Below are 144179 nucleotides of genomic sequence, written 5' to 3'. Positions count from 1 at the left end.
TACTCCCAAGAACCTCAGTGTTTTTTACTGAGCCGAATAGGAGCGACAGAGAGGTGAACAATGGAGAATTACATATAACATTATAAAATAATGGACAATAAAGTTCACACCTAACATAACGGACAACTAGAGAGTTGTCACGACAATAGATAACAATCACCTTAACATCAGAATTAGTTGGTGATAACGTGTTACCATAAGGTTTCCTGAACTTGCCACAAGCTAGTGAAAAACTGCTCTGTGTGGGCATCCAGTGCCCCCTATGGATTCAAAGAAAAAGATTTACCTGGTAAGTACCAAAATCCTATTTTCTTTTTCATCCACCAGGGGTCACTGGAGTACTCTTGGATGTACCAAAGTTTCCCCCTTGAGCGGGAGAGCGGTTTGGCATCTGTAACACTAGACGGCCAAAGCTAGAAGCGGATGCCGCCAATGTATCAAACTTGTAAAAGCGCACACACGTGTGCACTGATGACCATGTAGCCGTACGGCATCATAGAAGCTCCACGACCTGCTACCGATGAAGTTCCCACAGAACCTGTGGAATGAACGGAAACTGATGTAGGCTGTTGTAGCCTAGCATAAAGATAAGCCTGACATATGGAACTGTTGTTCTGCTACATAAACGCGTAGTGCGCGTACCACATCCAAAGTAGTTGGAGTTCCTGTACGTTCTGATAATACCTGAACTACGACTGGCTGACTGATGTGAATAGAAGATACTAACTTTGGTCGGAAAAATTAAATTTGTCCGAAATTCCGCTCTAGGCTCATGAAATCTTAAATACGGTGTCTTGCAAAACAAGGCACCCAATTGTGAAACACGCCTTGTCGAAGCTACAGCTAGGAGAAACACTGTTTCCTAAGGTAGAATTTTAACCTCCCAGTGTTATAAGGGTTCAAAATTAGAAACTGTACGAAATCTAAAACCAGATTGAAGTTTCATGGCGCTGTAGGCGGTATAAATGGAGGGAAGATACTTTACAGAAAAGCGTAAACTGTTGGCAAAAGGTCCAAACACCTTTTGAAATTAAATTGACAAGGCAGAGGCCTGCACCCTTAGTGTAGGTAAACGTAGTCCTCCATCTAACCTAGTCTGTAACAACAGCAAAAGACGAGAAAACCTGAAGGAAGTAAGCAACTTCTGAACTTCACACCAGCCTATATAAGCTCCGCAAATACTGATAATGATCTGCTGTAACTGACTTTCTAGGGCATAACATGGTTGGTATCACCGATTTTGGAATGCCCTCTAGTCTTGAGAGCGGTGTCAACCGACACCCTGTCAAACTCCGCCACGCTAAATCTGGCTAAAGGAACATACCCTGTTGTATTAGGTCTGGCCGTAGCGGCCATGGCCATGGATGGACTGTGAGTAAACCGCGGCAATCCAAAACCACGCTTTGTAAGGCCCATGAGGTACCACTAGCATGACTGGCCTCCCTATGGTCTGTCGTTTGATTCCATTCCTCCACCAAAGAATCGGCGTAATAGGTGGAACAGATACCGGAGGGTATATGGCAACGCTATTGTGAGATCATCCACTGCCTTTGGATTTCTTGATGTGAACACATATCGGGTGTTTGATGATGTTGGCGAGAAGCCATTAGATCCAGTTGTGGGTAACTGCACCGCTGGACTAACATCTATAACACCTCTGAATTTTACGCCCTTTCCTGTGGATGAAAATCCTGAAGGATGAACTAAACTGTATTTGAGTAGTCGACTTCTGGAATGAAAACTGCCGACAATATCACTTGATGAAGGTCTGACCACTGTGCGAGAAGATTCAGTTGAAGAGATCGTGAATGCCAGTTCCGAAGTAGAGTGCTTCTAAAGACGCGCCTATGTTTTCTAACAGGCGCATGCACAAGTGCACCAAGACTTCCTGTGGATCGAGCACAAACTGTACTAGAGAACTAATTCTTTGTGCTTTTTGTTTCTTAGGGATTTAATTCCTTGACATGAAACCCGGCTTGATTTGTAGAAGCTGTCAATGTAATCGTGCTGAACTAGCACATTGAACATTAGTAAGGTATTTTGAAGGAGTATTTGTTGAGCCGGAGCTTTGATGAGAAGGTCATCTAAGCACAGAACCATCATCACTACCCGGTATCTGAGAATAACTATTATCACAGACATCACCCTTGTGACTACCCAAGGTGCTGATGAGAGACCAAACAGTAGTGCCTGAAAGTAATAATGGTTTTGTTGTACTGCAAATGTTTAAGTATGCCTGATCTGGTGGTCAAAATTTGAATGCGTAAGTACGCATCCTTGAGCTTCAGTGAGAATACGATTTCTGTGGTTGTAAACCTGCAATCACTGACCGCATGAATTCCATCTTAAATATGTAGTAAGTCACGTACTGATTGGACCTCTTTAGGTTCACTATGGATTATGACCGAGCCGTCCGGCTGTGGTACTACAAAAAGATTGTAATAACCTTGAATCTACGAGAGACTGAGTTGTGGTCTACAGAACTGCCTTTGTGTCTTCTGACACAGCCAGGCTTGTTTTGGATGTTGACTTGACAAACCACCGCAAAAGGTGGTAGACAATGGAACTCTATGTAATGTTTTGAGCACTAAATTGTGTATCCACAGCTCTGTGGAGTTCCGTAATAACGTCAAATGAAACATCAGAAGATTTGTTTGCACAAAAGAAGAAACAAGACAATTAAAAGCTTGCCATGCCATTGGCTTGTCAGCAGCCTTTGTGACCGAACGACTGTTAGTGGTTTATTGAAAACCACGTCCTCGACCACATGTAGTTGTGTAGTGTGTTGTAGGACAGCCTTGAAAGGACTGAGGTTTAAAAGATTTGAACCCTGGTGTAGCAATGGCCGTAAAACAGACTTTCACGCTGTAGTGTTAGAAATTAATTTTCCTAATTTAGGAGAAAATAACCTATTGCCGTGTAAGGTAACGTTTCTATTGAATCTGCCCCTGTGTAGGAAAAGTGTCTGTCAACCACAAAGATTGACGATGAACTCAGAGAACTAACCTGGCTGATATCTATAGCAGTCATGCGTAAATCCTCAGCCAATCTACCAATGTGAGTAAGAAGTAGAAATTGTTTTAAGGCCAAATCTGGCTACCAACTACGTTGCCTATGCCACTATAACGTCGTTAACCCAAACCCCAACTACAGCATATACATTGCCTTTAGCATAGCTTGAATGTACACACTTTGACGGGTCATTAAGTGTAGTTGCAGGTGGGACCTGGAAAGTTTTGACACAAAGAAATGCTGTCATATACTCTGGTATAGAGAATGGCTCAATACGAGAATTAGAACAAAGAAAAAACACACACCCCCACAGGTGCTCACTGCGTTCTATCCAATAAAAACACCAGCATGTCATTAAAATTTCAGAACCTAGCGCTGGCCTGATGAGGTTATCGTGGCCTTGCCCAATAAGCTGGGGCATGCAAAGATTGAGATAAAACTCAGTTTTGCTCCTCTCCACGGAAATATTTAGTAAAAGGCGAAAGATTTGTTCGTTCTGAAGAGAAACCAGAGCATGTGATAGATATAAGGTCTGGCATTGAATCGTCTGACTGCAACACAGCTGAAACGGTTAGCATGCGACCACTGATGGCTACTGTTAGTGCAAGACTTGGACTTTGTTAATATACAGTTAGATGTAGCCGCCTTACTACTTGCCCAAATAGGATCAAGGTAGATGTCCGTATACAGACTGGTAATCCCACTTTGCACGTGGGTTCCCTTAGATAACACTTGCACCGACCTTAACTAAACTGTGCATAAACTAGAAGAGTATTGCAGCTGACACCCACTAACTCTGTTACAGAATTCCTAACACCCCTGCTCCTCTAGTGGACGAGTGTTGTAGGACCGTAGCAAACTTCCAGGACAAAGAAGCAGGAAGTGGAGTTAAAATGGTGTCCAGCCATGTGCTTTCACCATATCTTAAGCATAATAAAAACCCCATTGTCAAATTACAGTAATGTTAGTCACAACAGATCCTGTATAACTAATAATGATACACAGAGATACACAGAGATAATAAGAATTTACTTACCGATAATTCTATTTCTCATAGTCCGTAGTGGATGCTGGGGACTCCGTAAGGACCATGGGGAATAGCGGCTCCGCAGGAGACTGGGCACATCTAAAGAAAGCTTTAGGACTATCTGGTGTGCACTGGCTCCTCCCCCTATGACCCTCCTCCAAGCCTCAGTTAGGATACTGTGCCCGGACGAGCGTACACAATAAGGAAGGATTTTGAATCCCGGGTAAGACTCATACCAGCCACACCAATCACACCGTATAACCTGTGATCTGAACCCAGTTAACAGCATGATAACAGAGGAGCCTCTGAAAGATGGCTCACAACAATAATAACCCGATTTTTGTAACAATAACTATGTACAAGTATTGCAGACAATCCGCACTTGGGATGGGCGCCCAGCATCCACTACGGACTATGAGAAATAGAATTATCGGTAAGTAAATTCTTATTTTCTCTAACGTCCTAAGTGGATGCTGGGGACTCCGTAAGGACCATGGGGATTATACCAAAGCTCCCAAACGGGCGGGAGAGTGCGGATGACTCTGCAGCACCAAATGAGAGAACTCCAGGTCCTCCTCAGCCAGGATATCAATTTTGTAGAATTTTACAAACGTATTTGCTCCTGACCAAGTAGCTGCTCGGCAAAGTTGTAAAGCCGAGACCCCTCGGGCAGCCGCCCAAGATGAGCCCACCTTCCTTGTGGAGTGGGCATTTACAGATTTTTGGCTGTGGCAGGCCTGCCACAGAATGTGCAAGCTGAATTGTACTACAAATCCAACGAGCAATAGTCTGCTTAGAAGCAGGAGCACCCAGCTTGTTGGGTGCACACAGGATAAACAGCGAGTCAGATTTCCTGACTCCAGCCGTCCTGGAAACATATATTTTCAGGGCACTGACAACGTCTAGCAACTTGGAGGCCTCCAAGTCCCTAGTAGCCGCAGGCACCACCAATAGGTTGGTTCAGGTGAGACGCTGAAACCACCTTGGGGAGAAACTGAGGACGAGTCCTCAATTCCGCCCTGTCCGAATGGAAAATCAGATAAGGGCTTTTTCAGGATAAAGCCGCCAATTCTGACACGCGCCTGGCCCAGGCCAGGGCCAACAGCATGACCACTTTCCATGTGAGATATTTTAACTCCACAGATTTAAGTGGTTCAAACCAATGTGACTTTTGGAACCCAAAACTACATTGAGATCCCAAAGTGCCACTGGAGGCACAAAAGGAGGCTGTATATGCAGTACCCCTTTTACAAACGTCTGAACTTCAGGGACTGAAGCTAGTTCTTTTTGGAAGAAAATTGACAGGGCCGAAATTTGAACCTTAATGGACCCCAATTTCAGGCCCATAGACACTCCTGTTTGCAGGAAATGTAGGAATCGACCCAGTTGAATTTCCTCCGTCGGGCCTTACTGGCCTCGCACCACGCAACATATTTTCGCCAATTGCGGTGATAATGTTTTTGCGGTTACATCCTTCCTGGCTTTGATCAGGATAAGGATGACTTCATCCGGAATGCCTTTTTTCCTTCAGGATCCGGCGTTCAACCGCCATACCGTCAAACGCAGCCGCGGTAAGTCTTGGAACAGACAGGGTCCTTGCTGGAGCAGGTCCCTTCTTAGAGGTAGAGGCCACGGATCCTCCGTGAGCATCTCTTGAAGTTCCGGTTACCAAGTCCTTCTTGGCCAATCCAGAACCACGAATATAGTGCTTACTCCTCTCCATCTTATCAATCTCAGTACCTTGGGTATGAGAGGCAGAGGAGGGAACACATACCCTGACTGGTACACCCACGGTGTTACCAAAGCGTCTACAGCTTATTGCCTGAGGGTCCCTGGACCTGGCGCAATACCTGTCGAGTTTTTAATCATGTGGAAGACTTCTGGGTGAAGTCCCCACTCTCCCGGGTGGAGGTCGTGCTGAGGAAGTCTGCTTCCCAGTTGTCCACTCCCGGAAAGAATACTGCTGACAGTGCTATCACATGATTTTCCGCCCAGCGAAGAATCCTGCTTCTTGTGCCACCCTGTCTGTTTACGTGGGTGACTGCCGTGATGTTGTCCTACTGGATCAACACCGGCTGACCTTGAAGCAGAGGTCTTGCTAAGCTTAGCAATTGTAAATGTCCCTTAGCTTCAGGATATTTATGTGAAGTGATGTCTCCAGGCTTGACCATAAGCCCTGGATATTCCTTCCCTGTGTGACTGCTCCCCAGCCTCGCAGGCTGGCATCAGTGGTCACCAGGACCCAGTCCTGAATGCCTAATCTGCGGCCCTCTAGAAGATGAGCACTCTGCAACCACCACAGGAGGGACACCCTTGTCCTTGGTGACAGGGTTATCCGCTGATGCATCTGAAGATGCGATCCGGACCATTTGTCCAGCAGGTCCCACTGGAAAGTTCTTGCGTGGAATCTGCCGAATGGGATTGCTTCGTAGGAAGCCACCATTTTACCCAGAACCCTTGTGCATTGATGCACTGAGACTTGACTCGGTTTTAGGTTCCTGACTAGCTCGGATAACTCCCTGGCTTTCTCCTCCGGGAGAAACACCTTTTTCTGGACTGTATCCAGGATCATCCCTAGGAACAGAAGACACGTCGTCGGAACCAGGTGCAATTTTGGAATATTGAGAATCCAATCGTGCTGCCGCAACACTACCTGAGATAGTGCTACACCGACCTCCAACTGTTCCCTGGATCTTACCCTTATCAGGGAATTGTCCAAGGAAGGGATAACTAAAATTCACTTCCTTCGAAGGAATATCATCATTTCGGCCATTACCTTGGTAAAGACCTGGGGTGCCGTGTACCATCCATACGGCAGCGTCTGAACGGATAGTGACAGTTCTGTACCATAAACCTGAGGTACCCTTGGTGAGAAGGGAAACTTTTGACATGAAGGTAAGCATCCTTGATGTCCCGAGACATCATGTAGTCCCCTTCTTCCAGGTTCGCAATCACTGCTCTGAGTGACTCAATCTTGAATTTGAACCTCTGTACGTAAGTGTTCAAAGATTTTAGATTTAGAATCGGTCTCACCGAGCCGTCCGGCTTCGGTACCACAACAGTGTGGAATAATACCCCGTTCCCTGTTGCAGGAGGGGTATCTTGATTATCACCTGCTGGGAATACAGCTTGTGAATGGCTTCCAAAACTGTCTCCCTGTCAGAAGGAGACATCGGTAAAGCCGACTTTAGGAAACGGCGAGGGGGAGACGTCTCGAATTCTAATTTGTACCCCTGAGATATCACCTGAAGGATCCAGGGGTCTACTTGCGAGTGAGCCCACTGCGCGCTGAAATTCATTGAGACGGGCCCCCCACCGTGCCCGATTCTGCTTGTAAAGCCCCAGCGTATACTGAGGGCTTGGCAGAGGCGGGAGAGGGTTTCTGTTCCTGGGAACTGGCTGATTTCTGCAGCCTTTTTCCTCTCCCTCTGTCACGGGGCAGAAATGAGGAACCTTTTGCCCGCTTGTCCACGAAAAGACTGCGCCTGATAATACGGCGTCTTCTCATGTTGAGAGGCGACCTGGGGTACAAACGTGGAATTCCCAGCTGTTGCCGTGGCCACGAGGTCTGAAAGACCGACCCCAAATAACTCCTCCCTTAATAAAGCAATACTTCCAAATGCCGTTTGGAATACGCATCACCTGACCACTGACGTGTCCATAACCCTCTACTGGTAGAAATGGACAACGCGCTTAGACTTGATGCCAGTCGGCAAATATTCCGCTGTGCATCACGCATATATAAAAATGCATCTTTTAAATGCTCTATAGGCAAAAATATACTGTCCCTATCTAAGGTATCAATATTTTCAGTCAGGGAATCCGACCACGCCAACCCAGCACTGCACATCCAGGCTGAGGCGATTGCTGGTCGCAGTATAACACCAGTATGTGTGTAATTACCTTTTAGGATACCCTCCTGCTTTCTATCAGCAGGATCCTTAAGGGCGGCCATCTCAGGAGAGGGTAGAGCCCTTATTCTTACCAGCGTGTGAGCGCTTTATCCACCCTAGGGGGTGTTTCCCAACGCACCCTAACCTCTGGCGGGAAAGGATATAATGCCAATAACATTTTAGAAATTATCCGTTGTTATCGGGGGAAACCCACGCATCATCACACACCTCATTTAATTTCTCAGATTCAGGAAAACTACAGGTAGTTTTTCCTCACCGAACATAATACCCCTTTTTTGGTGGTACTCGTATTATCAGAAATGTGTAAAACATTTTTCATTGCCTCAATCATGTAACGTGTGGCCCTACTGGAAGTCACATTCGTCTCTTCACCGTCGACACTGGAGTCAGTATCCGTGTCGGCGTCTATATCTGCCATCTGAGGTAACGGGCGCTTTAGAGCCCCTGACGGCCTATGAGACGTCTGGACAGGCACAAGCTGAGTAGCCGGCTGTCTCATGTCAACCACTGTCTTTTATACAGAGCTGACACTGTCACGTAATTCCTTCCAACAGTTCATCCACTCAGGTGTCGACCCCCTAGGGGGTGACATCACTATTACAGGCAATCTGCTCCGTCTCCACATCATTTTTCTCCTCATACATGTCGACACAAAAGTACAGACATACAGCACACACACAGGGAATGCTCTGATAGAGGACAGGACCCCACTAGCCCTTTGGGGAGACAGAGGGAGAGTTTGCCAGCACACACCAGAGCGCTATATATACAGGGATAACCTTATATAAGTGTTTTTCCCCTTATAGCTGCTGTATAGTTAATACTGCGCCTAATTAGTGCCCCCCTCTCTTTTTTTAACCCTTTCTGTAGTGTAGTGACTGCAGGGGAGAGACAGGGAGCTTCCCTCCAACGGAGCTGTGAGGGGAAAATGGCCCCAGTGTGCTGAGGAGATAGGCTCCGCCCCTTTTTCGCGGACTTTTCTCCTGCTTTTTTATGGATTCTGGCAGGGGTTAAATGCATCCATATAGCCCAGGAGCTATATGTGATGCATTTTTTTTGCCATCCAAGGTGTTTTTATTGCGTCTCAGGGCGCCCCCCCCAGCGCCCTGCACCCTCAGTGACCGGAGTGTGAAGTGTGCTGAGAGCAATGGCGCACAGCTGCAGTGCTGTGCGCTACCTTGTTGAAGACAGGACGTCTTCTGCCGCCGATTTTCCGGACCTCTTCTGTCTTCTGGCTCTGTAAGGGGGCCGGCGGCGCGGCTCTGGGACCCATCCAAGCTGGGCCTGTGATCGTCCCTCTGGAGCTAATGTCCAGTAGCCTAAGAACCCCAATCCACTCTGCACGCAGGTGAGTTCGCTTCTTCTCCCCTTAGTCCCTCGATGCAGTGAGCCTGTTGCCAGCAGGTCTCACTGAAAATAAAAAACCTAATCTAAAACTTTCACTAAGAAGCTCAGGAGAGCCCCTAGTGTGCACCCTTCTCGTTCGGGCACAGAGATCTAACTGAGGCTTGGAGGAGGGTCATAGGGGGAGGGGCCAGTGCACACCAGATAGTCCTAAAGCTTTCTTTAGATGTGCCCAGTCTCCTGCGGAGCCGCTATTCCCCATGGTCCTTACGGAGTCCCCAGCATCCACTTAGGACGTTAGAGATACACAGAGATATAGATAGATATACATATTATATATATATATATATATATATATATATATATATACATATATATATATATATATACATATATACATATATATATATATATATATATACATATATATATATACATATATATATATACATATATATATATACATATATATATATATATATATATATATATATATATATATACACATACATATATATACACACACACACACACGTCTATGTATATATAATAGCGAGATACAAGGTCATTCCCGTTGTGCTGCAGGTATAATCCTCGCCTCCTGTCTCCCGTGATCTCCCTCTCTGCAGTGGTAGTGCTCCCTCCTCTCCTGCCGATCACAGCTAGCTGCATTGAGCCAGAGATCGGCGGGGAACGTAAGCAGTAACCCAGCGGCGGCAGCCTGTCTGTCTGCGGCTGGGCTGAGTAGCGTGAGCACACTTTGATCAGTGCGCGCCCGCTGTCTTTATAACTGCGTCCGGCCTGCGGTTAGAACAGCGGCTATCAGTGTGGGCGGCCAGCGGGGAGAGTATTGAGCGGGCGGCCAGCAGGGCAGAATGACCCATAGACCACGCTCCCTGCACCTGCTGTGTGCTGGGAGCGTGCGGTACTGGGTGTCGGTGCACTGACCTTGCGGTAGCTGTGTAAACTAACCGTATGCAGCTTCTAATCCTCGCTGCTCCATTCTCCCGGCGGCAGCAGCGCTGTAAGCGCTTGCTAGAAAAAAACCCTCCTCTGAAATGTCCTCCACACCAGCGGCCATAGCACGCCGGACTCTTCTGTACGTGGAGGAGATGGCCGCTCAATCCCGGACCCTCACTTCTCTGCAAGTGGGGAAGGGATCGTATGCTGCCTGGCTGACACGGCCGTGCTTCTCCTGCAAGGGCCCACGTGTCAGCAGCGGCTGGAGGTAGTACAATCCCGGACCCACACTTCTTAGTAAGTGGGGAAGGGATTGCCGGTAAAATAAACTATATAATAATGAAAAGTAAAATGTAAAAAAATAAGATTGAGCATTCAGCTCTTGATGTGCATCCCTGAGGCACATAAAAAAACACTGAGGTTCTTGGGAGTATGTAGGAGGGAAGAGGTAAGTTACACATTTAAATATTTAAATGTGCCAATCCCTGCTAATGCACCATCCATATCCCAAGAGTGCTCCAGTGACCCCGAGTGGATGAAAAAGAAATTACAAAATATTGAGTTAAACTTTTTGATTGTCCAAATATTTATTTTCCGCAAGAATATACAAATAAATTGTTTAAAAAAAATCATACAATGTGATTTCCTAGGTTTTTTTTTCAGATTCTGTCTCTCACAGTTGAAGTGTACCTATAATGGAAATTACAGACCTCTCATCTTTTTAACCACTTATCTGACGATTTTTCCCTTCAAAAGCGTTAACATTGTTAAATAAAATAAATTTACAAAAAACAAAAGTTGAAAAAGTATTTTTTACAATTTTTAAACATATTATGCACATCTGCAGAACGGATCTCCTAGTCAAAAACGGGGGGACAGGGTGGGACGACGCAGTTGCATGAAATCTGACCATGCCGGTTAAGTGGGTCAACTTGCACAATCGGTGGCTGTCCAAATACTTTTTTGCCCCACTTGTATCTATATATACACATAATATATACTGCTCAAAAAACTTAAGGGAACACTAAAATAACACATCCTAGAAATACTTATTAAATACTTTGTTCTTTACATAGTTGAATGTGCTGACAACAAAATCACACAAAAATTATCAATGGAAATTAAATTTATTAACCCATGGAGGTCTGGATTTGGAGTCATACTCAAAATTAAAGTGGAAAAACACACTACAGGCTGATCCAACTTTGATGTAATGTCCTTAAAACAAGTCAAAATGAGGCTCAGTAGTGTGTGTGGCCTCCACGTGCCTGTATGACCTCCCTACAACACCTGGGCATGCTCCTGATGAGGTGGCGGATGGTCTCCTGAGGGATCTCCTCCCAGACCTGGACTAAAGCATCCGCCAACTCCTGGACAGTCTGTGGTGCAACGTGGCGTTGGTGCATGGAGCGAGACATGATGTCCCAGATGTGCTCAATTGGATTCAGGTCTGGGGAACGGGCGGGCCAGTCCATAGCATCAATGCCTTAGTCTTGCAGGAACTGCTGACACACTCCAGCCACGAGGTCTAGCATTGTCTTGCATTAGGAGGAACCCAGGGCCAACCGCACCAGCATATGGTCTCACAAAGGGTCTGAGGATCTCATCTCAGTACCTAATGGCAGTCAGGCTACCTCTGGCGAGCACATGGAGGGCTGTGCGGCCCCCCAAAGAAATGCCACCCCACACCTTTACTGACCCACTGCCAAACCGGTCATGCTGGAGGATGTTGCAGGCAGCAGAACGTTCTCCTTGGCGTCTCCAGACTCTGTCATGTCTGTCACATGTGCTCAGTGAGAACATGGTTTCATCTGTGAAGAGCACAGGACGCCAGTGGCGAATTTGCCAATCTTTGTGTTCACTGGCAAATGCCAAACGTCCTGCACGGTGTTGGGCTGTAAGCACAAACCCCACCTGTGGACGTCGGGCCCTCATACCACCCTCATGGAGTCTGTTTCTGATCGAGAGGGACTGAATACACAGTAACAACAGCCCCAACTAAAAAATAATAAGATTTTACTTACCGATAAATCTATTTCTCGTAGTCCGTAGTGGATGCTGGGGACTCCGTCAGGACCATGGGGATAGCGGGCTCCGCAGGAGACAGGGCACATCTAAAAAGCCTTTTAGGTCACATGGTGTGTACTGGCTCCTCCCCCTATGACCCTCCTCCAAGCCTCAGTTAGGTACTGTGCCCGGACGAGCGTACACAATAAGGAAGGATCTTGAATCCCGGGTAAGACTCATACCAGCCACACCAATCACACCGTACAACTTGTGATCTGAACCCAGTTAACAGTATGATAACAAAACGAAGTAGCCTCTAAAAAGATGGCTCACAACAATAGTAATAACCCGATTTTTGTAACAATAACTATGTACAAACATTGCAGACAATCCGCACTTGGGATGGGCGCCCAGCATCCACTACGGACTACGAGAAATAGATTTATCGGTAAGTAAAATCTTATTTTCTCTAACGTCCTAGTGGATGCTGGGGACTCCGTCAGGACCATGGGGATTATACCAAAGCTCCCAAACGGGCGGGAGAGTGCGGATGACTCTGCAGCACCGAATGAGAGAACTCCAGGTCCTCCTTAGCCAGAGTATCAAATTTGTAAAATTTTACAAACGTGTTCTCCCCTGACCACGTAGCTGCTCGGCAAAGTTGTAATGCCGAGACCCCTCGGCCAGCCGCCCAGGATGAGCCCACTTTCCTTGTGGAGTGGGCCTTTACAGATTTAGGCTGTGGCAGGCCTGCCACAGAATGTGCAAGTTGGATTGTGCTACATATCCAACGTGCAATCGTCTGTTTAGACGCAGGAGCACCCATCTTGTTGGGTGCATACAATATAAACAACGAGTCAGATTTTCTGACTCCAGCTGTCCTTGAAATATATATTTTCAATGCTCTGACAACGTCCAGTAACTTGGAGTCCTCCAAGTCGCTAGTCGCCGCAGGCACCACAATAGGCTGGTTCAAGTGAAAAGCCGAAACCACCTTAGGGAGAAATTGAGGACGTGTCCGCAATTCTGCCCTGTCCGAATGGAAAATCAGATATGGGTTTTTGTACGACAAAGCCGCCAATTCTGAAACTCTCCTGGCTGAAGCCAGGGCCAATAGCATGGTTACCTTCCATGTAAGGTATTTTAAATCTACCGATTTTAAAGGCTCAAACCAATGAGATTTGAGAAAATTTAGAACCACGTTCAAATCCCACGGTGCCACTGGAGGCACTATTGGGGGTTGTATATGTAGTACACCTTTTACAAAAGTCTGTACTTCAGGCACTGACGCCAATTCTTTCTGGAAGAAAATTGATAAGGCCGAAATTTGAACTTTAATGGACCCCAATTTTAGGCCCATAGACAATCCTGCTTGCAGGAAATGTAAGAATCGACCCAATTGAAATTCTTCCGTTGGAGCCTTCTTGGCCTCACACCACGCAACATATTTTCTCCAAATACGGTGATAATGTTGTGCGGTCACATCTTTCCTGGCTTTAATTAAAGTCGGAATAACTTCCTCAGAAATGCCCTTTTCTTTTAGAATCCGGCGTTCAACCGCCATGCCGTCAAACGCAGTCGCGGTAAGTCTTGGAACATACAAGGTCCCTGTTGAAGCAGGTCCCTTCTTAGAGGTAGAGGCCACGGATCCTCCGTGAGCATCTCTTGAAGTTCTGGATACCAAGTTCTTCTTGGCCAGTCCGGAGCTACCAGTATTGTTCTTACTCCTCTTTTCCGTATAATTCTCAGTACCTTTGGTATGAGAGGCAGAGGAGGGAACACATATACCGACTGGTACACCCATGGTGTTACCAGAGCGTCCACAGCTATTGCCTGTGGGTCTCTTGACCTGGCGCAATACCTGTCCAACTTTTTGTTGAGGCGAGACGCCATCATGTCCACCTTTGGTTTTTCCCAACGGTTCACCATCATGTTGAAAACTTCTGGATGAAGTCCCCACTCTCCCGGGTGAAGGTCGTGTCTGCTGAGGAAGTCTGCTTCCCAGTTGTCCACTCCCGGGATGAACACTGCTGACAGTGCTACGACATGATTCTCCGCCCAGCGCAGAATCCGTGCAGTTTCCGTCATTGCACTTCTGCTTCTCGTGCCGCCTTGTCGGTTGACGTGGGCGACTGCCGTGATGTTGTCGGACTGGATCAGCACCGGCTGATCCTGAAGCAGAGGTCTTGCTTGGCTTAGGGCATTGTATATCGCTCTTAGCTCCAGTATATTTATGTGAAGAGACTTTTCCAGGTTTGACCACACACCCTGGAAGTTTCTTCCCTTTGTGACTGCTCCCCAACCTCGTAGGCTGGCATCCGTAGTCACCAGGACCCAGTCCTGTATGCCGAATCTGCGGCCCACTAACAGATGGGCCGTCTGTAACCACCACAGGAGAGACAATCTTGTTCTTGGTGACAATGTTATCCTCTGATGCATGTGCAGATGCGATCCGGACCATTTGTCCAGTAGATCCCACTGGAATGTCCGTGCATGGAATCTGCCGAAAGGAATCGCTTCGTACGAAGCCACCATTTTTCCCAGGACTCTCGTGCATTGATGTACTGACACAGTTCCTGGTTTTAGGAGGTTCCTGACAAGTTCGGATAGCTCCTTTGCCTTCTCCTCTGGGAGAAATACCTTTTTCTGAACCGTGTCCAGAATCATGCCCAAAAACAACAGATGTGTTGTCGGAGTCAATTGAGATTTTGGAAGATTTAGAATCCACCCATGTTGCCGAAGCACTACTTGTGATAGTGCCACACTGGCTTCCAGCTGTTCTCTGCCCTTATTAGGAGATCGTCCAAGTACGGGATAATTAATACGCCTTTTCTTCGTAGAAGAACCATCATTTCGGTCATTACCTTGGTAAAGACCCGAGGAGCCGTGGACAAACCAAACGGCAGCGTTTGAAACTGATAATGACAGTCTTGTATCACGAACCTGAGATACCCTTGGTGTGAAGGGTAAATTGGGACATGTAGATAAGCATCTTTTATGTCCAAGGACACCATGAAGTCCCCCTCTTCCAGGTTTGCTATCACTGCTCTGAGTGACTCCATCTTGAACTTGAATTTCTGTATATACAGGTTCAAGGATTTCAGATTTAGAATAGGTCTTACCGAACCGTCCGGTTTCGGTACCACAAATAGTGTGGAATAATACCCCTTTCCCTGTTGTAGGAGGGGTACCTTGACTATCACCTGCTGAGAATACAGCTTGTGAATGGCTTCCAAAACCAACGTCCTTTCTGAGGGAGACGTTGGTAAAGCAGACTTTAGGAACCGGCGAGGAGGAGACCTTTCGAACTCCAGCATGTACCCCTGAGATATTATCTGCAGGACCCACGGGTCTACTTGTGAGTGATCCCATTGATTGCTGAAATTTTTGAGCCGACCCCCCACCGTTCCTAAGTCCACTTGTACAGCCCCAGCGTCATGCTGATGGCTTTGTAGAAACCGGGGCGGGCTTCTGTTCCTGGGTAGGGGCTGCTTGCTGCCCTTTCTTACCCTTTCCTCTGCCTCGCGGCAGATAAGACTGTCCTTTTGGTCGCTTTTTATAGGAGCGAAAGGACTGCGGCTGAAAAGACGGTGTCTTTTTCTGTTGGGAGGGGGTCTGAGGTAAAAAAGTGGATTTGCCGGCAGTTGCCGTGGCCACCAAGTCCGAAAGACCGACCCCAAACAATTCCTCTCCCTTGTATGGCAATACTTCCATATGCCTCTTGGAATCCGCATCACCTGACCACTGTCGCGTCCATAAACTTCTTCTGGCAGATATGGACATTGCGCTTACTCTTGATGCTAGAGTACAAACATCTCTCTGAGCATCTCGCATATAAAGAAAAGCATCCTTTAATTGCTCTAGAGTCAATAAAATACTGTCCCTATCCAGGGTATCAATATTTTCAGTCAGAGAATCCAACCACACTACCCCAGCACTGCACATCCAGGCTGAGGCTATTGCCGGTCGCAGTATAACACCAGTATGCGTGTATATACTCTTCAGTGTAGTTTCCAGCCTCCTATCTGCTGGATCCTTGAGGGCGGCCGTGTCAGGAGACGGCAACGCCACTTGCTTTGATAAACGTGTGAGCGCCTTATCCACCCTAGGGGGTGTTTCCCAGCGCGCCCTAACCTCTGGTGGGAAAGGGTATAATGCCAATAACTTCTTTGAAATTGGCAATTTTCTATCGGGGGTAACCCACGCTTCATCACACACATCATTCAATTCCTCTGATTCTGGGAAAAATACAGGCAGTTTTTTAACCCCCCACATAATAGCCCTTTTTGAGGTACCAGTAGTATCAGAGAGCTGCAAAGCCTCCTTCATTGCCGTGATCATATAACGTGTGGCCCTATTGGAAAATAAGAATTTACTTACCGATAATTCTATTTCTCGGAGTCCGTAGTGGATGCTGGGGTTCCTGAAAGGACCATGGGTAATAGCGGCTCCGCAGGAGACAGGGCACAAAAAAGTAAAGCTTTACTAGGTCAGGTGGTGTGCACTGGCTCCTCCCCCTATGACCCTCCTCCAGACTCCAGTTAGGTACTGTGCCCGGACGAGCATACACAATAAGGGAGGCATTTTGAATCCCGGGTAAGACTCATACCAGCCACACCAATCACACCGTACAACTTGTGATCTAAACCCAGTTAACAGTATGACAACAGAAAGGGCCTCTTAAAGATGGCTCCTTAACAATAACCCGAATTAGTTAACAATAACTATGTACAAGTATTGCAGATAATCCGCACTTGGGATGGGCGCCCAGCATCCACTACGGACTCCGAGAAATAGAATTATCGGTAAGTAAATTCTTATTTTCTCTATCGTCCTAAGTGGATGCTGGGGTTCCTGAAAGGACCATGGGGATTATACCAAAGCTCCCAAACGGGCGGGAGAGTGCGGATGACTCTGCAGCACCGAATGAGAGAACTCCAGGTCCTCCTTTGCCAGGGTATCAAATTTGTAAAATTTTACAAACGTGTTCTCCCCCGACCACGTAGCTGCTCGGCAGAGTTGTAATGCCGAGACCCCTCGGGCAGCCGCCCAAGATGAGCCCACCTTCCTTGTGGAGTGGGCTTTTACAGTTTTAGGCTGTGGCAGGCCTGCCACAGAATGTGCAAGTTGAATTGTGTTACAAATCCAACGAGCAATCGACTGCTTAGAAGCAGGTGCGCCCAACTTGTTGGGTGCATACAATATAAACAGCGAGTCAGATTTTCTGACTCCAGCCGTCCTTGCAATGTATATTTTTAAGGCTCTGACAACGTCCAACAACTTGGAGTCCTCCAAGTCGCTAGTGGCCGCAGGCACCACAATAGGTTGGTTCAGATGAAATGCTGATACCACTTTAGGGAGAAAATGCGGACGAGTCCGCAGTTCTGCCCTATCCGAATGGAAGATTAGATAAGGACTTTTATAAGATAAAGCCGCCAATTCAGATACTCTCCTGGCAGAGGCCAGGGCTAGTAACATAGTCACTTTCAATGTGAGATATTTCAAATCCACCTTTTTCAATGGTTCAAACCAATGGGATTTGAGGAAATCTAAAACTACATTTAGATCCCACGGTGCCACCGGAGGCACCACAGGAGGCTGTATATGCAGTACTCCCTTGACAAAAGTCTGGACCTCAGGGACAGAGGCCAATTCTTTTTGGAAGAATATTGACAGGGCCGAAATTTGAACCTTAATGGATCCCAATTTGAGACCCATAGATAATCCTGATTGCAGGAAATGTAGGAAACGACCCAGTTGGAATTCCTCCGTCGGAACCCTCCGATCCTCGCACCACGCTACATATTTTCGCCAAATGCGGTGATAATGTTTCACGGTGACTTCCTTCCGTGCCTTAATCAAGGTAGGAATGACTTCTTCTGGAATGCCTTTCCCTTTTAGGATCTGGCGTTCAACCGCCATGCCGTCAAACGCAGCCGCGGTAAGTCTTGAAAAAGACAGGGACCCTGCTGTAGCAGGTCCCTTCTCAGAGGTAGAGGCCACGGTTCGTCCGTGAGCATCTCTTGAAGTTCCGGATACCAAGTCCTTCTCGGCCAATCCGGAACCACTAGTATTGTTCTTACTCTTCTTTGCCGTATGATCTTCAATACCTTTGGTATGAGCGGCAGAGGAGGAAACACATACACTGACTGGTACACCCAAGGAGTTACCAGTGCGTCCACAGCTATTGCCTGTGGATCTCTTGACCTGGCGCAATATTTGTCCAGTTTCTTGTTGAGGCGAGACGCCATCATGTCTACAATTGGTCTTTCCCAACGGTCTATTAACATGTTGAAGACTTCTGGATGTAGACCCCACTCTCCCGGATGAAGATCGTGTCTGCTGAGGAAGTCTGCTTCCCAGTTGTCCACGCCCGGGATGAACACTGCTGACAGTGCTATCACGTGATTCTCCGCCCAGCGAAGAATCTTGGCAGCTTCTGCCATTGCACTCCTGCTTCTTGTGCCGCCCTGCCTGTTTACATAGGCGACCGCCGTGATGTTGTCCGACTGAATCAACACCGGCTTTCCTTGCAGGAGAAGTTCCGCCTGGCTTAGAGCATTGTAGATTGCTCTTAGTTCCAGAATGTTTATGTGAAGAGACTTTTCCAGACTCGTCCATACTCCCTGGAAGTTTCTTCCTTGTGTGACTGCTCCCCAGCCTCTCAGGCTGGCGTCCGTGGTCACCAGGATCCAATCCTGAATGCCGAATCTGCGGCCTTCTAATAGGTGAGCCTTCTGCAACCACCACAGAAGTGACACCCTTGTCTTTGGTGACAGGGTTATTCGCAGGTGCATCTGCAGATGCGACCCTGACCATTTGTCCAACAGATCCCTTTGGAATATTCTTGCATGGAATCTGCCGAATGGAATTGCTTCGTAAGAAGCCACCATTTTTCCCAGGACTCTTGTGCATTGATGTACTGACACTTTTCCTGGTTTTAGGAGGTTCCTGACCAGATCGGATAACTCCTTGGCTTTTTCCTCTGGAAGGAAAACCTTTTTCTGAACCGTGTCCAGAATCATTCCTAGGAACAGCAGACGAGTTGTCGGGATTAAATGGGATTTTGGAATATTCAGAATCCACCCGTGTTGTCTTAGCACCTCTTGAGATAGTGCTAAAGCTGTCTCCAGCTGTTCTCTGGACCTTGCCCTTATTAGGAGATCGTCCAAGTATGGGATAACTAATACGCCTTTTCTTCGAAGAAGAATCATCATCTCGGCCATTACCTTGGTAAAGACCCGAGGCGCCGTGGACAATCCGAACGGCAGCGTCTGAAACTGATAGTGACAGTTTTGAACAATGAACCTGAGGTACCCCTGGTGTGCGGGGTAAATCGGAACGTGTAGATACGCATCCTTGATGTCCAAGGATACCATAAAGTCCCCTTCTTCCAGGTTCGCTATCACTGCTCTGAGTGACTCCATCTTGAACTTGAACTTTTTTATGTAGAGGTTCAAGGACTTCAGATTTAGAATAGGCCTTACCGAGCCATCCGGCTTCGGTACCACAAATAGAGTGGAATAATACCCCTTTCCTTGTTGTAATAGGGGTACTTTGACTATCACCTGCTGAGCGTACAGCTTGTGAATGGCTTCCAACACCCTCTCCCTTTCGGAAGAGACGGTTGGTAAGGCAGACTTCAGGAAACGATGAGGAGGATCCGTCTCTAATTCCAACCTGTACCCCTGAGATATTATCTGCAGGATCCAGGGGTCTACCTGCGAGTGAGCCCACTGCGCGCTGTAATTTTTGAGACGGCCCCCCACTGTCCCCGAGTCCGCTTGAGAGGCCCCAGCGTCATGCTGAGGTTTTTGCAGGAGCCGGGGAGGGCTTCTGTTCCTGGGAAGGAGCTGTCTGTTGGTGTCTCTTCCCTCTTCCTCTGCCTCGTGGCAGGTACGACAAGCCCTTTGCTCTCTTATTTTTGTAGGAGCGAAAAGGCTGCGGTTGAAAGGTCGGTGCCTTTCTCTGTTGGGGAGTGACTTGAGGTAAAAAAGTGGATTTCCCGGCAGTAGCCGTGGCCACCAAGTCTGATAGACCAACTCCAAATAACTCCTCCCCTTTATACGGCAAAACCTCCATGTGACGTTTTGAATCCGCATCGCCTGTCCACTGTCGTGTCCATAAGGCTCTTCTGGCTGAAATGGACATAGCACTCATCCGAGATGCCAGTGTGCAAATATCCCTCTGTGCATCACGCATATAGATAAATGCATCCTTTATTTGTTCTAACGACAGTAAAACATTGTCCCTATCTAGGGTATCAATATTTTCAATCAGGGATTCTGACCAAACTACTCCAGCACTGCACATCCAGGCAGTTGCTATAGCTGGTCGTAGTATAACACCTGCATGTGTGTATATATTCTTTTGAATAACTTCCATCTTTCTATCTGATGGATCCTTAAGTGCGGCCGTCTCAGGAGAGGGTAACGCCACTTGTTTGGATAAGCGTGTGAGCGCCTTGTCCACCTTAGGGGGTGTTTCCCAGCGCGCCCTAACCTCTGGCGGGAAAGGGTATAATGCCAATAACTTTTTTGAAATTATCAACTTTTTATCAGGAGCAACCCACGCTTCATCACACACGTCATTTAATTCTTCTGATTCAGGAAAAACTGTTTGTAGTTTTTTCACACCATACATAATACCCTGTTTTACGGTATCTGTAGTATCAGCTAAATGTAACGTCTCCTTCATTGCCAAAATCATATAACGTGTGGCCCTACTGGAAAATACGTTTGAATTTCTACCGTCGTCACTGGAATCAGTGCCCGTGTCTGGGTCTGTGTCGACCGACTGAGGCAAAGGGCGTTTTACAGCCCCTGACGGTGTTTGAGGCGCCTGGACAGGCATTAATTGATTGTCCGGCCGCCTCATGTCCTCAACTGACTGTTTAAGGGAAGATAAACCATCACGTAATTCCACAAATAAAGGCATCCATTCTGGTGTCGACCCCCTGGGGGGTGACATCTGCATATTTGGCAATTGCTCCGCCTCCACACCAATATCGTCCTCATACATGTCGACACCACGTACCGACACACACCGCAAACTCACAGGGAATGCTCTAATGAAGACAGGACCCACTAGCCCTTTTGGGGAGACAGAGGGAGAGTCTGCCAGCACACACCACAAAGCGCTATATATACAAGGGATATCCTTATATTAAGTGCTCCCTTATAGCTGCTTTAATATATATATATATATAGCCATTAATGTGCCCCCCCTCTCTGTTTTACCCTGTTTCTGTAGTGCAGTGCAGGGGAGAGACCTGGGAGCCGTTCTGACCAGCGGAGCTGTGACAGAAAATGGCGCCGTGTGCTGAGGAGATAGGCCCCGCCCCTTTTTCGGCGGGTTCTTCTCCCGCTATTTTTCCAGTCAGGCAGGGGTTAAATATCTCCATATAGCCCCTATGGGCTATATGTGAGGTATTTTTAGCCTTGTATAAGGTTTATATTTGCCTCTCAGAGCGCCCCCCCCCAGCGCTCTGCACCCTCAGTGACTGCCCAGTGAAGTGTGCTGAGAGGAAAATGGCGCACAGCTGCAGTGCTGTGCGCTACCTTATGAAGACTGAGGAGTCTTCAGCCGCCGGTTTCCGGACCTCTTCACGCTTCAGCATCTGCAAGGGGGTCGGCGGCGCGGCTCCGGGACCGGACTCCACGGCTGGGCCTGTGTTCGATCCCTCTGGAGCTAATGGTGTCCAGTAGCCAAGCAGCAAATCCACTCTGCATGCAGGTGAGTTTACTACTTTCCCCCTAAGTCCCACGTTGCAGTGATCCTGTTGCCAGCAGGACTCACTGTAAAGAAAAAAACCTAAACTAAACTTTCTCTAAGCAGCTCTTTAGGAGAGCCACCTAGATTGCACCCTTCTCGTTCGGGCACAAAATCTAACTGGAGTCTGGAGGAGGGTCATAGGGGGAGGAGCCAGTGCACACCACCTGACCTAGTAAAGCTTTACTTTTTTGTGCCCTGTCTCCTGCGGAGCCGCTATTCCCCATGGTCCTTTCAGGAACCCCAGCATCCACTTAGGACGATAGAGAAAATACGTTTACTTCCTCACCGTCGACACTAGATTCATCTGTGTCGGTACCCGTGTCGACTGACTGAGGTAAGGGACGTTTTACAGCCCCTGACGGTGTCTGAGATGCCTGAACCGGTACTAACTGGTTTGCCGGGCGTCTCATTTCGTCAACTGACTTTTGTAATGTGCTGACATTATCACGTAATTCCATAACCAAAGCCATCCATTCCGGTGTCGACTCCCTAGGGGGTGACATTACCATCATCGGCAATTGCTCTGCCTCCACACCAACTTCGTCCTCATACATGTCGACACACACGTACCGACACACACAGCAGCCACACAGTGAATGCTCTATTGAAGACAGGACCCTCCTAGCCCTTTGGGGAGACAGAGGGAGAGTTTGCCAGCACACACCAAAAGCGCTATACTGTATATAACAACCCTAGAAGGTGTTGTTTCTATATATGCGCTCTCAATATATAATTATATCGCCAATTTATGCCCCCCCTCTCTTTGTTACCCTGTTTCTGTAGTGCAGTGCAGGGGAGAGTCGTGGGAGCCTTCCTCACCAGCGGAGCCGTGCAGGAAAATGGCGCCGAGTGCTGAGGAGAATAAGCTCCGCCCCTTTTTCGGCGGGCTTTTCTCCCGGTTTTTCTAATAAACTGGCCTGGGTTAAATACATACATATAGCCTTAATGGCTATATGTGATGTATTTATTTGCCTCTAAGGTACTCTATATTGCTGCCCAGGGCGCCCCCAGCAGCGCCCTGCACCCTCCGTGACCGAGATCCGTGAGCCGTGTAGCAACAATGGCGCACAGCTGCAGTGCTGTGCGCTACCTCTATGAAGACTGAAGTCTTCTGCCGCCTGTTTCCGGACCTCCGTTCTGCAGCGTCTGTAAGGGGGATCGGCGGCGCGGCTCCGGGACGAACCCCAGGCTGACCTGTGTTCCGACTCCCTCTGGAGCTCAGTGTCCAGTAGCCTAAGACTTCAATCCTCCTGCAGGCAGGTGAGTTGCAAGTCTCTCCCCTAAGTCCCTCGTTGCAGTGCTCCTGTCGCCAGCAGGAGACACTGACTAGAAACCTAAAAAAAAACTTTTCTAACTAGCTCTTTAAGAGAGCCACCTAGATTGCACCCTCTCGGACGGGCACAAAAACCTAACTGAGGCTTGGAGGAGGGTCATAGGGGGAGGAGCCAGTACACACCATGTGACCTAAAAGGCTTTTTAGATGTGCCCTGTCTCCTGCGGAGCCCGCTATCCCCATGGTCCTGACGGAGTCCCCAGCATCCACTAGGACGTTAGAGAAAAATAAATAATAATAATTACCTTCTCAAAGACACTAAAGAAAATAAGAATTTACTTACCGATAATTCTATTTCTCATAGTCCGTAGTGGATGCTGGGGACTCCGTAAGGACCATGGGGATAGCGGCTCCGCAGGAGACTGGGCACATCTAAAGAAAGCTTTAGGACTATCTGGTGTGCACTGGCTCCTCCCCCTATGACCCTCCTCCAAGCCTCAGTTAGGATACTGTGCCCGGACGAGCGTACACAATAAGGAAGGATTTTGAATCCCGGGTAAGACTCATACCAGCCACACCAATCACACCGTATAACCTGTGATCTGAACCCAGTTAACAGCATGATAACAGAGGAGCCTCTGAAAGATGGCTCACAACAATAATAACCCGATTTTTGTAACAATAATTATGTACAAGTATTGCAGACAATCCGCACTTGGGATGGGCGCCCAGCATCCACTACGGACTATGAGAAATAGAATTATCGGTAAGTAAATTCTTATTTTCTCTAACGTCCTAAGTGGATGCTGGGGACTCCGTAAGGACCATGGGGATTATACCAAAGCTCCCAAACGGGCGGGAGAGTGCGGATGACTCTGCAGCACCAAATGAGAGAACTCCAGGTCCTCCTCAGCCAGGATATCAATTTTGTAGAATTTTACAAACGTATTTGCTCCTGACCAAGTAGCTGCTCGGCAAAGTTGTAAAGCCGAGACCCCTCGGGCAGCCGCCCAAGATGAGCCCACCTTCCTTGTGGAGTGGGCATTTACAGATTTTTGGCTGTGGCAGGCCTGCCACAGAATGTGCAAGCTGAATTGTACTACAAATCCAACGAGCAATAGTCTGCTTAGAAGCAGGAGCACCCAGCTTGTTGGGTGCATACAGGATAAACAGCGAGTCAGATTTCCTGACTCCAGCCCTCCTGGAAACATATAGTTTCAGGGCCCTGACAACGTCTAGCAACTTGGAGTCCTCCAAGTCCCTAGTAGCCGCAGGCACCACAAATAGGTTGGTTCAGGTGAAACGCTGAAACCACCTTAGGGAGAAACTGAGGACGAGTCCTCAATTCCGCCCTGTCCGAATGGAACATCAGATAAGGGCTATTTCAGGATAAAGCCGCCAATTCTGACACGCGCCTGGCCCAGGCCAGGGCCAACAGCATGACCACTTTCCATGTGAGATATTTTAACTCCACAGATTTAAGTGGTTCAAACCAATGTGACTTTTGGAACCCAAAACTACATTGAGATCCCAAAAGTGCCACTGGAGGCACAAAAGGAGGCTGTATATGCAGTACCCCTTTTACAAACGTCTGAACTTCAGGGACTGAAGCTAGTTCTTTTTGGAAGAAAATTGACAGGGCCGAAATTTGAACCTTAATGGACCCCAATTTCAGGCCCATAGACACTCCTGTTTGCAGGAAATGTAGGAATCGACCCAGTTGAATTTCCACCGTCGGGCCTTACTGGCCTCGCACCACGCAACATATTTTCGCCAATTGCGGTGATAATGTTTTTTCGGTTACATCCTTCCTGGCTTTGATCAGGATAGGGATGACTTCATCCGGAATGCCTTTTTTCCTTCAGGATCCGGCGTTCAACCGCCATGCCGTCAAACGCAGCCGCGGTAAGTCTTGGAACAGACAGGGTCCTTGCTGGAGCAGGTCCCTTCTTAGAGGTAGAGGCCACGGATCCTCCGTGAGCATCTCTTGAAGTTCCGGTTACCAAGTCCTTCTTGGCCAATCCGGAGCCACGAATATAGCGCTTACTCCTCTCCATCTTATCAATCTCGGTATGAGAGGCAGAGGAGGGAACACATACCCCGACTGGTACACCCACGGTGTTACCAGAGCGTCTACAGCTATTGCCTGAGGGTCCCTGGACCTGGCGCAATACCTGTCGAGTTTTTCCCAACGGTTTATAATCATGTGGAAGACTTCTGGGTGAAGTCCCCACTCTCCCGGGTGGAGGTCGTGCTGAGGAAGTCTGCTTCCCAGTTGTCCACTCCCGGAATGAATACTGCTGACAGTGCTATCACATGATTTTCCGCCCAGCGAAGAATCCTTGCAGCTTCTGCCATTGCCCTCCTGCTTCTTGTGCCACCCTGTCTGTTTACGTGGGTGACTGCCGTGATGTTGTCCGACTGGATCAACACCGGCTGACCTTGAAGCAGAGGTCTTGCTAAGCTTAGAGCATTGTAAATGTCCCTTAGCTTCAGGATATTTATGTGAAGTGATGTCTCCAGGCTTGACCATAAGTCCTGGATATTCCTTCCCTGTGTGACTGCTCCCCAGCCTCGCAGGCTGGCATCCGTGGTTACCAGGACCCAGTCCTGAATGCCGAATCTGCGGCCCTCTAGAAGATGAGCACTCTGCAACCACCACAGGAGGGACCCCTTGTCCTTGGTGACAGGGTTATCCGCTGATGCATCTGAAGATGCGACCCGGACCATTTGTCCAGCAGGTCCCACTGGAAAGTTCTTGCGTGGAATCTGCCGAATGGGATTGCTTCTTTTAGGAGGTTCCTGACTAGCTCGGATAACTCCCTGGCTTTCTCCTCCGGGAGAAACACCTTTTTCTGGACTGTGTCCAGGATCATCCCTAGGAACAGAAGACAAGTCGTCGGAACCAGCTGCGATTTTGGAACATTAAGAATCCAACCGTGCTGCAGCAACACTACCTGAGATAGTGCTACACCGACCTCCAACTGTTCCCTGGATCTTACCCTTATCAGGGAATTGTCCAAGTAAGGGATAACTAAAATTCCCTTCCTTTGAAGGAATATCATTTCGGCCATTACCTTGGTAAAGACCCGGGGTGCCGTGGACCATCCATACGGCAGCGTCTGAACGGATAGTGACAGTTCTGTACCATAAACCTGAGGTACCCTTGGTGAGAAGGGTAAATTTTGACATGAAGGTAAGCATCCTTGATGTCCCAAGACATCATGTAGTCCCCTTCTTCCAGGTTCGCAATCACTGCTCTGAGTGACTCAATCTTGAATTTGAACCTCTGTATGTAAGTGTTCAAAGATTTTAGATTTACAATCGGTCTTACCGAGCCGTCCGGCTTCGGTACCACAACAGTGTGGAATAATACCCCGTTCCCTGTTGCAGGAGGGGTATCTTGATTATCACCTGCTGGGAATACAGCTTGTGAATGGCTTCCAAAACGGTCTCCCTGTCAGAAGGAGACATCGGTAAAGCCGACTTTAGGAAACGGCGAGGGGGAGACGTCTCGAATTCTAATTTGTACCCCTGAGATGTCACCTGAAGGATCCAGGGGTCTACTTGCGAGTGAGCCCACTGCGCGCTGAAATTCATTGAGACGGGCCCCCCACCGTGCCTGATTCTGCTTGTAAAGCCCCAGCGTATACTGAGGGCTTGGCAGAGGCGGGAGAGGGTTTCTGTTCCTGGGAACTGGCTGATTTCTGCAACCTTTTTCCTCTCCCTCTGTCACGGGGCAGAAATGAGGAACCTTTTGCCCGCTTATCCACGAAAAGACTGCGCCTGATAATACGGCGTCTTCTGATGTTGAGAGGCGACCTGGGGTACAAACGTGGATTTCCCAGCTGTTGCCGTGTTGTCGTCTGAAAGACCGACCCCAAATAACTCCTTAATAAGGCAATACTTCCAAATGCCGTTTGGAATACGCATCACCTGACCACTGACGTGTCCATAACCCTCTACTGGTAGAAATGGACAACGCACTTAGACTTGATGCCAGTCGGCAAATATTCCGCTGTGCATCACGCATATATAGAAATGCATCTTTCAAATGCTCTATAGGCAAAAATATACTGTCCGTATCTAGGGTATCAATATTTTCAGTCAGGGAATCCGACCACGCCAACCCAGCACTGCACATCCAGGCTGAGGCGATTGCTGGTCGCAGTATAACACCAGTATGTGTGTAAATACATTTTAGGATACCCTCCTGCTTTCTATCAGCAGGATCCTTAAGGGCGGCCATCTCAGGAGAGGATAGAGCCCTTACAAGCGTGTGAGTGCTTTATCCACCCTAGGGGGTGTTTCCCAACGCACCCTAACCTCTGGCGGGAAAGGATATAATGCCAATAACATTTTAGAAATTATCAGTTGTTATCGGGGGAAACCCACGCATCATCACACACCTGATTTAATTTCTCAGATTCAGGAAAACTACAGGTAGTTTTTCCTCACCGAACATAATACCCCTTTTTGGTGGTACTCGTATTATCAGAAATGTGTAAAACATTTTTCATTGCCTCAATCATGTAACGTGTGGCCCTACTGGAAGTCACATTTGTCTCTTCACCGTCGACACTGGAGTCAGTATCCGTGTCGGCGTCTATATCTGCCATCTGAGGTAACGGGCGCTTTAGAGCCCCTGACGGCCTATGAGACGTCTGGACAGGCACAAGCTGAGTAGCCGGCTGTCTCATGTCAACCACTGTCTTTTATACAGAGCTGACACTGTCACGTAATTTCTTCCAACAGTTCATCCACTCAGGTGTCGACCCCCTAGGGGGTGACATCACTATTACAGGCAATCTGCTCCGTCTCCACATCATTTTTCTCCTCATACATGTCGACACAAAAGTACCGACATACAGCACACACACAGGGAATGCTCTGATAGAGGACAGGACCCCCACTAGCCCTTTGGGGAGACAGAGGGAGAGTTTGCCAGCACACACCAGAGCGCTATATATATACAGGGATAACCTTATACAAGTGTTTTTCCCCTTATAGCTGCTGTATAGTTAATACTGCGCCTAATTTGTGCCCCCCTCTCTTTTTTAACCCTTTCTGTAGTGTAGTGACTGCAGGGGAGAGCCAGGGAGCTTCCCTCCAACGGAGCTGTGAGGGAAAATGGCGCCAGTGTGCTGAGGAGATAGGCTCCGCCCCTTTATCGGCAGCCTTATCTCCCGTTTTTTTTATGTATTTTGGCAGGGGTTAAATGCATCCATATAGCCCAGGAGCTATATGTGATGCATTTTTTTGCCATCCAAGGTGTTTATTATTGCGTCTCAGGGCGCCCCCCCCAGCGCCCTGCACCCTCAGTGACCGGAGTGTGAAGTGTGCTGAGAGCAATGGCGCACAGCTGCAGTGCTGTGCGCTACCTTGTTGAAGACAGGACGTCTTCTGCCGCCGATTTTCCGGACCTCTTCTGCCTTATGGCTCTGTAAGGGGGCCGGCGGCGCGGCTCTGGGACCCATCCAAGCTGGGCCTGTGATCGTCTCTCTGGAGCTAATGTCCAGTAGCCCAAGAAGCCCAATCCACTCTGCACGCAGGTGAGTTCGCTTCTTCTCCCCTTAGTCCCTCGATGCAGTGAGCCTGTTGCCAGCAGGTCTCACTGAAAATAAAAAACCTAAACTAAAACTTTCATTAAGAAGCTCAGGAGAGCCCCTAGTGTGCACCCTTTTCGTTCGGGCACAGAGATCTAACTGGGGCTTGGAGGAGGGTCATAGGGGGAGGAGCCAGTGCACACCAGATAGTCCTAAAGCTTTCTTTAGATGTGCCCAGTCTCCTGCGGAGCCGCTATCCCCATGGTCCTTACGGAGTCCCCAGCATCCACTTAGGACGTTAGAGAAATAAACAATCTGTAATATAGCAGGTATGAAGGGGTAGTTTCTAGTTTTAAAAAAATATGTCTTGTTGGGCTACCATATTATTCCTACACATTGTTAAGCATTTAAATCAGGATGGCAAGGCTTGAAAATTATAATACAGATTTATTTTTTGTGTGGCTGTTTTGGAAAAGAGAATTAATGCCAAAGCAAGAATCGCAAAGTATTTATTTGTGGTGCTAATAAATAATAATACATAATATTATTATATATGTATTTTATTTTAATTCAATGTAAGGTCAAAACACACCGTTTTTTGGCCATTTTTGGGTAAATTATATTGTATGCGTTAGAAGCTAAACAAAGGATGTTGTATTCTTTATATTCTCCTTAAAAACAAGGTATAATTAGTGTGGGTGCTGCATAAAAGAAACAAACTACTGATATTGGAATATAACTAGCACAGGGTTGAGAAAACCCTCAGCAACAAAAGGGTCAAACACAGAAAGAGAGCAAAACTGCAGGAGATCGCATGTAAATTTAGAACGACTAGTCCAAGCAGGATTGTATCAGAATCCCAATGGTCAGAATGCAGACATCGTTCACAATCCCGACGGCTACTGGCGAGTATTTTTACCCTCCCCACAGCCGAACCCTCCCCCTAACCGCAGTACTTACTGGCAGGATCCCAATCATCAGGATATTAACCACACCCCATACAAGCATCATTAAATATGCAACAGAACGGTGTATATATTGGCCAATGTGTACGCACATTTGTAAAACATACGTTTTATGTTGGTTTGGCCATAATCTCTCAGATGCTTTATACCCATGGTTCTCAAACTCTGCCACCAAGGACACCCAATAGTTCATGTTTTCCAGGCCACCTAGCAGGTGCACAGGTGTATTCATTACTCACTGACATTTTAAAAAGATCCACAGGTGGAGCCAGTTATTTCACTTGTGGTTCTGTGAGGAGACCTGGAAAATGGTAACTGTTAAGGGTCCTTGAGAACAGCGTTTGGGAACCACTGCTTTACACATTGGTATCAGAAGGCCTAAAATGAAATATCGATCTGCCCAACATACCTCATTAAGGGTAATATTCACTGTTCTACAAATATTCATTTATTTACAGATTTAAAAATATGGTCAGGAAAAGATTATATTCTGTGTGACTACAGATGAAAAGGAGCTCAAGTGCAATACAACAGCAGAAAACATTGCAAAAAAAAGCCGACAATGCTACTTTCCATTTATTTGCCAAATGGAATAAAATATGTACAGGAATATAAATATGTTGTATGTTTCTATTTGTATCTCTAGCAAAATCACATATAAAACATGAGCAGAAATCACTATACATAACCGATAAACTTCAACAGAGAAAGAAAAAAAAAAAAAAAAAAAAAAAAAGAAGGAGGAGGAGGAGGTGGTCAGATCATTATCATTATCTAAACAGTCTTGGTTGGCGAATATATCAGACTTATTTGTTTCTGGAAAAGCGGAAATAAAGAGCAGTTTTATGCAACAAATATATATGAAATTACATGGAAATCGGGACCTTGCAGATGGCAGGATCACCATCAGGAACATATTATGCTTATATCCCACTGTCATTTGGAGAGGACACACTACTACAAAAAAGGGACATTTACAGTTTTACATATGCTAAATCAGTTGGTACCAGATCCTGGTCAAGGAGTTTCCAGCACAACATCATACGTCTGCATGGTTGCAGAGCATTGCATCAATTGGAAAAAAACATGTCCAGTAAAATTGTCTCTCATCTTCTACAACTGGCGCTTGTTCTTCTCCTGTTGCCTACTTCACTGAGCAGGCATTTACCTGAAACATAAATAGTTCACTTTAAAATTAATAAATTGCAAAACTTCAGTAACAGTTATTTCCTATTTCTGTAGAACCCATGGCCTGGGCCTTTTTGTAGAATCAGGCATCTAGCACAAAGCCAATCCACAGCAAAATTGCAATATCCAGTTGGGATGTGGACATTGAACATGTCAGCATGCGCAGAATGAAGACACGTGAAATGTGGACATACTACACATACCAGCAGTGAAGGGTTAGGGCTAGGCTGCAGTAGGGGGAAGATTAGGGCTAGGCTGCAGTAAGGGGAAGATGAGGGCGAGGCTGTAGTAAGGGGAAGATGAGGGCGAGGCTGCAGTAAGGGGAAGATGAGGGCGAGGCTGCAGTAGGGTAAAATTAAGGTTAGGCACTGGGGGGGGGGGGGGAGGAGGTCATGGTTAGGCTGCAGTAGGGGAGGTTAGGATTAAGCACTAGACTAGGGAGAGGATTAGGCTGCAATTGGGAAGGTTAGGGTAAGTCACTAGGATTAGGGTTAGCAATCCTCAGCACCAGAAGCGCAGCTGGATCCACCAGAAGTCTTTATCACCTAAACATCAAACACAGAAGACACTGGAGTCGCCAGATTTACCGTACCAGATATGCCACCACTATCCAATAGCAAGGTTGACAGAGGATGATACACTTAATAATTATTCAAGTTCTTTAGAGTATTACAAATACAATTCACATTGCATTATACTGTACCTTCCTCATCCACCTCCTGCCATTGGCGGTGGGCTGGGTCCACAGCCATGATTGATTCGCCCCATTCTCCGAGGTGGATTTCCTGGTGGACTGTAACGTAAAAACCAAATCATAAGTCATGACATTTGTAGAGACAAGACGACAAGTACAGTATTGCAAGATTATGGCACAGTATGATTTACTGACAGGCTTCAGAGCTGTAATGAAGGTGTTGAAACTATTTATTATTTAACTTACTTATTAAAAGTTTCTTATAAAGCTATATTCTTAAACTATTGTTTTTACATTAATCACCTGTAATACCATCAACATTTATAGTAAAGATGAATAAAACCATACCCTCTCCTGTCAGAAAATCGCGAGCTGGATAAAGAGTTTGCGTTTCCCCTTCTTGATACATCAGGCTGAATCATACTCTGAAAGCTGCAAACAAAACAAACAAGAATGATGACAACAGCTGCAGATTCACCATAATGATTCCCTAATAAAATACGACTTTTCATTATGGAAATGCATTATGCCATTTATCTTTGTTTTCCGTTTTGTTTTGTTTTTTAACTTCTGCTAAAATTTGAGAGGGTCTCTTACATTAATCATCTTGATGATGGATTAATCAAATATGCATAAAACTGTACATTCTCAGTGCTCATCAGGCATCTACTCCTCTTTTTCTGATTTTCAACTCCTTATATTAGGACATTTCCATGAGTGGCACTGCTGGCCTCTCAGAACAAGTGATAGGTGTGTAAAACCAGGGGGCACAGCTAATCGGGAGGTAGTCGAATATACTGTAGAGCTCCCTTCAGCAATCTGGCAGCATCAGTCCGAGAGAAACGCCCACAGTCCTCCTCTTAATTCTGCTGCCCGGTGTACAAGTACAAGCACAATAATATTTAGGGGCCGATTGCGAGTCACACGCAGATTGAGCAGTGTCATTTGCCACAGTCGCGTCTGAAGCTGGGCATACAATTATCTGGCAGATCATCTGTCATATCTGGCTGGTTGCAATGAAAATTTGGTAATGGATGACAGCAAAGGTCATTGAACCATTTGCTCCCAAACACTGGAAAATGGACAAATACTGTCATTCATACAAACTGTTTAAATCACGGATTTAACCAAACAAGGCATGAAACACTTAGTGAAATTCAAATAGTATCAGAAATGCAGGGGTAACAGACACAGGGGCAGATGTATTAACCTGGAGAAGGCATAAGGAAGTGATAAACCAGTGATAAATGCAAGGTGATAAACACACCAGCCAATCAGCTCCCATATGTAAATTAACAGTTAGGAACTGATTGGCTGGTGCATTATCACCTTGCACTTAACACTGCTTTATCACTTCCTTATGCCTTCTCCAGGTTAATACATCTGGCCCTCAGGGTGGTATCCTATTAGCAGCGGTACTTTACTGATGCTAATAGGATCACTAGAGGCTTTCCTGTTAGTCCCAATGCTGGCTCTGTTATCATGTGATGGCGGCACTTATTGGGGGATTATGCTGTGGATGCCTCAGCCACTGGGGATGCGATAACACATGGGATTGGGGACCAATTTCGGCCTCTAATTTGATAACGCGATAATGACCATTGGTCATTAATCGCGATATCCGCACGTTTTTAACTTCCGAAATCGCATCGGGGCTAATAGCATGCTGCCGTAAGGGTCTGATTCAGAGTTGTAAACTCATGCATTCACAGCTGTAATCCCGTACACAGCAGACATGCAAAAATATGCTAATGCTGTAGCACCCTGGAAATCTATTGAGGCACCCACTGATGGCTTTGCAGTGATCGCAACATGTCTGCGGTTTTTGCAGCACTCCCCGCTACCTCCCCCAAACTGCCAATCACTTTGCAACTAAATCCTTGCTACCATGGCACACGTGGTCAGCAGAGAATCACCTCCGTATATGTTGCCATAAGGACTTTATGCTTACTCCAGTGTCGATAGTCAAGGTAGTTGTAGGGTAGCAGAACCATCTCCAGTGATCGCAAAAAAGCGCTATAGCACGTATTTTACCCCAGAATTGATGGTGGGGACACAAAAATAAAAACCGCTGGGTCCCTCAGGACGCGCTGTGACCCGCAGCGCTGTCCTGTGCCGTCAGTCAGAACTCAACCAGAGCCGTAACTAGTGGTGTGCCAGCAATGCATTGCCCACCTGGCAGCACCCGCACGGCTGCTTTCCACCACACTGCCGCCCCCCATTAGCTGCAGCGCTGCCCGTTGTCCCTCATGTAGTGGTGCACTCGGCTCCTTCTCTGCCGAGTGCACCATTACATATAAAGTAGCGCTGCAGCTTCTCCCCGAATGCTCCTCCCCTTGCGCCCTTGCCCTATGTTCAGAGTCCAGGGAGAGACGTGATGACGTCTCTCCCAGCCAGCGCACCTCCACAGTGGCCATCGCAGTGAAGAGCCTCGGCATTTGGGCGGGGGTAGTGGCATAACTCCTCCAGCCATAACCATTTGCAGCCGGACACCAGCTTTTATGGGAGCACCACATTGCAGGCGCTGCCACTGGGACAAATCTGCCAGGTCTTCCATAAGGTGAATTTCTATACTGTTTTCTTTCACCTTTATCTGTATTTTTATTCAATTTTTAGGTTTAGGTATAAGTATAGATATAGATATTTATATAGATATATAGATATAGATATTTATATAGATATATATATAGATATATAGATATAGATATTTATATATAGATATATAGATATAGATATTTATATATATATATATATATATATATATATATATATATATATATATATATATATATATATATATATAATTTTATTTTTTTATTTTGTGTGTTTAAATTTACACTGTTAACAGTATAGCAGTGCATTATATCTCTTGGGCTTGATATTAAGGTCTTAGAATATATATATTCTGTTTCTTATTATTGCAATTTAATATGCCTTAAATCAAAACTGGTTTGGATTATCGTGCCCTTTTTTTTTTTTTCCAATCCACCAGAAGCCTATTAAATTTGTAACCCCTCATTTGACTTCAGATGTGGCCCCCGCCATGACTCTGCCTGCCGTAATGTATAAGAGGGGGCTCTACCTGCCGTAATGTGTGATAGGGACTCTACCTGGAATAATGTGCGACAGGGGCTTTACCTGGCGTAATGTATGTAAGTGAGGCATAATTTGAAGAATGGAGATTAATGTGCAGCGTAATATGAATTGGTATTATTTTGTGGTCACACCCCTTCCCCATTAAGCCATGCCCCTATATTTTTGTAGTGCGCCCTTGCCCTATTTTCAGTATGGGTAGGTGGGGCTGCGCCAATGCCGTTTCTTGCACACAGCGCTAAAATGTCTAGTTACGGTCTCCACAACAACAGAGGGAGGAACTTGGAAGAGGCGGAGACCATGAAGAGTGTGATCTCCAGCCCTCCTCTGTCCCTTCTCCCTGGTGCCTCTCTCTGTCCCTACTCCCCGCTGCCTCTCTCTGTCCCTACTCCCCGCTGCCTCTCTCTGTCCCTACTCCCCGCTGCCATATAAAATGTGTATAGGGTGCTCTACCCGGCGCAATGTGTATAGGGTGCTCTACCCGGCGCAATGTGTATAGGGTGCTCTACCCGGCGCAATGTGTATAGGGTGCTCTACCCGGCGCAATGTGTATAGGGTGCTCTACCCGGCGCAATGTGTATAGGGTGCTCTACCTGGTAAGTGTGTGTAATGTGCTCTGCCTGGTGCTATGTGCTCTCCCTGGCACAATGTGTATAACGTGCTCTACCTGGTGCAATGTGTATAGGGTGTTCTAACTGACGCAATCTGTATAACGTGCTCTACCTGGTGCTATGTGTATAACGTGCTCTGCCTGTGTGGTGTAATGTGAATTGGTACTATTATGTGGCCATGCTCTTTCCAGATGAAGCCACGCCCCTAAATTATTGATGCGCACCTTCGGCGTGCACTGTCCTTGATTTAAAATATGGGAGGGGGAGCACCAATTTACTTTCTGCCAAAGGGCACCGAAATGTCTAGTTACAGCTCTGGTGCAGAGAGTCCTGTATGCTACACAGCCCAGCAGCATTGTTACCCCCTCCCTCCCCCTTGCAGCACTTTTGTAGTGTCCAAGTCAATTCTGTTTTTATATTTGAATAATTAATAAGATTAATATGAACGTTCATTCCAATGGGAATCCCAGAAAAGGACAGATAGGACCACAATTTTTAAAAGTGAGGGGTCCGTGGGACCCACTTTTTTGGGGGCTCAGCGCGATTACTGCATCTCTACGGGTGGAACTTCCAGAAACCAAAGAGGAAACTGTATATAGTGAGTTGTGGTCTTTAACATGCAATAAATAAAAATGAGGACATTGATACTTACAACATGACTACAAAGTCTGTAATGCCCCAGAACACGTCTGTGATAATGGAGAGTCTCCATGGAGATCTCCTCTGGCCATCCAACACTTGTCCTAAATAGATGTAAAGGAGAACAAGGTGGTAAGTACTCTCACAAGTGCGGGACAATAGCAAGGTTACGCCTCATCTGGAATATGTGGCACTGTGCAGTGACCACTGTGACTGCAGAACTGAAGTGATTTCAAAGGCAGGCAACCTCATTAATTAAAGGGACTGAAAGAAGTATTAAGAATAAACTATACTTGCTAAGTTTGGAAAAATAAATAAACTATACCTAATTATATGTAGAAATATATATCCAAGGTCAATAAATAAATAAAAAGGTCTAATGTGTGTATTAGATGTAAGTGGCAGAATAATCTTTCATACAATGGTAGTTAAATTGTGGAAGTTCCTGACATACAAGGTGGTTAAGAAATAAACAAAGCACATTAAAGGAGGATTAACTGATCCAGGCATACAACCTCCCCTGCCACTGCTAGATATGCACTGTAATATACAGATGTGTCTCCATTACCATAGCATTTTTGCCCACACGGATGCAACTTAAAACATTTCATCACGAGTAGCGATTCTTACTTTTTCTAAATTTGGGAACTTATTCACATCGCTGCTGCATACAAAGTCACTCACAGTGTAACAGGAACACTAGTGGCAGATTAAATATGGTGAGGTATTTTTACTTTTTTTTTTTTTTAGATTTGCCATTTGTCACACACAGAAGTACATTTAATGCCAGCCCCCAGTAAACGGTGTACTCTTGTACTGTACTTTTGTTGCATTAGCGATGCACATAAGATGCTGACATCTTTGCGCAGTCACACCAAGTCACGTGAGAATATTCTAGCATTGGGCAGCTTTTTGGATAAAAATGTGCCTTATCTGCAACATAATGCGACTAGGACACATGAGAACCTGTGCCAAGTTTCTGAATCTGTACACAAAGTGCTACACTGAGGCAGCCGCAGCTTGTTTTCAAATAAACGTTATGTTAAGAACTTATCGTTGATAACGGTAAGTCCACAGGATAACAATGTGATATGATGGAGCGACAGCGGATTTGCAACAATCAGTCAAAGCTTTCCGGCCTCGTCCATATATCCCTGGCCCAGGCAAATCAGTTGTATTCCAAAGCTCATGGCAGGAGCATCATGTAGAACCCTAATTAGGCGAGAAAAACCCACATGCGCACCCTTCCGTACAAGAAGGAAGAGGTTAGTGAGTAAAAAGGATCCTCAAATCAGGTGCGTCAGGGTGGGATACCTGTGGAACCTGTGGACTTAGGAGAAATACAGTTATCAATGGTAAGTTCTTACCATAACGTATATTTCTCCGGCACGGTCAACAGGTTATCCACAGGATAACAATGGGATTTCCCAAAGCAGTTTAGTGGTGTGGACGCTCCTGATGCATAGGAGAATCCTTCACCCGAGTTCAGCATTGTGAGAGGCAAAGATATTGAAGGCACAATGTCTATTGAATGTGTAAACGGCAGACCATATGGCTGCCTTACAACCCTGTTCTGTTTAGGCACACCACATTGTGCTGCCCCAAAAAGGACCTACCTTACGGGTAGAATGAACAGAGACATTAGCCAGAATAGGGAGATCAGCTTAGAGAATATGCTTCTGAAACCGTCCTCTGAAGCTATCTTGCCAGCATCTGCTTACCAGCCTGCCATCCGCTCTTGTAAAATCCATGAAGAGGGAATCTCTTTCCTGATGGCACTGGTACATTACACGTAGATCCCTTATGCACGGATCACGTCTAGTGATGCATCTCCCGCAGCGAGGCCCGGAACCTGAAAAACCGGGATAATATTTTCCTAGTTAAGGTGAAACTTCATCATCACCTTAGAAATATACCCAAACCTAGTTCTGAGAACTGGTTTATGTGGATAAAAGATCAGAAATGGGGAACAACATGCCCCTAAGTCTGATATTCCTCTAGCTGACACCTTAGTCAGTAGAAAACACATTTATGATCCATTTTAACCAATGGTTCAAATTGGGCAACTTGAAGGGCTTTAAAAGGACTAACACCCGTCCCAAGGCACTGTAGGAACAACCAGAGGCTGAATGCGCCGTATAACCTGAAAAAAAGTACGCACATCCTGTAAGTTCTTTAGTTTTGGAACCCTACAGTCAATGCCGACCCTTGCTTTTCCAAGCTGAATAGACAACTGATAGATATACAGCCGAAGCCAGAACACATAATACAACACTATAATGCTGAATTATACAGTGGTAATTAAAATAAGAATTTACTTACCGATAATTCTATTTCTCATAGTCCGTAGTGGATGCTGGGGACTCCGAAAGGACCATGGGGAATAGCGGCTCCGCAGGAGACTGGGCACAAAGTAAAAGCTTTAGGACTAGCTGGTGTGCACTGGCTCCTCCCCCTATGACCCTCCTCCAAGCCTCAGTTAGGATACTGTGCCCGGACGAGCATACACAATAAGGAAGGATTTTGAATCCCGGGTAAGACTCATACCAGCCACACCAATCACACCGTACAACTTGTGATCTGAACCCAGTTAACAGCATGATAACAGAAGGAGCCTCTGAAAAGATGGCTCACAACAACAATAACCCGATTTTTGTAACAATAACTATGTACAAGTAATGCAGACAATCCGCACTTGGGATGGGCGCCCAGCATCCACTACGGACTATGAGAAATAGAATTATCGGTAAGTAAATTCTTATTTTCTCTAACGTCCTAGTGGATGCTGGGGACTCCGAAAGGACCATGGGGATTATACCAAAGCTCCCAAACGGGCGGGAGAGTGCGGATGACTCTGCAGCACCGAATGAGAGAACTCCAGGTCCTCCTCAGCCATGGTATCAAATTTGTAGAATTTAGCAAACGTGTTTGCCCCTGACCAAGTAGCTGCTCGGCAAAGTTGTAAAGCCGAGACCCCTCGGGCAGCCGCCCAAGATGAGCCCACTTTCCGTGTGGAATGGGCTTTTACAGATTTTGGCTGTGGCAGGCCTGCCACAGAATGTGCAAGCTGAATTGTACTACAAATCCAACGAGCAATCGTCTGCTTAGAAGCAGGAGCACCCAGCTTGTTGGGTGCATACAGGATAAACAGCGAGTCAGATTTTCTGACTCCAGCCGTCCTGGAAACATATATTTTCAGGGCCCTGACTACGTCCAGCAACTTGGAATCCTCCAAGTCCCTAGTAGCCGCAGGCACCACAATAGGTTGGTTGAAGTGAAATGCTGAAACCACCTTAGGGAGAAATTGAGGACGAGTCCTCAATTCTGCCCTGTCCGTATAAAAAATTAGGTAAGGGCTTTTATAGGATAAAGCCGCCAATTCTGATACACGCCTGGCTGAAGCCAGGGCTAACAGCATTACCACTTTCCATGTGAGATATTTCAAGTCCACAGTGGTGAGTGGTTCAAACCAATGTGATTTTAGGAATCCCAACACTACATTGAGATCCCAAGGTGCCACTGGAGGCACAAAAGGAGGCTGTATATGCAGTACTCCCTTGACAAACGTCTGAACTTCAGGAACAGAAGCTAGTTCTTTTTGGAAGAATATCGACAGGGCCGAAATTTGAACCTTAATGGACCCTAATTTGAGGCCCATAGACAGTCCTGTTTGCAGGAAATGCAGGAATCGACCCAGTTGAAATTCCTCCGTAGGGGCCTTCCTGGCCTCGCACCACGCAACATATTTACGCCAAATACGGTGATAATGTTGTACGGTTACATCCTTCCTGGCTTTGATCAGGGTAGGGATGACTTCATCCGGAATGCCTTTTTCCTTCAGGATCCGGCGTTCAACCGCCATGCCGTCAAACGCAGCCGCGGTAAGTCTTGGAACAGACATGGTCCCTGCTGGAGCAGGTCCTGTCTTACAGGTAGAGGCCACGGGTCTTCCGTGAGCATCTCTTGAATTTCCGGGTACCAAGTCCTTCTTGGCCAATCCGGAGCCACGAGTATAGTCTTTACTCCTCTCCTTCTTATGATTCTCAGTACTTTTGGTATGAGAGGAAGAGGAGGGAACACATACACTGACCGGTATACCCACGGTGTTACCAGAGCGTCCACAGCTATTGCCTGAGGGTCCCTTGACCTGGAGCAATATCTGTCCAGTTTTTTGTTGAGGCGAGACGCCATCATGTCCACCTTTGGTTTTTCCCAACGGTTTACAATCATGTGGAAGACTTCTGGGTGAAGTCCCCACTCCCCCGGGTGAAGATCGTGTCTGCTGAGGAAGTCTGCTTCCCAGTTGTCCACTCCCGGAATGAACACTGCTGACAGTGCTATCACATGATTTTCCGCCCAGCGAAGAATCCTTGCTACTTCCGTCATTGCCCTCCTGCTTCTTGTGCCGCCCTGTCTGTTTACGTGGGCGACTGTCGTGATGTTGTCCGACTGGATCAATACTGGCTGACCCTGAAGCAGAGGCCTTGCCTGACTTAGGGCATTGTAAATGGCCCTTAGTTCCAGGATATTTATGTGAAGTGACGTTTCCATGCTTGACCACAAGCCCTGGAAATTTTTTCCCTGTGTGACTGCTCCCCAGCCTCTCAGGCTGGCATCCGTGGTCACCAGGACCCAATCCTGAATGCCGAATCTGCGGCCCTCTAGGAGATGAGCACTCTGTAACCACCACAGGAGAGACACCCTTGTCCTTGGAGACAGGGTTATCCGCTGATGCATTTGAAGATGCGATCCGGACCATTTGTCTAGCAGATCCAACTGAAAAGTTCTTGCGTGGAATCTGCCGAATGGAATCGCTTCGTAAGAAGCCACCATCTTTCCCAGGACCCTTGTGCACTGATGCACTGACACCTGGCCTGGTCTTAGGAGTTTCCTGACTAGGTCGGATAACTCCCTGGCTTTCTCTTCCGGGAGAAACACCTTTTTCTGTACTGTGTCCAGAATCATCCCTAGGAACAGCAGACGTGTCGTCAGAATCAGCTGCGATTTTGGAATATTTAGAATCCATCCGTGCTGTCGTAGTACTATTTGAGATAGTGCTACTCCGACCTCTAACTGTTCTCTGGACCGTGCCCTTATCAGGAGATCGTCCAAGTAAGGGATAATTAAGACGCCTTTTCTTCGAAGAAGAATCATCATTTCGGCCATTACCGTGGTAAAGATTCGGGGTGCCGTGGACAATCCAAACGGCAGCGTCTGAAACTGATAGTGACAGTTCTGTACCACAAACCTGAGGTACCCTTGGTAAGATGGGCAAATTGGGACATGGAGGTAAGCATCCTTGATGTCCAGAGACACCATGTAGTCCCCTTCTTCCAGGTTCGCTATCACTGCTCTGAGTGACTCCATCTTGAACTTGAACCTTTTTATGTAAGTGTTCAAGGCTTTCAGATTTAAAATGGGTCTCACCGAGCCGTCCGGTTTCGGTACCACAAACAGCGTGGAGTAATACCCCTTTCCTTGTTGTAGGAGGGGTACCTTGATTATCACTTGCTGGGAATACAGCTTGTGAATGGCTTCCAATACCGCCTCCCTGTCGGGGGTAGACGTTGGTAAAGCAGACTTCAGGAACCGGCGAGGGGGAGACGTCTCGAATTCCAATTTGTACCCCTGAGATACTACCTGCAGGATCCAGGGGTCCACTTGCGAGTGAGCCCACTGCGCGCTGAAATTCTTGAGACGGGCCCCCACCGTGCCTGAGTCCGCTTGTAAGGCCCCAGCGTCATGCTGAGGACTTGGCAGAAGCGGGGGAGGGCTTCTGTTCGTGGGAAGAAGCTGTCTGTTGCAGTCTTTTTCCCCTTCCTCTGCCCCGGGGCAGATAGGAGTGGCCTTTTGCCCGCTTGCCCTTATGGGGACGAAAGGACTGAGCCTGAAAAGACGGTATCTTTTTCTGCTGCGAGGTGACTTGGGGTAAAAAGGTGGATTTCCCAGCCGTTGCCACCAGGTCCGATAGACCGCCCCCAAATAACTCCTCCCCTTTATACGGCAATACTTCCATATGCCGTTTGGAATCCGCATCCCCTGACCACTGTCGCGTCCATAATCCTCTTCTGGCAGAAATGGACATCGCACTTACTCTTGATGCCAGAGTGCAAATGTCTCTCTGTGCATCTCGCATATATAGGAATGCATCCTTTAAATGCTCTATAGTCAATAATATATTGTCCCTGTCCAGGGTATCAATATTTTCAGTCAGGGAATCCGACCAAGCCACCCCAGCACTGCACATCCAGGCTGAGGCGATTGCTGGTCGCAGTATAACACCAGTATGAGTGTATATACTTTTAAGGATATTTTCCAGCCTCCTATCTGCTGGCTCCTTAAGGGCGGCCGTTTCTGGAGACGGTAACGCCACTTGTTTTGATAAGCGTGTGAGCGCCTTATCCACCCTAGGGGGTGTTTCCCAACGAGCCCTAACCTCTGGTGGGAAGGGATATAGTGCCAATAATTTTTTAGAAATTAGCAGTTTTTTGTCGGGGGTAACCCACGCTTCATCACACACTTCATTCAATTCATCTAATTCAGGAAAAACTACGGGTAATTTTTTCACACCCCACATAATACCCCTTTTTGTGGTACTTGCAGTATCAGAGATGTGCAAAACCTCCTTCATTGCCGTGATCATGTAACGTGTGGCCCTACTGGAAAATACGTTTGTTTCTTCACTGTCGACACTGGAGTCAGTGTCTGTGTCTGGGTCCGTGTCGACCCACTGAGGTAACGGGCGTTTAATAGCCCCTGACGGTGTTTGAGACGCCTGGACAGGCACTAACTGAGCTGCCGGCTGTCTCATGTCGTCAACAGTTTTCTGTAACGTGCCGACACTGTCACGTAATTCCTTAATTACGGCCATCCATTCAGGTGTCGACTCCCTAGGGGGTGACATCACCATTATAGGCAATTGCTCCGCCTCCACATCATTTTCCTCCTCATACATGTCGACACACACGTACCGACACCCAGCACACACACAGGGAACGCTCTGATAGAGGACAGGACCCACTTAGCCCCTTGGGGAGACAGAGGGAGAGTTTGCCAGCACACACCAGAGCGCTATATATGTATAGGGACAACCTTACAATAAGTGTCTATCCCTTATAGCTGCTTATATATCTGTTATTTTGCCAAATAAGTGCCCCCCTCTCTTTTTTACCCTGTTTCTGTAGTTGCAGGATGCAGGGGAGATTCTGGGAGCCTTCCTACCAGCGGAGCTGTGTGGGAAAAATGGCGCTGTGTGCTGAGGAGATAGGCCCCGCCCCCTTCACGGCGGGCTCTTCTCTCCGCTTTTTTCTGGAAAACTGGCAGGGGTTAAATACATCCATATAGCCCAGGAGCTATATGTGAAGTATTTTTTGCCAAATAAGGTAAATTCATTGCTTCCCAGGGCCCCCCCCCCCCCCCAGCGCCCTGCACCCTCAGTGACCGAAGTGTGAAGTGTGCAGAGAGCAATGGCGCACAGCTGCAGTGCTGTGCGCTACCTTATGAAGCCAGGAAAGTCTTCTGCCGCCGATTTATGGACCTCTTCTTGCTTCAGCATCTGTAAGGGGGCCGGCGGCGCGGCTCCGGGACCCATCCATGGCTGGGCCTGTGATCGTCCCTCTGGAGCTAATGTCCAGTAGCCTAAGAAGCCCAATCCACTCTGCACGCAGGTGAGTTCGCTTCTTCTCCCCTTAGTCCCTCGATGCAGTGAGCCTGTTGCCAGCAGGTCTCACTGAAAATAAAAAACCTATTTAAACTTTTACTCTAAGCAGCTCAGGAGAGCCACCTAGATTGCACCCTTCTCGTTCGGGCACAAAATCTTAACTGAGGCTTGGAGGAGGGTCATAGGGGGAGGAGCCAGTGCACACCAGCTAGTCCTAAAGCTTTTACTTTGTGCCCAGTCTCCTGCGGAGCCGCTATTCCCCATGGTCCTTTCGGAGTCCCCAGCATCCACTAGGACGTTAGAGAAATTCACTTTAAATGACCAGAATGCATGGGGGTGGCTTTACATTTCTTCTAGGGTTGCTAGATCCTTGAATTCCTGACATCTCCCAATGAAATTGATTATAGACATCTGTCCTGATATAGGGAAGTGTGCATTCTAGCAGAACACATTCCTGGTTTACACAGTTAAGCATTATATTATAAATGGGGTTGCTATACCCCTAAGGGTAATAATATTCTCTATATACCTTTAGTCTGCTATAATAGGACCAGGAAATATCTGCAACATACGTGGGTTGATAGATAAAATAGGGATTGCTGTATCCCTTAAAGTCCCACGCTAGTATGGGGACTGATTTGTCCCCCTAGCAATTCTCCCCTACATGCATGGTCGGATTACCTAGTGTGATTTATGTAAGAATGTAGGTGATATCTGTGCTATGTAGAAATGCATTCCTATTCTGGGTTACATACATCAGAGATCTATAGTGGTAACAATAGGTGACATAGTAATCAAAGTAACTCTTATACCTTATACTCAAATTTATATACCTTTATTTACTTGTACTCACAGTCCATATAAGTGGAGTGATTTCCCGGGAGATAATAAGATTTTAAACCTACCGGTAAATCTTTTTCTCCTAGTCCGTAGAGGATGCTGGGGACTCCGTAAGGACCATGGGGTATAGACGGGCTCCGCAGGAGACATGGGCACTATAAATAACTTTTAGTACGGGTGTGCACTGGCTCCTCCCTCTATGCCCCTCCTCCAGACCTCAGTTAGAGAAACTGTGCCCAGAGGAGATGGACAACATGAGGAAAGGGTTTTGTTAATCTAAGGGCAAGATTCATACCAGCCCACACCAATCATACCATATAACCTGGAAAATACGCAACCAGTTAACAGTATGAACAAAAAACAGTATCAGTCAAAGACCGATTCCAACTGTAACATAACCCTTATGGAAGCAACAACTATATACAAGTCTTGCAGATTTAGTCCGCACTGGGACGGGCGCCCAGCATCCTCTACGGACTAGGAGAAAAAGATTTACCGGTAGGTTTAAAATCTTATTTTCTCTTACGTCCTAGAGGATGCTGGGGACTCCGTAAGGACCATGGGGTTTATACCAAAGCTCCAAACCGGGCGGGAGAGTGCGGACGACTCTGCAGCACCGACTGAGCAAACGCAAGGTCCTCATCAGCCAGGGTATCAAACTTGTAGAAATTTGCAAAAGTGTTTGATCCCGACCAAGTAGCTGCTCGGCAAAGCTGTAATGCCGAGACGCCTCAGGCAGCCGCCCAAGAAGAGCCCACCTTCCTAGTGGAATGGGCCTTTACCGAATTTGGTAACGGCAATCCAGCCGTAGAATGAGCCTGCTGAATCGTGTTACAGATCCAGCGAGCAATAGTCTGCTTGGAAGCAGGAGCGCAAACTTTGTTGGCTGCATACAGGACAAACAGAGCCTTGTTTTCCTAACCCTAGCCGTCCTGGCTACATACATTTTTAAGGCCCTGACTACATCGAGGGACTTGTAGTCCTCCAAGTTCCCCGTAGCCACAGGCACCACAATAGGTTGGTTCATATGAAATGAAGAAACCACCTTAGGCAAAAATTGAGGACGAGTCCTCAACTCCGCTCTATCCACATGGAAAATCAAATAGGGGCTCTTGTGGGACAAGGCCGCCAATTCGGACACCCGCCTTGCAGATGCCAAGGCCAGTAACATGACCACCTTCCACGTGAGAAATTTGAATACAACCGTTTGAAGAGGTTCAAACCAGTGAGATTTTAGGAAGCTTAACACCACGTTAAGGTCCCACGTTGCCACTGGGGGCACAAAGGGGGGCTGGATGTGCAGCACTCCCTTTACAAACATCTGGACTTCTGGGAGAGAAGCCAATTCCTTCTGGAAGAATATAGATAGGCTCCATTAAGGTACAGATTTCGTCCCTAACTTCAGGCCCATAGCCACTCCTATCTGTAGAAAGTGGAGAAAACGGCCCAGATGGAAATCTTCCGTAGGAGCATTCTTGGCTTTACACCAAGATATATACTTCCTCCAGATACGGTGATAATGTTTTGCCGTCACCTCCTTCCTAGCCTTTATCAGAGTAGGGATGACTTCCTCCGGAATACCTTTCCCAGCTAGGAGTCGGTGTTCAACCGCCATGCCGTCAAACGTAACCACGGTAAGTCTTGGAACACGCAGGGCCACTGCTGTAACAGGTCCTCCCTGAGAGGAAGAGGCCACGGATCTTCTGTGAGCATTTCCTGAAGATCTGAGTACCAGGCCCTTCGAGGCCAATCTGGAACAATGAGTATTGTCTGCACTCTTTTTCATCTTACGATTCTCAATATTTTTTAAATGAGAGGAAGAGGAGGGAACACATAGACCGACTGAAACACCCATGGTGTCACCAGGGCGTCCACCGCAACTGCCTGAGGGTCCCGTAACCTGGCACAATACCTCCGAAGCTTCTTGTTGAGGCGTGACGCCATCATGTCTATTTGAGGAATTCCCCAAAGACTTGTTATCTCTGCAAAAACTTCTTGATGAAGTCACCACTCTCCTGGATGGAGATTGTGTCTGCTGAGGAAGTCTGCTTCCTAGTTGTCCACTCCCGGAATGAAGACAGCTGCCAGAGCACTTGCGTGATTTTCCGCCCAGCGAAGAATCCTGGTGGCTTCTGCCATCACCACTCTGCTCCTTGTCCCGCCTTGGCGGTTTACATGAGCCACGGCTGTGACGTTGTCCGATTGAATCAGAACCGGTAGGTCGCAAAGAAGATTCTCCGCTTGTCGTAGGCCGTTGTATATGGCCCTCAATTCCAGTATGTTGATGTGTAGACAAGCCTCCTGGCTTGACCATAGTCCCTGAAAATTTCTTCCTTGTGTGACTGCTCCCCATCCTCGGAGGCTCGCGTCCGTGATCACCAGAACCCAGTCTTGAATGCCGAACCTGCGACCCTCTAGGAGGTGAGCACTCTGCAGCCACCACAGGAGAGACACCCTGGCCCTGGGGGACAGGGTTATTTTCTGATGTATTTGTAGATGGGACCCGGACCTCTTGTCCAGAAGATCCCACTGAAATGTCCTCGCATGGAACCTGCCGAAGGGAATGGCCTCGTAGGCTGCCACCATTTTTCCCAGAACTCGAGTGCATTGATGAACATACACTCTTTTTGGTTTTAGCAGGTCTCGGACCATGTTCTGGAGATCCTGGGCCTTTTCCAATGGGAGAAAAACCCTCTTTTGTTCCGTGTCCAGAATCATGCCTAGGAATGATAGCAGAGTCGTTGGAACCAATTGTGACTTTGGCAGATTGAGAATCCAACCGTGCTGTTGCAGCACTCTCAGGGAAAGCGACACGCTCTTCAGCAATTGATCTCTCGATCTCGCCTTTATCAGGAGATCGTCCAAGTATAGGATAATTGTGACTCCCTGCCTGCGCAGGAGCACCATCATCTCCGCCATCACCTTGGTGAAAATCCTCGGGGCCGTGGAAAGCCCAAACGGCAACGTCTGAAACTGGTAATGACAGTCCTGTATAGCGAATCTCATGTTTTCCTGATGAGGGGGATATATGGGGACATGAAGGTATGCATACTTTATGTCCAGTGACACCATAAAATCCCTCCCTTCCAGGCTGGATATTACAGCTCGAAGCGATTCCATCTTGAATTTGAACTTTTTCAAGTACAGGTTTAGGGATTTTAGATTTAAAATGGGTCTGACCGAACCATCCGGCTTCGGGACCACGAACAGGGTTGAATAGTACCCTCTTCCCTGTTGGACCAGGGGAACCTTGACAATCACTTGCTGTTGACACAGGTTTTGAATTGCAGCTAACACTACTTCCCTCTCCGGGGGTGAAGCTGGCAAGACCGACTTGAAAAATCGGCGAGGGGGTACCTCTTCGAATTCCAGCTTGTAGCCTTGGGAAACAATTTCTATCGCCCAAGGATCCACGTCTGAAAGAACCCAGATCTGGCTGAAAAGTCGAAGACGTGCCCCCACTGGTGCGGACTCCCTCAATGGAGCCCCAGCGTCATGCGGTGGATTTTGTAGAAGCCGGGGAGTACTTCTGCTCCTGGGAACTAGCCGAAGCAGGCGTTCTCTTTCCTCTACCCTTACCTCTGGCAAGGAAGGAGGAGCCCCGACCTCTTCTGGACTTATGCGACCGAAAGGACTGCATCTGATACTGTGGAGTTTTCTTTTGCTGTTGGGGAACAAAAGGTAAAAAAGGTAGATTTACCCGCGGTAGCTGTGGAAACCAGGTCCGCGAGCCCATCCCCAAACAACACTTCACCCTTGTAAGGTAAAACCTCCATATGCTTCTTTGAGTCTGCATCACCCGTCCATTGGCGGGTCCATAGAGCTCGCCTCGCAGAAATAGCCATGGCATTGGCTCTGGAACCCAGCAGCCCCACGTCTCTTTGAGCGTCCCTCATATATAAGACTGCGTCTTTAATGTGGGCTAAGGTCAATAAAATGGTATCCCTGTCCAGGGTATCAAGGTCAGCTGACAAGGTATCTGTTCACGCTGCAACTGCACTACACACCCATGCCGATGCTATTGCCGGTCTGAGCAAAGCACCTGTATGCGCATAAATAGACTTTAAAGTAGTCTCCTGTCTGCGATCAGCAGGATCCTTTAGAGCTGCCGTGTCCGGAGACGGTAGCGCCACCTTCTTGGACAGGCGTGTTAAAGCCTTGTCCACCCTTGGAGAGGATTCCCAACGTACCCTGTCCTGTGCAGGGAAAGGATACGCCATAAGAACCCTTTTGGGAATCTGCAGTTTTTTATCTGGAGTTTCCCAAGCCTTTTCAAAGAACTCGTTAAGCTCATGGGATGGGGGAAAGGTTACCTCAGGTTTCTTTTCCTTATACAAGCGCACCCTCATGTCAGGGACAGATGGGTCATCAGTGATATGCAGAACATCTTTTATTGCAATAATCATACACTGAATACTTTTTGCCACCCTTGGGTGTAATTTTGCATCATCGTAATCGACACTGGAGTCAGAATCCGTGTCGGTATCAGTGTCTGCTATTTGGGATAGGGGACGTTTCTGAGACCCAGAAGGGCCCTGTGACCCAATCCAATCCGTGGATTGACTCCCTGCTTTTTCCCTGGACTCTGCTTTGTCCATTCTCTTATGTAATGCGGTCACACTTGCATTTAACATATGCCACATGTCCATCCAATCATGAGTCGGTGTTGCCGACGGAGACACACCACTCATCTGCTCCACCTCCTCCTTGGACGAGCCTTCCACTTCAGACATGCCGACTCGCACTTACCGACACCCCCACACACACAGGGATATATCTATAAGGGGACAATTCCCCAACAAGGCCCTTTGGAGAGACAGAGAGAGAGAGAGTATGCAAGCACACACCCAGCGCCAACTGACACTGGAATGAAAACCCAGATATAGCGCTTTTTATATGTATAATAAATGTGTATACACTCACTGCGCCTTACAAATGTCTCCCCCCCCCCCCCCCCCCCCCTCTTTTCAGCCCTCTGTCACCGAGTTCAGCAGGGGAGAGAGTCCGGGGAGCCAGTTTCTCTGCAGCTTTCTGTGGAGAAAATGGTGCTGTTAGTGCTGAGGGATCAAGCTCCGCCCCCTCCAGCGGCGGGCTTCGGTCCCGCTCCAATATACAAAAAATGGCGGGGATTTTTTCATTTACTGCCTCCGCAGCCTAATGTACCCTGTTGCCAGTCCAGAGGTTTATATTGCTGCCCAGGGCGCCCCCCCTGCGCCCTGCACCCATCCGTGCCTTCAGTGTGTGTGTGTAGTGTGTGGGAGCAATGGCGCGCAGCGTTACCGCTGCGCGCTTACCTCAATGAAGATCTGAAGTCTTCTGCCGCCTTGAAGTCTTCCTTTCTTTTTATACTCACCCGACTTCTATCTTCCGGCTCTGCGAGGAGGACGGCGGCGCGGCTCTGGGACGAACGGCGGGGTGAGACCTGCGTTCCGACTCCCTCTGGAGCAAATGGTGTCCAGTAGCCTAAGAAGCAGAGCCTATCATTTAAGTAGGTCTGCCTCTCTCTCTCCTCAGTCCGATACAGGCAGCCTGTTGCCAGCAGTGCTCCCTGAAAATAAAAAACCTAACAAAATTCTTTTTCAGAGAAACTCAGGAGAGCTCCCCTGTAATGCACCCTATCTCCTCTGGGCCAGTGCACACCCATACTAAAAGTTCTTTATAGTGCCCATGTCTCCTGCGGAGCCCGTCTATACCCCATGGTCCTTACGGAGTCCCCAGCATCCTCTAGGACGTAAGAGAAATTTCTGTTGAGTGGTAGGTATATAAACAATAGGATCGATCATCTAAAGCTGTCGATTTGGACAGAGTGAACTACCAATATCAATTGCGACAGTCGATACATAATTGATTTAAATTATTGCAAGTGATCGATCTGTGGTAGCACTGGAATAGGTGTAATAATCTTATAATTGATAGACACAGGTAATACACGGACACTTTTAATTCTCTATTTACAACTCTCAATCTATTAGGATTCGCATATATGTTAGTTTGTCTGATTTTAACGCTTATGTTTCACTGTAGTCTGGGTCGTATAAACATTATATTTTAAATATATCTAATAAGGGTTATATTTTATGATTGATTGACTCTCAGTGCGTCAACCATACAGTTTCTTTCTCACTTTTCCTCCCAACTTTGTTTTCCAAGGGAGCCACCTTCAAAGTTTTATCCATTCGTGCCCGAAAGTATGCCAAGACCCCAGAACTCTGAAAGATCTAAGAACCAACTTCACTGCAAGCCTGATCATAGGCTTGCCATATTTGGTGATAAAGGTGAGCTAAGGAAGGGTTCCTTGTTCTGACCTTTTGTTTAAATCACCTGCTGTAAAACATCCTGTTATCTTCAGGATAAATGTATCAAGGTCATGCCATCAAGGACTGTAGATCCAGACGTCTGTGATAACCAGGAGCCTGCGTCAGTAGTTCTGGACCTTGGGAGAGCAGAAATGGAGTATCCATTACCATTCTCTGCTGGTTTTCCTGTTTAGCTTTCTCACCACCCTGGTAATAGGGTGATTGGAGAAACATTAAAACCAGAAGAACGTCTCATCTCACTGAGAAGACATCCACAAAGATCACTCTGGGATCCATTGATTTTGACCCCTATGTGAGCATTTTTTTGTTTCGACAAAAACTCCATGAGATATATCTCTGACAAACACCGAGATCCGGAACCCTCCGGGTGTAGGGGCCTGAATGGTCTGTCAACTTGAGAAAGTCCGCTTCCCCATTTAGGATTCCCGGAATGAAAATAGCGGACCCGGTTGAACGATGAAGTTCTGCCCATCTTTGTATGTGCTTTACCTTTTTCATCGATTTTCGGCTGCGAGTTCCTTCCTGATGTTGAGGTACATGCATAGTCCGCACGGCACTGGACTGGTTTTCCTTGAAGACTCTCCTGTGCCTACACCAGTGTCCTATATGTGGCCCAAGGTTCCACCTTTAATTGTTATACAACCTACTTCTTTGGAAACACAACCTTCCTGATACTGTTCCTCAGTGTCAGAATTTTTCCAATCTGATATTCAAAAGGATTACACTTTGTCCAGCTGTGAAGCCTGTTTCCACCAGGCTGACGACCTTCTTACTTTTATCGTAAGTACCATTCCGTTTTCATTATGTGAAGCCTTCCATAATTACCTACAGCACCTTGTATTCCCAGGTGGTTCCTCCAAGTACCAACCCGGACAACACTGCCCATCTTCCACGAACCAATGAGATTGGGCACATTTAGTGTGGTGTGACTGTAGATTGTATTTGGTAAAATTCAGACGCTGCAGAGCCGTCAAGAGGAATTGTGCATACTTCACTCTGTTGATGCAGATACCATCAAACCCATCACCCGCTTTGTTGTGTGAATGGATCCGTTTGACTGTGTGACAAAAACTTGAATCCTAGACTACACCCTGGATATTTTGTTGCAAGGTAAAATTTACATCTTGCAGACCTGATCCAGTACAGCCCCCCAAGTGAATCATCCGATGTGACGGAATTGGAGACATTTAATGGTTCATTATTGATTCACTTGTGCCTCTGCATACAGGTTATTGTCTGTTGCAGAGGACGTGAAAGAAATCCCTGCGTGCCAGGATTAAAGATCATCTAAGTCTGAGAAAATTCTTAACCACTGCTAGCGGAGATAAGATGTGCTCACCTTCATAGGTTTGTTAAATAGGCTAACTGAAAAAGTATGTCCTAAACTAAAAAATGCTGTTGCAAGAAAGCAAACCCTTAAATAAACACTGATGGACAGTGATATAGCACCTGAAGGCAAGCATCCTGTAGATCCAGGGGTAGCCTTAATCCCTTGGCTCTATGCCAAGCATAAGGAACATAACGATTGCAAGTGCAACAGAGGTTCCAGATTTGTTCAGCATTTTGAGATTGAGCATAGGCCGAAATGACCACTTTGTCTTCTGAATTTACCAGGTTGGGGTAAAAACTTGTCCTCGTTTGCAAGTAGAATTGGAACGACTATTCCTGCTTAAGCAATTTTTGAACTTGCAAGCCTTGTCCTTCATCTCTACCCGAGATGGCTGTGAAGGCGAAAACATACCTAGTACTGTGTCAGAACTGTATGCCTGAAGAAACCGCCGCCCCCCCCCCCCACTCTCCCAGCCTGGGGTCCCCAGGCAGAGGCCCATACCATGCTACTGATGGCCTATCTTTCTACAGCGCCTGACCAGATGGTCTCGCATCCAGGCTCAACACTACTTATCTAATCTAAACTCAGATGAGATTGGGCCTATCCAGTGTGATATAGCTGTAGATCCAACCGGACTTATGGCAGCCCATGCCTTATTAGTTCTCCTAGGAATCAAACCCAGGGGCCGAAACAGAACTTTAAGTTTAAAACTGTATGTGGAAGAAAGTTGACCTTTTTGGAGTCTACTCCTGATTTCAGAATATCTGTTAATTCTTTACCAAAGAAAAACTTTCCAGAAAGGACAATGATTCCGAACCTTTCCTAAATTCTGAATCTGCTTCCAGCCAAAACTGCTCTGTGTGCAGATATGATTGAGGCTAATGCTCCAGAAGAAACAATGCCAATATATTAGTGTTTCTCCAGAATCATTGCAATATATGAGAACTTTGCTGTTAATGAAAAGATTCTCCTTCAATTGCATTAGCCCAGACAACCACTGTCCTTGCCATTTAAGTCAAAACCAAGGTTTGGCTCTATGACTGCCCTAGACAGGGAAAGCAAAGATAAAAGTAGATCACTTGCATAACTACTTTAGGAGCCACCTCTTTTTAAACATCCCCAATTGGAAGAAGGTAATTAGAATTAAATTTCTTAGGATTCTAACTTTTATTTGGGCATAGCCCCAACCTCTTCCCTGATTTCTGTGAGCTGATATGACTCCGGAAACTCAGGTTTTTAGGATGTTCAAATACAGGTGCCTAGGTTTTTAACCAGGCTCCCTCAATGCTTTATTTAGCTCAGCTATATTCCAGCTGAGACCTACCTCTTCTTTGTAAAATGAAGTAGAATAAATTGGACTTTCATCTTCCGATAAATTCAACAATGTGTAGCCTGTGAATGTGAAGATTTTACTTACCATTGCTCTGAGAAGCTGCTGCTGGCAGTGATGCACCATAGGTGGATCTGCATGCAAAGGCTCTCTACCTGGTACAGGATTCTAAAGAGATTTATCCATTCAGCTTATTGGATAAAATGTGTGCAAAGATAGCCCAAGGAAGAGACATTTGTACCTGAATCTGCCTTGTATTTCTGCTGAAGCTAAACACTATGCACATGAACCATCCTGAACCAGATCATGAGAGGGTAATACAGCTTTTGTAAAACAAACTTAATAGGAGTGTCCTCACCTTTGCCGCTCTTATACATGATAAATAATCAGCACTTCCACAGTATACTACACAATTTTGTGACTGTAATCTTTAAACGATATTCATCTGACCCTCTATGCATCAGCACTGAGGATTTCTAAGACAGATTAAACAGACCTATAGTAAAGTCAGCCTAAATACTAGCAGACCGTCACATTAGTATAATAAGCAATATGAGTACATTATCAACTACAAATAACATTTATGTAGGAGCACACACTTACTGAATCATGTTTAAAACAGATCTAACATTCAGATGCAATGCGAAAGAAACAACAGTAATGGTACAGACTCAGTCAATAGACACTTTAACTATTCGTACTCAAAGGTAGATAGAGACTTAGTGCTGTATTACCCATATTCAGTAGAGTGGGATACAGGGAGACTCACCCCGCTTCCAGGATCGATCAATACGTTAACGAACGCCGAGTGGATCCAGATGATAGTAGTGTACACTGCCGCTTCCTGACACAGTGATCACAGACGCTGCGGTCACACAGCCGCCTATGCTGCGACCGGATCCCCTCGTGATAGCGCTTAGTGAATACAGACGCTCTTGTCAGCGCTTAGTAAATACAGACGCTCTGGTCACACAGCTGCCTATGCTGCGACCGGGACTCCTCGGGGCAGCGCGCAGTGAACACCGACGCACTAGTCACGCAGCCGCCTATTCTGCGACCCGGACCTCTTGTGGTAGTGCTCAGCGAACACAGACGCACCGGTCACACAGCCGCCTATGCTGCAACCGGGTCTCCTACTGTAGCTAGTAGCGCCTGAGACAGAAGCGAGGAAACAGTTCATGGCGGAAGACTTGGCGGAAACTGGTCATGAACCGGGGGGAGGGGCGACCAGGAGAGCGTTTGACTCCCCACTGCCGACATGAACCATAGGGATCGCGGCCTCATGCTATTCCTGGTGCTTTAGATCCCTAAGGCCTAGCGCTGGAGCACCCGTGGTGGCGGCGCGTCAGCTACTGTTTGGTAGTCTCCTCCCAATACAGTGCGGCTGTATCCATATTCCCCTACTAAGCGGAACCGATGCCTTACCTTCTCTCCGTGCTCCGGCCATAGCCTGGTAACGCCTGCTGGACCTGCTAGTATATCCTACACAAACGCCCGCCGAAACAGCATTGTACTCGTGGGTAAGCGTTGTTGCGACCCCGTGGAGAGTTGTTGGAGCGATTCTTTCCAATATGCGTATAAGACGCTGTTAAGAAAGATCACTCAAAAGATGGTAAGACTATAAAAATAAAATAAGAAAGCTTAGGGCTGCTAAAGAAACAGCAGCCCTCTGACCACGGTCCGGTTCCTGCTGCACCAAACAAAAAACTGGTTTGCCTGGCCAGGGGCCGGGGATATATGGACGGGCCCGTTGCATGCTGGGACGCCGGAAAGCTCTACTGTTTGGTGCAAATCCGCTGTCGCTCCATCATATCCCATTGTTATCCTGTGGATAACCTGTGGACCCTGCCGGAGAAATACTAGTTTTGTTCTGCTTAATATACAGACTAAGGGCCCATTTCAGCATGGAATGCTGCTGTGTCAGCGTTCGCATGCTAAAGCCGAACTGCGCACAGACACCGTGATTGACAGGCAAAGGCGTTCGTGGGGCATCGCAGCGGCATTAAAGGGGTGTCAACACGGCGTGGGGGAGGGCGGGCGTGGTCCAGACAACGCAGGCTTGTGCGGACCGTTTGCGGGGCAGGCTGCAGTGTCTTCATGACGTCACATGCAGCTTCTGCGACCCGCAACATGGCAGGTAGCTGTGCTAGGCTGTGTAGGCAGAGGGCTACCCTAAACATTGGAAAGAATCGCCCCCATGCATTTGCAGGGTGGGGCTGGATCCGGCATGTGGGATATATAGATAAAGACACAATCCCCTATACCCTTAGAAAAGTATTTCCCAAACTGTGTGCTGTGGCATCCTGGGGTGCCTTGGGACGCTTGCAGGGGTGTCTTGGATTGGTGGTCCAGGTCTAATTCTAATTATTAACGGTAAGTGTAATATGCAAAGTCAGTGCTGCTGGCTGTCGATCATAAAATATGTGGACAAACAGAAGCGACTCTTGTCCCTCACCACATAATTAAACCTCAAGGATGACTTATAAAACGAGATTTATGATAAGAATTTACCGTTGTTAAATCTCTTTCTGCGAGGTACACTGGGCTCCACAGGGAATGACATTGGAGTGTAGAGCAGGCTCTTGATCCGAGGTACCAACAGGCTCCGAAGGGAGTGTTGCTCCAACACCGCACCCCAACCTCTCAAACTGGCATCCGTCGTCAGAAGGACCCAGTTGGAGATCCAGAAGGGACGACCCCTGCTCAATGGTTGGTCCTGAAGCCACCAGCTCAGTGACAGACGGACCTCCGGAGACAAGGAGATCATGCGAGACCTGATCCGGTGAGGTAGGCCGTCTTACTTGGCAAGAATCAGCTTCTGCAGAGGGCGGGAATGGAAATGAGCGTACTCCACCATGTCGAAAGCAGACACCATGAGACCAAGCACTTGCATTGCCGAATGTATCGACACTTGCAGACGAGATAGGAAGCATCGAATCCTGTCCTGAAGCTTCAGGACTTTCTCCTGAGACAAGAACAACCGCTGGTTGTGAATGTCCAACAACGCCCCCAGGTGCACCATGCTCTGAGCAGGGACCAGGGAAGATTTCTTCCAGTTGATGAGCCACCCGTGGGCTTGTAGAAACCGGATAGTCAGATCCAGATGGCGTAGGAGAATATCTGGGGAATTTGCCAGGATCAACAAGTCGTCCAGATACGGTAGGATCCTGACCCTTTGACGGCGGAGTCCAGTCGTCATTACCGCCATGACCTAGGCGAAGACTCGCTGAGCCGTGGTCAAACCAAAAGGTAACGCCCGAAATTGGTAATGGAGGTTGCCAACCGCAAACCTCAGGTACTGCGGATGTGACACTGCAATCGGAATATGCAGGTAAGCATCCTGTAAGTCCAGGGAGACCATTAGTCCCCAGGTTCCAAGGCCAGAAAATAGAGCGAAGAGTTTCCATACGAAACTTGGAGACCTTCACAAATTTGTTCAAGGACTTGAGGTTGAGAATGGGCCGGGAAGACCCATTCGGTTTCGGGACTAGGAACAGCGGTGAATAGTACCCCTTGCCTCTCTGAGTCAGAGGCACCTGTACTACCACTCCTGTGTCCAGGAGGGACTGTACCACCAAATGAAGAGTTTTTGCCTTCACCTGATCCAAAGGGACGTCTGTCAGGCAAAATCGATGAGGGGGACGATTTCTGAAGGATATGGCGTAACCTCAAGTGACGACTTCCCGTACCCAGGCATCGGAAGTGGTCTTCAACCATTCCTGGGTAAACCCTAGAAGTCGGCCCCCCCAGAGGGAGGCCCGCCCTGTCATGCAGCAGGCTTGTCAGTTTTGGAAGCAGGCTGATGGGCAGCCCAGACGCGTTTGGGTTTGTGCTTATTGGGTTTTGAAGTGCGAACCTGTTTCGGGTACGCCTGACCTCTTGCTTTCCCTGAAGGACGAAAGGAGCGAAAGGAAGTACTCTTAGCCTTCGGAGCAGTACTAGGTAGACATGCCGTCTTAGCAGAAGCTAAGTCAGCCACTATCTTGTTGAGGTCTTCTACAAAAAGAATGTCTCCCATAAAAGGGTGCACCTCCAGGGTTTTCTTAAGAGTCCAGATCCACCGACCAGAAACGCAAACAGAGAATCCGGCGAGCCAATATGGACGTAGTAGAAGCCTTGGCCGCCAGAATACCGGCATCAGAAGCCGCCTTCTTAATGTAATGAGAAGCTGTGACAATATACAACAGACATTGTCTGGCATTATCAGAAGCATTGGAAGGCAGCTTCACCTCCAGCTCCTGAGCCCACGCTTCAACAGCCTCTGCAGCCCATACCGCTGCAATAGTGGGGCCTATGCGCTGCACCAGTTAGGGTGTAAATCGCCTTCAAATAACCCTCCACACGCTTATCCGTCGGTTCTTTCAGCGAAGGGACGGTGGTTACAGGCAGAGCGGAGGTTACAACCAGCCACGCCACCTGCGAATCCACTGGTGGGGGTGTCTCCCAATTTTTACTTCGTTCCGCCGCAAGGGGGTAGCGAGCCAGCATCTTCTTGAGAGGCATGAATTTCTTTCCTGGATATTCCCAGGATTCCGGACGTATGTCAACTAGATGGTCAGAGTGAGGTAAAACTTGTTTAAACTACTTTCTGACGTTTAAACCTGTCCGGTTTCTTAGGGGCAGCATCAGGCTCCGGTTCATCAGTATTTTGGAGAATTAACCCGATAGCCTCCAGCAAGTCAGGGACATCCATCTGTGAAACAGACTCCCCATCAGAAGCATCAGGGTCAGAATCTGTGGGGTTAGTATATACGCCATCCTCATCAGACGAAGTATCTGGGATGTTGGTGGATTGTGAGGAAGTAATGGCCCACTTAGAGGACCCCTTGGTCTTAGGCGGGCGAGGGTTAGACTTCTGTGTAGTCAGTGATTGGTTCAATTGCTGTAACTGAGCGGACAGCTGATCTGCCCATGGCGGGTTAACCGCAGGGACCATAAGCGGTTGTACCGACACAGGAGGTCCCATAGGGGGCGCAAGTCTAGATACTAGCGTATTCAATAACGTGGAGAAAGTAGCCCCAGGTGGGTCATTATGAACCCCCGTTGATACGGTCCCAGTGGGGGGTAAGGAACCCCCGAACCTGAACCCTTAGCTGCAATGTTTTCCTCAAATGTGTCTGCAGCGTCACCACCATGCAATGTGGGATCAGCCCCAGCACCGTCGCCCCTTGTAGCCGACATATCTGAAAGCTCAATACAGGGCAACCCAGTACAATATCAGCACAATACCCGACAAGAACCCCCTGTGCAGTGTATTAGCACAAACAGGGGACTCAAGAGGTATATGGTGACTAAAAATCACAGAGAAAAATTCACACTGAGTATATCTTGTGAAACACCTATATTAACTGACAAACCTGACACACTTAGCCCCCTCAGGTTATAGAATATAGGGATAGCAATCTGAGTGAGATACACGAAATGGAGGTCATACAGCAGCTATATACACACAGTCACATTGTACAATGAAGAAATTATGACATTCAATAAAACTGAACTGGACTAGCAATACATAGTACAACTAAGTATAGCTATACAATCAAACGATATAACAATGTACAGTAAATACTGGATGTATATCACAGGGTACTTTTACTATATAACCCTGACTAAATGCACTCTCTCTTAACTAACACTGTCAGCAGACATGTAAAATACTTAAGTGTCCTATAAAATGCACAGCGCTGACATGCAGGCGGCTTTGCAGAGGAAGATTTGCGCAAACAGTCCCAGGATCAGCTCAGCTTGTCCTAATAGCGCACAAACGCTGACAGGGAGTGAGGGAGAGAGAGAGAGAGAGAGAGAGAGATATGCAGCTCCAGGGCGGGAACATTTACTCTAAATGGCGCCCTGGGGCTGGGGGAGGGTCTACAGGTCAAAGCCTTATCCCCCTGCTGGACTTCACCACCGTGTATTGTGGGCTTATATAAACGGTTTATGAGAGAAAACCGACCTGTGCCCTTGCCCTGGTGGGCTAGTGTGGTCCCTGTAATGCCACAGTGTCCACGCCAGTGCGCGCAGCCCGCCTCCCACGCAGGATCACGATTTTCAGCGGGTCCCGCCGGGAGGACCCACTTACCTCCTCCCTGAGTGCGGCCAGGAGAACAGCGGCAGTGTGTGTGACTAACTGGAAAAAACCAGAGCCTCTGCTGTAAGTACCCGGCAACCTGGGCGCGGGAGTATACAGCGCCACTGGGGGAGGTGATGGAGCTGCAGCAGGAGATGTCTGACTGACATCTAACACAGACAGTTTCTGCTGCAGCCCTTGAAGTCTTCATTTTTCATTAAAAGCTTCTTTCAGGGCTGCTGGAGCAGCCCCCCTGTTGTATGCCTGCTTACTGCATGGTACCAACTACAAAACTGAGCTCCTGTGCACAGAGGCGGGGTTATAGAGGAGGCGGCGCTATGCATTCTTGGAACAGTCAAAGCATTGAGCCTGTTGGTGCCTCGGACAAAATCCTACTCTACACCCCAATGTCATTCCCTGTGGAGCCCATTGTACCCTGCAGCAGAAACACAATTTACTTAATTTATTTTATTTTTTTCCAAAACAAGAAACATTCAGCCTAAGGGTGCTGTGAAAGGTTTTTTTGATACTCCAGGGTGCTGTAAACAAAAAAAGTTTGGGAACCACTGCCCTAGACCGACACTGGGATAGAGTCAGATATACAGTCCCCCACACACGGATACAGACAGGCATACAGCCGTCCCCCCCTGCCAGCCACACACTGATACGGACAGGCATACAGCCGTCCCCCCTGCCAGCCACACACTGATACGGACAGGCATACAGCCGTCCCCCCTGCCAGCCACACACTGATACGGACAGGCATACAGCCGTCCCCCCTGCCAGCCACACACTGATACGGACAGGCATACAGCCGTCCCCCCTGCCAGCCACACACTGATACGGACAGGCATACAGCCGTCCCCCCTGCCAGCCACACACTGATACGGACAGGCATACAGCCGTCCCCCCTGCCAGCCACACACTGATACGGACAGGCATACAGCCGTCCCCCCTGCCAGCCACACACTGATACGGACAGGCATACAGCCGTCCCCCCTGCCAGCCACACCGATACGGACAGGCATACAGCCGTCCCCCCTGCCAGCCACACACCGATACGGACAGGCATACAGCCGTCCCCCCTGCCAGCCACACACCGATACGGACAGGCATACAGCCGTCCCCCCTGCCAGCCACACACCGATACGGACAGGCATACAGCCGTCCCCCCTGCCAGCCACACACCGATACGGACAGGCATACAGCCGTCCCCCCTGCCAGCCACACACCGATACGGACAGGCATACAGCCGTCCCCCCTGCCAGCCACACACCGATACGGACAGGCATAGAGCCGTCCCCCCTGCCAGCCACACACCGATACGGACAGGCATAGAGCCGTCCCCCCTGCCAGCCACACACCGATACGGACAGGTATACAGCAACCCCCCTGCCAGCCACACACTGATACAGACAGGTATACAGCAAACCCCTGCCAGCCACACACTGATAGACAGGTATACAGCAACCCCCCTGCCAGCCACACACTGATACAGACAGGAATACAGCAACCCCCCTGCCAGCCACACACTGATACAGACAGGAATACAGCAACCCCCCTGCCAGCCACACACTGATACAGACAGGAATACAGCAACCCCCCTGCCAGCCACACACTGATACAGACAAGTATACAGGCCCCCCGCCAGCCACAGACTGATACAGACAGGTATACAGCCGCCGCCCCACCCTGTGAGCCACACACTGAAACATAGACAGGTACTGTATACGGGCCGATAGCCCCTCGGTAAATAGATGCACCTGCCCTCACCGTTAGAGATATACACCATGTTTAGCCTCCGCCAGCTGGTGATTCTCCCTCTGCGCTGCAGCTGCTCTCGCTAACATCCGGGCCACGTGATACAGGAGGTGGAAACTACCGATTGGCTGAGACGTGTCTGCGCAGTCACTTTGTCAGGTCTCCCAGGACTAGCTGCTGGTTGTCCCGCATTAGCCCCGCCCCACTGACTGTATCCCTGCCTCCCGAGGACAGCTGCTGGTTGTCCGGCAGCTGCTGTCTGCGTTGCACATGCGCGGTCTGTCCCCGGCGGCAATTACCATGACACAGGCGGAGAAGGGAGAACCGGAGAACGGTAGAGAGAAAGAGAAGGAGCAGCGCGGCGTGAAGAGACCAATCGTGCCAGCAGCCATCCCCGAGCCCCTGCAGGAGGTGACTAAAATAACACAGGGAAGGTGGTGGGCTGGGATTACATAGTGCATTCACTGGGGACTGTGGTGGTCACAGCTTTTGCAGATGTCTGGCGACTGTGGTGGGGTCAGGGCTGGCGGCTGTCACGGGACTGTGGTGGGGTGAGGGCTGGCAGCTGTCACTGGGGACTGTGGTGGGGTCAGGGTGGGCGGCTGTCACTGGGGACTGTGGTGGGGTCAGGGTGGGCAGGCTGTCACTGGGGACTGTGTTGGGGTCAGGGCTGGAGGCTGTCACCGGACTGTGGTGGGGTCAGGGTTGGAGGCGGTCACTAGGGACTGTGGTGGGGTCAGGGTGGGCGGCTGTCACTGGGGACTATGGTGGGTTCAGGGTGGGCAGGCTGTCACTGGGGACTGTGGTGGGGTCAGGGCTGGTGGCTGTCACTGAGGACTGGTGGGGTCAGGGCTGGCGGCTGTCACGGGACTGTGGTGGGGTGAGGGCTGGCGGTTGTCACTGGGGACTGTGGTGGGGTCAGGGCTGGCGGCTGTCACTGAGGATTGGTGAGGTCAGGGCTGGCAGCTGTCACTGGGGACTGTGGTGGGGTCAAGGTGGGCGGCTGTCACTGGGGACTGTGGTGGGGTCAGGGTGGGTAGGCTGTCACTGGGGACTGTGTTGGGGTCAGGGCTGGAGGCTGTCACGGGACTGTGGTGGGGTCAGGGCTGGAGGCTGTCACTGGGGACTGTGGTGGGGTCAGGGTGGGCGGCTGTCACTGGGGACTATGCTGGGTTCAGGGTGGGCAGGCTGTCACTGGGGACTGTGGTGGGGTCAGGGCTGGTGGCTGTCACTGAGGACTGGTGGGGTCGGGGCTGTCGGCTGTCACTGGGGACTGTGGTGGGGTCAGGGTGGGCGGCTGTCACTGGGGACTGTGGTGGGGTCAGGGTGAGCAGGCTGTCACTGGGGACTATAGTGGGGTGAGGGTGAGCAGGCTGTCACTGGGGACTATGGTGAGGTCAGGGTGGGTGGCTGTCACTGGGGACTGTGGTGGGGTCAGGGTGGGCAGGCTATCACTGGGAACTGTGGTGGGGTCAGGGTGGGCAGGCTGTCACTGGGAACTGTGGTGGGGTCAGGGCTGGCGGCTGTCACTGGGGACTGTGGTGCTGTCAGGGCTGGCTGCTGTCGCTGGGTCTGTGGTGGGGTCTGCACTGGCAGCAGTTACTGGAGACTGGTGGGGTGAAGGCTGGCGGCTGTCACAGGGGACTGGTGGGGTCAGGGCTGGCGGCTGTCACAGGGGACTGGTGGGGTCAGGGCTGGCGGCTGTCACTGGGGACTGGTGGAGTCAGGGCTGGCGGCTGTCACTGAGGACTGTGGTGGGGTCAGGGTGGGCAGGCTGTCACTGGGGACTGTGGTGGAGTCAGGGCTGGTGGCTGGGAACTGTGGTGGGGTCAGGGCTGGCGACTTTAGTGGGGTCTGAGCTGGCGGCTGTCACTGAGGACTGTGGTGGGGTCAGGGTGGACAGGCTGCCACTGAGGACTGTGGTGGGGTCAGGGCTGGCGGCTGTCACTTGGGACTGTGGTGCTGTCAGGGCTGGCTGCTGTAGCTGGGACTGTGGTGGGGTCAGGACTGGCAGCAATCAATGGAGACTGGTGGGGGTGAAGGCGGGCGGCTGTCACTGGGGACTGTGGTTGGGTTAGGGCTGGCAACAATCACTGGGGGTCAGGGCTGGCAGCTGTCATTGGGTACTGTGGTGGGCAGGTGGCTGTCACTGGGGTCTGTGGTTGGATCAAGGCTGGCGGCTGTCACTGGGTACTGTGGTAGAGTCAGGGCAGGTGGCTGTGACTGGGGACTGTAGTGGGGTCAGAGCTGGTGGCTGTCATTGGGGACTGTGGTGGGGTCAGGGCTTGTGGCGGTTACTGTCGACTGTGTTGGGGTCAATGCTGTCACTGGGGACTGTGGTGTGCTCCGCACTGATGGCTGTCAGAGATGGGCAACTTTGCTTATCTTCAATTAATTGTTCTGTGTCTTCTTGTGCAGCATATACAGAGTGACTACATCTTAGTGGTGCATCCGGGATCCAACACCCTGCGCATTGGCCGAGCCACAGACACTCACCCAGCAGGGATACCTCATGTCATTGCCAGGAGGCACAAACAGCCAGGACAGCCCACCTACTGTGACAAGTGGCTCCTCAGGGAGGGCTTAAATGTAAGTCATTCAATTACACAAGGCATCAGTTTAACCTCTCTGTTTATCATACAGTTCTCTTATGTAAAATTGCAAAAAAAAAATCACCAAGTAATTTGCTTGGCGCTGATCGTGAGCTGTTTTACTATAAGCAGCCAATAAATAACGGGATAGTTAGTCCCCACAAGCCAATATAGAAGAAACAAAATTGGCGCTAGAGAGCTGAATGTATTAAAAAGTTCATACAATTTTATTCACAGGGTACATAAAATTCTGATGTTGCAACATTTCATAAAATATAATTCAGTTAAATGAGAAGGGCTTATCATAGCACTGTATTCAATTTAAATATTATAGATGATATATGAAAAAGGTTAAAATATGAGCTGGAACTCCAGCAACAAGTTCATCCATTTAGTATAGCCACAGTCCAGGAACAATATTTGAAGTGAGATGGAAATAATGACCAACTGAAATTGGAGATGAGGACCTTTAGACCGCTTGATTAAGGAATCCAATTGGTCCGATTGAAAGCTCAGGTCCGTTTTGTAGATATCAAAATGGCAAAGGATGGTTCCTATATCAGACTTCCAGGCTTTTTCTTTAGATGAATAAGGATGTAATGTCCAGATGGAGGAGCTGAATGCAGTGCTATGAAAGGCCCTTCTCATTTAATTGAGTTATATTTTATGAACATCAGAATTTTATGTACCCTGTGAATAAAATTGTATGAAATTTTTAATACATTCAGCTCTCTAGCGCCAATTTTGTTTCTTCTATAATAGTTCTCTTATGTAATCTATCCTCTCTTTATGCCACATTTGTAATAATGTTTTTTTTCTCTTGCGTCCTAGAGGATGCAGGGGTCCACATTAGTACCATGGGGTATAGACGGGTCCACCAGGAGCCATTGGCACTTTTAAGAGTTTGAGAGTGTGGGCTAGCTCCTCCCTCTATGCCCCTCCTACCAGACTCAGTTTAGAAAATGTGCCCGGTGGAGCCGGTCACAGCTAGGGGAGCTCTCCAGAGCTTTTCTAGAAAATGTTATTTTAGAGGTTTTTTTATTTTACAGGGAGGCTGCTGGCAACAGCCTCCCTGCAGCGTGGGACTAACGGGGGGGAGTAGTGTCCGACCTGCGGGGTCTGAGCCACTTTCTTCGCTGATAGGACATTGAGCTCCTAAGGGGATAGATCGGTCCCCGCCACAGGGGATCGCTCACCCAAGCAGCATGCCGCCAACCCCTTACAGAGCTGAAGATTGTGGCGAGTAAATCACCGACCCCCCTAGCAAGCGGGGGGCCGGTGTGAAGATGGCGGCAGCAGGGTAGGAGCGCAGTATTAACTGTGCTCCGGGATGGCTCAGCGGTACATGGTGCGGCGCTGTGAGCCAGCGCTACACCCTACACTGGTCCCAAAGCCTGTCAGGGTCTCCGGTTCTCAGCCAGCACTCAATCCTCAAGCAAGTATAATCAGTGGAAGAGCGGGAAGAGAGCGCCATTTTGGGGGCGGAGCTTCTCCTCAAAGCGGACCCAGCAGCGTTCAGCGCCATTTTCCTGCCTGCACAGCGCTGATCAGGACAAAGAAGGTCCCTCCACAGCAACTCCAGCTATCTCTCACGGTACCAGGGGGTTGTAGAAGGGGGGGAAGGCTGCAATAAGACTGTGTATCATATTAAGGTGCACAGTCAGCACTGACAAGGGGTCTCCCTTTGGTTAAAAGCGCTGTGTGTGGGTTGGCTCCAATCTCTGTGTCTCTCTTGCCATTCTTGGGGGTGAAACTCAGTCTGCCCTCCCGTGTGTGTGTGTGTGTGTGTGTGTGTGTTGTTCCATGTAATCAGGATAGCACTGGTTTAGCACAGTTTCCAGCAAGGGAACCTGAGTGGTTTTCCTCTATCAAATCTTGGATTTCTCAGATTTCAGATAGGGTTGCAAGTAATGAATCTGCAACCCAGGTATTACAGAACACTATGGCAGTATGGCCCGATTCTGATACCTCAGGACGCTCCGCTATATCCACCCACAAAAGTGCGCTTGTTCATTTTCATGCAAGATGACACGGATACCGATTCTGATACCACAGACGGTACTGGGGATGTGTTGCGGAGGTCTGCCTCTCTTGTAAAGGGGGTGCAATTGATGATGGAGGCTATCAGGGATGTGTTGAATATTAATGATACCATACCTGAGCAGGTTGAGGAGGCTTTTTTCACTGAAAATAAGAAAGCCTCGCTAACCTTTCCTGCGTCAAAGGATTTAAATGCTATATTTGAGAAAGCATGGGAAAACCCTGAGAAAAAAGGCACCTTACTTGAGGATTTGGATACAATGGATAAGGGTGATGTTGAATTTTTTTGCGTAATATTCACGATTCAGCAGGTTCTATGGTAGAATCCATGAAAGACCTGGGTTCCATGGCTGCGGGGATCTCTTCCATGTCTGTTTCAGCTCATCAGGGACTGTGGCTGCGCCAGCGGTCGACCGACGCAGAATCCAGAAAAAGTGTGGAGTCCCTACCCTACACAGGGCAGGCTCTCTTTGGGGAAGCTTTGGATGCGTGGATATCCACGGCTACGGCGGGTAAGTCTCCGTTCCTACCCTCAGCAGCACATGCTCCGAAGAAATCCTTCTCTTCATCAGCATCGCAGTCCTTTCGGCCTAACAATCCTACAAAGGCCAAGCCGTACAGTACCTTTTTTAGGGGAGGTCGAGCTAAATCCAAGAAACCTGCTGCGGCAGGTTCCCATGAAACTAAGCCTGCATCCAGTACGCCGAAGTCCTCCGCATGACGGTGGACCGAGCAGCCTGGAGGTGGGGCCAGTGGGAGCGAGGCTCAGACAGTTCAGTCACGTCTGGGTATCGTCCGGCCTGGATCCCTGGGTGATAGATATTGTGTCCCAGGGATACAAATTGGAATTTCAAAATCTCCCTCCTCACCGATTTTTCAAATCAGGCTTGCCAGCTCTGCTGGCGGACAGGACTGTCCTACAAGCAGCGGTTCAGAAGTTGGTGGAGGCTCAGGTCATTGTGCCAGTACCTCCTCATTCGCAAGCCACGGGTTACTATTTGAACCTTTTCGTGGTACCGAAACCGGATGGTTCGGTCAGGCCCATTCTGAACCTAAAATCACTGAACCCTTTTCTGAAGGAGTTCAAGTTCAAAATGGAGACCGTATCTAGACGATCTGCTGATAAAAGCATCATCCAAGGAGGAGCTGTTGCAGTCCATTGTACTCACGACCCGCCTACTCAGAGTCCACGGTTGGATTCTGAACCTTCCAAAGTCTCATTTGGAACCAACCCGGAGGTTGTCTTTTCTGGGTATGATCCTCGACACGGAAGTGCAGAGGGTGTTTCTTCTGCAGGAAAAGGCGTTGGTGATACAACAATGGTCCGGGATGTCCTGAAGCCAGCCTGGGTGTCGGTTCATCATTGCATTCGCCTTTTGGGAAAGATGGTGGCCTCTTACGAGGCTCTCCAGTACGGGAGGTTCCATGCTCGGGCCTTCCAACTGGATCTCCTGGACAAATGGTCAAGATCTCATCTACACATGCACCAGAGAATTCATCTGTCACCAAAGGCCAGGATTTCTCTCCTCTGGTGGCTCCAATTGCCTCACCTTCTGGAGGGCCGCAGGTTCGGGATTCAGGACTGGGTCCTTCTAACCACGGATGCGAGCCTACGGGGCTGGGGCACAGTCACTCAAGGGGAAACCTTCCAAGGAATGTGGTCAAGTCTGGAAGCCGGCCTGCCGATCCACATCCTGGAACTAAGAGCCGTCTACAACGGTCTTCTTAAGGCGGCCCATCTTCTAAGAAATCGGGCCATTCAAGTACAGTCGGACAATGTAACGACGGTGGCTTACATAAACCGACAGGGCGGAACAAAGAGCAGAGCTGCGATGTCAGAGGTGACCAGAATCATCCTCTGGGTAGAAAAACACGCATTGGCGCTCTCTGCAATCTTCATTCCGGGGGTGGACAACTGGGAAGCAGACTTCCTCAGCAGACACGATCTTCATCCGGGGGAGTGGGGTCTCCATCCGGAGGTGTTCAATGAAATAACAGACCTTTGGGGGTTACCCCAAATAGACATGATGGCCTCTCGTCTCAACAAGAAGCTTCGACGCTATTGTTCCAGGTCGAGGGACCCACAAGCAGTGGCAGTGGACGGCCTGGTGTCTCCGTGGGTGTTCCAGTCGGTGTACGCGTTTCCACCACTCCCGCTCATCACAAGAGTTCTAAAGCTCGTAAGGAGAACAAAAGTTCAAGCGATCCTCATTGCTCCAGACTGGCCAAGGCGGGCTTGGTACGCGGACCTTCTGAATCTCTTGCAGGAAGAGCCGAGGCCTCTTCTTCTTTAGGAGGACCTGCTGCAGCAGGGGCCGTTCACCTATCAAGACTTACCGCGGCTACGTTTGACGGCATGGAGGTTGAATGCCTGATACTAGCTCGGAAGGGCATTCCGAAGAAGGTCATTCCCACCCTGATACAGGCTAGTAAAGGGGTAACGTCTAAACATTACCACCGTATTTGGAAGAAATATGTCTCTTGGTGTGAGTCCAAGAAGTTTCCTGCAGTGGAGTTTCAACTGGGACGTTTTCTCCTCTTCCTGCATGCAGGTGTGGATATGGGCCTGAGGTTGGGATATGTGAAGGTCCAGATTTCGGCTCTGTCCATTTTCTTCCAGAAACAATTGGCTGCCCTCCCTGAGGTTCAGACCTTTTTGAAGGGAGTTCTGCACATTCAACCTCCCTTTGTACCGCCTACGGCGCCTTGGGACCTTAACGTGGTGTTGCAGTTCCTCCAGCCGGACTGGTTTGAGCCTCTACAGGAGGTTGAGGTAAAAATTTTTACATGGAAGGCTGTCACGTTGTTGGCCTTAGCTTCTGCTAGACGTGTGTCAGAATTGGGGGCTTTGTCTTGTAAAAGCCCTTACTTGATCTTCCACGAAGATAGAGCTGAGCTCCGGACACGTCAGCAGTTTCTTCCAAAGGTTGTGTCGGCATTTCATATCAACCAACCTATTGTGGTGCCAGTGGCTACTGACTCCTCAATTTCGTCAAAGTACTTGGATGTTGTGAGGGCTTTGAAAATCTATGTGAAGAGGACTGCTCGTCACAGGAAATCGGGCTCTTTGTTTGTCCTGTATTATCCCAAGAAAATTGGGTGTCCTGCTTCAAAGCAGACTATATCTCGCTGGATTAGGTTCACTATCCAGCATGCTTATTCTATGGCAGGATTGCCGTGTCCAAAGTCTGTCAAGACCCACTCTACTCGTAAGGTGGGGTCTTCCTGGGCGGCTGCCCGGGGTGTCTCGCCATTACAACTTTGTCGAGTGGCAACTTGGTCTGGGTCGAACACGTTTGTTAAATTCTACAAGTTCGATACTTTGACTGAACTTCAGATCATCAGAGGCCAATCAGTTCTGCAGGAGCCTCCGCGCTCTCCCTCCCGTTCTGGGAGCTTTGGTACATCCCCATGGTACTAATGTGGACCCCAGCATCCTCTAGGACGTAAGAGAAAATAGGATTTTGGTTACCTACCGGTAAATCCTTTTCTCGTAGTCCGTAGAGGATGCTGGGCGCCCACCCAGCACTTTGTTTTCCTGCAACCGTTATCTGTTTCAGTACAACTTTGTTTAGTTATGTACTGCATTGTTACTTGGTAAGTAATGTTTCAGCAGTTGCTGAGTTTTTCAAGCTAGTTAGCTTGATGTGCCTATTGTGTGTGAGCTGGTATGAATCTCGCCACTATCTGTGTTAAATCCTTCTCTCGAAGATGTCCGTCTCCTCGGGCACAGTTTCTAGACTGAGTCTGGTAGGAGGGGCATAGAGGGAGGAGCCAGCCCACACTCTCAAACTCTTAAAGTGCTAATGGCTCCTTGTGGACCCGTCTATACACCATGGTACTAATGAGGGCCCCAGCATCCTCTACGGACTACGAGAAAAGGATTTACTGGTAGGTAACCAAAATCCTATTTTTATAATTATTGTCCTTGTCTGATATGTAACTTCGCTTTGCAGAAACATGAAAGTAATGAGCAGAGACAAAATGGCCTCAAAATGGTGGATCAGGCAATCTGGTCCAAAAAGATGTCTAATGGGACAAGGCGTATCCCAGCAGTGCCAGAACAGGTGAGTGTGGAAAGCTGGTGGACTTCCGGCATTATATTAACTATTGGGATATGTTAGTTATCAGTATGTCTGCGTTGTTTACAGAACTAACAAGGCTTAGTGGAAGCAGGCCGAGGTATACCACATTCTTACATGTCTGCATTTTTTATTATGCTTGTGAAATAACAATTCAAACTGTAGATTTATGGAATCTTATATTATTTTATATTATCTTTATATTAATGTCTGGGGTGCCAATTATTGAAAAGTGGACTCTTCAATAATAATATATGTATATTTCCCTTACGTCCTAGAGGATGCTGGGGACTCCGTAAGGACCATGGGGTATAGACGGGCTCCGCAGGAGACATGGGCACTACAAAGAACTTTTAGTATGGGTGTGCACTGGCTCCTCCCTCTATGCCCCTCCTCCAGACCTCAGTTAGATTTTGTGCCCAGAGGAGATAGGGTGCATTACAGAGGAGCTCTACAGAGTTTCTCTAAATAAAGAATTTTGTTAGTTTTTTTATTTTCAGGGAGCACTGCTGGCAACAGTCTCCCTGCATCGTGGGACTGAGGAGAGAGAAGTAGACCTACTTAAATGATAGGCGCTGCTTCTTAGGCTACTGGACACCATTAGCTCCAGAGGGAGTCGGAACGCTGGTCTCACTCCATCCCGGAGCCGCGCCGCCGTCCTCCTCGCAGAGCCAGAAGATAGAAGCCAGGTGAGTATAAGAAGAAAAGAAGACTTCAAGGCGGCAGAAGACTTCAGATCATCATTTAGGTAAGCCATTGCTCCCACACACTACACACACAGTACAGGCACTGATGGGTGCAGGGCGCGGGGGGGGGCGCCCTGGGCAGCAATAAACCTCCGGAATGGCATTTCAGGGCACATTAAGCTGCTGGGCAGTAAATGTAGAGATCCCCCGCCATATTTTGGAAATTACAGCGGGACCGAAGCCCGCCGCACTAACAGCGCCATTTTCTCCACAGAACGCTGCAGAGAAGCTGGCTCCCCGGACTCTCCCCTGCTGAACTCTGTGAAAGAGGGCTGGAAAAGAGGGGGGTGGGGGGGGGTTGGGCATTTTCAAGGCGTAGTGAGTGTATTACACATTGATTGGTGATAAAAGCTCTATCTGGGTTATTTTCCAGTATCTGTAGGCGCTGGGTGTGTGCGCTGGCATACTCTCTCTCTGTCTCTCCAAAGGGCCTTGTTGGGGAATTGTCCCCTTATAGATATATCCCTGTGTGTGTGGGGGTGTTGGTACGTGTGTGTCGGCATGTCTGAGGCGGAAGGCTCGTCCAAGGAGGAGGTGGAGCAAATGAGTGGTGTGTCTCCGTCGGCAACGCCGACTCATGAATGGATGGACATGTGGCATATGTTAAATGCAAGTGCGGCCTCATTACATAAGAGACTGGACCTGGCAGAGTCCAGGGAAAAAGCTGGCGGTCAATCTACGGATTGGGCTGGGTCACAGGGCCCGTCGGGGTCTCAAAAACGTCCCCTATCCCAAATAGCTGATACCGACACGGATTCTGATTCCAGTGTCGATTATGATGATGCAAGATTGCACCCAAGGGTGGCAAAGGGTATTCAGTGTATGATTATTGCAGTGAAAGAGGTTTTGCATATCACGGATGACCCCTCTGTCCCTGACACGAGGGTGCGCATGTATAAGGAGAAGAAACCTGAGGTAACCTTTCCCCCTTCTCATGAGCTGAACGAGTTGTTTGAAAAAGCTTGGGAAACTCCAGATAAAAAAACTGCAGATTCCCAAAAGGATTCTTATGGCATATCTTTTCCCTGCTCAGGACAGGGTGCGTTGGGAATCCTTTCCCAGGGTGGACAAGGCTTTGACGTGCCTGTCCAAGAAGGTGGCACCTCCGTACACGGCAGCCCTCAAGGATCCTGCTGATCGCAGACAGGAGACTACTTTAAAGTCTATTTATGCGCATACAGGTGTTTTGCTTAGACCGGCAATAGCATCGGCATGGGTATGTAGCGCAGTTGCAGCATGGACAGATACCTTGTCAGAGGGCCTTGATACCCTAGACAGGGATACCGTTTTATTAACATTAGCCCACATTAAAGACGCATTCTTATTTATGAGGGACGCTCAAAGAGACGTTGGGCTGCTGGGTTCCAGAGCCAATGCGATGGCTATTTCTGTGAGGCGAGCTCTATGGACCCGCCAATGGACGGGTGACGCAGACTCCAAGAAACATATGGAGGTTTTACCTTACAAAGGTGAAGTGTTGTTTGGGGAGGGGCTCGCGGACCTGGTTGCCACAGCTACCGCGGGTAAATCTAAATTTTTACCTTTTGTTCCCCAACAGCAAAAGAAAACTCCACAGTATCAGATGCATTCCTTTCGGTCGCATAAGGCCAGAAGAGGTCGGGGCTCCTCTTTCCTTGCCAGAGGTAAGGGTAAAGGGAAAAGAACACCTGCGTTGGCTAGCTCCCAGGAGCAAAAGTCCTCCCCGGCTTCTACAAAATTCACCGCATGACGCTGGGGCTCCCCTAAGGGAGTCCGCACCAGTGGGGGCACGTCTTCGACTTTTCAGCCAAATCTGGATTCTTTCAGAAGTGGATCCTTGGGCAATCTAAATTGTTTCCCAGGGCTACAAGCTGGAATTCGAAGAGGTGCCCCCCCACCGATTTTTCAAGTCGGCCTTGCCAGCTTCACCACCAGAAAGGGAGGTAGTGTTAGCTGCAATTCAAAAGCTGTGTCAACAGCAAGTGGTGGTCAAGGTTCCCCTGGTTCAACAGGGAAAAGGGTATTATTCAACCCTGTTTGTGGTCCCGAAGCCGGATGGTTCAGTCAGACCCATTTTAAATCTGAAATCCCTAAACCTGTACTTAAAAAAAAAAAAGTTCAAATTCAAGATGGAATTGCTCCGAGCGGTCATATCCAGCCTGGACGGGGGGGATTTTATGGTGTCACTACACATAAAGGATGCATACCTTCATGTCCCCATATACCCTCCTCATCAGGAATACCTGAGATTCGCTGTACAGGACTGTCATTACCAGTTTCAGACGTTGCCGTTTGGGCTTTCCACGGCCCCGAGGATTTTCACCAAGGTAATGGCAGAGATGATGGTGATCCTGCGCAGGCAGGGAGTCACAATTATCCCATACTTGGACGATCTCCTGATAAAGGCGAGATCGAGAGACAAACTGCTGGAGAGCGTGTCGCTCTCCTTGAAAGTGCTCCAACAGCACGGTTGGTTTCTCAATCTGCCAAAGTCACAATTGGTTCCGACGACTCGGCTATCGTTCCTAGGCATGATTCTGGATACGGAACAAAAGAGGGTTTTTCTCCCGATGGAAAAAGCCCGGGAACTCCAGAACATGGTCAGAGACCTGTTAAAACCGAAAAGAGGGTCAGTCCATCAATACACTCGAGTACTGGGAAAAATGGTGGCAACCTACGAGGCCATCCCCTTCGGCAGGTTTCATGCAAGGACATTTCAGTGGGATATTCTGGACAAGTGGTCCGGGTCCCATCTTCAAATTCATCAGAAAATAAGCCTGTCCCCCAGGGCCAGGGTGTCTCTTCTGTGGTGGCTACAACGTGCTCACCTCCTAGAGGGTCGCAGGTTCGGCATTCAAGACTGGGTTCTGGTGATCACGCAAACCTCCGAGGGTGGGGAGCAGTCGCACAAGGAAGAAATTTTCAAGGACTATGGTCAAGCCAGGAGGCTTGTCTACACATCAACATACTAGAGTTGAGGGCCATATACAACGGCCTACGACAAGCGGAGAATCTTCTTCGGGGCCTCCCGGTTCTGATTCAATCAGACAACATCACAGCCGTGGCTCATGTAAACCGCCAAGGCGGGACAAGGAGCAGAGTGGCGATGGCGGAAGCCACCAGGATTCTTTGCTGGGCGGAAAATCACGTAAGCGCTCTGTCAGCTGTCTTCATTCCGGGAGTGGACAACTGGGAAGCAGATTTCCTCAGCAGACACGATCTCCATCCAGGAGAGTGGGACTTCATCAAGAAGTTTTTGCAGAGATAACAAGTCTTTGGGGAATTCCTCAAATAGACATGATGGCGTCACGCCTCAACACGAAGCTTCGACGGTATTGCGCCAGGTCACGGGACCCTCGGGCAGTAGCAGTAGGTGCCCTAGTGACACCATGGGTGTTTCGGTCGGTCTCTGTGTTTCCTCCTCTTATCTCAAAAATGTTGAGACTCATAAGGCAAAGGAGAGTGCAGGCAATACTCATTGTTCCAGATTGGCCTCGAAGGGCCTGGTACTCAGATCTTCAGGAAATGCTCACAGAAGATCCGTGGCCTCTTCATCTCAGAGAGGACCTTTTACAGCAGGGGCCATGTGTGTTCCAAGACTTAACGCAGTTATGTTTGACGGCATGGCGGTTGAGCACCGAATCCTAGCTGGGAAAGGTATTCCGGAGGAAGTCATCCCTACTCTACTAAAGGCTAGAAAAGAGGTGACGGCAAAGCATTATCACCGTATTTGGAGGAAATATGTTTCTTGGTGTGAAGCCAAGAATGCTCCTACGGATGATTTCCATCTGGGCCGATTTCTCCACTTTTTACAGACAGGAGTGGATATGGGCCTGAAGTTAGGCTCCATTAAGGTACAGATTTCGGCCTTATCTATCTTATTTCAGAGGGAATTAGCTTCTCTCCCAGAAGTCCAAACGTTTGTGAAGGGAGTGCTGCACATCCAGCCCCCCTTTGTGCCCCCAGTGGCACCGTGGGACCTTAACGTGGTCTTAAACTTTCTGAAGTCTCATTGGTTTGAACCTCTTCAAACAGTTGAATTAAAATTTCTCACGTGGAAGGTGGTCATGTTATTGGCCTTGGCATCTGCTAGGCGGGTGTCCGAATTGGCGGCCTTGTCCCACAAGAGCCCCTATTTGATTTTCCATGTGGATAGAGCTGAGTTGAGGACACGTCCTCAATTTTTGCCTAAGGTGGTTTCTTCTTTTCACATGATCCAACCTATTGTGGTGCCTGTGGCTACGGGGGACTGGGAGGACTCCCAAGTCCCTGGATGTGGTCAGAGCCTTAAAGATTTATGTAGCCAGGACGGCTAGGATTAGGAAAACAGAGGCTCTGTTTGTCCTGTATGCAGCCAACAAGGTTGGCGCTCCTGCTTCTAAGCAGACTATTGCTCGCTGGATCTGTAACACGATTCAACAGGCTCATTCTACGGCTGGATTGCCGTTACCAAATTCTGTAAAGGTCCATTCCACTAGGAAGGTGTGCTCTTCTTGGGCGGCTGCCCGAGGCGTCTCTGCAGTACAGCTTTGCCGAGCAGCAACTTGGTCGGGTTCAAACACTTTTGCTAAATTCTACACGTTTGATACCCTGGCTGAGGAGGACCTTGCGTTTGCTCAGTCGGTGCTGCAGAGTCATCCGCACTCTCCCGCCCGGTTTGGAGCTTTGGTATAAATCCCATGGTCCTTATGGAGTCACCAGCATCCTCTAGGACGTAAGAGAAAATAAGATTTTAAACCTACCGGTAAATCTATTTCTCCTAGTCCGTAGAGGATGCTGGGCGCCCGTCCCAGTGCAGACTAAATCTGCAAGGCTTGTATATAGTTGTTGCTTACATAAGGGTTATGTTACAGTTGAGATCAGTCTTTAGCTGATACTGGTTTTTGTTCATGCTGTTAACTGGTTGCGTATATTCCAGGTTATACGGTGTGGATGGTGTGGGCTGGTATGAATCTTGCCCTTAGATTAACAAAATCCTTTCCTCATATTGTCCATCTCCTCTGGGCACAGTTCTCTAACTGAGGTCTGGAGGAGGGGCATAGAGGGAGGAGCCAGTGCACACCCATACTAAAAGTTCTTTATAGTGCCCATGTCTCCTGCGGAGCCCGTCTATACCCCATGGTCCTTACGGAGTCCCCAGTATCATCTACGGCAGGGATGGGGAACCTTTGGCCCTCCAGCTGTTGTTGAACTACACATACCAGCATGTATTGCTACAGTTTTGCTATTTGGCCATGCTAAAACTGTTGCAGGGCATGCTGGGATGTGTAGTTCAACAACAGCTGGAGGACCGAAGGTTCCCCATCCCTGCTCTACGGACTAGGAGAAAAAGATTTACCGGTAGGTTTAAAATCTTATTTTCTGCTGCGGGGTACACTGGGCTCCACAAGAAATGGACAATGTGGTGTAGAGTAGGGTCTTGATCCGAGGCACCAACAGGCTCAAAGTTTTGACTGTTCCCAGAATGCATAGCGCCGCCTCCTATATCACCCCGCCTCCCTGCACAGGATCTCAGTTTTGTAGTTGGTGCTGCAGTAAGCAGGCACTTAACAGAGAGGGGCTGCTTCAGGCAGCCCTAAGAAGAGCTTTTTTTTCTGAGGAAAAAAGTGAAGACTTCAAGGGCAGCAGCAGTGTTACATGTCGGTGGACATTCACGGCTGCAGCTCCGGCTCTCCCCAGCGGCGCTGTACACTCCCGAGCCCTGGTTGCCGTGTAACTACAGCAGGAGGCTCCGGTTTTCTTCTTGTCAGGCATACACGACGGGCGCTCTCCGGGATCGCGTGGCCGCGCTTCGGGAGGTGGTAAGTGGGTCCCGCTTGCGGGACCCGGTCTTTATCGCGATCCGGCGCGGTCAGTGGGAGGTGGGCCGCGCGCGCTGGCGGTGGACACTGTGGCAGTACAGGCGATCCCACTAGATCACCAGGGCATGGGACAGGTCAGGTTTTCTCTATAAACAGTTTTATTAGAGCCCGCAGTACCCGGTGGTTTTGCCAGCAGGGGGATAGAGCTTGGACCTGAAGCCCCTCCCCCAGCCCCAGGGCGCCATTTTCTGCAAATGTTCCCGCCCTGGAGCTGCATATCTGTCTCTCCCTCACTCCCTGGCAGTGTCTGCGGCGCCATTATCCCTCAGCTCACTGTTCCTGGGAATGCTTGGGCAAATCCTCCTATGTAAAGCCGACTGCTTGTCAGTGCTGTGACTTTACAAGACACTTAAGTATTCTACCTGCCTTTTTTTAGTCAGTGTTCGTTAAGAAAGAGTGCATTTAGTCAGGGTTTATTAGTACAATTACCCTGTGATATACATCCAGTTCATACTGTGTACTGTTATATCTATTGTTTATATAGCTGTGTAAGCTAGTCCAGTGCAGTATTATTGTTAGTAATAACCTCTGCATTGTACAAACTGTGACTATTTGTGTGTGCATTTGATAGCTGAGTGGTGTCCATTTCGTGTCTTTCACTCAACTTGCTATCCCTATATTCTATAACCTGAGGGGGCTTGGTGCGTCAGGTTTTTTCTAATATAGAATTTTCACAAAGATATACTGTATTACGTATTTTTCTCTGTGATTTAGTCACCATATCTCTCCTTTATCTCTGCTGGTGCTGACTACACTGTGCAGGGGTTTGGGCTAGAGTTATTGTGCTGCTGACAAATTGTACTGTGTTACCTGATACTGCAAGTTATATCATGTCTGCTTCTGAGGGTAACGGTTCTGGGGCTGAACACACTGCCGGTGTTGCTGAAGCCACAGATACCTATGAGGAGAATATAGCAGCTTTGGGCTCTGGTTCTGGGGGCTCCTTGTCCCCCAGTGGGACGGTGGCAACGGGGGCAAATAATGACCCGCCGTGGGCCGCTTTTTCCACGCTTCTGCATACGCTAGTTCATAAACTAACACCCCCTATGGGACCCCAATGCCGGTACAACCGTTTGTGGTCCCTGCACCTAACCTGCCGTGGGCAGACGATTTATCTGCTCAAATAAAGAAGTTGAACCAGTGCCTGACTACTAAAAAGTCTCACCGTCGCTCGCCTACGTCCAAGGGGTTTTCTAAGCAAGCACTTGTCTCCTCACAATCCACTGCTGTCACTGACACCTCGTCGGATGAAGACGGCACTTACACTGACCCCACAGGTTCTGACTCGGATACGGCTGATGGGGAGGGTGGTTCACATGTGGATGTTCCTGATCTTTTATTTATTTATTATTTATTAACAGTTTCTTATATAGCGCAGCATATTCCGTTGCGCTTTACAATTAGAAATTTTGGATGCTATTAAGTTAATTTTACAGATTACGGATGATCCCGAGCCATCCGTTCCTCCTAAGAAACCAGACAGGTTCAAGCGTCAGTTTTACCTCACTCTGACCACCTAATTGATATACATCAGGAACCCTGGGAAAACCCGGGTACGAAGTTTGGTCCTCAAAAGAAGATGCTGGCTCGCTATCCCCTCGCGCCGGAGCTGTCTAAGAATTGGGAAACGCCTCTTCCAGTGGACTCACGTGTGGCTAGGATGGTGGTTTCCTCAGCTCTACCGGTCACCACCGTCACGTCTCTAAAAGAGCCTACGGATAAACATGTGGAGGGTTGTCTGAAAGCGATTTACACCCTCACGGGTGCTGCACAAAGGCCCACTATTGCAGCTACTTGGGCTGCAGAGGCCATTGAAGCATGGGCCTTGGAGTTAGATGCTGAAATCTCCTCTGACCATGCTAGACAATGCTTGTCTTATATTGTCACAGCTTCTCGTTATATATTAAAGAGGCGGCTTCTGATGCCGGTATCCTGGCAGCCAAGGCCTCTACTACGTCAGTCCTGGCTCGCCGGATATTGTGGCTGAGATCCTGGTCTGTGGATCTGGACTCTAGAAAAACCCTAGAGGTACTCCCTTTTAAGGGAGATATTCTGTTTGGGGAGGATTTAAATAAGATTGTGGCTGCCTTGGCTACTGCCAAAACTGCCTGTCTGCCAAGTACTGCGCCTTCTGTGTCGAAGGCTAAAGGTACTTCCTTTCGCCCCCTTTCGTCCTTCAGGTAAAGAAAAAGGTCAGGCGTACAACAAACAGGTCCGCACTTCCAAACCTGGTAAGCCTAAGCCCAAAAGAGCCTGGGCAGCCCGTCAGCCAGCTTCCAAGACGGATAAGCCTGCCGCATGACGGGGCGGGCCTCCCTCTGGGGGATCCCAGGGTGGGGGACCGGCTTCCAGGGTATACCCAGGAATGGTTGAAGACCACTTCAGATGCCTGGGTACGGGAAGTCGTCACTCGAGGTTACGCCATAGCCTTCAAAAACCGACCCCCTCATCGATTTTGCCAGACAGATGTCCCATTGGACAAGACAAAGACAAATACTCTACATTCGGTGGTACAGACCCTCCTGGATACAGGAGTCGTAGTACAGGTGCCTCTTCCGCAGAGGGGCCGGGGGTACTATTCTCCGCTGTTTCTAGTCCCGAAACCGAATGGGTCCTCCAGGCCTATTCTCAACCTCAAGGCATTGAACAGGTTTGTGAAGGTTTCCAAGTTCCGGATGGAAACCCTTCGCTCTGTAGTTCTGGCCTTGGAACCTGGGGACTTCATGGTCTCCCTGGATATACAGGATGCTTACCTGCATATTCCTATAGCAGTGTCTCATCAGCAATACCTGAGATTTGCGATTGGCAACTGCCATTACCAGTTTCGGGCGTTACCTTTTGGTTTAACAACTGCTCCGCGAGACTTTACAAAAGTTATGGCGGTGATGACGGTGGTACTCCGCCGTCAAGGGGTCAGGATACTGCCGTATTTGGACGACTTGTTAATCCTGGCAAATTCCCCAGAACTTCTCCTGTGTCATCTAGATGTGACTGTCCGGTTTCTGCAAGCCCACGGGTGGCTCATCAACTGGAAGAAGTCATACCTGATCCCTGCTCAGAGCATGGTGCATCTGGGAGCACTATTGGACACTCACAACCAGCGGTTGTTCCTGTCTCAGGAGAAAGTCCTGAAACTTCAGGACAAGATTCGTTGCTTCCTATCTCGTCCGCAAGTGTCGATACATTCGGCGATGCAGGTGCTGGGCCTCATGGTGTCAGCATTCAACATGGTGGAGTACGCTCAATTTCACTCTCGCAATCTCCAGAGGCTGATTCTAGCCAAATGGGACGGCCTGCCTCACCGGATCAGGTCTCAAATGAGCTCATTAACTCCGGAGGTCCGTCTGTCGCTGCTCTGGTGGCTCCGGGACCAACAACTGTGCAGGGTCTGGATATCCGACTGGGTCCTGTTGACGACAGATGCCAGTATAAGAGGTTGGGGCGTGGTGCTGGAGCAACACTCCCTTCAGGGGTGGTGGACCAAGGAGGAGTCCCTCCTCTCGATCAATATTCTGGAGTTGCGGGCGGTCTTCAATGCCTTGAACCTAGCCCAGCATTTAATTCAGAACCGTCCTGTTCAAGTACAGTCGGACAACGCCACCACAGTGGCTTACATAAATCATCAGGGCGGCACTCGAAGCCGCCTGGCAATGAAGGAAGTCTCACGGGTTCTACAGTGGGCAGAACGCCATCTACCGGCCATATCGGCAATATTCATTCCGGGAGTCCTGAATTGGGAAGCGGACTTTCTCAGTCGTCAGGACGTGCATGCCGGCGAGTGGGGCCTCCATCCAGAAGTGTTTCAACTCCTAGTGGAAAGGTGGGGCCATCCAGACGTAGATCTGATGGTGTCTCGACACAATCACAAGGTTCCGGTCTTCGGAGCAAGGACCAGGGATCCTCAAGCAGCATTCGTGGATGTGCTGGCGGTACCGTGAAGGTTTTTGCTGCCGTACGTGTTCCCTCCGGTGTCACTCTTGCCCAGGGTAATTCGGAAGTTCAAGCAAGAAAAAGGAATTCTGCTTCTCATAGCTCCAGCGTGGCCCAGACGGCACTGGTTCTCAGACCTGCAAGGCCTATCGTCAGAGTGTCCAATTCTACTTCCATAACGCCCAGACCTCCTCGTTCAGGGCCCCTGTGTCTACCAGGACCTAGCCCGGCTGTCTTTGACGGCGTGTCTCTTGAAGCTTCCGTCTTAAGGGCTAAAGGGTTTTCTGAGGCAGTCATTCAAACTATGTTGCGGGCCCGGAAAACGGCTTCGGCTCGGATTTACTATAGGGTCTGGCATTCTTACTTTGTTTGGTGCGCATCTAACGATTATGACGCTTCCAAGTTTAGTATAGCCAAGTTGTTGGCTTTTCTTCAGTAGGGCCTAGAGTTAGGCCTGCGTCTGGCCTCCCTCAAGGTTCAAATATCTGCCTTGTCGGTGTGGTTTCAGAGAAAAATTGCGACCTTACCTGATGTGCATACCTTTACTCAGGGCGTGTTGCGTATCCAACCTCCCTATCTCCCACCTGTGGCTCCATGGGACTTGTCGGTGGTTTTGGAGGCGTTACAAGAGTCTCCGTTTGAACCTCTTGGTTCAGCTGACCTTAAGTGGCTTTCCCTTAAGGTGGTGTTTCTGCTGGCTATTGCTTCAGCTAGAAGAGTGTCGGATTTGGGTTCCTTGTCCTGTAGTTCCCCATATCTGATATTTCACCGTGACCGGGCGGTTCTTAGGACTCGTCCCGGCTATCTACCTAAGGTGGTTTCTTCGTTCCACCTTAATCAGGAGATTGTGGTTCCGGCACTTGTTTCTCCTGATCTGTCTCCCAAAGAGCGGTCTTTGGATGTGGTACGGGCTCTCCGTATCTATGTGAAGAGAACTGCTCCTTTTAGGAAATCTGATTCTCTTTTTGTTGTGTTTGGGTTTCACAAACGTGGCTGGCCTGCTCACAAGCAAACTCTGGCCAGATGGGTTAGAATGGTGATTGCACATGCTTATGTGAAGGCTGGTCTGTCTGCTCCTGATCACATTAAGGCGCATTCTACTCAGTCTGTTGGACCTTCTTGGGCGGCCCAACGTGGTGCGACCCTTGAACAATTGTGCAAGGCGGCTACGTGGTCCTCTGTGAACACGTTCATAAGGTTCTATGCCTTCGATACTGCCACTTCCCAGGATGCTTCCTTTGGACGCCGGGTTCTTGTGCCCGCTACAGTGCGTCCCCTCCCATAAGGAACTGCTTTAGGACATCCCCATTGTCCATTCCATGTGGAGCCCAGTGTACCCCGTGTCACGATCCGGGTATCTGGACGCCATTACTTACCCTTCAGATGCCTCCTAAGGCTGGCTCAGCGTTCCAGGACCGGATCCCGCTGTTCCTGAGTTTCCACATGCAGAATGTCAGAGTGGTGATTTCATCAGCCGCGGCCTCCGCTGTGCCCGCGTGGTTAAATGTGCGCTTGTCAGTCTGGCGTCTCCTGTCTTCTGTGGCCGGCGTCGCCATTACTGTTTCAATTCTCACATGGATTACAAACCAAACTTCCCTCCAAGTGTCTGCATGGGCGCAGCCATCTTGGATTTTGTCATCTGATCATTTCCACCAATCTGCTGTCTGTATTGTTGATTTGCATAATTGCCTAGCCAACCCCTTCCTTGCTGCAGGTATAAGTAAGCTGTGCCTGAGCAAGGAAGTCGTCAGTGCTTTGGTTGTCTAACCTAGTTCCAGTTTGTTTCTCTCCTGTGGTTGTCTTCCAGGTTCCAGCTCCTGTCTCCAGACTTCTGCTATAGAGACCCGCACCAGCATTCCATCTGCGGTGTAGCCTGACTCTCCGATCCATTCTGGACTCACCTGTTTCCAGCTACAACAATCACCTGCTTCCAGCCCAGCTTCCAGCAGTGTACAGCTTCTCTTAAAGGGCCAGTGTCCTTTCTGCAGTTTACCACTCTCCACCGGTATTATTATTTCACCGCTCTCAAACAATCACCAGCTTCCAGCAGTGTATAGCTTCTCTTAAAGGGCCGGTGTCCTTTTCTGCAGTTTACCACTCTCCACCGGTATTATTATTTCATCGCTCTCAAGTTCGTTTATTATTTAACTGGTTCCAGCCAGTATCCACTCCGTACCAACAACAGTCTGGTTCCAGCCAGTATCCACAGCAGCCGTTTTACCTTCAGCAGCCCAGCCTTTCCTGGAACATCAGCTGGTACGATCCTGGGTTCTCTCCATTGCTACAGTCAGGCCTGGTAAGGACTTTCCAACTAGAAAATTATAAGAACTGTCTCACACTACCAGTGCCTGTGGCCCTTGCCACCCTGTAGTACCCAGGAATTGTATTTATCCTCTGTTGACTTTTATGTTTCCTTTTACTGCTGCTGTGTTACGGAGTTTGTCATAATAAACATCATTGACTTTTATCCTGGTTGTCGTGGTCACGCCTTCGGGCAGTTATTCTACATGTTACTTACATGTCTAGGGGTCTGATACAACCTCCCAGGTTCCGTTACATCTCAGCCCCTACAACTGAGGCTGCCTCCCGTCAGCTCAGGCCCTCAGTTGTGACAGTAAGCACTGACCTAATGAATCCAGCCGGAGACCAGGATCAAGCGGCCAGGCCGATGCAAGAACTGGCAGCCCGACTTGAACATCAGGAGGCTGCACAGGGCCACATCATCCGCTGTCTCCAGGATCTCTCTACACGGCTGGATGGGATTCAAACGACCCTCCGTGGACCTGGCACGTCCGGTGCGTCCACTACAGTGACACCAGCTGTAACCCCACCCACCTTACCCATTTCCAGTCCACATCTTCATCTTCCAACGCCAGCAAAATTTGATGGATCTCCAAGGTTCTGCAGGGGATTTCTCAATCAATGTGAAATCCACTTTGAGCTTCTACCTGGCAATTTCTTCAGTGACCGTACCAAAATTGCCTATATCATCTCCCTTCTCAGTGGCTCAGCCCTTGACTGGGCATCACCTTTATGGGAGAAGTCTGATCCCCTGCTATCCTCCTATACTGACTTTGTAGCTACATTCAGGCGCATCTTCGACGAGCCAGGCCGGATAACATCTGCTTCATCTGAGATTCTCCGTTTACGCCAGGGAACACGTACTGTGGGACAGTATCTTATACAGTTTAAAATCCTGGCATCCGAACTGGCATGGAACGACGAGGCCCTGTATGCTGCATTCTGGCATGGCTTATCAGAACGCATCAAGGATGAGTTAGCTACCAGAGACTTGCCCTCTAAGTTGGATGAGCTAATTTCTCTTTGCACGAAAGTTGATCTACGTTTCAGAGAGAGAGCAACCGAGCGAGGAAGATCATCTACTCCTAAATCTTCTGCTCCTCCTCCTCGTCAACCATCTCCATCCAAGGATGAGCCTATGCAAATTAGTCGTTCCCGTCTATCTCCCGCTGAGCGCCGAAGACGTCTCTCTGAGTCTCTCTGTCTCTACTGTGCAGCTCCGTCGCACACTATCAATGCCTGTCCCAAATGTCCGGGAAACCCCAGATCCTAGCTCGCCAAGGAGAGGGCCGGCTAGGAGTAATGATCTCCTCTCCATCTCCTCATGACTGTAACCTCCCAGTGTCGCTCCAAATTGCTCAACGTTACAGGAACGTCATTGCCCTCCTTGATTCCGGAGCAGCTGGGAATTTCATAACCGAAGCTTATGTTAAACGGTGGTCCCTACCCACCAAGAGACTGTCCTCGTCCATCTCTTTGACTGCCGTGGATGGCAGCAAGATTTTTGACGCAGTCATTTCCTTAAGGACTCTTCCAGTTCGTCTGAGAGTGGGAGTTCTTCATTCTGAGTATATTTCTTTTTTAGTGATTCCAAGGGCCACACATCCAGTGGTTTTAGGCCTTCCATGGCTCCGTCTCCACAACCCATCAATTGACTGGACGACTACGCAAATACTGGCATGGGGTCCCTCCTGTGCTGAGACTTGTTTAGCCAAAGTTCTTCCTGTTTGTTCTTCCTTCCCCAGGTCATCTGATGTTCCGCCTCCTCCATATCAAGACTTCACGGACGTGTTCAGTAAAGCCTCTGCTGATATCCTTCCTCCTCATAGAGAATGGGACTGCCCAATCGACCTCATTCCAGGGAAGGTTCCACCGCGAGGCCGAACTTATCCGTTGTCTCTGCCTGAGACACACTCCATGGAAGAGTACATCAAAGAGAACCTGGCGAAGGGTTTCATCCGACCATCTTCTTCTCCAGCCGGCGCAGGCTTCTTCTTCGTTAAGAAGAAAGACGGTGGTCTGCGTCCGTGCATCGACTACAGAGGTCTGAACGACATTACCGTCAAGAACCGATACCCTTTACCCCTGATTACCGAGCTCTTTGATAGAGTTAGTGGTGCAACTATTTTCACAAAGCTGGACTTGAGGGGTGCCTACAATCTCATCCGAATCCGTGAGGGTGACGAGTGGAAGACCGCCTTTAACACCCGTGACGGACATTATGAGTACCTCGTCATGCCCTTCGGATTGAGCAACGCTCCAGCAGTCTTCCAGCACTTCGTGAATGAGATTTTCAGGGACATCTTGTACCGCCATGTCGTGGTTTATCTAGACGACATCCTCATCTTTGCTAATAATCTCGAAGATCATCGTTTCTGGGTAAAAGAGGTTCTTTCCCGTCTCCGTGTCAATCACCTCTATTGTAAATTGGAGAAGTGTGTGTTTGAAGTTAAAACCATTCCGTTTCTAGGTTACATTGTGTCCGGTTCCGGACTAGAGATGGATCCTGAGAAACTCCAAGCAATCCAGAATTGGCCTATACCCTTAAGCCTCAAAGGGGTCCAGAGGTTCTTAGGGTTCGCCAATTATTATAGAAAATTTATACGAGACTTTTCCACCATTGTGGCGCCTATCACTGCATTAACCAAGAAAGGTGCTAATCCGTCCAAGTGGTCCGAGGAAGCTACACAAGCCTTTCACCTTCTGAAGCAACGGTTCATCTCTGCACCAGTTCTGAAACAGCCCGACACCGACTCTCCTTTTATCTTAGAGGTAGATGCCTCCTCCGTTGGAGTAGGAGCAGTGTTATCCCAGAGGGCCAAAGATGGACATCTACATCCTTGCAGTTTCTTCTCCCGGAAGTTCTCCCCAGCTGAGCGCAACTATGCCATTGGCGATCAGGAGTTGCTAGCCATCAAGCTCGCTCTGGAGGAGTGGAGATACCTGTTGGAGGGAGCTTCCCACTCAATCACCATACTTACCGACCACAAAAATCTTTTATATCTCAAAGGCGCACAATGTCTGAATCCTCGTCAGGCCAGATGGGCACTTTTCTTCTCTAGGTTTGACTTTAAACTCCAGTTCTGTCCGGGTTCTCAGAATCGTAAGGCCGATGCCCTTTCCCGCTCATGGGAGCAAGAAAATGAGTCCGAGTCTGCAGACAAGCATCCTATTATTAATCCGTTGGCATTCTCCACGGTAGGGATGGACTCTACGCCTCCACCAGGGAAAAGTTTTGTTAAGCCAGTTCTAAGGAAGAAGCTCATGCATTGGGCCCATGCTTCCCGTTTTGCTGGACATACAGGCATTCAGAAAACCCTTGAATTTATTTCTAGGTCCTACTGGTGGCCAACTCTGAAGAAGGACGTTATGGAATTTATTGCCTCCTGCCCAAAGTGTGCCCAACACAAAGTCTCCCGCCAGTCGCCTGCGGGGCAACTGGTTCCATTATCTGTTCCCCGTCGACCTTGGACCCATTTGTCGATGGACTTTGTTTCCGATCTACCTATCTGCAACAAGTTTAATACCATCTGGGTGGTAGTTGACCGGTTCACCAAGATGGCACATTTCATCCCTCTCACCGGTCTTCCGTCAGCTTCCAAGTTGGCTCAAGTGTTTATACAAGAGATCTTCCGACTTCACGGTCTTCCTGAAGAGATCATCTCGGATCGTGGAGTACAATTTGTAGCCAAATTTTGGCGAAGTTTGTGTCAAGCCCTCCAAGTCAAGTTAAAGTTTTCCACGGCTTACCATCCTCAGACCAATGGTCAAACCGAGAGGGTGAATCAGGACTTGGAGGCCTTCCTCCGTATATATGTGTCTTCCTCTCAAGATGACTGGGTTCAACTTCTTCCTTGGGCCGAGTTCAGCCACAACAATCAATACCATTCCTCATCTTCTTCTACACCATTCTTCATTAATTATGGATTCCACCCTAAAGTCCCAGAATTCCAACCGCTTCCCGCAACTTCTGTTCCAGCAGTGGATGTCACCTTGCGTCAGTTTTCAAATAACTGGAGGAACGTCCGCGCAGCCCTGCTTAAAGCCTCATTCAGGTATAAGAAGTTTGCCGATAGGAAGCGTAGAGCGGTTCCTGCTCTCAAGGTGGGTGATCGTGTGTGGCTGTCCACGAAGAATTTGAGGTTGAGAGTTCCCAGCATGAAATTTGCACCTCGCTACATCGGACCCTTTAAGATTGAACAAGTCATCAATCCTGTTGCCTACAGGTTACAGTTACCATCCTTCTTGAAAATACCCAGGACATTTCATGTTTCTTTGTTGAAACCGCTGATCCTGAATCGGTTTCATTCCGCACTTCCTCCAGCTCCCAAAGTTCAGACTCAACGGGGAGTCGAGTACGAGGTGGCCAAGATTTTGGACTCACGTTTCCGTTACGGTCAGTTACAATACCTCATTGACTGGAAGGGCTATGGTCCTGAAGAACGCTCTTGGACCAATGCCTCAGACGTCCATGCTCCTGCCTTGGTCCGAAATTTCCACGCAAAGTTTCCTTTAAAGCCTAAGAAGTGTCCTGGGGCCACTCCTAAAGGGGGGGGGTGCTGTCACGATCCGGGTATCTGGACGCCATTACTTACCCTTCAGATGCCTCCTAAGGCTGGCTCAGCGTTCCAGGACCGGATCCCGCTGTTCCTGAGTTTCCACATGCAGAATGTCAGAGTGGTGATTTCATCAGCCGCGGCCTCCGCTGTGCCCGCGTGGTTAATTGTGCGCTTGTCAGTCTGGCGTCTCCTGTCTCCTGTGGCCGGCGTCGCCATTACTGTTTCAATTCTCACATGGATTACAAACCAAACTTCCCTCCAAGTGTCTGCATGGGCGCAGCCATCTTGGATTTTGTCATCTGATCATTTCCACCAATCTGCTGTCTGTATTGTTGATTTGCATAATTGCCTAGCCAACCCCTTCCTTGCTGCAGGTATAAGTAAGCTGTGCCTGAGCAAGGAAGTCGTCAGTGCTTTGGTTGTCTAACCTAGTTCCAGTTTGTTTCTCTCCTGTGGTTGTCTTCCAGGTTCCAGCTCCTGTCTCCAGACTTCTGCTATAGAGACCCGCACCAGCATTCCATCTGCGGTGTAGCCTGACTCTCCGATCCATTCTGGACTCACCTGTTTCCAGCTACAACAATCACCTGCTTCCAGCCCAGCTTCCAGCAGTGTACAGCTTCTCTTAAAGGGCCGGTGTCCTTTCTGCAGTTTACCACTCTCCACCGGTATTATTATTTCACCGCTCTCAAACAATCACCTGCTTCCAGCCCAGCTTCCAGCAGTGTATAGCTTCTCTTAAAGGGCCGGTGTCCTTTTCTGCAGTTTACCACTCTCCACCGGTATTATTATTTCATCGCTCTCAAGTTCGTTTATTATTTAACTGGTTCCAGCCAGTATCCACTCCGTACCAACAACAGTCTGGTTCCAGCCAGTATCCACAGCAGCCGTTTTACCTTCAGCAGCCCAGCCTTTCCTGGAACATCAGCTGGTACGATCCTGGGTTCTCTCCATTGCTACAGTCAGGCCTGGTAAGGACTTTCCAACTAGAAAATTATAAGAACTGTCTCACACTACCAGTGCCTGTGGCCCTTGCCACCCTGTAGTACCCAGGAATTGTATTTATCCTCTGTTGACTTTTATGTTTCCTTTTACTGCTGCTGTGTTACGGAGTTTGTCATAATAAACATCATTGACTTTTATCCTGGTTGTTGTGGTCACGCCTTCGGGCAGTTATTCTACATGTTACTTACATGTCTAGGGGTCTGATACAACCTCCCAGGTTCCGTTACATCTCAGCCCCTACAACTGAGGCTGCCTCCCGTCAGCTCAGGCCCTCAGTTGTGACACCCCGCAGCAGAAAACGAGTTTTATGGTAAGAACTTAGCCTTGTTAAAACTCTTTCTGCGAGGTACACTGGGCTCCACAGGGCGCCCACCCTGATGCATTTAGCTTCTTTGGGTTGGTATGGCATTAGCCGTTGACACGTCTCCTGACGTGAGAATGCGGTGTTGTGGCTACTTACCGTTGTCTTCTCTTTTCCTGCTACTGCATTGGACTGGTTAACTAAAAACTGAGATCCTGTGCAGGGAGGCAGGGTGATATAGGAGGCAGCGCTATGCATTCTGGGAACAGTCAAAGCTTTGAGCCTGTTGGTGCCTCGGATCAAGATCCTACTCTACACCCCATTGTCCATTCCTTGAGGAGCCCAGTGTACCTCGCAGAAAGAGTTTTAACAAGGGTAAGTTCTTACCATAAAACTTGTTTTTATAATATACGTTTATCACATATATCTGCAAATATGTCAGTCTTACAAACTAGGTAGCAGATACATATATGCAGTTCTCATACATTTGAATTATTACATTATGATTCCAAAGTGAGTTCAAACATGGAATTCACAGCTCTCATCGGGGTAAATTTACGAAGATGGGAGATTTTTAGAACTGGTGATGTTGCCCATGGCAACCAATCAGATTCTACTTACCATTTATCTAGCTGCTTCTAGCAAATAATAGATATAATCTGATTGGTTGCTATGGGCAACATCACCAGTTCTAAAAATCTCCCACCTTAGTAAATTTACCCCATCATCTGATTCTTTATTTACAGGCAAAATCAAATCATGCAGAATAAGATAAACACAGTAGTGATATATATACTAGTAATATTTATACTTCCTTAGTTATGTAACATAAAACAACATGAAACAATTTAACATACTTTGACAATTACTAACAAAGTTTATACTTGCAATTTACATAGTTACCATCCTAATACAATTTCTTATGTGTGAACATCCCTCCTCCTGCACTCAGCTTCTTCCTAACTCCGCATCTTCTCTCCTTCTCCTCCTCTTCATGACTTCTTCTGACTACTCTACCACTGACAGAACTCATGTATATATACCTATAATTTAACCATCTGCTGGTATATTCTCATAGGGGTATATTTACTAAGGTCCCGATTTTGACCGAGATGGTGTTTTTTCTTCAAAGTGTCATCTTGGGAATTTACTAAACTCAAATCACGGCAGTGATGAGGGTATTCGTATTTTTTTGGAAGTCCAAGTAAAAAAATACGAATGAATACACCATCGGTCAAATTCGCCTGTAATTTGGTAGAACACGGTCATTTACTAAAAAGTGTAATTCACAAACACTGCCGACAATAGCCAAACACTGCCGTGAAAAAATACCAATCGTGAAAAAGTGCTAAAATAAAACAGACCTGCTTTTTTTTACCGTGTTCTGATAGGCATACACGGATCCATGAGATCCGTGCATGTTTATCAGTGGGAAGGGGTGGGAAAGAGTTAAATTTGCCACAAAAAAAATGCGTAGGGTCCCCCCTCCTAAGCAAAACCAGCCTCGGGCTCTTTGAGCCGGTCCTGGTTGAAAAAATATGGGGGGAAAATTGACCGGGGATCCCCCATATTTAAGCAACCAGCACCGGGCTCTGCGCCTGGTCCTGGTTCCAAAACTACGGGGGACAAAAAGAGTTGGGGTCCCCCGTATTTCAGAAACCAGCACCGGGCTCCACTAGCCAGATACATAATGCCACAGCCGAGGGACACTTTTATATTGGTCCCTGCGGCCCTGGCATTACATACCCAACTAGTCACCCCTGGCCGGGGTACCCTGGAGGAGTGGGGGCCCCTTCAATCAAGGGGTCCCCCCCCCCCTCCAGCCACCCAAGGGCCAGGGGTGAAGCCCGAGGCTGTCCGTCCCCCCCATCCAAGGGCGGCGGATGGGGGGCTGATAGCCTTTTTGTCAAAATTTGAATATTGTTTTTAGTAGCAGTACTACAAGTCCCAGCAAGCCTCCCCCGCAAGCTGGTACTTGGAGAACCACAAGTACCAGCATGCAGTGGAAAACCGGGCCCGCTGGTACCTGTAGTACTACTGCTAAAAAAAAATACCCCAATAAAAACAGAAGACACACACCTTGAAAGTAAAAGTTTAATTCATACATCCACACCTCCAAACATACATACTTACCTATGTTTACACGAGGGTCGGTCCTCTTCTCCATGTAGAATCCATGGGGTACCTGTTGGAAAAATTATATTCACATAATCCAGTGTAGATCGGTCCTCTTCTGTTCTATTTGTAATCCACGTACTTTGCAAAATAAAAAAACGGACACCCGACCACGCACTGAAAGGGACCCCATGTTTTCACATGGGACCCCTTTCCCCGACTGCCAGGAACCCCCCCTGACTTCTGTCTAAGAGGGTTCCTTCAGCCAATCAGGGAGCGCCACGTTGTGGCACCCTCCTGATTGGCTGTGTGCTCCTGTAGTGTATGTCAGGTAGCACACGGCAGTGATACAATGTAGCGCCTATGCGCTCCATTGTAACCAATGGTGGGAACTTTGTGGTCAGCGGTGAGGTTACTTTCGGTCAACCGCTGACCACAAAGTTCCCACCATTGGTTACAATGGAGTGCATAGGCGCTACATTGTATCACTGCCGTGTGTTGCCTGACATACACTACAGGAGCACACAGCCAATCAGGAGGGTGCCACAACGTGGCGCTACCTGATTGGCTGAAGGAACCCTCTTAGACAGAAGTCAGGGGGGGTTCCTGGCAAACAAAATGAGACAGCGCTACCCACTTTGGTTTTAAACTTGTTTTTTATAATACACATGCACAAAGATGACAAAAAATACAAATACAAGCAAAGAGATACCAGCCAGTATCACACTAATAAAATACTGATTAATGTAGTTAAAAATGTAATCATAATATACAATTATCAATTAATTCAAATTCTATCTGAAAAAACTTGTGTTGTTAGCATATCATTCAATAATAGCACTAATATTATTTCATGCATAAAAGTGCCCTAACAGAATGATGACAAAAAATATCCAGACTTTATAATGAAGAGTGCTGTACTAAAAGTCCCGGTAATTAGCACAATGGATTAGTATGCCCCAGTAAGCAAGCATGCATTCCTTTATCCAATCAGCCTTTCAATCATCCTTATATGGCAGGGTTAGTATTGTTATGTAGCCACACAAAGTTCTTTCAGCCCAAGTGGATGAAGCAGAAATGAATGAATAATGTCCTGTAAGACTGCAAGGATTAACAGCCCAATTGCCAAGGATAGAAGCAGAATTAGTAAATTAGGTTAACCCACATTTTGCATTAATCCAGGATTAGAGCACATTTAGCCAAAGCACTCGGCATAGATTATATCCTTTCTGGCTGCACAAGCTAGCAGCATATAATTCAAAGGGTCACCAAAACTTCACAACACTCATTCCCCTGTGCACTGGGGTACGAATGAAAACAGTTCACCGGCCGGTAAGTGGAGGTTGTGAGCCACACACCCGATATTACAGGGGGTGAAAGACTTTCTCTTAACTCACAGCACCTGTCGTTATCCCTCACAAACGCGTTTCTCCGCCTCAGGGTCCGTTTTCAGCGGCTTCATCAGTGTCGGGTGGCTGGAGGGGGAGGACCCCTTGATTGAAGGGGCCCCCACTCCTCCAGGGTACCCCGGCCAGGGGTGACTAGTTGGGTTTGTAATGCCAGGGCCGCAGGGACCAATATAAAAGTGTCCCCCGGCTGTGGCATTCTGTATCTGGCTAGTGGAGCCCGGTGCTGGTTTCTGAAATACGGGGGACCCCTACGCTTTTGGTCCCCCGTATTTTTGGAACCAGGACCAGGCGCAGAGCCCGGTGCTGGTTGATTAAATATGGGGGATCCCCGGTCAATTTTTTTCCCATATTTTTTCAACCAGGTCCGGCTCAAAGAGCCCGAGGCTGGTTTTGCTTAGGAGGGGGGACCCCACGCATTTTTAAAAATTTTTTTTTAACAATGTATTATTTTTTACGAAAGGTGCACAATGAAGCCCAGCACGGATCTCACAGATCCGGCCGAGATTCATTGTGTTAAAGTCGGCAGTGTTTTACAATTCACTCACGTAAAACACTGCCAAAAAATACGAATGACATCGACATCGGTAAATACGAAAAAGCAGAATACGACAGTTTAGTAAATTAGTCGTAATAAATTCAAAAAGTTGCAATTTTACACTTTCGATGTCATTCGTGATTGAACTTTAACCTCATTCGGAAAAATACGAATTTTAGTAAATATACCCGTAAGTGTTTTCAGTGTAATAGCTAATTACGGTGGTCATTCCGAGTTCGCTCGTTGCCGTTTTTTCGCAACGCAGCGATTAGGTGAAAAATGCGCATGGTACGCAGCGCGCATGCGCTAAGTTATTTAACACAAAACTTAGTAGATTTACACAAGCTCGAGCGACGTTTTTTCATCGCTCGAGTGATCGTAGTGTGTTTGACAGGAAGTGGGTGTTTCTGGGCGGAAACTGGACGTTTTCAGGGAGTGCTAAAAAAACGCAGGCGTGCCAGGTAAAAACGCGGGAGTGGCTGGGGAAACGGGGGAGTAGCTGGCCGAACGCAGGGCGTGTTTGTGACGTCAAACCAGGAACTAAACAGACTGAGGTGATCGCAGTCTAGGAGTAGGTCTGGAGCTACTCAGAAACTGCAGGGAAATATTTAGTAGCAGTTCTGCTAATCTTTCGTTCGCTATTCTGCTAAGCTAAGATACACTCCCAGAGGGTGGCGGCCTGGCGTTTGCAAAGCTGCTAAAAGCAGCTAGCGAGCGATCAACTTGGAAGAGGGCCTATAGGTTTGCAATTTACATTCCAAGGTGTCATAAAACAAACATTGAACTGAGCTGGCTTGTCTTGCTCAAGGAGGCATGGTGCCATAAAACGTGACATGCCCAACTAGGCCCACTCTGCCTCAAGCAAGGAGAGTATTGTAAAATTTGGAATGTCTTTTCATCCAAAGTTCTGTTGTATTGACAAGTTTTCCTGGGGTGGGTTACACCATGTTTTATCAATGGATGTGATCTCTTAGTAGCTAATTTATGGTCCCTAGCTTGGCCTGTACTGGACAGTAGATAAACCAGTTTTATGATTGCCAAAGGTATCATGAAGCTTGATTTCAATCTACTGTAAGCACACCTGTGAATTCCAGTGTCCAAGTGACCAAAAGAGCTCTCAGTCACATATAGGGAGGCCAATCCCGGGTCATTTTTTCAATCCCGGGATTCGTGATTGAAAAACGCTCAATCCGGGATTCCTGGGATCCCGGGATTGCAGTAGGGATCAGTGAAGGGCAGTGGAGAAGGGTGTAGGGAGCAGCGCTGGAGGGAGGGTGTAGTTAGCGGCGCTGGAGGGTTGGTGTAGGTAGTGGCGCAAAAGGGAGGGAGGGTGTAGGTAGCGGTACGGGAAGGAGGGTGTAGGTAGCGGCGCGGGAGGGAGGCTGTTAAAGAGCACTGCACGGAGGGAGGGTGGGTGTAAGTAATACTACTTACTATTAGGTGTGCGGCAGCCATGGACACACTGAACGCGGCGGCATTTCAAATGAAGCGCCGGCCGCCAGCCAAGCAGAGCTGGCGGACCGGCAGCCAATCAGGGAAGCGGACGCAGCAGTCGTTCCTGATTGGCTGCTGCGGCAGCTTCCCTGACTGGCTGCCGGTCCGCCAGCTCTGCTTGGCTGGCGGCCAGCGCTTCATTTGAAATGCCGCCGCTTTCAGCGTGTGACCATGGCTGCCGTCCGCCTAATAATAAGTAGTATTACTTACACCCATCCTCCCGTACATGCGCAATGTAATCCCGTGAATCCCGGGATTGGAGGCTCCAATCCCGGGATTCAAATCCCGGCATTTTTGGCCCAAATCTCAGGATCCCGCCGATCCCAGGATTGGCTTCCCTAGTCACATACCTATTATTATTTATGGCCTAAAACCTGTTCTCTACAATGACTCTTAATATTGAAGTGAAACACAAATATATACAGTATATCTATATAAACACATATACTAATCATTATTTCCTGAATCATCTAAACATTACCTATGTTCAAACCTATTTCATATCTATTCCTAAATATATATATATATATATATATATATATATATATAATATATATATATATATATATATATATATATATATATATATATATATAATCACTACTATTCACTATGGTTAAAATCACCTTTTATAATGAATCATATTTTAAGTCGTACAATAACCATTGTCCTAATATTATATTAAGTGCGGAAAATTACCCATATGGCAACAAAACCCAGGTATGTGACCTTCACAGGTGTCCTTTTCTGTGCATTTAGCAGATGCTGTCTTGCATTTTTAGGCTCGAGTCTACAATAAACAAATCAGACCGGCTATATTGGATCACAATTCTGGAGTAAAATGGACAAGCACTTCTCATCACCCTGAGTATCTTATAGGAGAAGAGGTATTGTTTTCTTGCACCATTCCTCATCTCTAGTTTGTCAGTTTACTGCCCTGTATTGTCCAATGATATGTAAATTTACATTTAGTGTACCACTGATGTGTCGTGCTTTACTGTTACTGTGTGTATATAACCTGTGTGGTGCTGCATAAACTTAGTGGCATCTGAAATATAAAGAATAATAATAATAATTCATAGTACTGTCTGAATAATAATAATAATTATTATTACAATTTATTTATAAGGCGCTACAAGTGTTTCGCAGCGCCGTACATACAACACACATTAGAACAATACAGGGTATACAGAACTTAACATCACAGAAAACTAAAGCAGAGCACAGGTAACAATTAGCACCACAGTTCTCAGTACACAGTACAGCTGAGATGTAAGGAAGCAGAGAAGTAATCGGCGTACTACTGGGGGCAGGCAGCCATTGGAAGAGATGAACAGTCATGAGCAGGAGGAAATGCAGGTATAGACAGTCACTGAGTGGGAGAGAGCTGTAATTGAAGTGCAAGAGAAGAGAGCTGTGAGAACAGGAGGGAAGAGAACCCTGTTCCAAGGAGTTTACAATCTGAATTAGACCCCCTTATAATCCCAACAGTGATTATTTTAGAGAATGTCTTCCTAGCCTAATGTACGGCCAGCATAAGACGGGTATGTTCTATCTGAACTGTAAATTACAGTGTGAAATTGCAAAAGCAGTGAGTAGCCAGTATTTACCCTGCATGCATAAACACTTATGTATTTCCACTTTCACGTTGCAACATGGTTTGTCCAGCTGCAACGGTGCACATTTTTAATTATTATATTGTTTTCTCCTTAGGGGTATATTCAATTGAGGTCGGATCCATTCCGACATGCATTTGTCGGAATGGATCCGACAAGGGCTATTCAATGCCCATCTCAATTCGACTTTAAAAAAGTTGAATTGAGATGAGGGACTGGAGAGGGGGGACAGCCGCGGGCAGACGGGGGACAGCAGCGCTGCAGGAGGATGTGGCACAGCCACCAGACCTCACGGCAGCGTCCACCCGGCTCCAGCAAGCAAGACTTCACTTGCTGGAGCCGGGTGGACGCTGCCATGAGCGGCAGCTGTGCCACATCCTCCTGCAGCGCTGCGCTGTAGCGCTGATCTCCCGCGGCTCTCCCCCCTCTCCTCTTAGATCCCTCATCTCAGTCCGACTTTTTTAAAGTCGGACTGAGATAGTAGGTAACGGGGCCAAAACCTGTCGAATTTGGCCCCGTTTCCCTCAAACACGTGAATTGGCAGCTATACCGCCGATTCACGTACTATTCGACAAGTCGTATTCCTCGACTTGTCGAATAAAAAAGATGAGGACTGAATAGGTCGGAACCCCTTCCGACCTGAAAAAGTCAAAAACTGCTGTCTTTTTGACAAGAAGGCAGTTTCGACCTTAATTGAATATACCCCTTAGTGCTCATTCACATGCATTTTGTGTTTTATTTCCTTTGTGATTGTCATGACTGTAATCTGTTGTGGATTAGCCAGTAGTACATGGAAATTGACTGACTAGCTTTCTGGGATTTTGTTTTGTTACACGGAAATGATTTGTGGTATTTCTGTTCCATCAGGCATATTTTGTTAATCCAACAGAGGGCTATAATGTTCACTATCCCATTCGGAGGGGCCAGCTAAATACTCATGGTGGACCAGGAGGCTCGCTCACCGCTGTACTGACGGATCTGGAAACCATCTGGGCACACGTCATACAGAAATTGTTAGAAATACAGTTGAAAGACTTGAAGGTACAATTAGTGAAATTTTTTAAAAGATGTTTTTGTCTTTGGCCTTGGTTTTGCCTTTTTATATGATTGCCGCTTGAAAAAAATACGGGCATACTCGCCGTAATTTCTGCAGATATTGGGCAGCTTGCAGGTTATTTCATAAGACCCTATGTCTGAGGTGCTATTGGGAACACAGAAGAATTCCTTTTAGTAATCTTATTAAATGACACTACTTAGCCGCATGGTTGATAACCCAGAACACTAGCATACCTGCTGATTCAATGCAAATGTAAATAGTATGCCATGGTACAATCATATGTATTTTTAATTGATACCCCTTTTCCACCTGCTAAGCACGGGTCGCAGCCGGGAGCCTGACACGGGTGCTACCCGGCTGCGGCCCGTGCTCAGCCCCCTTTCCCACTGCGCTCACCAACCCGGCATAATCACATGATCTCCCAGCGCCGCCCTTCCATAGACTGTGAACGGGAGCCGTGTCGCATCGACACGGCTTCCGTGTACACTGCACAGCTTACCGGGTTGAACTCGTGTTCAACTCGGTAAGCTACCCGGGTAGGATTCCCGGATCACTCGATCCGGTTTGACCCTTTTCCACTAGCAAAAAACACGGGTAAATGCGCGCCCCCGTGCAGTTACCCGTGTTTTTTGAGCTATTGGAAAAGGGGTATTAGTCTTTATATATAATTGTGTTTCTCTATCGTCCTAAGTGGATGCTGGGGTTCCTGAAAGGACCATGGGGAATAGCGGCTCCGCAGGAGACAGGGCACAAAAAAGTAAAGCTTTACTAGGTCAGGTGGTGTGCACTGGCTCCTCCCCCTATGACCCTCCTCCAGACTCCAGTTAGATTTTGTGCCCGAACGAGAAGGGTGCAATCTAGGTGGCTCTCCTAAAGAGCTGCTTAGAGAAAGTTTAGTTTAGGTTTTTTTCTTTACAGTGAGTCCTGCTGGCAACAGGATCACTGCAACGTGGGACTTAGGGGGAAAGTAGTAAACTCACCTGCATGCAGAGTGGATTTGCTGCTTGGCTACTGGACACCATTAGCTCCAGAGGGATCGAACACAGGCCCAGCCGTGGAGTCCGGTCCCGGAGCCGCGCCGCCGACCCCCTTGCAGATGCTGAAGCGTGAAGAGGTCCGGAAACCGGCGGCTGAAGACTCCTCAGTCTTCATAAGGTAGCGCACAGCACTGCAGCTGTGCGCCATTTTCCTCTCAGCACACTTCACTGGGCAGTCACTGAGGGTGCAGAGCGCTGGGGGGGGGCGCTCTGAGAGGCAAATATAAACCTTATACAAGGCTAAAAATACCTCACATATAGCCCATAGGGGCTATATGGAGATATTTAACCCCTGCCTGACTGGAAAAATAGCGGGAGAAGAACCCGCCGAAAAAGGGGCGGGGCCTATCTCCTCAGCACACGGCGCCATTTTCTGTCACAGCTCCGCTGGTCAGAACGGCTCCCAGGTCTCTCCCCTGCACTGCACTACAGAAACAGGGTAAAACAGAGAGGGGGGGCACATTAATGGCTATATATATATATATTAAAGCAGCTATAAGGGAGCACTTAATATAAGGATATCCCTTGTATATATAGCGCTTTGTGGTGTGTGCTGGCAGACTCTCCCTCTGTCTCCCCAAAAGGGCTAGTGGGTCCTGTCTTCATTAGAGCATTCCCTGTGCGTTTGCGGTGTGTGTCGGTACGTGGTGTCGACATGTATGAGGACGATATTGGTGTGGAGGCGGAGCAATTGCCAAATATGCAGATGTCACCCCCCAGGGGGTCGACACCAGAATGGATACCTTTATTTGTGGAATTACGTGATGGTTTATCTTCCCTTAAACAGTCAGTTGAGGACATGAGGCGGCCGGACAATCAATTAATGCCTGTCCAGGCGCCTCAAACACCGTCAGGGGCTGTAAAACGCCCTTTGCCTCAGTCGGTCGACACAGACCCAGACACGGGCACTGATTCCAGTGACGACGGTAGAAATTCAAACGTATTTTCCAGTAGGGCCACACGTTATATGATTTTGGCAATGAAGGAGACGTTACATTTAGCTGATACTACAGATACCGTAAAACAGGGTATTATGTATGGTGTGAAAAAACTACAAACAGTTTTTCCTGAATCAGAAGAATTAAATGACGTGTGTGATGAAGCGTGGGTTGCTCCTGATAAAAAGTTGATAATTTCAAAAAAGTTATTGGCATTATACCCTTTCCCGCCAGAGGTTAGGGCGCGCTGGGAAACACCCCCTAAGGTGGACAAGGCGCTCACACGCTTATCCAAACAAGTGGCGTTACCCTCTCCTGAGACGGCCGCACTTAAGGATCCATCAGATAGAAAGATGGAAGTTATTCAAAAGAATATATACACACATGCAGGTGTTATACTACGACCAGCTATAGCAACTGCCTGGATGTGCAGTGCTGGAGTAGTTTGGTCAGAATCCCTGATTGAAAATATTGATACCCTAGATAGGGACAATGTTTTACTGTCGTTAGAACAAATAAAGGATGCATTTATCTATATGCGTGATGCACAGAGGGATATTTGCACACTGGCATCTCGGGTGAGTGCTATGTCCATTTCAGCCAGAAGAGCCTTATGGACACGACAGTGGACAGGCGATGCGGATTCAAAACGTCACATGGAGGTTTTGCCGTATAAAGGGGAGGAGTTATTTGGAGTTGGTCTATCAGACTTGGTGGCCACGGCTACTGCCGGGAAATCCACTTTTTTACCTCAAGTCACTCCCCAACAGAGAAAGGCACCGACCTTTCAACCGCAGCCTTTTCGCTCCTACAAAAATAAGAGAGCAAAGGGCTTGTCGTACCTGCCACGAGGCAGAGGAAGAGGGAAGAGACACCAACAGGCAGCTCCTTCCCAGGAACAGAAGCCCTCCCCGGCTCCTGCAAAAACCTCAGCATGACGCTGGGGCCTCTCAAGCGGACTCGGGGACAGTGGGGGGCCGTCTCAAAAATTACAGCGCGCAGTGGGCTCACTCGCAGGTAGACCCCTGGATCCTGCAGATAATATCTCAGGGGTACAGGTTGGAATTAGAGACGGATCCTCCTCATCGTTTCCTGAAGTCTGCCTTACCAACCGTCTCTTCCGAAAGGGAGAGGGTGTTGGAAGCCATTCACAAGCTGTACGCTCAGCAGGTGATAGTCAAAGTACCCCTATTACAACAAGGAAAGGGGTATTATTCCACTCTATTTGTGGTACCGAAGCCGGATGGCTCGGTAAGGCCTATTCTAAATCTGAAGTCCTTGAACCTCTACATAAAAAAGTTCAAGTTCAAGATGGAGTCACTCAGAGCAGTGATAGCGAACCTGGAAGAAGGGGACTTTATGGTATCCTTGGACATCAAGGATGCGTATCTACACGTTCCGATTTACCCCGCACACCAGGGGTACCTCAGGTTCATTGTTCAAAACTGTCACTATCAGTTTCAGACGCTGCCGTTCGGATTGTCCACGGCGCCTCGGGTCTTTACCAAGGTAATGGCCGAGATGATGATTCTTCTTCGAAGAAAAGGCGTATTAGTTATCCCATACTTGGACGATCTCCTAATAAGGGCAAGGTCCAGAGAACAGCTGGAGACAGCTTTAGCACTATCTCAAGAGGTGCTAAGACAACACGGGTGGATTCTGAATATTCCAAAATCCCATTTAATCCCGACAACTCGTCTGCTGTTCCTAGGAATGATTCTGGACACGGTTCAGAAAAAGGTTTTCCTTCCAGAGGAAAAAGCCAAGGAGTTATCCGATCTGGTCAGGAACCTCCTAAAACCAGGAAAAGTGTCAGTACATCAATGCACAAGAGTCCTGGGAAAAATGGTGGCTTCTTACGAAGCAATTCCATTCGGCAGATTCCATGCAAGAATATTCCAAAGGGATCTGTTGGACAAATGGTCAGGGTCGCATCTGCAGATGCACCTGCAAATAACCCTGTCACCAAAGACAAGGGTGTCACTTCTGTGGTGGTTGCAGAAGGCTCACCTATTAGAAGGCCGCAGATTCGGCATTCAGGATTGGATCCTGGTGACCACGGACGCCAGCCTGAGAGGCTGGGGAGCAGTCACACAAGGAAGAAACTTCCAGGGAGTATGGACGAGTCTGGAAAAGTCTCTTCACATAAACATTCTGGAACTAAGAGCAATCTACAATGCTCTAAGCCAGGCGGAACTTCTCCTGCAAGGAAAGCCGGTGTTGATTCAGTCGGACAACATCACGGCGGTCGCCCATGTAAACAGGCAGGGCGGCACAAGAAGCAGGAGTGCAATGGCAGAAGCTGCCAAGATTCTTCGCTGGGCGGAGAATCACGTGATAGCACTGTCAGCAGTGTTCATCCCGGGCGTGGACAACTGGGAAGCAGACTTCCTCAGCAGACACGATCTTCATCCGGGAGAGTGGGGTCTACATCCAGAAGTCTTCAACATGTTAATAGACCGTTGGGAAAGACCAATTGTAGACATGATGGCGTCTCGCCTCAACAAGAAACTGGACAAATATTGCGCCAGGTCAAGAGATCCACAGGCAATAGCTGTGGACGCACTGGTAACTCCTTGGGTGTACCAGTCAGTGTATGTGTTTCCTCCTCTGCCGCTCATACCAAAGGTATTGAAGATCATACGGCAAAGAAGAGTAAGAACAATACTAGTGGTTCCGGATTGGCCGAGAAGGACTTGGTATCCGGAACTTCAAGAGATGCTCACGGACGAACCGTGGCCTCTACCTCTGAGAAGGGACCTGCTACAGCAGGGTCCCTGTCTTTTTCAAGACTTACCGCGGCTGCGTTTGACGGCATGGCGGTTGAACGCCAGATCCTAAAAGGGAAAGGCATTCCAGAAGAAGTCATTCCTACCTTGATTAAGGCACGGAAGGAAGTCACCGTGAAACATTATCACCGCATTTGGCGAAAATATGTAGCGTGGTGCGAGGATCGGAGGGTTCCGACGGAGGAATTCCAACTGGGTCGTTTCCTACATTTCCTGCAATCAGGATTATCTATGGGTCTCAAATTGGGATCCATTAAGGTTCAAATTTCGGCCCTGTCAATATTCTTCCAAAAAGAATTGGCCTCTGTCCCTGAGGTCCAGACTTTTGTCAAGGGAGTACTGCATATACAGCCTCCTGTGGTGCCTCCGGTGGCACCGTGGGATCTAAATGTAGTTTTAGATTTCCTCAAATCCCATTGGTTTGAACCATTGAAAAAGGTGGATTTTAAATATCTCACATTGAAAGTGACTATGTTACTAGCCCTGGCCTCTGCCAGGAGAGTATCTGAATTGGCGGCTTTATCTTATAAAAGTCCTTATCTAATCTTCCATTCGGATAGGGCAGAACTGCGGACTCGTCCGCATTTTCTCCCTAAAGTGGTATCAGCATTTCATCTGAACCAACCTATTGTGGTGCCTGCGGCCACTAGCGACTTGGAGGACTCCAAGTTGTTGGACGTTGTCAGAGCCTTAAAAATATACATTGCAAGGACGGCTGGAGTCAGAAAATCTGACTCGCTGTTTATATTGTATGCACCCAACAAGTTGGGCGCACCTGCTTCTAAGCAGTCGATTGCTCGTTGGATTTGTAACACAATTCAACTTGCACATTCTGTGGCAGGCCTGCCACAGCCTAAAACTGTAAAAGCCCACTCCACAAGGAAGGTGGGCTCATCTTGGGCGGCTGCCCGAGGGGTCTCGGCATTACAACTCTGCCGAGCAGCTACGTGGTCGGGGGAGAACACGTTTGTAAAATTTTACAAATTTGATACCCTGGCAAAGGAGGACCTGGAGTTCTCTCATTCGGTGCTGCAGAGTCATCCGCACTCTCCCGCCCGTTTGGGAGCTTTGGTATAATCCCCATGGTCCTTTCAGGAACCCCAGCATCCACTTAGGACGATAGAGAAAATAAGAATTTACTTACCGATAATTCTATTTCTCGGAGTCCGTAGTGGATGCTGGGCGCCCATCCCAAGTGCGGATTATCTGCAATACTTGTACATAGTTATTGTTAACTAATTCGGGTTATTGTTAAGGAGCCATCTTTAAGAGGCCCTTTCTGTTGTCATACTGTTAACTGGGTTTAGATCACAAGTTGTACGGTGTGATTGGTGTGGCTGGTATGAGTCTTACCCGGGATTCAAAATGCCTCCCTTATTGTGTATGCTCGTCCGGGCACAGTACCTAACTGGAGTCTGGAGGAGGGTCATAGGGGGAGGAGCCAGTGCACACCACCTGACCTAGTAAAGCTTTACTTTTTTGTGCCCTGTCTCCTGCGGAGCCGCTATTCCCCATGGTCCTTTCAGGAACCCCAGCATCCACTACGGACTCCGAGAAATAGAATTATCGGTAAGTAAATTCTTATTTTTTCTGCTGTGGGGAACACTGGGCTCCACAGGGAATGACATTGGGGTGTAGAGTAGGATCTTGATCCGAGGCACCAACAGGCTAAAAACTTTGACTGTTCCCAAAATGCATAGCTCCGCCTCCTCTATAACCCCGCCTCTGTGCACAGGAGCTCAGTTTTGTAGTTGGTGCCATGCAGTGCAGGCATACAACAGGGGAGCTGCTCCAGCAGCCCTGAGAAGAGCTTTCAAAGTGAAAAATGAAGACTTCAAGGGCTGCAGCAGAGACGCTGTAAGTCTTAGATGTCAGTCAGACATCTCCTGCTGCAGCTCCATCACCTCCCCCAGCGGCGCTGTACACTCCCGCGCCCTGGTTGCCGGGTACCTACAGCGGAGGCTCCGGTTCCTCTTTGTCAGTCACACACACCACCGCTGCCCTCCTGGATCACGTGGCCGCACACAGGGAGGAGGTAAGGGTCCCCAGGCGGGACCCACTGGAAATCGCGATCTGGCGTGGGAGGTGGGCCGTGCTTGCTGGCGTGGACACTGTGGCAGTACAGGGACCCCACTAGACCACCAGGTCAAGGGCACAGGTCGGTTTTATTAAAAAACATTTTATTATACAGACAACAGTACCTGGTGGTGAAGTCCAGCAGGAGGATAAGGCTTTGACCTGTAGCCCCTCCCCCAGCCCCAGGGTGCCATTTAGAGTAAATGTTCCCGCCCTGGAGCTGCATATCTCTCTCTCCCTGTCAGTGTTTGGGCGCCATTAGGACAAGCTGAGCTGATCCTGGGACTGTTTGGGCAAATCCTCCTCTGTAAAGCCGCCTGCATGTCAGCGCTGTGCATTTTACAGGACACTTAAGTATTCTACATGTCTGCTGATAGTGTTAGTTAAGAAAAAGTGCATTTAGTCAGGGTTATTTAGTACAAATACCCTGTGATATACATCCAGTATTTACTGTGCATTGTTATATCTATTGTCTGTATAGCCATACTTAGTATTACTCTGTATTGCTAGCCCAGTGCAGTTTTATTGCATGTCATAATTTCTGAACTGTTTCTTGTGACTCTGTGTGTGCATATAGCTGCTGTGTGACCTCCATTTCGTGTATCTCACTCAGATTGCTATCCCTATATTCTATAACCTGAGGGGGCTACGTGCGTCAGGGTTAATTTCTAATATAGGTGTTTCACAAGATATATTTATTGTGTATTTTTCTCTGTGAATTTTAGTCACCATATAACTCTAGAATTCTCTGTTTGTGCGCATACACTACACAGGAGGTTCTTGTCAGGTATTGTGCTGCTGTTATTGTACTGGGTTGCCTAGTATTGAGATTTCAGATATGTCCGCTACAAGGGGTGACGGAGCTGGGGCTGATCCCACATTGCGTGGTGGTGGCGCTGCAGATACATTTGAGGAGAATATAGCAGCGGGTTCTAGTTCTGTGGGTTTCTTGCACCCCAGTGGGACCGTAGCAATGGGGGTTCAAAATTACCCACCTAGGGCAACTTTTTCCACGTTATTGAGAACGCTAGTAACTAGACTTGCGCCCCCTATTGTACCTCCTGTGTCGGTACAACCACTTATGGTTCCTGCGGTTAATCCGCCATGGGCAGATCAACTGTCCTCTCAGTTACAGAAATTGAACCAGTCTCTGACTAAACAGAAATCTAACCCTCGCCCGCCCAAGACCACGGGGTCCTCTAAGAGGGCTGTTACTTCCTCACAATCCACCAACGTCCCAGACACCTCGTCTGATGAGGATGGCGTATATACTGACCCCACAGATTCTGATCCTGATGCTTCTGATGGGGAATCTGTTTCATAGGTGGTTGTTCCTGACTTGTTGGAGGCTATCAGGCTAATTCTTCAAATTACTAATGAACCAGAGCCGGATGCTGCCCCTAAGAAACCGGACAGGTTTAAACGTCAGAAAGTAGTTAAACAAGTTTTACCTCATTCTGACCATTTAGTTGACATCAGTGATCGCGCTGATCCAAAAAAAAAGTGGGTCCCAGGGACCCCTCACTTTTAAAAATTGGGGTCCTACCGGTCTTTTTCTGGGTCCCATCGGAATGAAGGTTCTTATTAATCTTAATCTTGTTTGGACACTACAAAAGTATTGCAAGGTGGGGGGATGGGGTGATAGTGCTGCTGGGCTGTGTAGCATGCAGGACACCCTGCACCAGAGCTGTAACTAGACATTTTGGTGCCCTTAGGCAAAAAGTGAATTGGTGTTCCACCTCACTAGACCGCAAAGTATAGGCCGTGCGCGCCGGAGGCGCGACTCAAAATTTGAGGTGGCGTGGCTTCATGGGGAAGGGGCGTGGCCACATAATAGTGCCAATTCACATTACACCACACAGTAGTGCTGCTTATACAGATTGCACCAGGTAGAACCTCCTGTAAACACTGCGCCATGTAGAGCACGTTATACATATTGCACCAGGTAGAGCACATTATACATATTGCACCAGGTTACAGCACGTTATACACTTTGCTCCAGGTACAGCTCGCTATACACTTTGCTCCAAGTAGAGCACATTATACACATTGCGCCAGGTGGAACACGTTATACACATTGCACCAGGTAGAGCACTTTATACACATTGCGCCAGGTAGAGCACGTTATACACATTAAGCCAGGTAGAGCACTTTATACACATTGCGCCAGTTAGAGCGCATTATTATACACATTGCGCCCAGTAGAGCTCGTTATACACAATGCGCCCGGTAGAGCACGTTATATACATTGCACCAGGTAAAGCAAATATAAACATTGCACAAGGTAGAGCACGTTATACAAAATGCGCCCGGTAGAGCACGTTACACACAATGCACCATGTAGAGCACATTACACATAATGCGCCCGGTAGAGCACGTTACACACATTGCGCCAGGCAGAGCACGTTATACACATTGCACCAGGCAGAGCACGTTACACACATTGCGCCAGGCAGAGCACGTTATACACATTGCGCCAGGTACAGCACGTTACACACATTGCGCCAGGTAGAGCACGTTACACACATTGTGCCAGGTGACCACTTAGACACATTGTAGCCACCATCTCGGAGCCCCAGTTGTTGTCCCCAGACACAGTGATCACGGGTGTCAGTGGAGGGGGTGTCAGATGGGTGTGTGTATAATGGGCACTGTGAACACGTTGTGGGGAGTGCGTATGATTGGCACTGTGTGAGTGTGTAATGGGCAATGTGTGGATATTGGGTGTGTGTATGATGGGCACTGTGTGGTTGGTGGGGTGCATGTGATGGCACTGTGTGGCTTTGGAGGGTGTATGGAGGGTGTGGGTATATGGGGGTGGGGTAACTATGCTGGTCAATGTGTGCATTTGTGTTGGTGTATGCTGGGCACTGCCCTCACCCCCAGTGTTGTAATCGTTAGCTGTTGCCATCCCTCTCAAACCCCTCCAATAGCCGGGCTTCCGGGAGGACTGTTAGACGGGGAGGAGGAGCTGTTGGTGCCTTTCACTCCCGTATGCAGCTGCGGCACCCGGCATACTCAGAAGGCGGACCGAACTGCGGCGTTAACAGGCTTTCTCGGCGGCCACCTGTCTCCTCCCCATCCCGGCGCTGCTTTGTTGGTGAAACCTCAGTCAGTTGTTCTGGTTCATGGCCCTACCCAAATGAGTTTACAATCTAAGAGGTGTTGGGACACTTGAGACATAAAATTGCAGAATAACCATTATAGCTGGTAGAGGTTTCAGGTATTGTAAGGTAGTGGTGTTGGCAATAATAAAGGGATATTGGCGACTGGTATTCCAGTACAACTACCGCTGGTGCGATGTCTGATATCTGAGGCACTGCTTTTTCCTGATTTGTAGGTTGACCCTCACAAAATGGCTGCCCCCTCTGTGTAAAAGCTACGTCTCCATGATGCCGCCTTCTGTTATTCGTGTCACCCCAGCTGTGTATGGTATAGATCAGAGATGAACCACCTGCAGCATACCTCCCAAAAGTGCTTAATGTAGGCAGAGAGAGGAGGGTGATGGTGAATGGGGTACAGGGTGCTTTTAGGGAATGTAATGGTGCAGTGGTCAGGGGCGCTATTTGCTTGCCTGTATGCTATTGTCCCAGTTTTACCTCATAAAAAGTTGAGAGGTGTGCTGTAGGTGTCTGGTTGTTGAACTACAAGTTCCAGCATGGAGAGCAGGCTGCTGCATCTGGGACGCTATAGGTTAGCGGTCTGGTTAGATGGGTCTAACACTAAGCCTGGTGGTATTACAGTTTCTCAGCCGCGGCGCGTTTGCACAATATGCATGTGTTAAGATGAGCATATGAAGCACAGAATAATAAGGGCCGCAGTACGTTGCGCTGATAAACAAATGAACTTGCATGTCAAACTCTTCATCTTAATTACCTGGCCGCAGTTAACAGGCTTTCTCGGCGGACACATGTCTCCTCCCCATCCCGGCGCTGCTATTCACTTATACCCCTCACCACCGCGGCCACTCAGGACTCAGCATTGCGGATGCCGCGTCTAGCCTTGGAATTCACCGGCGTATGCCCCCGCATCCTGAGTGGCCGCGGCGGTGAGGGGGAGAAGTGAATAGCAGCGCCGGGATGGGGAGGAGACAGCTGGCTGCCGAGAAAGCCTGTCAACGCCGCAGTTCGTCCCGCCTTCTGAGTACGCCGGGTGCCGCAGCTGCATACGGGAGTGAAAGGCACCAACAGCTCCTCCTCCCCGTCTAACAGTCCTCCCGGAAGCCCGGCTATTGGAGGGGTTTGAGAGGGAGACTATTGCGATTGGCCGTGACTTCAAAGAAGCCACAAGATTGGCAGCGGAACCCGGCAGAGAGATCAAAGGAGTACAGGACTACCTACAATGGAGCGCGTCCCCAGGGACGCACTCATTTTGTAAAAGCGAGTCCCCGATCCTCATTATGGGGTAAAATACGCGCTATAGCGCGTTTTTGCGATCACTGGACATACGTCAGGAATCCTGGAAAAATCCAGGAAAGAAATTCACGCCTCACTGGAAGATGCTGGCTCGCTATCCCCTCGTAAAAATTGGGAGACAACCCCGCCAGTGGATTCGCAGGTGGCGCGGCTGGTGGTATCCTCTGCTCTGCCTGTAACTACTATCGCGTCTCTGAAAGAACCGACGGATAAGCTTGTGGAGGGTTGTTTAAAGTCGATTTACACTAGAACGGGTGCTGTGCATCAGCCCACCATGGCAGCGACTTGGACTGTAGAGGCTATTGGAAGCGTGGGCTCAGGAGTTGGAAGCTGAGATGTCTTCCAACGCTTCTGATCATGCTAGACAATGTCTATCGTATATTGTCACAGCTTCTCATTACGTTAAGGAGGCGGCTTCTGATGCTGGTATTTTGGCAGCCAAGGCTTCTACTACATCCATACTGGCTCGCCGGATTCTCTGGCTACGGTCCTGGTCGGTGGATCTGGACTTTAAGTAAACCCTAGAGGTGCTCCCTTGACCTCAACAAGATAGTGGCTGACTTAGCTTCTGCTAAAACAGCATGTCTGCCTAGTACTGCTCCTTCGGTACCGAAGGCTAAGAGTACTTCCTTTCTCTCCTTTCGTCCTTCAGGGAAAGCAAAGGGTCAGGCGTACACGAAACAGGCTCGCACTTCCAAACCTACTAAGCCCAAACCCGAACGGGCCTGGGCTGCCTGTCAGCCTGCTTCCAAGACTGACAAGCCTGCTGCATGACGGGGCGGGCCTCCCTCTGGGGGATCCCAGGGTGGGGGGCCGACTTCTAGGGTATACACAGGAATGGTTGAAGACCACTTCAAATGCCTGGGTACGGGAAGTCGTCACTCGAGGTTACGCCATATCCTTCAAAAATCGTCCCCTCTCATCGATTTTGCCTGACAGACGTCCCTTCGGATCAGGTGAAGGCAAAAACTCTTCAGTCGGTGGTACAGTCCCTCCTGGACACAGGAGTGGTAGTACAGGTGTCTCTGGCTCAGAGAGGAAGGGGTACTATTCACCGCTGTTCCTAGTCCCGAAACCGAATGGGTCCACCCAGCCCATTCTCAACCTCAAGTCCTTGAACAAATTTTGTGAGGGTCTCCAAGTTTCGTATGGAAACTCTTCGCTCTATTGTTCTGGCCTTGGAACCTGGGGATTATATGGTCTCCCTGGACATACAGGATGCTTACCTGCATATTCCCATTGCAATGTCGCATCAGCAATACCTGATGTTTGCAGTTGGCAACCTCCATTACCACTTTCGGGTGTTACCTTTTCGTTTGACCACGGCACCGCGAGTCTTCACCAAGGTCATGGCGGTGATGATGGCTGTACTCCGCCGTCAAGGGGTCAGGATCCTACCGTACCTGGACGACTTGTTGATCCTGGCAAATTCCCCAGATATTCTCCTACGCCATCTGGATCTGACTATCCAGTTTCTGCAAGCCCACAGGTGGCTCATCAACTGGAAGAAATCTTCCCTGGTCCCTGCTCAGAGCATGGTGCACCTGGGGGCGTTGTTTGACATTCACAACCAGCGGTTGTTCTTGTCTCAGTAGAAAGTCCTGAAGCTTCAGGACAGGATTCGATGCTTCCTATCTCGTCCGCAAGTGTCGATACATTTGGCGATGCAAGTGCTGGGTCTCACGGTGTCTGCTTTCGACATGGTGGAGTACGCTCAATTCCATTCTCGCCCTCTACAGAAGTTGATTCTGACCAAGTGGGACGGCCTGCCTCACCGTCAAGGTCTCAAATGATCTCCTTGTCTCCGGAGGTCCATCTGTCACTGAGCTGGTGGCTTCAGGACCAACGATTGAGCAGGGGTCGTCCCTTCTGGATTTCCAACTGGGTTCTTCTGACTATGGATGCCAGTCTTAGAGGTTGGGGCGCGGTGTTGGAGCAACACTCCCTTCAGGATTGGTGGACCAAGGAGGAGTCTCTCCTCCCGATAAACATTCTGGAATTGCGGGCGGTGTTCAACTCCCTGAACTTGGCCCAGTATTTAATACAGAACAGACCTGTTCAAGTACAGTCGGACAATGCCATCACGGTGGCGTACATAAATCATCAAGGCGGCACTCGAAGCCGCATGGCAATGAGGGAAGTATCCCGGATCCTTCAGTGGGCAGAACGCCATCTGCCAGCCATATCGGCAGTATTCATTCCAGGGGCCCTAAACTGGGAAGCGGACTTTCTCAGTCGTCAGGACGTACACGCCGGAGAGTGGAGCCTCCATCCAGAAGTGTTTCAACTCCTCGTGGACAGGTGGGGCCTTCCAGATGTGGACCTGATGGCGTCTTGACACAATTACAAGGTTCCGGTCTTCGGAGCAAGGACAAGGGATCCTCAAGCAGCGTTCGTGGATGCACTGGCAATTCCATGGAACTTTCAGCTGCCATATGTGTTCCCTCTGGTGTCACTACTGCCCAGAGTAATAAGGAAGTTCAAGCAAGAAAGAGGAATCCTACGTCTGATTGCTCCTGCGTGGTCCAGACGACATTGGTACTCAGACCTTCAGGGTCTCTCGATAGAGCGTCCCCTTCTACGTCCACAGCGCCCAGATCTCCTCATTCAGGGCCCTTGTGTATATCAGGATGTAGCCCGGTTGGCTTTGACGGCGTGGCTCTTGAAGCTTCCGTCTTGAGGGCCAAAGGATTTTCTGAGGCGGTCATTCAAACCATGTTGCGACCTTACCTGGTGTGCATACGTTCACTCAGGGTGTCTTGCGGATTCAACCTCCTTATGTCCCTCTTGTGGCTCCTTGGGACTTGTCGTGGTTCTGGAGGCGTTGCAAGGGTCTCCGTTTGAGCCTCTTGAATCTGCAGACCTTAAGTGGCTTTCTCTTAAGGTAGTGTTTCTGCTGGCTATTGCCTCTGCTAGACGGGTGTCGTATTTGACTGCCTTGTCTTGTAGGTCGCCATATCTGATTTTTCACCGTGATCAGGCGGTTCTTAGAACACATCCGGGTATTTAGCTAAGGTGGTGTCTTTCCACCTTAATCAGGAGATTGTGGTTCCGGCCTTTGCCTCTCCTGAATTGGAGGACTGCTTCCCTTCGTAAGTCGAATTCTCTCTTTGTACTGTTTGGTTTTCACAAACGTGGCTGGCCTGCTCACAAGCAGACCCTGGCCAGATGGTTTAGAATGATGATTGCACATGCTTATGTACAGGCTGGCCTTCCAGCTCCTGCTACCATCCGTCTTGAGGAAGTCTCCGTTGCTAGGAGACGAAACGCGTTGACGCCCACTTTCCGATACACTGCTCACTTGGTGATACCCGCAGAAAGGACCCAGTCCGCAGCTCAGCATAACCGTGACAGCCTCGGTCACAGTCTTCTGCCGCACGCTGGATTCATCATTGCCGCACGGCTGTACAAACACTGGTCGGGTGAGTTACGTGTGACCCCCGCTGCGGGGCCTAACACCTGTTTCCAGTAGTTTGTTCACGGCGGCTATATCCATCTCAATTGAACATTGCTACTATTTAAAATTAACAAAACCATTCTGGGAAAGACGGCAATTATCAGCTGCTATTATCTTAACAGGAAATAAAGCATATACTATTACTCCACGTGTATTTCATCTAATAAGGACCCTGTCTATATACCAACGCAGGAACCAGCACGGGAGCATTAATAACAGATTGCACTTTTCCTCTAAAGAACTGTAATTAACATCTGAGACTGTGAGACTGATAAATATCCTTGCGGGAATTACAAACGTAAACCAACACACTGGGACGCCAGTGTTTTGATTCCCTCATTATCACCACTTGAAATAGTTATTTTAACTGTTTTATTGCATGCTGCATGATAATCTAATTTTTATTTTTTATCTTAGTTTATTTGATAAATTGTAAAACTGTCATTAACTTTTTACTTATACTCAATGCTGCATATTCTACTTCAATCGATACTATAAAAAGTGTTTTTTATTATTATTCTGAAGTTGTACTGAGTCCTTCTTCTGTGTCCGACTGCACATTCATTTTTGATATATTGTTTCAAGCGCAAAGCATACTCTCCTCTTTTTTCCTCTAGTTCTCAATTGTTGCAACCTGGCAAGTTGTTTATGCTTAGCTGCTGAAACAATTTAGTTTATATACATTTAAATTATTACAGCGCCGGGTTATCACAAACGGTATCCGTTTTGTGATTTCTCTTTTCTCCCTGCTACCATCAAGGCCCATTCTACTCGGTCTGTTGGACCTTCTTGGGCAGCCTGCCGTGGTGCGACCCTTGAACAATTGTACAAGGTGGCTACGTGGTCCTCAGTGGACACGTTCATAAGGTTCTATGCCTTTGACACTTCCACCTCCCAGGATTCTTCCTTTGGACGCTGGGTTCTTGTGCCCGCTACAGTGCATCCCCTCCCATAAGGAACTGCTTTAGGACATCCCCAATGTCATTCCCTGTGGAGCCCAGTGTACCCCGCAGCAGAAAACGAGATTTATGGTAAGAACTTACCGTAGTTAAATCTCTTTCTGCGAGGTACACTGGGCTCCACAGGGCGCCCACCCTGACGCACTTAGCTTCTTTGGGTTGGTAAGGCATTAGCCGCTGACACCTCCTGTTGTGAGAATGTGGTGTATGTGGCTACTAACAGTTGGCGTCTCTTTTGCCTGCTACTGCATTGGACTGGTTAACAAAAACTGAGCTCCTGTGCACGGAGTCGGGGTTATAGAGGAGGCGGCGCTATGCATTCTGGGAACAGTCAAAGCTTTTAGTCTGTCGGTGCCTCGGATCAAGATCCTACTTTACACCCCAATGTCATTCCCTGTGGAGCCCAGTGTACCTCGCAGAAAGAGATTTAACAACGGTAAGTTCTTACCATAAATCTCGTTATTTTGTTTTGTGATCCGTTAATATGCAGAAGTAGGCTGATTACAGAAATGTCCTCATATACCTAGTCTGAATACACCATGCAGCGCTAGTGAGTTGGCTGTGCGTCTTTTTCGTGCAAATGTTTGTCCTGATCGCAGCGCGACAAAACCACTACACGCAAATTTGAAATGCGACCTTTCTATAACCGTGTGTGAGTCTGAAGCACAATGGAACTTGGCATAAAAAAAGACATGGCTACTGCATCGTAGCACTTTGTATACAGACTCATTCGCGTATCAAATGAATCATTGCAGTCTTGTGAAGTGGTCTTTTCGCATCGCATTGCGACAAAGGCTCCATATTCAAGCAAAAAAAAATGCAAAAGATACTTTGTACAAGCCGAGTCGCAGAGGACCTGGCACGCCGAGAAGGGCTGTTTGCTGCGACTGCAGTAATAATGTATGAGGACATCTGTATAATGATATATGCACTAAAATACATTGTTTTATTACAGCGTCTTTACATCTCCTGATGCAGCAATTAAAGTGCCACAGTTTCTTAGGGCTAAACTGCTTTATACGAAACATTAGGTATTAATCCTATCCCATAATATTTCTGAAAAGTATATGTTGTTGTTGTTGTTGTTGTCATCATCATCCTTTATATGGTGTGACAAGGTGTCCACGGCGCCTTACTAAGTACATAAACAGAAACGGTATGAACAAGGGACTTACAGTACAAGGGACTTTTACAGTGCAGGACAAGTACATGGTTAATAAACATTGCAGCATCAGCAGTTATAATACTCAAATAAGCAGCAGAGTTGGAAGAACCCAAGGGCTAGGCACCATTGCAGGGAGTGGGGAGGAGATTATGGTATAAGTGAGGGAAGGAAAAGCACGAGGAAAGAGGGCCCTGCTCGAGAGCGCTTACTGTCTAAAGATGATTGTATTTTAGGAGTTTGTTAAAATGTAAAACACAATAAATGTTTCTTACAGTATTACAGATGTATATTACTCATTCCGGATATATATAACAGACAGCATGTGAAAGAGATGGTTAACATGGTCCTCACGAAGATGGGATTTTCAGGTATGGGTTTGTCTTTTAATATACCTTTTACAAATGAAAACTTTCCATCCCTTAATTCAGAAGTCTGTCAAATTGAGATGTACACTGCTAGAACACTGTTAGTAGAAAGATGCCAGCCAATAGGATACACAGAAATCCACATGTACTAGGCATAGTTACAACAATTTAATGGCCAATACTTTATAGAAATGTACAATTTGTAAAGTGTACCAGTATAACACTAATCCCAGAATCACCCCATTGTACACATCCCTCCAGGTATATATAGGAGGCCAAGCAATTGGTTTTTAGGCACTGGCTACTAAATGGCACCCGATGGCAGCAATTCAGTTGTTCTGGCGCGATCACTGTCGCCGTTGATGTTTCTGCTGGCAGCCTCCCAAGGTGGCGAGCAGAAATGTTTAAAAAGTGTCCCGTTTGTGCTCCCCAACTGGATTTTCTGTGCTGTGGGCACTATTTTAGGCGGGTTTAGCCGCACAAAGCTTACGGGTGCTTAAACAGAGAAACGGTCGGATTCCTCAATGGGCACCCAAAAAAACATTTGAATCACCCACCCTCATAATCTCTTAGCCACCACTAGATGGGGCAATTGACAGAAACCGTTCTCCGTTCAGTACATGTATATATTTATATATTTATGAATAAGTTAGCACAAAGGTTTTTTATGTGACATCATGAGGGGGGGGAGAAAACAGCCCTGAAATTATTGCAGACCAGGAATACATTTATATAAACAGTAGTAATAATAATTTAAAATGCCCTAAACATTTTACTTTTTGCATTTCCTATTATAATGAATATTATGTTGTGTTTTTTATTTTTCCATTTTATTGAAGCAAAAACACATGAAATATTACACACAGTGATAAGCAAGATACAACGAAACCTATCCCAACGCACTTCCATGAGCATGCACTACAATATATAGGCGTTCGTATAAAGTACAAACGTACATAATGCTTGAATATTAATGTAAATGAGATACAATTTGGAACAAAGGTAATTGAAAAGGGTGCCTAGCACTCCCCAGTCAGCCAACGTAATGGGAGATTCACCCAGAAGAATTCGAGTTTTGTACCACTGGGTCAAACGCATGCTATTATACATCTTGGATTGCGTTGAGGTTGCAAAGTTGCAATAAAACTTTCCCATGTGTCAAAAAAAGAGTCCTCCTTTTCCTTATCAAACATCCACCCAGTCCATTCGAAAACTTAAAAAAAAACAAGTTTCTACCTATATAATTGAAAATAAATTTAATAGCAGTTGGGTGTATCCATTCTTGTAAAAAAAAAAAAAAAAACATTTAAGCTGTGCTTATAGCAAGTAACAATTTCCTACTGCCCAGGGTAAGCCTCTGCCCCCTCTGAAAAATACCTAGAAGGGCACACTCAGGAGTAAAGGGCACGAAGTTGACCAGGTGGGTCTCGGCTTCCCGCCTTACCCACCTGTGTTGTATTTTTAATGTGCCACCAAGTGTCCATAGTGCAGCACAGGGAGAGTTAGAATAGTAACTGTGAGATGAAGAGGGAGGACATACAGTACAGCAGGAGTGAAAGGGAGGCTTTAACCACTGATGTGACCATAGCCAGGAGTCTGTTGCCTGGCTTGTTCACATCAAATGCGACCCACTGTCCCCTGGCTTCCATAGCCCCTGGTGGTCCACAGCACCCGTTGTGCGCTGCCCCTTCTGTGTGCCGGAAACGCGCCCCAGACTAACGTGCGGTTGGCAATCTGGAGCACATGCTCCAGGAAGCGGTGCAGGGAGTGGAGCGTTCATTGCTCTCCCTGCACAATTTAGTTGATCTCTGCATGTGCTTTGCATGGGGATGGGAGAGGGTAACATATACCCATAGGGGTGGGGTAAAGGAGAATTGTTTCTGTTGTCAATATCTTAGCATTCATTGAAATAAATGTACTTTGATTTAGTTTGAGATTTGCGCCTTCTTACAGCCCGCAGGCGGCATTAGCTAAGTTCATTGGAAGCTTTTCACTCTCCTCATAGACAACAATATCAGCAGGTGGCCTTACACAAGTTACAGGACCAACTGTCATTGTGTGGTGGACGCGTGTGTGTGTGTGTGTGTGTGTGTGTGTGTGTGTGTGTGTGTGTGTGTAGTGTTCACGCTAGGCTGTTTTAGCAGGGCGCCGAGCCCTGCCCGAATTTTTTTAAAGGGCAAAATCCGCCCTGCCCTTTCTGCAGTGCCCTGCTAGAACAGCCGCCCGCTTTCTGCCCTCCCAGCGTGTAAAGATGCCATGCGCATGCTCGTGGCATCCATTCACGCTGTGAGAGAGAGCTTGGGGGAAGCCCAGCACCTCCGTAGGTGCTGTGCACGCCCCCAACAGTGACGCCTCTGGTCTCCCACACCCCCTGTTTTATCGTCTGTGGGCTGAACCGCCCACTTTTATTACGTGAAATGATCACGCCCCCTATTTTGCATGGCCATGCCCCTTTTCGCTTGTGCCCCTCGCAGTCCGGTGCCCTGCCCTGATCCTAGAGTGAACACTCTGTGTGTGTGTGTGTGTGTGTGTGTGTGTGTGTGTGTGTGTGTGTGTGTGTGTGTGTGTGTGTGTGTGTGTGTGTGTGTGTGTGTGGCTGGGGATCCTTGTTTTATTTGTTTCCTAATTAAAGGTCCAAAATCTCTGCTCTGTTTAATCACACATAAAGTATTTAAGCGTGTCTAAGTTTGATTTTCATGTATCAGGTGTGATCGTCCATCAAGAGTCAGTGTGCGCAGTCTATGGGAGTGGTCTCAGCAGCGCATGTGTCATTGATGTTGGGGATCAAAAGACCAGTGTCTGTTGTGTAGAGGATGGGATATCGCATAGAAACACCAGGTAACTACAGTGTCCTTCATTTGTTTGCCTTTGTCTGTCAGTTACATTAGTTTCACATAGCACATTGTGGTTACTTGAGATCTGGAACTGAGAAACATTACATTAGTGTTTTCTAGGTTTTAACACATCCACTGCAATATAACTGCTTTCTAAATACTCTGTGTACAGTAATGTGTTTCTCGCTTGATGCGGGAAAAGAAGCTGCTCTGTTTAATTATGGGTAAACTATACAAGGTAAAATAAACACTCTTACATGTTACTTTCCCATCCACCAGGCAAGGCCTGGCCAACCTGTGGCTCTCCAGCTGTTGTAAAACTACAAGTCCCATCATGCTTTGCCACAGTCTAGCTATTAAGGAATGCTAAAACTGTGGCAGGGCATGCTGGGATGTGTAGTTTTAAGACATCTGGAGAGCCACAGGTTGGCCAGGCCTGCACTAGGCGATATGGCCACTTTTCATCCGATTCCGAGCTTTCAGATTGATGGTTCGGATGAAAAGTGTCACATAGCATGTCATTTTACTCCGACTCCGATCCGAGGCACGTTCCCGTGCTCCTCGGATCGGAGTCTCAGATCGCCATGGCTGCCACAAGGATTTGTCGGATACTGCAGCCATGACTGTGATGGAATACGATACATCATATGCAAAAGGACGATGTATCGTATGCAGTCCAGCTGCCCGGGGGCTGGTTGGTGAGTTGTCGGGGTATTGCATGCGGGGTTCTCATGCGATACCTCACACTAGTGGAAGGCCACCTTTAGGGGGAAGATTTTTCAAACCTTCTAAGGAGGACAAGTGGAGGTTTTGATGAAACATGGCTATCATTTGTCTAGTACAGTGAAGGGGCACCTTTGGCACTCCAGCTGTTGTTGAACTACACATCCCAGCATGCCCTGCTACAGTTCTAGCATGGCCAAATAGAAAAACTGTAGCAGGGCATGCTGGGATGTGTAGTTCAACAGCTGGAGTGCCAAAGGTTCCCCATCACTGGTATAGTACATTCCTTAAAATGATAGCTAGACTCTGGTTGCTATGGGTAACACCTCCTCTTATCCTCTTTTTAGAAGGAATGATAAGTCTCTCCTTAACTGACTCATAAACTAAAAGTTTACTGCTTATTCTATGTATTGTTATAAAGATGTATTGTCATAAGAGTAATGGGTTGTCCTTTTAACTGTAAAATAAAGTGTGACGCTGTGTATTTGCAGATTGTGTCTTGCGTATGGTGGTTCTGATGTCACACGGTGCTTGTACTGGCTCATGCAGAGAGCTGGGTTCCCATACAGAGAGTGTCAGCTGGCTAACACACTGGACTCCCTTCTCCTGCAGCAGCTTAAAGAGACATACGCACACCTGGACCAGGTGGGTTCAGCAGAACATTCAAACAGAACTAAGGCATTGTGAATTTCCCACAGCAAAACACACTTTTCATTCATTCGTTCATTTATTTGTTTATACATTTGTGAATGTTAGCATTTTCTTACAAAGTATGTGTTTGTAGCTATTTTAATTGTGCTAGAAGAACACATAAATGTGATAAGAGCCTCTTTTAGTGAAACAATCTTCTGAATCAACAAAATCCTAGATAAAACCTATGTTGGTGCAAACTCTCAAAACAAAAGGATCGTCTTTCTCTGTGAGGGCAATTACATCAGTTTGTAAATGAGCAATTTATACACGAAGTGTTTGCCTGTATACAATAAGAGCATAGCGTTTGGTTACCCTGTAGGCTGTAGATTCCTGCTCTTGTTTTGATGTGAAGAGACCTTGGTGGAAATTTACTAAGGTCCCGATTTGATTCGAGTTTGCATTTTCATACGAAACTCGGAAATTTACTAAACACAAATCTCGGTAGTGTTGGAGCAATTCATATTGAGATACCCTGCCGTCCACACAAATACGAATCAATAGACCATCGGTCAAACACGGTTGTTTGTTCACATACACCTCATACAACACTGATTCATATTCTCAATCACTGCCGACAATAGCCAAATACTGGCGGAAAAGCATGGAATTCGTACAAAAATAGAACTTTCAAATAGACCTGTTTTTGACTGGCGTGTTTGGAGAATCATGCATGGGGAGGCTTGCTGGAACTTGTAGTTCCACAGCAAAATATAATAATCTTTTCTCTTTCATACACTAGGGAACACTGGAGAGCTTATGCTGGGGTATAGAGGCTTCATTGCTGGGAGCTGCACAATACTAATTTAGACAAAAATGTGATGCTCCTCCCGCCTCTACTACCCATCATCCCCCAGTTTAGAAAATTGAGCAAGGAAGCTGGTCACACTTGAATTCACTCCAGTTCTCTGTTAGGTATTTTTTGTTATTTTTAATTTCTATAGAGGACTCACTGCTTATTTCTCTATCGTCCTAGTGGATGCTGGGGTTCCTGAAAGGACCATGGGGAATAGCGGCTCCGCAGGAGACAGGGCACAAAAAGTAAAGCTTTTTCCGATCAGGTGGTGTGCACTGGCTCCTCCCCCTATGACCCTCCTCCAGACTCCAGTTAGATTTTTGTGCCCGGCCGAGAAGGGTGCAATCTAGGTGGCTCTCCTAAAGAGCTGCTTAGAAAAAGTTTAGCTAGGTTTTTTATTTTACAGTGATTCCTGCTGGCAACAGGATCACTGCAGCGAGGGACTGAGGGGAGAAGGAGTCAACTCACCTGCGTGCAGGATGGATTGGCTTCTTGGCTACTGGACATCAAGCTCCAGAGGGACGATCACGGGTACAGCCTGGATGGTCACCGGAGCCACGCCGCCGGCCCCCTTGCAGATGCTGAAGACAGAAGAGGTCCAGAATCGGCGGCTGAAGACTCCTGCAGTCTTCAAAAGGTAGCGCACAGCACTGCAGCTGTGCGCCATTTTCCTCTCAGCACACTTCACACGGCAGTCACTGAGGGTGCAGGGCGCTGGGAGGGGGGCGCCCTGGGAGGCAAAATGATTACCTATAAAGGCTAAAAATACCTCACATATAGCCCTAGAGGCTATATGGAGATATTTAACCCCTGCCTAATTTCTCTAAATAGCGGGAGACGAGCCCGCCAGAAAAGGGGCGGGGCCTATCTCCTCAGCACACGGCGCCATTTCCTCTCACAGTTCCGCTGGTCAGGACGGCTCCCAAGTCTCTCCCCTGCACTGCACTACAGAAACAGGGTAAAACAGAGAGGGGGGGGCACATTTATGGCGATAATTTGATATAACAAAGCAGCTATAAGGGAGCACTTATTATAAGGCTATCCCTGATATATATATAGCGCTTTTGGTGTGTGCTGGCAAACTCTCCCTCTGTCTCCCCAAAGGGCTAGTGGGTCCTGTCTTCGTTAGGAGCATTCCCTGTGTGTCTGCTGTGTGTCGGTACGTGTGTGTCGACATGTATGAGGACGATATTGGTGTGGAGGCGGAGCAATTGCCAAATATGAGGATGTCACCCCCTAGGGAGTCGACACCGGAATGGATGCCTTTATTTATGGAACTACGGGATAGTGTCAACACGCTAAAGCAGTCGTTTGACGACATGAGGCGGCCGGACAATCAATTAGTGCCTGTCCAGGCGACTCAAACACCGTCAGGGGCTGTGAAACGCCCTTTGCCTCAGTCGGTCGACACAGACCCAGACACAGGCGATGACTCCAGTGGTGACGGTGACGAATCAACCGTATTTTCCAGTAGGGCCACACGTTATATGATTTTGGCAATGAAGGAGGCGTTACATTTAGCTGATACTACAGGTACCACTAAACAGGGTATTATGTGGGGTATGAAAAAACTACCTATAGTTTTTCCTGAATCAGAAGAATTAAATGACGTGTGTAATGAAGCGTGGGTTGCCCCTGATAAAAAACTGATAATTTCAAAGAAATTATTGGCATTATACCCTTTCCCGCCAGAGGTTAGGGAGCGCTGGGAAACACCTCCTAGGGTGGACAAGGCGCTAACACGCTTATCTAAACAAGTGGCGTTACCCTCTCCTGAGACGGCCGCACTTAAAGATCCATCAGATAGGAGGATGGAAAATATCCAAAAAAGTATATACACACATGCAGGTGTTATACTACGACCAGCTGTAGCGACTGCCTGGATGGGCAGTGCTGGGGTAGTTTGGTCAGAGTCCCTGATTGAAAATATTGATACCCTGGACAGGGACAATATTTTACTGTCGTTAGAACAAATAAAGGATGCATTTCTTTATATGCGTGATGCACAGAGGGATATCTGCACACTGGCATCACGGGTAAGTGCTATGTCCATTTCGGCCAGAAGAGCTTTATGGACGCGACAGTGGTCAGGTGATGCGGATTCAAAACGGCATATGGAAGTTTTGCCGTATAAAGGGGAGGAGTTATTTGGAGTCGGTCTATCAGATTTGGTGGCCACGGCTACAGCCGGGAAATCCACCTTTCTACCTCAAGTCACTCCCCCACAGAAAAAGGCACCGACTTTTCAACCGCAGCCCTTTCGTTCCTTTAAAAATAAGAGAGCAAAGGGCTATTCATATTTGCCACGAGGCAAAGGTCGAGGGAAGAGACAGCAACACGCAGCTCCTTCCCAGGAACAGAAGCCCTCCCCGGCTTCTACAAAAGCCTCAGCATGACGCTGGGGCTCCTCAAGCGGACTCGGGGATGGTGGGCGGTCGTCTCAAAAATTACAGCGCGAAGTGGGCTCACTCGCAGGTAGATCCCTGGATCCTGCAGATAATATCTCAGGGGTACAGGTTGGAATTAGAGACAGATCCACCTCGCCGTTTCCTGAAGTCTGCTTTACCAACGTCCCCCTCCGAAAGGGAGACGGTTTTGGAAGCCATTCACAAGCTGTACTCTCAGCAGGTGATAGTCAAGGTACCTCTTCTACAACAAGGGAAGGGGTATTATTCCACTCTTTTTGTGGTACCGAAGCCGGATGGCTCGGTAAGGCCTATTCTAAATCTGAAGTCCTTGAACCTGTACATAAAGAAGTTCAAGTTCAAAATGGAGTCACTCAGAGCAGTGATAGCGAACCTGGAAGAGGGGGACTTTATGGTATCCTTGGACATCAAGGATGCGTATCTCCACGTTCCAATTTACCCCTCACACCAGGGGTACCTCAGGTTCGTTGTACAAAACTGTCACTATCAGTTTCAGACGCTGCCGTTCGGATTGTCCACGGCACCTCGGATCTTTACAAAGGTAATGGCCGAGATGATGATTCTTCTTCGAAGAAAAGGCGTATTAATTATCCCATACTTGGACGATCTCCTAATAAGGGCGAGGTCCAGAGAACAGCTAGAGATGGGATTAGCACTGTCTCAAGAAGTGCTAAAACAGCACGGGTGGATTCTGAATATTCCAAAATCCCAGTTAATGCCGACAACTCGTCTGCTGTTCCTAGGGATGATTCTGGACACGGTTCAGAAAAAGGTTTTTCTCCCGGAGGAAAAAGCCAAGGAGTTATCCGAGCTTGTCAGGAACCTCCTAAAACCAGGAAAGGTGTCTGTACATCAATGCACAAGAGTCCTGGGAAAAATGGTAGCTTCTTACGAAGCAATTCCATTCGGCAGATTCCACGCAAGAATTTTCCAAAGGGATCTGTTGGACAAATGGTCAGGGTCGCATCTTCAGATGCACCTACGGATAACCCTGTCTCCAAGGACAAGGGTGTCTCTTCTGTGGTGGTTGCAGAGTCCTCATCTATTGGAGGGCCGCAGATTCGGCATACAGGATTGGATCCTGGTGACCACGGACGCCAGCCTGAGAGGCTGGGGAGCAGTCACACAAGGAAGAAACTTCCAGGGAGTATGGACGAGCCTGGAAACGTCTCTTCACATAAACATTCTGGAACTAAGAGCAATATGTGAAATATCTGTCAGTATCAGCCGGGTTACCAGGACTCATCTAAAGCCGCTGCTGTACCCTCTTAGCCTGCCATACCAGTGAGTGGGGAGGAAGAGCCGCCAGCACTATGAAGTACGGAGCTCCCGCCAGCCTCTTGAAGGGTTAATGGTCCCGTTCCCTGCTGACAGGACACTGAGCTCGTGAGGGAACTATTCGCAAGCCCCACCACGGCGAGCGTACATTCCCGCAGCAAGCCGCCACCCCTAACAGAGCCAGAAGAAAGAAGAGTGGTGAGTACTAAGCCAGCGTCCCGGTTAGCGGGTCGCCGCCATTATGGCGGCATTAGGGTACGGAGACGCATGGCTTCTAACCGGGGCGGAATGCATCTTCAGACACAGTACACAGCTGCGTCTCGGTACACTGTACACAGTACCCACACTGGCAAAAACAGCCTTAAAACGGTTTTCTCTCCATTTTAAGCACCAGATTACCTCAGCCAGTATAAAAAAAGCAGGAAGACTGCACGCCATTGATGGAGGCGGAGCCTTCACTATGAGCGGATCCAGCTGCTCACCAGCGCCATTTTCCCTCTGCAGTGGACACAGATGCTGGCTGACTGACTGACAGGGACGCGCAGCTCCTCCAGAGAGACTCCAGATTACCTCAGCAGTACCAGGGGGTCATAGCAGGGGGGGGAGCGATTATTAGTGTACTTAGTCCCCTATCAGGGTACTCAGTCTGCGACCTGGCTAAGCTTGGCATTAGCGATAAGGGCGCGGTGGGGACTGGCTCCAAATAACTGTGTCTCCCTGAAGGGCTCTTTGTGGTTTAATTGTGCTTAACCTTTTCCTGTGTGTGTGCTGTCACATTTACATTATGTCAGGCAAAGAGTGTGGTTCTTGTACAGCGGAATGTTCCTCTTCACCAGGGGGCTCACTACTGGGTACTCAGGGCAGTGCACCTTCCCAGAATAGCGGGGCTGAACCAGAGTGAGTTAACTCTATTAAAGGACTGATCTCCAAAATTTCTACAAAATGATCCCGCAATGAGAGAGAGATGCAGTACTTAAGACAGACTGTCGATGAGCTTATGAATAGAGACTCGGTCCCCAAACCAGCGTCTCAATCCCCTCCCATTTGTCCGCAAAAACGATCTCTGGCCCATATCCTGGTTTGAGGAGGTTGACGTAAAATATCTTGCGTGGAAGACTGTCACACTGTTGGACTTGGCTTCAGCAAGACGTGTGTCGGAGCTGGGGGCTTTGTCTCACAAAAGCCCCTATTTAATTTTCCATGAGGACAGAACTGAACTCCGAACTCGTCAGCAATTTCTTCCTAAAGTGGTGTCTGCGTTTCACATTAACCAACCTATTGTGGTTCCGGTTATCACCGACACATTTGCTACTTCAAAGTCTTTGTATGTTGTGAGGGCTTTGAAGGTATACGTAAAGAGTACAGCTCGTCACAGGAAGTCCGATTTGCTGTTCGTTCTCTATGATCCCAATAAAATTGGGTGTCCTGCTCCAAAGCAGACAATTGCACGCTGGATCAGGCTCACTATCCAGCAGGTTTATTCCACTGTAGGTTTGCCGGTTCCAAAATCTGTATAGGCCCACTCTACTAGGTCGGTGAGCTCTTCCTGGGCGGCTGCCTGGGGTGTCTCTGCTTTACAGCTCTACCCAGCGGCTACTTGGTCTGGTTCGAACACATTTGCTAAGTTTTACAAGTTCGATACTGTGACCACTGAGGACCTGAAGTTTGGTCAGTCAGTTCTGCAGGAACCTCAGCACTCTCCCACCTGGTTTGGGAGCTTTGGTACATCTCCATGGTACTAAATGGAACCCCAGTATCCTCTAGGACGTAAGAGAAAATAGGATTTTAATTGCATACCGGTAAATCCTTTTCTCATAGTCCGTAGAGGATACTGAGCAACCACCCGGTGCTTCGTTCTTCCTGCACTGTTACTTGGTTAAGTATTATTGGTTCAGCTGTTGCTGTTCCTGTTTACAGTTCGGTTAGCATAGCTTTCCTCTTGTTTGTGCGTGCTGGTTTGGAATCTTACCACTATCCTTTATATCCTTCTCTCAAAGTATGTCCGTCTCTTCGGGCACCGTTTCCTACACTGAGTCTGGTAGAAGGGGCATAGAGGGAGGAGCCAGCCCACACTATCAAATTCTTAAAGTGCCCATAGCTCTTAGTGGACCCATCTATACCTCATGGTACTAAATGGAACCCCAGTATCCTCTACAGACTACGAGAAAAGGATTTACCGGTAGGTAATTAAAATCCTATTTTCTCAACAACTACACGATCATCTGGCGACTGCATGGAAACAGCCAGACAAACGTTTCCAAATCCCACTAAAATTTCTCTCACTACCCTTTTCAGTCGTCCATGACAGGTAAGTGGGAAAACACTCCGCCAGTGGATACGTCTGTACCTAGACTCTCCAAAAAGACGACTCTTCCTGTACCAGGAGCCGCTTCACTTAAGGACGCATCTGATCGTAGACTTGAGGTAATACTTAAGTCCATATATACGGCTGCAGGAGCCCAACTCAGACCTACACTGGTAAATACATGGGTTAACACTGCAATCGTCCGAAGGGCTGAAGAACTGGGTAACTGTTTGGACTCCAGTTCTTCGAGATCGGATCTTGAGGTCATCGCTGAACACATCCGTGAATCAGCAAGTTATTTGGCTGCGGCCGAAAAAGATATATAAGATTAGTTTGAGGATCTCTGCCTTTTCTATCTCCGTGCGTCGAACCCTCTGGCTTCACTCTTGGCATTCGGATACAGAGTCAAAAAAAAGCAGTGGAGGGCCTCCCATTTACGGGGGATGTTTTGTTCAGACCGGAATGAGCCAAATGGATTTCTGAAGCTACTGGGGGTAAATCTACATTTTTACCTTCTGCACCTCCACTGGCCAGACGACCCTATACGGGTCCTTCGTTTCAATCTTTTCGGCCTTAACAGTCCTTTCATGGCAGAGGAACTTCCTTCCAAAATAGAGGAGACAGAGCCAGAGGTCATCCAAGTACAGCAGTACTTAATCCAGAGGCCAAGACAACTGACAAACCGGTGGCATGACGGTCTTCCAACCCACCTAGGGGCTCCACAGGTGGGCGCTCGTCTCCTGACGTTCCATCAAGTTTGGGACCGCACCTCATCGGACCCTTGGATTCACCATTTGATATTGTCGGGGTACAAAATAGATTTTTCAGTTTTCCCACCAGAGTGGTTCTTTACAACTGGACTTCCTCTGTCTCCAGAAAGGGCTACTGTTCTGCAAGAAGCCATACAAGCCCTTCTTGTATCATGTGTGTTGATACCAGTCCCAGTACACCAGAGGGCTCAGGGATTCTACTCCAACCTTTTTGTGGTTCCCAAACCAGACGCTTCTGTCAGACCGATTCTCAGCCTAAAATCATTGAACGAGTACCTGACTATTTATCGGTTCAAGATGGAGTCCCTTCAATCGGTGATAGTGACCTTAGAACCAGCGGAGTACCTGACTTCCATGGATATAAAGGATGTGTATCTACACATCCCGATTTGGGAAACGCATCAGGCCTACCTGCAGTTTGCCATTTTACAGAAACCCTACCAGTTTCGGGCTCTGCCGTTCGGATTGTGTTCGGCGCCCCGAGTCTTCACCAAGGTTAGGTCAGTGATGATCACCCATCTACGGTCATTGGGGGTCACCATTGTTCCTTACTTGGACGACTTGTTAAACCAGGCACCAACTGAAACACGGAAACGACTCTTCTAGAACATGTATTTTTAACTTACCAGGCTCTAATTCATCATGGGTGGATCGTCAATTTCGACAAGTCTCGCCTAATACCAACTCAGCATCTTTGGTTTCTAGGATTGATACTCTACTCAAGACTACAGTGAGTGTTTCCACCCCTGGACAAGGCGACCTGTTTGGGGTCCTTAAAGGTACAGGTTTCTGCCCCCTCATTTTTTTCCAACGACGTCTGGCTCTCTTACCTGAAATTCAAACTTCAATTTACCTGACGTTCAAAGCTTCAAGAAGCGCTCAGACGTCAACCTCCGTTTGTTCTGCCTATGGCACCATGGGATTTAACCTTGGTGTTACTGTATCCTTCCTTCAGTCCTCTACGTTTGAACTATTGGAGGAGGTCTAAATTAGGTTTCTCTCCTGGATGACTGTTCTTTTGCCAGCTCTGGCATCTGCTCGCTGAGTATCTGAATTGGGTGCTTTGTCCTGCAAGCCACCATATCTTGTATTCCATGATGACAGGGTGGAACTGCGGACGCAGGCTACTTTCCTTCCGAAGATGGTGTCCACCTTTCATATTAATCAGCCGATTGTAGTTCCGGCTTTTTCGAGAGGATTCCCAGCAACCCTCTACACTGGATGTGGTCTGGGCCTTGCGCACTTATGTAGCTAGGACGGCCTTCTTACAGAAATCGGACACGTGTTTGTTTGTTTTACGCTGCTGCCTGAAGGGAATGGCCGGCCTTCAAGCAGATTCTGCCTCGATGGATTCGCTTGAACATCCGTCAGGCATATGTCCGCGAGGCCTTGCAGCCTCCGTCCTCCATTGGGGAGCATTCCACCAGGTTGGTGGGTACATCCTGGGCGTCTCGTCGGGGGGCTTCAACTATGCAACTTTGTCGTGCGGCAACTTGGTCCTCGTCAAATATGTTTTTAAGTTCTATCGATTTGACACATTTGCATCTTCGGCCTCTCGTTTGGCCACTTAGTTTTGCAGGTTCCTCAACTTTGGGACTTCCCCAGCGTAAGCTCCCCAGTGTCCCCTAGTGAATGAAAGATAAAACAGGATTTTGGTACCTACCGGTAAATCTTTTTCTCCGATTCCACAGGGGACACTGGACGCCCTCCACGGCTCTTTCAACTGCTTCTTGTAGATAGTTTTTCGGTTTTGACCTGTTTGTTTGTTTGTTTGTTTGTTTGTTTCTGTTCTGTTTGTGTGTTCTCCTATTTCAACTCTCCTCTGCTCCATCTCCTCTTGGACTACAATTTTCTAACTGGGGGATGATGGGTAGTAGAGGGGGAAGGAGCATCACACTTTTGTCTAGATTAGTATTGTGCAGCTCCCAGCAACTAAGCCTCTATACCCCAGCGTAAGCTCTCCAGTGTCCCCTATGGAATCGGAGAAAAGGATTTACCAGTAGGTACCAAAATCCTGGGGGTTTTTTTTACACGTGGGCTATCAGCCTGCCATCCACAGCCCACGGATGGCAGGGACAGCCCCGGGTTTCATCCCTGGCCATTGGGTGCCTGGATGGGTGCTTTATTGGGGGGTCCCCACTCCCCCAGGGTACCCCCTGCCAGTGGTGACTAGTTGGGGGGTAATGCCACTGCCGCCACAAGCTATATAAATGTGTCTTCCGGCTGTGACATTATCTCCTTGGCTAGTGGAGCCCAGTGCTGGTTTAAAAAATATGGGGCACCCCCACGTCCTTTCCCACCATATTTTTGGAACTAGGACCAATCCAAGAGCCCACTACTGGTTGTTAAAATACTGGGGAACCCTACGCTATTTTTTTCCCTATATTTGAACAACCAGGACCTGCTTAAAGAGCCCAGGGCTGATTATGCTTAGGAGGGGGGAGCCCGCACAATTTTTATTTTTACCTATTTAAATACTGTACACAATAAAGGCCTGCATGGATCTCACTGATTCGGCCGGTCTTCATTGTGTTATGTCCTGCGGTGTTTTACTAATCTCTCCCGTAAAACACTACCCGACAATACGAATTACATCGGCATCAGTGAACTCTAATTGAAAAAACACTGTAGTCTTAAACGGCCGATGTCAGCTAAGATTCATCAAATTGGCTGCAACACGTATATTAGTAAATTTACCCCCTTGTATTGTGAGCGTAATCCATCAATAATTGGTTATTTAATGATATGTTGAGCGAGTAAGCAGTATGGTAGTGCCCACTTGTATTAATAAGCGGTAATATGCATACCTGTGCTTTTAAATAAATACAGTATAACACATTACTGAACAGTAAGGTGGGTATTGACATGGCATGTTTTTTAGATTCCTCTCCACCCCTTCCTGGTGTATTTCTATAATAACCCTCTATGCCTTGAATGGTTTTTCATGTGTGAAACTCCCACTAATTCTCTGAAAATGTATTCAGTTTTTCTGTCTATAAATTGCGGAGTCCATGGCTTTAAGACACTAATAATGTACTTGATAAAATTAATGGCTTACTGAGACTCTTGGCGGTTTATATTGTTCTGTTGGAAACTTAGGTGAAGTGTTCAGGCTAAATAAAGTATTTGTGTATTTGGCGCAGGATGTTTGTGGACTGCAGGATCACGAATTTCAGGTGCGGCACCCAGATTCCCCAGCCTTGTTGTACCAAATGAGATTGGGAGATGAAAAACTTCAGGTAAGGCCAGTCGAGTTTAATTTCAAATTGCAATAACAGAATCTCCAATGCAACGGTTGCCAATTTAAGATCACAGTTCTTACCGGACGCTAAAAATGGTGAATAAATTGTGTGTATCTCCATAATGTCCTCTACTAACTAAAGTTACATATACCATTTACTGTAATGTAAGACTGGCTTCCAATCCATTTTTCATTCTGTTACTGAATCTGCCTCTCCTGTAGTAAGGAATTCCACAATGTAACCACCTTTACTGTAAAGAACCCTTCCTATTCTGATGGTGAAGCAGTCTTTCTTTCATTGACCCCATGTCTCTGCAGGGTTCCAGTTGTATTCCATTTAATGTGTAAGTTGTTGCCACACTTTAGGTACATTATCCTACATTTTTCTACATTGATATGAATGTGCCATTCAGCCCAGTTTGTCATTTTATCTGAACCTTTTTGAAGCCAGTAACTGTTTTGGTTTATTACCTTTTACCGATTACGGTAATTAACAAATGTGAACTTCTACCTGTCTTGGCCTTCTACAAATGTATTAATAAAAAGTTTAAACATAATTCTGATACCTTTTGACTGCTCCACTGATGACTGTCTGTAACTGTTCTATCAAAAGTACCTTGTGGGGGAGAATTCAATTCGCCACAGTAAAATTGTTCACATCAATTTTTCCTGATGCATTTCCCCGATGGTGAGGTCCTGGGTACGCGCAGGACCCGTCCTACGCGTGTGTTTTCGGGAGTGGCGAGGCCAAGGACTGCGTCGCAAGACACCGTTTCCTTGGCCTTGCAGGCTGTCCTGTAACGGCAAGGCTGAAAGCTTAGGCACACTCAGCTTCCGTCGATGTGTCACGATGTTCATCTCGGATGCGGATGCATCACAAATGCAGGGAGGAGGTGGTATGCACCTCCTACTGCATTTGCATTGCTATGGATTGCAATTTCAAAGCTGCTGCAAACAGCTTTGTAATTGCAGTCCTTGGTGAATATTAGGTGCTTGGTTCCTTTAGCACAGATGGGTGTATATAGGGTTTCTCCACACAACCATTTTTCCTCCTCTTAAATACACTCCAAAAGGATCTCGTAACCAACCCAAAAAAATATTGTTTAACGAAAAATCAGGGCTCTCTTCTTTTCCCTTCTGTTTATACACTTGTATGTTGATTATATACTTTTAAAAATGTTTATATATTAGACGGGTCTGCTTTACGGTTTAAGGGGTAGATGTACAGTATCTTGCCTTGGGGAGAGATAAAGTGGGGAGGTATCCCAAAGCAACCAGCTTCTGTCATTTATCTGGCATAGTCTTTGGAAGGTGACTGGTTGGTTGTTTTGCAACAGTATTTATTTAAAATAGTTAAAGAAATTTCTCATTCGGTCTCACACTTTCCCAGTCCACCCACTTCTCTGAGCAGAATAGAATTTGCCCTTTTATAATTCAGAGTTTTTATAGGTCCATTACAAAACTCTGGTCATATGTTAAAATGTTGTGATCATTATTCCCTAGGTACCCAGATAGCCGTTCTATTAAATGGTACCTGGCCAAACCGCACGCTCCATGTATTTGGTTCTTGTTTTACTTGCCAAAAGCAACTGTCTTTTTTTGGAGTTGGACACAGTGAATCAATATGATTATTTTTCACATAATTCTTTATTTCTCTACCATCCATAAGGGATATTGGGTCATGTTAGTACGATAAGTATAGATGGGGTCCAAAGGAGCCAGTGCACTTTAAATTTCTTCAACTGGGTGTGCTGGCTCCTCCCCTCTATGCTCCCCCCCTACACACACACACACACACACACTTTAGAAAAAAAGTGCCCTCAGGAGAGGATGCACATCTCTGCAGCTCAAGACAGTTTTCTTCAGTTTATTTTCAATCTTTGTTATTTGCGGTATGCTGTTTGGGCAACAGCATACCTGCACCGTGGGAGTTAGGAGGCGGACGGTCACCGGCCTCCTGAGGTGCAGAGCCATTTTCCCGCTGCAGGACCACCGTCCTGAGAGGTTGTTTGTTCAGCGGGGCACTGAGCCTTGGCTGTCGCAATCGCAGCACGCCGCACACCCTTAACATTGTCTGAAGGTGACATCAGTGGTGAGTACAGACCAGCCCCCCCCCCAATTCCAGGCATACGGGACCCTCCTAAAGGGGACCCGCTGTAGCCCCCTGTGTACATTGGCAGCGGTTAGTGAAAAACGTACATTTATATGTTGTTTTTACACTTCTGGGAGACATTGCCAGTATAAATATTTCTGCAGCTCTGGCGCCATTGCGGGGGGCGGAGCTTCCTCAGAGCGGGCACAGCTGCATTTTGGCGCCTTCCTCTGCACAGCAGCCTGCACGCACAGCTCCTCCACGCAAGCAGGAACATGCTGGAAACTTGGTACAGGGTGTATCTCAGGGGGAGAGCCGCTATTGTGCACAGTCTATGTCCCTGGAGGAATATATATATATATATATATATGTATAACATACTATTACAGTGTTTCACTGAGTAAAAATCAGTTAACAGCCTCACTGGGGCTGGGTAGCTTGGTTTGCTGGTGCCTTCTCTCTGTCTCCCCCTCGCATACAGTAAGGGCAGGCTTGTTTACACTTGTCTGTGTTTATGTATATGTCTGTGTTGTTACTCCAATCATGGCAAAACACAAGTTGTGCAATGTGTGTAGCATCAGATTCTCTCCTCTATCCTCTGGCTTCATTTCATGTGAGCAATGTAGTCAGTCCTCACAAATCACTGAGGGGGCTGTGGGGGAGGGTCCAGAGCCTTCCTGGCTGGGTGCAATCAAAAATATGATGTCTGATATGTCACCTCAGCTCACTGCAAATGCCATAAGACTCCACAATTACAGCAGGCTGTTGCAGACCTGGCATCTAGGGCGGATACCCCCCATCACCCCATTTCTACAGGTCCCCAAAAACGTGGCTTACCTGCCTTACTCTCAGATTCTGAAGAAGAAATACAGGAGGATGGGGAGGAAGTGGACCCCATTGGTGGGGATCCCTTTTCTACACACTGTATTGAACCCCTCATTCTGGCTATACGGGATGTGTTAAAACTCCCTCTAGAGGACGCTGCAACTCAGCTGTCGGTTTTTCTCAGACAAAACAAACTGAGTGTCACTTTCCCTGATTCTACAGAATTAGAGGACCTATTAAAGTTAGCCTTGAAAAATCCAGATAAAAAATACCAAGTGTCAAAACGATTTTTGCACACTTTCCCATTTGCTACTGAAGGCAGAAAATTCTGGGAAGTACCCCCAGCTGTGGACGTATCAGTCTCTCTCGCCTTTCTAAGAAGGTGGTACTCTCTGCTCCGGGATAGAAAAATAGAGACCACATTGAAGTCTATTTATGCAGCTGCAGGTATGTCTCAAAGACCGGTCATAGCAGGTTGCTGAATAACACATGTCATTCATACATGGGCCACTCAAATACAGGAGGGTCTCTCAGGGAATAGTTCCCTGGTTACTACGGTGAGTCGTAAAACACATTCAGGATACTGCTCGTGTGCTGTGTGACTCTCTCAAAGAGATTGGCAATATTAATGCTAGGACCACTGCTATGGCAGGGTCTGCGCGCAGGGCCTTGTGGTTGCATCAGTGGGTTGCGGACGCAGAATCCAAGTGCAGTGTGGTGTTTCTTCCCTTTTCAGGGGAATGGCTTTTTCAGGGGTGAACTGGATGCGTGGATCTCTAAGGTTACTGTGGGGAAAGCCACGTTTCTCCCCTCTGGGGCCCCGCCAGCTAGAAGGACCTACCGGGGCCATCTACTCAGTCCTTTCGGTCCTCCAGATTTCGATGTAGGGCCAAAGGTGCCTCCATTGCGGCTAGAGGCACCAGAGGTAGGCCTAAGAAACCAGCCATTGCTTGACGGTGCTCCTCCCCAACAATTTTTTTCCAATCAAGCTCACCAGCATTGGAGGATATGCGTGTTACGCTGCTGCTGGCCATCAGAAAGTTGACTCAGTCACAAGTCATTGTTCCAGTGCCACTGCAACAACAAGGACCAGGTTACTACTCCAATCTCTTCGTCAAAACCAGACCCGTCAGTAAGGCCCATTTTGAATCTGAAGTCCTACCTGAAGGTTTTCAAGTTCAAGATTAAATCTTTACAAGCAGTGATTGCAGGCTTGGAGGAACGGGAATTCCTGGTTTCCCTGGATATCAAGGATGCAATCTTCTTATCCCGATTTGGCCTCCTCATCCGGCTTATCTGAGGTTTACCCTGCTGAACAATCGCTACCAGTTCCAGGCGTTACCCTTCGGCCTGTCTACGGCCCCGCAGGTGTTCACGAAGGTGATGGTGGAGATGATCCAGCTCCGAGACCATGGGGTCAAAATTGTCCCTTACATTGACAATCTCCTGATAAAGGCAGAATCCAGGGAGCTTCTGTTGCTCCATATAGATCGCACTATCCAGCTTCTGTCACACCATGGGTGGATCCTCAATTTACAGAAGTCCCACCTGGAGCCATCTCGGTGCCTCCTGTTCTTGGGAATGCTACTGGATACTGTGGCGCAAAAAGTGTTCCTCCCAGTGGACAAAGCGAGAACACTCCAGGAAATGGTCCGCATGGTTCTCTGACCTGCGTGAATATCCATCCATTCATCTTTAGATACGATTGTTGGGGCAGATGGTGGCCTCGTACGAGGAAATCCAGTATGGAGGATTCCACACCGGAACATTTCAGTTGGATGTCCTGAGCAAATGGTCGGTCTGGGTCACATCTTCAGATGCACCGGGTGATTCAACTGTCGCCTCGGGCCAGGATTTCACTACTGTGGTGGCTGCAGTCATCCAACCTACTGGAAGGCCGAAGTTTCGGGATTCAAGATTGGATCCTCCTCACAACGGATGCGAATCTGAGAGGATGGGGTGCTGTCATCCAATGGGCTCAGTTCCAGGGCAGATGGTCTGACCAAGAAGCCCTACTTCCAATCAACATTCTGGAACTTCGGGCAATCTACAATGCTCGATTGATGGCGTACATCAGTCGACAAGGAGGGACAAAAATCAGGGCCTGCATGCGAGAGGTGTCAAAAATACTCCTCTGGGCAGAAAGAAATGCAAGAGCGCTGTCCGCAATCTTCATTCCGGGAGTGGACAACTGGGAAGCGGTCTTCCTGAGTTGTCACGATCTCCACCCAGGGGAGTGGGGACTACACCTCCAGGTGTTCCAACAGCTCATCGACCGGTGGTGTTGCCCACAAATAGACATGATTGCGTCTCACCTCATCAAGAAGCTTCGCTACTATTGCTCACGAACCAGGGAACCTCAGGTGAGCTCAGTGGATGCACTAACGTCACCTTGGCCGTATCAGCTGGTCTACCTGTTTACTCCAATTCTGTTGATCCACGTGTACTAAGAAGGGGTTCAGGCAATCCTGATTGCCCCGGAGAACTTGGTACGCGGATCTTCTGGGCATGTTCGTAGAAGACCCTTGATCTCTGCCACTAAGGAGGGATCTTCTTCAGCAGGGACCGTTCGTCTACCTGGACTTACCGCGGCTTCGTTTGACGGCATGGCAATTGAGCGGAACATCTTAGCTCACAAGTGCCTTTCCAAGAAGGTCATTGCTACCATGGTTCAGGCCAGGAAATCTGTGATGTCAAAACACGATCATCATATCTGGAGAAGATATGTCTATGGGTGCGAGGAACGCTCGTATCCGCCTGCCGAGTTCCACTTGAAACGCTTCCTCCATTTCCTGCAAACTGGTGTGGATAAGGGCTTACGTCTGGGTTCCATTAAGGTCCAGATTTTAGCCCTCTCAGTTTTCTTTCAGAAGAAATTGCCAGTGATACCAGGAGTTCAGACCTTCTTGCAAGGGGTGCTTCACACACAAACTCCGTTTGTGCCGCCCACGGCACCTTGCGATTTGAATGTGGTGTTGAATTTTCTACAGTCTTCTTGATTTGAACCTCTGATGACGGTGGAAGACAAGTACCTCACGTGGAAGACTGTGATGTTACTGGCCCTGGCTTCTGCTAGACGTGTCTCAGCATTGGGTGCTTTATCGTGTAAAAGTCCGTATTTGGTCTTTTTCGAGGACAGAACGGCGCTCAGGACTCGGCAGCAGTTCCTGCTGAAGGTTGTCTCCGCATTCCATTTGAATCAACCTATTGTAATTCCGTCCAGTTCTGGCGCCTCTGCTCCTTCGGAAGCATTGGATGCTGTGAGAGCCTTAAAGATCTATGTCAAGAGAACGGCTCGAATCAGAAAGACTGATTCCTTGTTCGTGCTGTATGATGCGCAGAAAATACGGTTGCCCTGCTTCCAAGCAGTCCATTGCTCGTTGGCTTCGGCTCACTATCCAACAAGCCAGTATGTCGGCAGCCTTGCCTGTTTCACAATCTCTGAAGGCCCACTCTACAAGATCAGTGGGGTCTTCCTGGGCTGCTGCCTGTGGAGTCTCGGCCCTGCAACTGTGCCGAGCTGCTCCCTGGTCGGGGAAGAACACTTTAGTGAAGTTTTACGGTTTTAATACCCTGGCCAAAGAGGTTACCCAGTTTGGGCAGGCGGTACTGCAGCAGTCTCCGTCCATTCTGGAAGCTTTGGGACATCCCCATCGTATTAATGTGTCCCTAATATCCTTTATGAATGCTAGAGAAAACTGCAGTTCTCCAGCAGTGACTGCATAGGAATGGTGGAGCTGTGCTTGGGAGAAGGTGGTTACACGGCTGGGATAGAATTTAAAATTAGTAGCTGTGGGTGACATACATAGGTTTGTGTTTAACATACCGACTGTCAGGATCCCGGCAATCGCAATACAGACGGGGGTACAATGCCTCTGCCAGAATACCAGCGACATAGGTGATTCTCCCTCTGTGGGTGTCTATGACACCCATAGAGGGAGAATAGAACCTGTGGCGAGCGAAGCGAACCAACAAGGGGCCTGGATGTGCTCGCCCCGCTGCCGGCATTCTGGCGGACAGGATGCCGCTGTTGGTAGAGCGACAGCTGGCATCCCGTGTGCCAGGATCCCCTTAGATAGGAGCAGTGTGCAATATAGCATAGACAGGGAAGAAGGGAGTAGAAATATCAAATGTAAGGTGCCACATGCTAGGAGTCTTTCCAAGCAAAATATGTAACCTCCATCAAATGATGTTGGAATACAATTATTATGTAATGAATATAATAAGACTTGGCTGGAGGAAAGTCCTGAATGGGCAGCGAGACTGGACGGATATATGCTTAGAAAGGGAAGGAAAGATGGAAATGGGAGAGGTTTGTGTATACTTAAAGACCTGGCATCTGTGTAAATGGTATCCCTTTGTTTAGATATACATTGCAAAAAAGCATACCGAATGGGTCAAGGATAAACGACTGCTTCAGTGTACAGTATTTATTATTACTAACTGAAGCAACAGCAAACCAAAATAACATCCTCCACCAATGGGACTCTAGATATGAATTTGGATAATGGTGAAGTGAGACAATTTGAAGCATTCAGAGATGACCACTTTCAGCGTCACTGATGCTGAACAGCAATTGGTGCATCTATAACAGCGGCAGTTTGTCTGAGTATGGGCTCTAATGTGAGTGGCTGAGCGGGTCTGTATGCAGCGGTTTTCAGCGACACACTCGTAAACCAGACCATCCGCCCAGGAACGTGCAATGCATTTTCAAAACATTTCAGAGACTGAGTGTCTCCCATGTACAGCAATCACAACTTCTACTCTGTGCACATGCTACCTGGATACATGCACTTACATGCAAGCGCAGAAGAAAAAGAAAAAAAACTGCTCAAGTTTGACATACGCTTTTTTTTTTTTTTTTCTTGCACCAGTTCTTGTTCAACCCTGTGAGCACTTATACCGGTAAATCCTTTTCTCATAGTCCATAAGGGATATTGGGGACACATTAATATGATGGGTATAGACCAGGTCCAAAGGAGCCAGTGCACTTTAAATTTCTTCAACTGGGTGTGCTGGCTCCTCCCCTCTATGCCCCCCCCCCCACCCACCATAGGCAGTTATAGGTAAAACAGAGAAAGGACATACTCGAGAGAAGGATCATTAGCAACAAAAAAACAACAGTGGTGAGATTTATACACCGGCACACCAACAAGACCAGCAACGGCCGGCAACAAAACAGTAACAGCTGAACAGGGAACCACCAATAGACCACCTGCAGAAAAGTCACCGCACTGAGGCAGGCGCCCAATATCCCTTATGGACTACGAGAAAAGGATTTACCGGTAGGTATTAAAATCCTTTTTTTCTATTAGCCATGTGTACAAGAAGTAATATTGACTCTGAAGGTGTCACTGGTCACAACCATCTGCTTTATTCTGATGGTAGTGACAACCTTCTCATTTAAAATGACTATGATAATGTACTATAAATGAATGAACAATCTGGGAGCAGATACAGTCACTGGATTTTATGTTTGCGTTACATTATGTAGTACTGTGTTTAAACAATCCCTACTTTGTAATGAGCTACAAGAACGGTCTCTGTGTTGCTGCTGTCACACATGCTAAGGAAGGAGTTCTCTCATTTATCTGTACATCTGATGTTCGCTTTCTACTACATAGGCCCCAATGTCACTGTTCTATCCAGCCACGTTTGGAATTGCAGGCCAGAAAATGACCCACTTACAGCGCAGATCTCAGGGAGACCCAGAAGATCCCCATGATGAACATTATCTGCTGGCAACACAGAGCAAACAGGACCAGGTATGTCTCGCACTCTCCCGCAGCTTGAACATATTGATATTAATGGCTTCATATAGTAAGGATTCTATAGAGAAAGAGCCTGAGCCCCTTGAGATGACTTAATGAAATCCCCCCTACTTTGGTGCTGTTTCAGAGTCGCACGCAGAGCATGATTCAGATATGGAAGTTGCTGCATCCGCTCTAGTACCCATTGCTGGAGTCCTGGGTGCAACAATATGCAAATGCTAGCTTTAGCCTTCTGCTCGTGCACTGTCGTGTCCCTAAATGTGCAAGCCTGGAGATGCCAATTTTCTGCGCCCCTACACGCAGTAACACCCCCATTGGTTCTAGACAGTCCACCATGGGTGCCATCGCGTTCACCATCAGCACCTTATGGCAGACGCAGTGTCTTTTTATGATCATGGCCTCTGTGGAAGCGGCTGTGCTCCTGAGAGCGCAGTCCACATATATTGACACCCACCGCAACACTCCCATTCCATGCCCATGTGGCGGATTTTTATTTGCGCTCCCCTCAGACCACCGGCCAGGATCGCCTCATTACTTTGCCGAATTCTGTTACCAGCTCTCCTGTATGCAGTAGCACATTTGTGCACTGTATGGGTTTTCAGGCTATATTGTGCATGCGCAGTACCAAATCGCTCAGCTGCGCAAATATCAGTATTGTGTATGGTCTGCGTGCACCTCTGAATCAGCTCCTGTGTGTGCTCGGAAATAAGTGCTTATCTACATCTGTGTAATTCACTGTGAAAGTTGCTGTCCTCACTGTCAGGGACAAACCAGTTAGGAATTCCCACAGAAAATTCCAATTCCGAACTCGCATTGCTCTTTCAGAAGAAATTTGTGTGTGGGTGGTGGGGTTGTGTGAAAATCTTTATTTTAAGGTAAAAATGTCAGGACTTTCTTGAGAAACCCTTGCCAAACCCCACCACCCATTGACTAATTAGGCATTTAGAAGTTTTCTATTAGCTTAAATGGGACAATAATTGTAATTTTTGGGATTTAAAATAAAAATAAAATGGTCTACGATTACACCAGAATCAATTTTTTCATTGGATTATGCACCCCATAAATTGCATTTTTCCTTTACTTCCTTTGTAATTAATTTGTTTACTTAAATAAAAAAATTGCACAAATCAGCCGGTACTTTTAAAAGCATCCAGTACTTTCCTTATGCCCACTAAGCAGCTTTCTATATAGTGTCACTTATTTTGGCTTCAGGATGGTCTCCCCACTTTTTCATACTCTTTTAGCATATCACATTTAGTAGAAAATTTGCACACCCATACCGCAAGTACCACAAATTGGCATTTTTAATTGGATCTGCAAATTCTCTGGTGTGTGCATTCGTGCCAAGTCTGCAAGTTTCATGAAACAGATTTGTAGACTCGCACATAATTATATTCCCACCTCAGTGTCTATGTGCAGTTTCTCTATCTTTGGTGTAATAGATCCATCTGAAATAAGCTGGACCTCTGCATACGCTCCCCTCCTGAATAGTCCACACTTCCATCTACACGCACACAGCACACTTATCCTATGTGCCCAGATGCTGCCCGTGGAAATGCAGCTGAGAGGTGTACAACTCTGAAGTGCCTGTGGTTGCTCACAGCTGTTTGTGACTCTGAGTCAGGCCATTTGTGCTTACGTAAGTATGTTCTAATTCCAAACCTAAAGACAGGGAAGTAATGAGAACTCTTCTGTAGAGGGTATTAGCAGCATACACTGAGTGACGTTTTTTCAAGTGTGAAAACAATTAGTGAAATGCAATTTCCAAAATAAATAAATATAAATATATATATATATATATATATATATAAATATATATATATATATATATATATATTTGTGACCCTTCTTTATAGTCTTCTAGGGCAGCCGCTGACCGTAAGGGCATGCCCAAGCCCGGTATGTTTGATGATCCACGAGGACAGGCCCTGGATGTTTCGGAAAGAGGACATATGCTGGAAGCAGAGCTCGGGCCCTCTCAGAGTGACTGTATGGGGTCTGGAAATGATGGAGAAGAGGCATCTGCAGCCTTATTCTCCAGGAAAAGCATAGTATCTCAATTTGAAGGAAAAGCGCTGGGTCTGGACAAGGCAATTCTTCATAGTATCGACTGCTGCGGTAAGACTGACAGCCACATATTCCCTGTGATTAGCCAAGCATGTGCTTACAGGTACACCACCCATAATCCGGCACCCTCGGTTCCAGCACTTTGCCGGATTATCGGTTTTGCTGTATTATCGATGGTATCGTTGATGGTGGTGTCGGTGGCATCCTGACTCCCCCCTGCCCCCGCAGCCTAAATCTATCCTTAGTGTCTCCCCTAACCCCGGCCACACAGCCTGACTCCCCGCGCCACAGCCTGAATCGCCACACCACAGCCCGACTACCCGCCCTCAGCCAGACTCCCCACTTGCATCCTAACCAAGCTGCCCGCTGCCTATCTAGACCCTCCCACATTCTAACTCCCACCCGCAGCCTAACTTCTCCCGGCACTTGATGTGTCCGGATTAAAATAGGTGACGGACTATCAGGTGCCGGATAATCGGTGGTGTACTTGTACTATGTTTTGTTTAAAAATACTGCCTAGTGTTGTCTTAGCTACTGTCCATCCAACCTACAGTATAAGGCCTTTTGTGTGCGGATTACAGACAAGCCTTTGTTGCATGTCAGCCTCCAAGTGTGTTCATTTGACTTTTAGTGCATTTCAGTGTTAGTTGAAGCTTGATGTCCAGGTAGAAGGAATTGAGGACCAATGATGTAGGCTACTACATCAAATAATACCTCATACATTTATTTTGTGAAATATAAACAGATTTGCAATAATAAGAAGTGCTGATGTTTGTACGTTTGTTCCCCTGGCCCCAGCGTCTTAGAAGCGACTGTCCTTGTGAGTAACCATTGGTTACTCCGAGGTCCAATGATGTAACAAATCCTTGTTTCTTTTTACACAAGTGGCGGGTCTGTGGTTGGCGTCTCTGTACAACTCCTGGTGGCTGCAACATTTCCATATTTGTACACCGTATCTGCGTACAAAGGTGCGCCAGCGGCGGCTATTACTACGTCCTCTGAAGCAGGCCCATAATACAGGATTGACTGAGCTCAGGATTATTACGATTTAAAATTTGTTCCTTTTTTCTTTAAGTAAAACTTTCAAAATTGCTTTCAGCCTCTGATGACACCAAGAAAAAGATGTACAGCTCCATCTTGGTGGTCGGCGGGGGGTTAATGTTCCACAAGGCTCAGCAGTTTTTGCAACATCGAATACTAAATAAGATGCCCCCGTCCTTCAGGAGAGTTGTTGAAAATGTAGAAGTCATCACGAGACCCAAGGTAATATATCTCAATATTGTAAGTACTGTTTTCTCCCTGCTTGTTGAGACCCCTGTACTATTGTTGTTGTATATGTAAGAAATAAGATGTATCAGCCAATATGAATTTTTAATATAACAGAAAAGGTAAATACAGAAGGCATAAGGTGAAAGGCGATTAACTGATGAGATATGGGAATATGCAGATCTGTTGACGGGAATACGGCAAAATCGGCAGCAATAAGCGGGACAGGAAGCCAGTAAGACCAGGGGATAAAGTGAAAACGAGGGAATTGGAGCGGTGTCGTATGTTTTTGAAAAGACAAACTAAAATCACAGATGGAATAACGTTATAATTGAACCACAAGGAAGGTGGTATAGTAGGACAGTCCTCCTCCAGTCTCGAAAATGTGCTGCCGTTTACCTTCTTTTGAGCTTTGTTCAATACTGCTAGTAGCCCCCTTCCCCCACATGTAGATGGTACAGTCCAAGATGCAGTGCTGCACTACCCAATCCACCGCCCAGCAACCCAAAACCTGATGTTTGGCTTATGTGACATAGGGAGAGATGTGTTAAACCTTCTAAACAGAGAAGTTGCCCATATCAACCAATCCGCTTCTACCTATCATTTTATGAAATGTACTTGATAAGTGCTAGCTAGAATCTGATTGGTTGATCACTTCTTCACTCTCTTTATTTGATTTAATACATTTCCCACCTGGGGTCGTGTAAGTGACTAAGCAATGTAGAGACCATAGATGAAGAGCAATATACCTGATTTTGATTATGTTTAAATAGGAGATACAATAATACAACAGACCTTGATGTAATTTGCTTTGAGCCTTCTTTTTTAATGGAATTATTATCCCTCTGGTCTTTGCAGTATTTTGGTCATGACATGTATGTTTTAGTGACCTATTTCCTAACATGTCTGTGGTTTCTGTAGGATATGGACCCGCGGCTGATTGCTTGGAAAGGGGGTGCAGTCCTCGCTTGTCTTGACACCACTCAGGAATTGTGGATTTACCAACGGGAATGGCAGAGGTTCGGCGTGCGCATGCTGCGGGAAAGAGCTGCCTTCGTGTGGTGATCTGAACCGACCCTTATGGTTTTTATAGGCCGTTGTGGACAATTCCAATAGTGACTGATTATCTCAACAGAACAAAACTTGTGTAATGTTTCCCAGTCTGTCTACGGTACAGGGACAGGCATGGAAATTGTAAATAGAAAGTTTCATCACAGAAAATATGTATAAAAATAATGTATTTTTGTACTTAAAATATTTTAGTGCTAAAGAATAAAATAAAAATTGTGTAAGAAGCACATTAAGGATTGATTCATCAGTTTAGTGCATAAAGGAGTATTCCTGCAATCAGTATTACATGAACACTGTTGAGAATGTATTTAAGGATAACAATGTTGTATGTTGCCTATATTTAGTCATTACATGTTAACAGACCTTCTAGCTAGAATTACTGTTTCTTCACATTTACTTAAATGGGTAAAATATTTCTCTAATGTTCTAGTGGATACTGGGGAACTGTACTTTAGTACCATGGGGTATAGATCGGCTCCACTGGAGCCTGGCACTTGAAAAACCTTTAGTGTATGTGTGTTCCGGCTCCTCTCCTCTATGCCTCTCCTACCAGACTCGGTTTAGAAAAATGTGCCCAAGGAGCTGGGGGTCCCCGGTGCGGTTTGGCGGCATATCACGTGGCGGCCACGAGCCGCGGTGTCCGCCATGGGCTACACTGGCTCAGTGGGCTTATGCTCCACAGTGCTCACTGTCAATTAGGCTTTGTGTGTACTGTTTTATGTTAAAATTAGCCAGTATAAACATTAATGGGACCGTGTGCCATTACAAGGGGCGGGGCTTCCCGGAGAGCGGGACCAGAGGCGGGAAGGCGCCATTTCCTGCTGCTGCGGATCATCAAGGCTGCATGCACGCTGCTCCTCCACAGACCCACACTGTTGCAGACTCTGTACTGGTACCAGGGGGTCATAGCAGGGGGAGGAGCACACCAGCGGTAGCGCCGCTGCACATCTATAAGGTTATACACATATTTTCTCTATCGTCCTAAGTGGATGCTGGGGTTCCTGAAAGGACCATGGGGAATAGCGGCTCCGCAGGAGACAGGGCACAAAAAAGTAAAGCTTTTACCAGATCAGGTGGTGTGCACTGGCTCCTCCCCCTATGACCCTCCTCCAGACTCCAGTTAGATTTTGGTGCCCGGCCGAGAAGGGTGCAATCTAGGTGGCTCTCCTAAAGAGCTGCTTAGAGAAAGTTTAGCTAGGTTTTTTATGTTACAGTGATTCCTGCTGGCAACAGGATCACTGCAGCGAGGGACTGAGGGGAGAAGGAGTCAACTCACCTGCGTGCAGGATGGATTGGCTTCTTGGCTACTGGACATCAAGCTCCAGAGGGACGATCACAGGTACAGCCTGGATGGTCACCGGAGCCGCGCCGCCGGCCCCCTTGCAGATGCTGAAGACAGAAGAGGTCCAGAATCGGCGGCTGAAGACTCCTGCAGTCTTCTAAAGGTAGCGCACAGCACTGCAGCTGTGCGCCATTTTCCTCTCAGCACACTTCACACAACAGTCACTGAGGGTGCAGAGCGCTGGGGGGGGCGCTCTGAGAGGCAAATAAAAACCTTATTAGAGGCAAAAAATACCTCACATATAGCCCACAGAGGCTATATGGAGATATTTAACCCCTGCCTAACTTCAAAAATAGCGGGAGACGAGCCCGCCGAAAAAGGGGCGGGGCCTATCTCCTCAGCACACAGCGCCATTTTCTCTCACAGAAAAGCTGGAGAGAAGGCTCCCAGGCTCTCCCCTGCACTGCACTACAGAAACAGGGTTAAAACAGAGAGGGGGGGCACTGATTTTGGCGATATTGTATATATATAAAAGATGCTATAAGGGAGAAACACTTATATAAGGTTGTCC

At 47.9% G+C, this 144179-nt stretch overlaps 2 protein-coding genes and 1 non-coding gene across 3 annotated transcripts; 1 reads left to right on the top strand and 2 right to left on the bottom strand.

Moving 5' to 3' along the window:
* Nucleotides 1–3412: 3412 nt before the first annotated feature.
* LOC134959490 (U5 spliceosomal RNA) lies at nt 3413–3528 on the bottom strand. Its single transcript, XR_010187522.1, has one exon. It is a non-coding gene; the product is annotated as a U5 spliceosomal RNA (small nuclear RNA).
* A 26857-nt stretch (nt 3529–30385) lies between these two features.
* SELENOK (selenoprotein K) lies at nt 30386–61510 on the bottom strand. The gene is made up of 5 exons (XM_063940828.1): nt 61365–61510; nt 36061–36151; nt 32053–32136; nt 31714–31803; nt 30386–30990 (listed from the first exon to the last, which is right to left on the bottom strand). Exons 1-5 carry the CDS (start codon nt 61381–61383, stop codon nt 30987–30989), a joined length of 288 nt encoding a protein of 95 aa, XP_063796898.1. The 5' UTR covers nt 61384–61510; the 3' UTR covers nt 30386–30986.
* A 29-nt stretch (nt 61511–61539) lies between these two features.
* On the top strand, nt 61540–142553 carry ACTR8 (actin related protein 8). The gene is made up of 13 exons (XM_063940827.1): nt 61540–61763; nt 63771–63941; nt 69940–70050; nt 95080–95184; nt 96781–96954; nt 114081–114174; nt 116877–117009; nt 118220–118373; nt 129137–129232; nt 137776–137916; nt 139779–140040; nt 141089–141252; nt 142177–142553. The coding sequence occupies exons 1-13, from the start codon at nt 61623–61625 to the stop codon at nt 142318–142320; spliced, it is 1890 nt and encodes a 629-aa protein (XP_063796897.1). The 5' UTR covers nt 61540–61622; the 3' UTR covers nt 142321–142553.
* The last annotated feature ends 1626 nt before the right edge of the window (nt 142554–144179 follow it).

This window comes from Pseudophryne corroboree, chromosome 9 (assembly GCF_028390025.1).
Source record: "Pseudophryne corroboree isolate aPseCor3 chromosome 9, aPseCor3.hap2, whole genome shotgun sequence".
Taxonomy (NCBI): Eukaryota; Metazoa; Chordata; class Amphibia; order Anura; family Myobatrachidae; genus Pseudophryne; species Pseudophryne corroboree.
Note: the sequence above shows the minus strand (reverse complement) of the source record. Positions and strands in the feature narration are given on the sequence as shown.

What these genes read in the sequence shown, in the direction of transcription:
- ACTR8 (XM_063940827.1), top strand. Translation starts at nt 61,623, where the DNA reads ATGCGCGGTCTGTCCCCGGCGGCAATTACCATGACACAGGCGGAGAAG. An exon ending in CACGAAGATGGGATTTTCAG is followed by an intron (nt 114,175 to 116,876) that starts GTATGGGTTTGT and finishes TTCATGTATCAG; the next exon opens with GTGTGATCGTCCATCAAGAG. An exon ending in CACAGAGCAAACAGGACCAG is followed by an intron (nt 137,917 to 139,778) that starts GTATGTCTCGCA and finishes CCTTCTTTATAG; the next exon opens with TCTTCTAGGGCAGCCGCTGA.